Source organism: Rhea pennata, chromosome Z, assembly GCF_028389875.1.
Source record: "Rhea pennata isolate bPtePen1 chromosome Z, bPtePen1.pri, whole genome shotgun sequence".
Classification (NCBI taxonomy): domain Eukaryota; kingdom Metazoa; phylum Chordata; class Aves; order Rheiformes; family Rheidae; genus Rhea; species Rhea pennata.
In genome coordinates, this window is record NC_084702.1 from 10,382,190 (window position 1) to 10,502,638 (window position 120,449).

Consider the following 120,449-nt stretch of genomic DNA (forward strand, 5'->3'; position numbering starts at 1 on the left):
TCAAAATACCTATGTAAATAAGGAGTAACACAACACAGATTATTCTCAAAGCAGTGCCTTATTCTCCTTCAAGAAGCGACTTGCAGCTGGCAGCCTCAGTGACAGAGAAATCTGGCCTCTTCAGATGTGACTGAAACCATGTGCAACAGCTCCTCTGCCCATGGGCCTCTGTCCAACTTCCCAGCGGCAAGTACAGCCCTGGCTACCAGCAGGGCTACTTCAGGGCTGTGCCTGTTCTGGTCTCTGCTCTCCATATGCAGTTACAAAGGAAGTGCTGCTGAGGGACGCTGCAGACCTAAATCAAAAGGCTGCTAGGCTTCCTCAGCCAGAGTCCTTGACTGCCCTTGGGAAGGGCAGCAAAAGCGGGGTTCAAGGCTGCCTCCAGGGGAGGGAGAACCACAGGAGGTCTAACCTATGTCAGGAGTTTAATCATTGAAACCAGAGAGCTTTCTGACAGTTCTTGCCGTCTGGTGCAAGGGAGCCAAAGGGTTAGCTGGAAAGGATATTCAGGAGCAAGGTGGGAACCACAATGGGTTATGAGCCAATGACTCATCAAAATTTGCTTGGTGATGTATATTGTGGTCCTGAGGCATGGTAAGAAAGTGGGAAAAGAATGAGCAAAACTACAACAACCCTGCAAGTGTGAAAGAAGTGAGACCGGACCAACTTTAGGCTGGTTGATTGGATGTTGAAGAGGATGAAAACATCAGCTTGATTTAAAACAGCTCACTAGTGAGGCATATTTTTAATAGCTGTTTTGAGTTAATCTGCATTAAATACCCATGACTTTTCTCAATGAGCCCAGGAACAAAGGCTACAGAACAAAGAAACATAACCCTCTGACACCTATGGGCCTATGCCTACATACCATGAAGAAGGCAAGAAAGACAAATATGTGCATTTCCACTCTAGAGAATAAGAACCGACTGGGAATCCAATTACCTAATTCCTGCTTACTGATGAGAGCCTTTCTCTGAAAAAGGTGACTTAGTCAGGACTGCTTGCACTGGAGGTTAAATAACTTTCTTGTATAAGGTGTGGTATAGATTATTTTCAGGTTCTGCTATTTTCCTGTCTTGCTATTAGAAGAAATAAGTTTCTGGAGTGAAGAGGGATGAGGGGGGGTGGCAGTTCAAAAGATTTTTGACTGTGAAGCGCAACATATGTTAATGTGAAGCTGAACAGCTTTCCATGCCACATATTCTAGCCAAGCTATTAGTAACCCCTGATACACCCATGGTTCCTCATTAGTTACCTGCCAGCAATGAGCAAGTGACTTAATATTATCAATTGTGTTCCTTTCCCCTTTCCTTCCCTCCTACAAATCAAGCATCTGTTAATCACGAGAAATAATCTGCTTCCTGGAAAATGTAGGACAAACAGTGAGTTTTGTAATAAAATGGAATATTATTGTAAATAATCATTAAGGTGTCCCAAAATAAGATAGAGTTGCATTATTACCTCAGGGAACCTAAGCTCTGCTATTTAGCAAAACTCCTGCAGAAAGAAAGGTAAACCGGTCAGGACTGCTGGCTGAAAAATACAGGTAATGTGCATTAGAAATATCAGCAGCAAAACAGGCTTTATCAGGTCATGACTTCTCTAGGCCCATCTCTATTAATGTCCACAGCCAGCTACGTTGAAAGAAGAAATCTTTTCACCCTTCCCAAGGCAGGACTAGTTGCACTGAAATCAGTCCTGACAGATGTTGCTTTAGCCTGTCCAAAAGCCTCCCAGGACAGGTTCCAACACTACCTCAGATAATATCCTCTACTGGATCACTTCAGGAAGTTTCTTGCAATCAAAATCTCATCTGCTGAAATTCAAGCTCACTGCTACTTCTTCTGATCATACCAGACGTGCAGGACAGCTCCTCTATCCCCTGCTTGCAATGGCCTTTTAACATATTTAAAGACTTTTCCAATGTCTTTTTCAATCTCCTCTTTAGCCAAAATATGAACTTCTCCATTCTTTCTTTTCAGATGTATTTTCTAGATTTTTCATCATTCTTGTGCCTTTTATCTAGTATCTGTGTAAACAAAGAACTACAAGATATTTAGATGTCCTTGTAAGGGACCATATGGTACCAGTAACAGCACAGCAGACAATGAGGATTTTTTAAAGAGGATCCTTTTTTTACAGCCTCTTTTCCACCACCTTTGTAACCTTGGATTCAATCTGTGTAACAGTACCAGCCTAACACTTACTGTAGAAGTTTCAGTAGAAGCTCCCATGGCAATAACAGATTACCTGGACATGAAGAGCCTGAACTCAAGCTGTAATGTAGGAAATTTTACTCCAGCCTCCTGCTTGCATCTCATTTTGTAGTATTAGTACTCTTCTTATTACTTTGAATGTAATCCCCTGAATGAGCAAAATCAGAAAGATTCTCTACTTCCATAGTACCTCATAATATGCTATCCACGCGGTAACAGGTCATGCTGTTTGGGTTGGCTGCACCTGTGGCTGTACCTCAGCCTTAGATGTCTGCAGCTCCCTGAGCAGAGGGAATTGGAGGTGAAATGAAATTGAGCAGCTTCTTCTCCATGTCAGAATCCCAATTCCCGTAAAAGGGATGAGGGTAACCCCCTAGGATGCAACATCCCAAAGAAACAGTGACTGAACCATGATTTATTATGCTGTCTCCTTGGAACAAGCGCCTGTGAGGCTGCCACTAATGGTGACTAACACAGTCATCTGTTTCCTTGGAGGTGGGAAGTAGGAGGCCTACACACCACTGCACGATAGACCCTCTAGAACAGCCACCTACCCGGGCAGTCTTGGCCAGGGAGCCATCTCCTTCCTTCAGCCAGCCAGCATAGGCACATCAGACAGAGGAGCAGGTCTGAGAGTGGCACGAGAGGCTCACTCAGTTTTGTGTGTGTGTGTGCACGTGTGCGCGCGGACCTGTGTGTGTAGGAGAGGGGGGAAGCAGAAAAGACTTTTCCTTGTTGGCTGTGTGTTTTCTTTGCTAAGGTGTTTCTAGGTTCTGTTGAAAGTGAAACACTGCAACGCTGCAAGCAGGATCTGGGCTGCTTTGGGAAAACAGTTTGAGCTCTTCAGCCATTTTAGCTGCTTCTGAACATTTTGGCTGGGGTGTCTGCAGTGTTTTTTACAGACAATTCTTCACTGATTACTAAATCAAAGGGCTTAGGAAACATGTTTGGAAGTCCATCTTTCCTTGAGGATGAGTAAGTTCAAAATCCCATCCTCAAAGTGACTCAGACCCCACTCTGACTTTCAGAACCATCCCTTCCCCTTCTGCAGGGAAGGGAGAAAAAACCCAAGCCTACAGCTTCTCCAATTCCAGCCCAAGAACTGTTCCTTAGTTGCTCTTGCTCTTTCACTGCCAGTCAATATATTTCTTCATATTAATTCTCTCACAGCTTCCCCAGTCCCTATCCACCATTCCCACCTAATCTACCCTAACGAGTTTGCAGTCTTTCCTAATGGGTGGCTACAGAGTGGCGACATTGGTGGCATTGAGTTCAACTCATGTTGAACTACCACTGTGTGTTAGGTAGATGTTAAGGCATCCTTCACATTTACTGAGACCTAAATCAACACAGCCAGAAGATAACTGGGTGGAGATGGCTAAAGCCTGTCAGAAGCTACTAGGTTGCTAGGATAATCACCACATCATTTTCTCACCATTTCTCAGCAATACCTTTGTACTAGCCTCCTGTAGTTAGTGTCTGCGTGTACCAAACTTTAATCCTTGTACAAGATCTTTTTAGCAAATATACAATTAAATGTTTTTCTATGAACAGTAGAACTGTGTATCCAAGCAGGCTAGAAAGTTCATTTCAGAGCCCAGAAGACCTTGGCATAACTTAGCCCTGGCCTTCCCAGAAAAGACATTTCTTAGCAGAATGGATCACACCTTTCTGGAGAACCAGCGAATTGTGACATGCAGCAGAAGCACAGAACTGCAGCACAGGCCAGTCACATCCAGCTCTTCTTTGCCTCACCCCCACCCCACCCCTCTCCACCCTTACTTTATCCTAACAGAGACTATTTGCTTCCATCTACCTCATTAACTGGATTCTCATTCATCTCCTTTCTGCTTTTCTTTGCTTGGCAAACTGCTGTGTGAATGCTAATTAATCATCTATGCTGGGTTTATGCACTGCAAGCTTAGTGCCCGTAGACCTGAAGGCACTGGTTGGGCTGTTCAAGGAAAGATTTTTAATGCCCTTTTGGGACTAAGATTCTGGAAATTTTGTTATCCTGGTAACAGCAATAATAAACAATAGAAGCACTGAGCTATCTCTGGCTATCCTGTCTAGAGATGCTAAGAGGAGAAGCCATAGAGGTTGCAGCAGACCTAACACCAACTTAACGGGAAGAGCAAAGGAAAGGGTGAAGCAAAACAAATTCCCACCTAGAAAGCCAATAAAATAAATCAGTAGAGACCCTTGCCTTAATAGCAGTTTATTATAATTACAAGTAACAACAGGCAGGTTGAACCTTTTTGTCTTAAAAATCTAATGCAACAAGCAGGTCACAGCTATGAACAGTTCTATGAAACCCATGGAAAATTCTATCCCCAAATTACACCACTCTGCCTCATCCTCTTGGGCATCAGTGGTGGGTCACAAAACAACACAGAAACAGATTGTTCTATTAGGGTTATCATCAGGCCTTAAGATGCTGCAAGATATTCTATAAGAGCTACGAAATAAAATTTTATTTTCCTCTTTGTTAATACTGCTGGAAAAGAATCAAATATTTGACACAGATTTTGGCAAAGCCATGAGAACCTTTTAATAACAGCAATTTTCCCTGTATCTCTTCTCTGCTGCTAGGGTCTTCCTTTTCATTTAGTTATTTTTTGCCTTAAGGAGATGGCTGCCCCATACCATGAGACATACCAGCCAGCCAGCCACGTCTGCACAGTATCAGGTTATTTCTTTCAAGTTCTGATGCTAGCTCTCAGCTCTGTTTATAACACTTACCTTGAACATTGATATCAGGGTAACTTGGCAGCACATAGTTCAGGAAGACCAAATACTCGTGTATTTATCTCCAGCTTCTTGGGTGGCCCAGAAGCTTAAGCTAAGCTCTAGCTATACTAGTAACATTACCCAAGAGAGCAAATTTACAGCTAGTTCAGATATGTCTAAAAGAGCAGCGGCCAGACACTGTGGGGCAGATGCATCCTTTTGATAAGACCCTCCTTGCATTACAGCTGTTCACAGCTGACAGACGAAAAAAGGGGGAAAAAAGTAAAAAAAAAAAAAAAACTCTTCACAAATGTCTCCATATGCAAACAGATGTATGCTGGTGAAAAGGAGCGACAGTTCTAATTTTTTTCAAGCACTTAATATGTTCAATTAAAGCTTATAATGTTCCTCAATATCCTAAATTAAGAAGAGGTCTCAAGTGAAACTTTTTTGGTTGGCAGAAAGGAAGGGGTGAAGAAGGAAACAATACAAGAACACCTCATAGAGCTACTCAGATGTGGCTTGTACATAAGTGCAGGTACAAAAGAGGGAATTTTCTGTTCTTCAGAAATTCCTTAGATGAGTATTTCTGCATGAATTTCTTGACAGTAGCACGTGAAAATGGGAAGCTGAGTGAGGAAGTCAGTAAGCAGCTTGTCAGCCAGCTTCAGATACAGCTACATTCACTCAGGATTTAGAGAGGCATAGGAAAAAGTATAAACACACTTACAGGATAAACCTATGAAGGCAGTATTAGGTCAAGAGATTCTATGAACAGACTCCAACAATAGCTCATGCTCTTCTCTAAGCAGATCCACAAACTTAATTTCAGGAGAAAAGGGAGCGTTAAATCTACTCGGTAAAAATACTTAATGAATGTCTTGCAAGAAAGCAGTGCTTAGGGCAACACTGCTCAGTTCCAAGATCTCACCAAGATCCTGTATTACTATCTTGCTTTTGCACATATATTTAACAGTTTATGAATATCCCACACTTGCTCAATAATACCATAATGACTTTTAAACTGAGGTAGCCACCAAATCATTATTAATGATTATTAATGATGCCAAAGCAAAAGGAAAAACAAGAAAAAAGACACTCAAGAACAGCTAAAGTTTGTCAAAAGCAACAGAATTTGCTTACAAAAGTCATTTTCTCTCTCTCTCTCTCTCTCTCTGTTCTTCCTCCACCCTTATTCCACTTCCTTTTTCTCTTCTTGCTCTTCTTGCTAATAACTAAATACAGCAGCAAGGAAAAATGAAGCTTTCCAGTTCAGTTGTAACATGGCTTTGGATTTTCAATAATAAGTTTTCAGATGAAGAATCATGGAATTCACTTTTAAATGAATGTCACTTTCAAAACACTGACACTGAAGGATAATCTCCAACATGAACCACAGAATGGCACTTCAGGCACTGGTTCTATCACCTTCCTGCACATGCCTCTGTACCAGGAACACATTGGAAGATTTCTGTGTGAGCCAGAAACAGAATCTGTCAACAGGTCCATTTATCACTTTAAGTAGCTTCCCATATTATGTAAACATGCAAATAATCCCCTTTCTAGTCACTATCTTTCAAGTAATCAGGAAGTTAAAGTAAAATGGCAAACATTTTTCCTCCAACTAAAAGTGTATAGATCAAGAATACTCTTGAATTTTCTAGTGACATTGATTTTATATAAAGAAGGTATTTTCAAATGAGTTCTGTAGTGATGATAGTCTACGTTCAAATTCAACAGAAAAAAAAAGTCAACATTAAGGATAACTAATACACCACTGGTAGTTTTGAAAACATTTCCAGGAGTTCTTGTGGTCCCTTATCACAGAAATTTCAAGTTAATTCAAACCCCGCTCCACCCACACCGAAGCCAACCAATCAACCAAAAAACCACTAATCCTAAACCAAAAAAAAAAAAAATAAATAAATAAAAAAAATAAAAAAACCAAACACCTAGGTCATTTAATATTAGTGTTGCAGAATTCCTACTCAGTTAAAATTCTGAATTGTAAATATCCAGTTCTGACTTGTTTCCTTTAATCACTAACTAAAATCTGAGGGTTCTTTCCATCAGTTAAATACTTTAACACAACTACAGGGGTGTAAACTCTCAATTCAGATAAACTGCATTAACCTAAAACAGCACACAAATCAGCATGAAATACCCAATTTCCAAAATATAAGCTCCCCAAATAAACAAGCCTTAAAACTATGCTCCCATTTAAAAATAGAGCATTATCCAATCTGGCATGCATAATATTGGTTGTTTCTCCATCTAGATCAGATGGTGTATGTATATTCCAAAATATAAAAATAAAATTGTACGAATTGCATGCGACCATATATAGTGCAGTTCAAGCAACACTGAGGTGTTCTCTTTGTTTTTGTGAAGCATGAATTGTGGATATCAGCAAACTACAGGGTGCGAACTGTGATATGCAGTTTTCAGTTTTTTTCTTCTACAGAGATACACAAAACTATTTTTATTTTAAAAACCTCTAGCCCACCACAGTGAGATATTAAGTGACTGTACAGTGAAGAATTCCTGAATTTCTTTAAACAGGTCTAGATTACCCAAGCAGATTTTTTGTCAGAAGTCCTTTACTAGAACTTCTTTTCCACAAACCACACACCTGAGGAGGTGTTTTCTACTTTGATTACATACAATTGTTTATCAGGTATACACAGATGAAGGTAGTTTATTAAGTTATAAAACTAACTTCACCATTACTAAAGCATATGTAATACACAAACTAAAGATTCCAGTTAAGCATCACCACATATTAACCCTTCATATTTGCGTAAGATGATTAACTAGAAGCCATAGAATTGTAAATACTGAGACTTTACACAGGCACCCTGTTACATCATACTTAGGTCACGGTTCTCTTTTATAACGTTCCACAACAGCCTCTGCATCTGGGTCATTTTCATTCATTTCATCTATTCAGCCGCTGTGTTACCACTTCTCGGTACATGATAGAGATGTATATTAGCAGAAGAAAAATAACAAAGAAATCATCCAAAAACCCCAGAATTCCAAAGAGGGCTTCAGGAAGAAAATCCAGAGGTGAAGCCAGATAGAGCAAGGCTCCAAGCAAGCAGAGGAATATCCTGATACGAAACATCCAGAAGAGGCCCCCAACAGAAAACATCTCTCTGAACGCATGCCGCAACAAGGTGGGTAGATCCATAATTCTTTCCATAATCTATGAAGAAAGAAACCAAAAGTTAATATTTGCCTTAGCAACAGGTCCATGCTAAGTGGGTTAGAGGAAAACAAAACACCGAGAAATCAAGAAACAGGAAGCAGGGTAACGAGAGAGAAATATTGATCAGAATGGAAGACATCTACGGATTCCTCAAAAAAACAGTAGTTAAACAGTCTGCAATTCTTCAGAAATGACCCTACCCCTCCAGCATACACAGAGTGATTCATATAGATTTCCAAAGGACAGGTCAAGCTTTAAAGTAAACTGAAGAAGCCTTCAATCCCTCCATCCCTAGATCCTTTCCATCATTTGAAAATGGTTCTGTCATCTCACTAAGGGATTGCTCAAAAGAAAACATCCAGGTTTTTGTTATGAGGCTTGGGGAAGGGTGAACTTTGACATCTTTTTCTGTGTGGTTCCTCTTCTAGTTTACACAGAGCCATACCATAACATGAATGGCAGTTATTGCCAAGGCTGAAATAGTTCTCTAGAAAGAAAGGTTAAATGTGGTTAAGGCAATATACTGTGTACAGATCGAAAGTAAGTTATTCAGTCCAGTTCAGGGCCCTCACAGACTTCAGACATGGCCTCAGACAGATAGCTATTCCAGATCAAAAGCCTACAAGTTTTGTGCTCAGAAAATGAAACAAGAAACTTTTATTTCTGACTTCTTTTTTATCTCTTTGGATTGTAAATTTTTCTTGATAATGTTTGTTACCATGGCTAAATCCAATAAAATTATGCAGAGAAACAAGCTATCAGTAAAGTTAATGTTATCCACACACATACATTTCACTTTGTGAATCACGACCTGTATGTAAAAAGACAAATTTGCAAGACTGCTTTTCGCAAGTTCATAGAACTTTAACTATATCCTTTCACTATACCCCCTCCCCCCAAAAAAGTTTTCTACAGTCACAGAGCAAAATAAAGAGTGTATTATAATCTAGCAGGAGAAAAAAAAAAAATCAAGAACACATACAGCTTGAAATCCAAAGAGGAAAGGCACAGAATATAACTCAAGTATATTCTTTTGATCAATTTAAAGAGATTAGTCCAGAAAATGTTCTTCCTTACAGCTCATACATTTCATTTAGTATTTTTGGCTAATTATCGATCCTTTCCATTTAATGAATTCATGATTCAAAGAAGCACTTAACATATGCTGAAGCAATCTTCTTCAACAGGGTACTTAAGGCTTATTAGAAGTTTTCAATTACAATAGAAATACAACAATCTATAGAGACAGATTACAAATAGTTTTATTCTAGTATATTAAGTTTGCCTTAACTATATGAACATGGATTTCCCAATGAAAATCTGCATAGCTCCTACATATTATCAACAGAAAATTCACATTCTAGGACAAAAAGTCACAAAAATTACTAATAATCTTCCCTGAAATCACTGACCTTCACCCAAATTTTCCCATAACTTACAGATCTGGGCTGTCCTGAGAATCTCCGATTGTAATCATTAACATCTTGAAACACCTGGGCCGCATCCTGCTGATCTTCACCAAATAGTGGTAAAAACAATGTTACCTAGGCACAGCAGGGATATTCTGTTAATGTACACTGTACCTTACTCATTCTTCTTCTAGCCATACCTACTTTTCTTTCCTTCACCCGTCTTATACCTACTAGTACTTCTGATTCAGAGTCAAACTTGGAGATGATGTACAGGCAAAGGATTTAAACATGTTAGTAACTTCTGATGAATTATTTAACTCTCTAGTTTTTGCGTTGTTACAATACAAGTATGTACTTTCGTTATAACAGACTACGAGACTCCAAGAGCTTAAGTGTTAATGAATTGCAGGGACATATCTCAAACTGACACTTTAAGTACGTTGTGTAGGGAGGAAGCTCATACTTGCTCTACAAAGCTCCAATCAGTAATACAGATGAACTAGAAATAGCAAGAAAGTAAGAAATTTGTATGGATATGTTTTTCTAGCAGGAAAAGAAGGAAAGGAAAGGGTATTTCTTAGAAACCAGCAGCATTCTGCCTACTGACAGTCTTTCACAACAGCTAGGTCTTTCAGATACAAGTTCTGGTAAAGAAGCAAGTTATATACATCTCAGACAGTAGGAAAGATTCATAGTAAGACCTCAGGATTTCTGTTTTCATATATATACACCTTTCTAGAAAAATGGCTAAATTACCAGTGATATTTACTTAAATTTGAGTTGCAGAAACTGTCTTGCTGACCCTAGCTGAGTCATTCAGCAAAGCACTGAGTTCAAAAAATACAATATCCACAGTCTACACTTCATATATCCATATTCTTTCAGCTTCTCACATTTATTCTGCTGTCACTTTTACTACTGCAGTTCTCATATAAGTGCTTCTTTGGTAAGCTACACTATGTATCCAAACCATCAGGTCCATGATTACTTGAAATATTACCGTTTGCCTGCAGATTGGACAACGGATGGCGCCAAGCCATGAGCCATACCTCCAGTATGCAATAATGCAGGAACCTGATGAAGGTAAGTTAACAGTTACAGAGATTTAAACTTCTGAGTTGAAACAGTTACTTCAAAAAATAATGTGCTAAGCATTAAGTAAAAATGCAACATACAAGCAATTAAACTGAAATCCATCTCTTCTGGTATAATTTTCCATAACATGTTAATTGAAGAACAAATGTGTTCAAATTCTATACTATTAATGAGATAAATCCTGAAGCGGTTCAGCTGCATCATTAATTTAAGAGACTCTCTTATGAAAAAAGATGGAAAATGTCTTAATCACTAATTGAAGAAATAAATTAAACATTTTACTAGTTTAAAATAGCTATCAAAAAAAAAATCACATGAATCACAAAAGCAAGAGCTGTTAAATTAATCCTAAATAAACTGGCTTTATTATCAGAGTTTCAACAAGTGTAAGAATATATAAAAATCTAAGTCCTCTTACTGTTTTCCAAATTTGTCAACTTTTCCTTTTAAATGACTAGGTATTATATTAAGTATATACTACTTAAAACTGGATAGATTTAATGGTTTCCTACTAGGAACTTGAAGAACTGGAAGCAATGTATAGCTATATCTATATAAAATAGAGGTATAAATTTGCACACATATATAGACCTCAAAAAGACCCCCAAACTGTAACCATTGTGAACTCAGTCTTAATTCTTCAGGACTTCCAAGAAAAACAAGTAAAAACACTCACTACATATTAACGATAATAATGTAATTTTTTATACTTTCTACACAAGTTTTTAAATTATATAATTACAAGTGTCTTTCAGCATCTTCACTTTTTCACTAGCTGGAAATAAACAATACTCTGTCCTTAATATTTTAAATTAACTGCAGTTTCGATCCTGATAGCATAACAAAAAAATGCAGTACAGTCACATGCCACTGTTTATTAGCAAATGTACTTTCTCAGTAAATTACATAGAAAATTATTGCTAAAGTAGACTAGAAAATAAGCAGCCAAAATTGAACAAAAGCTTTGCATTAGGGTGACAGTACTAGTGCTAATGTTCTCTCTGATTTTTTTTTTGTTTGTTTTTTGCTTACCACAGAAGAGATGTCCACAATTTGTTTCAATGGGAAATGTAGCCTGTTGCAAACAGACCGGACAGGACATATCAGTATAGAAACGATGTCTATCACCAGAAGACACATCCTGCTGAGACAAAAGAGAAACGCAAAACATATAAGACTATTTTTTATGTAAAAAGTCTACCTGAACTTAGAAAATAAACAAGTCTCAGTGTCATTTACTAGAAGTCAAACAGTCAGATACAAAATTATGTGAAAATAAATATATTTAAATTCAAAAATTAAATATGCTTAAATATAAAAATTCATTCACTATGGAAGTTCCTTCTGTGATAAGCACATTAGTTTATCTGCTTTACATAGTATGTGCTTCAATCCAATTAAGGACTATAAAGGAAGAACCTCCCTCTTCCTACACTTTAATTAGGATCCATTAGGTTAGATACACCTAAGCATAATCAGTAACAGCTCAGATCTAGAATGTCATTTCATTATCCTAAGTAGCTCTGCCCAGAACCAGGTAATGGATCTGTACTATTTACCAGTGATTATACTTAGTGTTTCCAAGCCCAACCATAAATATATGTTTGTGCATCTCCTAGTAAGAATCTGAGATGTTGACGATTTGCTTTGAATTTTAACAGTTGACAGCAATCTCAGATTACTGCCAACTCCTTCTAGCATCTTGTCGATAGAAAAGAATCAATAAATCTTGATAGACACACATATCTGCTGCTATCTGTTGTGTTGCTAAGTAATGCATGGGCTCAGCCTCCCATGTCACAAAAGCAACTGTTACAGCTGTGTCCTTATTCCTAAAGAAGCCCTGATTTATTTTGCCTCCATGGAACAATTGTGCCATGCTTTTCCTCCACAGTAATACATACTGTAATAAAAAAAAGTGTCATTATTTCAAGAAGTATTATCACAGAAGAGTCTCCTCAATACATCTGCAAAAAGCATGGCTTCTCTCTATCTAAGACTAGGACTCAGCAATTTCCAACAGATTGGTCTAGACTCTCCTGACCTCGCTTCCATATGTCAGAATTGGGTGAAATACGTCTTGTCTGGCCCTGTCTGCTGTGCTATTGTTCTGCTACACTTTGTCTGACCTCTGCCTTGTGGCAGCAAGCTCTACTCCAGCTTTCCTTTTCTTTACCACTAAGTTCCCAGAAACAGTGCAGAAAGCACATAATGTAGCATACTCCCACCTTGTGGTGAAAACTTGTTTGAAAAAAGAATCAGCCAAATCTTTAATTTTAATGATTTAATTTATCCATAAAGAAGCATGTGTCATCTCATTATTTGATAAATTTTAAGATTCCCTCTGTACAGTTAGTATGTTTCTTTAATTTTCAAGGCTAGTTTCTTCCAGAACTTCAGAAGAGAGATCTACTTCACATCAAGTGGGTAAATCTTTCCAACATTTAGCACAGCACCTGCTCTGTTTGAAGCTGCTGACGAAGAGCTCGCACTAGCTCTTGATTTTCTGGGTGTATGTTCTGATGTTCATTTCTGTGAAAGGAAATACAAGAAATGAGAAAAACTGAACCCTGAGACTCAATGCTGAAAAATAACTGACGGAACAAAATGAGACTTGAAACAAAAGGAGAAAAAAATTATTCTTTCCTGCTATAAAAGATTTTAAAGGAAATACACATATAATTAAGGAAACAGCACATTCATTGTACATCCTAAATTTACTCTGGTCTTTTCAAGCTGTACCACAGCAGGTTTTTTCAAAGAAAAACTCCATAGACTAAAAAGTTGTATTAAGCTTTTGTCTGAAACAAAATTAAGCCATTAACTTGAAAAAAATCAAGTTACTTGAAAGCTCTTATATTAATTGCATAGAAATATTTTTATTTTTTTGCATTGCTGGTTTATGTCTCAATTTCTTAGTTTTTTCATTCACTATGCAAATTAACATAGAGTTGAAAAATCTTAATTCAGTTTAATTTGCCATCTGAATAATTAAGACATAACAACATGTTTTAGAATGCTGACTTTATGTAACTACCAGTAGACAAGATATAAAAAGAAATCACTGCAGACTCCAGTGGCAAGAAAAATACAGGTTAGAGATACCAATGCAAAGGGGAAAGGGACTCACTGAAGAAAGGAAGCTGGATATACTAAATTTTGAAATTCAAAAGCACAGTGGGAACAGGATTAGAAGTTAAAATGACATTGATAAGTTTAAAATGCATTATGTTAAACTAAATATGAGTCAACAACATCATGTGGTCCAAAAATGCAAATTTGCATTCTAGATTTATACATATGTTTTTTACTGGTGATAAATTCTGCCCAGCAGTTTTGTGGTCTCAGCTGTATTCTGCTTTCAAATTTGGGCTAAATGTATAAAAATGCGTACAGAAGCTGGAGAAGTTCAGAAGAGAATGGTAAGAACCACTGGCCGCATTTTTAAAACATTAAGGAGAGAAATTGAAGAAACTGGGAGTATGTAGAAAAGATAGGTTATGGAGAGAAAAGGGGACAGGATAAGTCTTCTATTCTATAAGTACGATCAATTATTTAGAATTATTTAAAGGTGATGAAGACCAAATTTTAATTACTAATTGTTAAGTACAAAAATCCGAGGAAGTTACCTCACAGTACTGTAGGCTGTCTTTGATTGAAAGTTAAATTCAAAAGAGTTTAAAATCCTTCCAGGGATGGATGGATCAGGAAAGCTAATCCACTGTCAGAACTATGGGCTGGACTATCTGAATTTTTAGGACTTATCTGGCTGCAGTTCTACTTATACAATAACTTCATAGCTCTAGAAGTTTCTGCTATATTTTGCCTCACGTGGTATTGGCAATCATAATACTGCATTACTATCTTTAATATTGTAACCCCCTCATTCTTTCTTAAATTAGGAACAGACAAAATATGTATTTTCATGCTAATAATTACCTAATTATTTATAAAATGTAAGCTTATTTAATAATGTGGGTCACATATGAAAGTTAAACGATGAGAATCTTACCTTAAAACCACTCTTGCCCTCCTAGAGTCAGATTTTGTGAATGTTGTCTGATACACATAATACATCTATAAATTTTGTTTTCCTGTTTAGACTCTACAAGTTAGCACTCTTTACACTTTCATTTTGTCAAAATTTTGATATATACTGAAACTAGATTCAAATCACACAAAATTGGAAGGTATGAACTATAAGCCAGTTTATTCTGATCCTTTCATAAACAACTAATTTTGAATTTGCTACTAGAGTGTTATCCAGTGAAAAGCTATGTTTGGCAAAAATGAATCTTAACTTACTAGAAGTCCAGTAGACAAGGTAAAGTTACCCAGACAATATTAGCGTAACATTCTTACGTACAGATACTTCACATACATGGTTTTAGTTTGGTATCATATGCTAGGTTAAATATACAAATTATTTGTAGAGCTACAGAAGTACAGCATCTGTTATTTATGCCTAACTTGCTTATGTAACAGAATACTGCACCATGTTTGAGAGGTGACAGGTAAAACACAGGGCATGCCCCTTCATAATTTCTCTCGTGAAATTAATATAAGAAAATATTTTGAAATAAATGAGAGGAAGTATGGACTTTGTAATTATAGGCACTACCACACACAAGTTAGAAAGAAATAGCTAGATGCATACTCTCTTAACTTCCTGATTATTGAGTGTTAATGCTACAACCCTATCTTGAGGTGCTCTGTAATGACAACCAAATTGTCATTACTGAAAAGAGTTAGGCTGCCTGCATTCAATGTTCAGGGTCATGCAGTGAAAGTGAGGAACACCACATAAGGGGATTGATGTACCACTGCAATACCACTGTTATTCTCCAAGATTTAAAGTCTCAGCTCTGCTGAAAATACTGACTTGATTTTATAGTAAAGACATACGATGGAATAGAATAATGAGAGAAAAAGATCTAGAACTGCAGACTTATAAGAATGGTTAAGTAAGACATCTAAGGCAAGCAGGGAATGACCAGTGTATAAACAGTAGAGGGTCAGTTCTATTCCCTTTAACTTGCTGGGCAAATTAAGATTTTATAATACCATTTGTAATGTGACAACCTACCCACAAGTTTAAGAGATAATGGCAAAAATCTGGCTGCTTTTTGTCAAACATTATTACTCAATTGTAAACATTACTACTGAAAGACATATAGACTTAACAAAAGTTTTATAGTGACTGACCTAAACAGCTGCAACATGGCAGATATGTTAATTACTGTTAATTTACTGTTACTAGGTTAATAGGTTCTTCATCAAAAGCAGAGAGACCATTAGCTCATGCCCAGATGTAATGCTTCAGTGAGTTTTCTCTGCTAGAAACAAGTGTAGCAACCATATTCCCTAACAGTTCTTTTCATACTCCATTGTGGCCCCCCCCAAAATCTACTTAAACATATGATACTTGCTGCCTGCTTCCCCTTCTTTAGTCCTTTCTATTCAGTTGTTGTAATCTTATGCATTCCCCGAAGCCTACTTTCACTGTATTTGTACCCAGCACCTGTTCTTACCCAACTTCAGATGTTGCAAATAGAAATATGGATGACAAAGAGACTGAGATAATGTACACAGGATAAGCAGCACCCAGAGTACCGTACTACCAAAGATAACTAGAAAAGAAAAATCCTCCTTTTCTCCCCTGCCCCCCCTTCAAGGTTAAATAAATCAGGATTAATGCACTTTACAGACTTTAATGGAGTCAATACACAGATTAGGAGCAATGGAAAAAGTGCTACTGAATACAGTTTTTGGAGATCCTGGAAGAAGCAATGGAGCTTGAATAAGACACTGCTAAGTTTCTTAGAAGGGAGTCATACGAGGCACAAGAAAACTAGCTTCAAGACAGACTAAAGTACAGGTCCCTGTGTTCTGAACTTGCTTTTTCATAAAGGAAACCGTTCAGGTATGTAACAAGACCCACAATCTTTTTACTTAGCTCATTCCACTACATAAGTAGGAAGTAATCAGCCATCTTCTCCCCTCCAAGTAACCCTTCATCACTGGTATACCATAACCTTGATGCCAATTTTCAGTGAATCGCCATTACTATTAAATGTAACCATGCTTTAAATTAAAAAAAAATAGAAGTTTACTATTTAAATACACACTTACAAATTCACGTTACAAATGCTGAATATGTGACTATAACGACTAGAGGAAGCATGAGGGAGCAGAGGAAAACATGAGTGAGGAAAGAGAGATACTCTTGGAGGCATGTGAGTAACTGAAATAGCCTTGGCAAGAAAAGCAAGTTGAAGTGTATTCAGTTCTCTTAAGATTCATTTGCTAGAGCAGAAAGAGCTTCCCTTTTCAATTCATCTCCCGCCCATGAATGACAGCACTGCCTTCTAGTCCTAGTATGCTTTCCCACTTCTGGTTTCTTTCATACCTTTCTCCACATACCCCCCCATGTAATCATCTCACTCATGAGATTGTGAGGACTCACAATGACAACACCTGACTAAAATTAAATTCCCTTAGTCATTAAAACTCATCTGTGCTTAGAAGTCTACAGACTTGCATAAAGCCAGACAATCTGAATTACAGACTTGTTTTCAAAAAAAATGTGTAGGCTTATGCACTCATTGGGTCTCAAGAAAAAACTCTGAAATTACAGATTAGTTTTGTTCAACTCTGAATTTAACATTTTGTTTGTGCAAAGTGTACTACAGCCCAATATTTTCTAAGCATACTCATTTAGAAATGAATCATCTTTTTTCTCTCGTTTTTTTTTTTTAAGATATACAACGGTAGACCACATCTAACCTTAGTTACACAGTCATTATTGACAAATTTTGTACTTAATTCTGTACTAAATATAACACCAGTCATGCAGACTATAAATTAGATATTTTCAGTCTTCAGGAATGATGGACATCATTTAATTTGGTGACCTAAATGTAAGGAAGAGTTTGGCATCACTTCTGGAAAATGCATCATTTCATTCCTACTGTAAACTAAATTATGAAACTCTGTCAGGCAATTAGTTAAAAGTAAGTGATTGAACAACGATTTATTTAAAGTCATAGAACCACAGATGTTATACACTAATACAACTATTTATTGAAAAAGTTAATATTTGACAAACTGAGGTATGTTGATCAATTTGTATCAACATATTCTCACCTTAAAAGGGTATATACCAGAGCAGCAATGAAAGTGAAACTGAGCACAACTGCCACCAGTACCTGGTCACTTATTCCTTCTATAACTGAATCATTATCTAGCTTCAAACTCTGAACTTCTGCTTGGTGACTGGCCATCCCAGCTCTAAAATGTAAAAAGAAATACACACACACACACACACATATATATATAATTGTGTATGTATGTATGTGCATATATATATATATATATATGCACACACACTTCATAGATACAAAAGCTTATATACATATCTATTCATACACACAATAAATTCTTGAAATTCAGACTGGTCTTTGCTTGGAGATCAAAAATGATAAACCAAAAGGAAACAACTGCATTTCACCGAACATAGAGATTGCTGCATAGGACTACAAAGCATTGTTGTTCTTAAACAGTAGCAAGTCTTAAATGACTTAATAAATAAATAAATAAATAAATAATACTTTACCTGGTGATATTTACCAGATGTCTTGCTTATGGATAGGACAGTGATGGATTTGACAAATTCTAAGGGCAGTTCACTTATAAAGAATTTACTTTATGCATTATAAATGAGATTACATTACCAAGAATACTAACTAGTACAGAACACATGATTCCTGTTAAGCTACGACAGTGTACTTTTGAGAAACCTGATTTACACTACTTACATGAATAAAGAAACAAGAATATTTGTGTTTTAACTGATTTTAGCATGATCAATGTCCATCTGAATACACAGGAATTATGCCATGTATGTTATATTTTATCTGCCTTTGCTCTGCATTTCACATCCTTCAGCTGGAAACATAGGAAAAGCTTGAAAGAAAAGGACTATTTTCAAGTTTCTCTCACTAGACTCATTTGTTTTATATTCATTTCACATCTGCAAAAATCAGAATGACTTGCCAGCACTAACAATCATTAAACTACAGCTGGAGACTTGAGCAAAATAAAATGATCTGCAACACACTGCTGAATTGTTGCTCCTGCAATCAGAAAGTGAAATGAACCACAGCTGTGAATATATTGAAACCAAGAGAATTAAACTAGCTTTAGGAAAAGATATTATAAACAGTCATATTGAAGCTGTGTCCATACACAGTTAAAGTATTTGTCTTATGAGGCTGACATAAAATATCAGTATCAGCTTACAAGATCAGGTAAGACTGTTACCATGTACCTTCCTTCCTGCTCCAGTCTGTGCGCCTTAACCCTGGAATCTTTCCCCAGTGTTCCTCTCCACTTCACAGCTCATACTTCATTTTTGAATTTAAACCTTGCTATCCAGTAAACATCAGTACAGAAGACATTACCTAACCCTGAATTAATGCAAAACATGGAGAATACAAGTCACGGGATTTTCAGTGCAAACTTATAATGCACTACCCTGTCATGATTCTAGCACACCAACCTGCTATTCTTAACTTCAAAAATGCTATGTTTTCCAGATGCATTTAACTGTTTAGATCATTTCTCGTACCAGTTGCAGAGCTTTTTCCAAGCTTCATTTCATTTGCAGAAACCACCCTGTGCATCAGTAGTCAAACAGAAGCTGGTATATTCTGACATTACAGTAAAAAGGTGAGTGGTATTATTAAGTACCACAAGAACAGAGAAAACTTATTGAAAATGAATGGTAGATTCCTTTCATTGCTTCTATATTTTTGGGCATCCACTGTGAAAATCAAAAAGAAATAATGAAGCCTATATGAAGTGACACAATAAACTAAGATATCCTAACGTGTCTTGACCTGAACTGAGATTATTATTTCTGTAACTATAGTCATAATTTTCGCTAATTACAGTCTTCCACATGTAACTGTGCCATAATCTGACTATTAAAATGTCGATTAATATCTGAAAAGAGAACTTTTTCCTAACAATGGAACTCTGATGACTCATCAAGAATCATGACTGTAGCAGGTCAAAATCAAAAATGATTTAATTTATGCTCATGAATGAAAGGCACTATAACTTTGTAGAAAGGTCTCATATAGGAAAAATATCCTACACAGAGCTATAGCATTTCTCTGTGTAGCGAATTGTACAGCTATACTGCCATAAATAAAGCTATGAAGCCACAAGTGCTCTGCAAGTTTTTCAAGCATGAGTTCTCCAGTGCTTAGGGTATGGACTTCCAGGTATGTTTGCGGTGCCTCACCAAATCAACATCCCCAACATATACACTTCATTTCTCTACATACACAGTCTTCAAAAAGCTTCTCTCTCACACAAACACATCATTCTGGGACACCCATTTTCCACAACTATACCTCAGGAAGAGCACTGGTATTTTCAATTCCTACGTTTTTTCTCCCTAATAACTATCACCACTCTACTAGCCTCTACTATATCATGCTGTGGTCTCTAGGTCAACCACTCTGTACGAAATACAGGTAAACAGCAACAAACTGGTAGCTGATCTCACACTTCTACATTGCTGCATCACTCTGTTAGAACAGACTAAGATGCTAACGCCTGCATCCAGTGAAGTGTTAAGTATTTCATTAGAGATATACACTGCTGCGAAGAGATACAGAAATGCTTTAATTGCTCAACACCTTTGAAAAACAAGTGTTTCTCATACTGACACCTGAAAGGCTTCCTCGATCACTTGGTATACTCCTCAAAGTGACACATGACTTGTTGATACCACTCCATATAAAGCAAGTTTATCTGAATAGCCTTCAAGGCTATAGTGCTCTTTACCCCCTTCTTCATGCTCCTTGAAACACAATACCCTCAATCTTTATCTGCCTGCTTACCTTTAATACCAGTCACTATATTTGTTTGCCTTCATTTTCTTCTTCATTGCCTTCCTGAAATACCAAATAGCAGTGCTGAGGTCAGCAGCAGCAAAAACTGAGTAAGAAATATATAATTCCCACCTTCTCTACCTCCCTGCGCACAATTCCAATTATTTTATCTACTTTACCTATTCACTTACCATAGATGACTTTCACAATACCCACTTCCCACAAATATTTTCTCAGCAGAAACTCCTGCAGTCTTTCCGGCTACACATAAAGTCACAGAACAAATCACTGGATCTTTACTAATATATCAATACTGGCAATATGTACAGCAGGTAAATGGATTTTCAGTCTCAGTCTCTCTCCCAACAGCTTCCTTTATTGAAATATAGAGAAGGTGGGCTAGTGGCGCATAAGGTACAAGTTGTTTATTTCAACTTATTTGTCTCTGGACAGCAAGGGAGTGCTGAGTATATTTCCCTCACTACCTCAAGCACTTTTTCTGAGTCAGCTCATTCCAATAAGGAATTCTACACAGATTTGAAAAGGACTTTCTCAGATAAGTCATATAAGTCTCTACAAAGGCAATAACCTACTCTTCACCTACTCTTATGTCTCAGAATGTGAAATGTCTTAGAATGTGAAGAAGCAATGGCTCTAAGGAGCACATTACAGAAATACAGTAATTTGAAAATTCTCTCACTGAAATAGGGAGGAATTTTCTTATTTCAAGTCTGTTCAGAACTTTTTCCAGAAAAATATTTAGAACTGCAAACTTGTGGGTTATAATTTCTTCAGATGCAATCAGAACAGCCCCTGAACACATCTTTAGTGGTTTGAATGCATACAGCCTAGCAAACAGTCCTGACACAGTTGCTCAGGGGTCTTGCCTTCCAGTGTAAGGGTTTAGCAACTGTACTCTTCCAGTTGGTACAATTAACCAACAGGTTACAGGAGACCTGGTCTTAAATGATGTAAGAAAGCGCTTCAGCCTTCCAATAAAACTAGCATTGACACAGACTTCCCACTAAGCTGCATGTCAGAAAAGGCTTTAAGAACCAGACTCTATCAGAGACACTTAATCTCACCTAAAATAGCAACCAGTAATAATTTGATGTCATTCAACAGCAAGTTGATGAGATTTGTGTTAAACACTTTCCTCCAACATTTACCTTGTTCTATTATATTTAATTGACTACACAAAAATAAAAATATTTCCTCAATCTTTTCTTAACAAAACCATTTTAAAAGTCAGTCTTCTATACCACGTTTTTCAATCACTACATAATTTAAAATCTGTTCTTCCTTCCTTACAGATTTAACCCGCCCTTTTTTCTTTATAATAAACTATATAAATAATAAGTATAATAAAGAAGGTTTGATTTTTTTTCTGCCTGTTTTTAAACAAAAAATAATTCTTGTCTATAGTAGCTTTTTGAGAAAAGTGTCAATAGGATGACTGTTCAAGAAAAAAGCTATAATTGGATTAAATTCTGAGAAGTTATTTTTGTTTATATTTAGGATTTTTTTCTTCTTTTTAGTCATTTATCTGTGAGGCAGGTTTCTTAAATGAAGGAATAATCTTGCCTATCTTGCTTTCCAATTAAAGAATGAAAAGCAGTCTGTATCAAGGCAAGACTTCCATCAAAATTGGAAAAGTTGTACAATCAGCTTTGGAATGTTAAAAAGTAGGTATCAGCTGAAAATTTAAAAACAATGACAAAAACATCAGGTCTTCTTCCTACATTAAAATCAGTAACAAAAGACAATTTAATTTTCAATTTCAGTTCATATTTAAACTACAGTCACTTGCTTGAAAGTGGTTGTGATGGGGAGAGACAAGGAAGTCTCCTTTCCATTTGGTCTAACTGAATTACAACTAGATCTTGCAGCACAGTACTTAAGACTGGGATTAGACTTATTTGCATCAGGACTCCTGATGATTCCAGAATATAAATATCCTCAAACAGACTGAATTGGCCCCAGAATGCTTGGAAGCAGAAAGGAATGCAATTTAGTGTTGGAAAACCATCCAGCCTAGTTTTCAGACTACCTATCTGAACACAAAACCATCTTGCTTGCCCTTCATTATTCTGAGGGCGGTTAATGACAGAAATCAAAACTAATCTGTTCATATATGAAAATAAGAATTTAAAGGCCTTAAGGTAGACTCCCTTTCCCACTACCCAGCTAAGTATAAGAAATTCACCATGGCTGCATGCAGATTTACATAAAAAAGGAGAACCATTAGGAGCAATTTCTTGATTACAATAATGGCTTTTATTCTTGGAATAACTTACAGATAACAGTGAAAGGGGCATGGAAAAACATACCAGTGTGGATCTCTTCATTTTTCAGATTTACAAGCTATCACGAAGACTCTCAATGTACCCCATATAGCATAGCTGGAACAGCACCCCATGTCATGATTGATACAGAAATGAAAAACAATCCTGTGTTTGCCATGATATATTAAATACTTGTTGCTAGCTAGCCAAAGTGAGAATAGTCCCATACTTTTCAGTAGGATTTGAACTTTTCCAGCTTCATCAGGGAAGTAACAAAAGCTGATATACTCTGAGAAAGACTGGAGTCTTAGGACCCACTACTGAAGGAATGTGCAAGTGCAGTGAAAGAAAGTATTTTCTAAGAGGCTTTCTTGGTGTCTGAGCAGTAAACTAAGAAATAATATATAAGCAATACTGATGAGCAACACAAATTAGAAACTAAAAGCAACTAAGAACATTTTATTGACTTTGAGGGCATGGTACAATTTGCTCAACAACTTAAGGACAGATTGGGCAATGTCCCCTTCAAGGCTGGCCTGGGAGTAAAATGGGTAACAACTACCTTTTCAGTGCATTTTTATTCCTGGTGTTCCTTGATGAAGTACTGCCAACCAACCTCTCTGCTTGAAAAACATTAAAAAAGGGGGACTGTAACAGCAGGCTAGGATACAAGCCAGAGCTTATAACACTCTTTGCCTGTTGTCTTTTACTAGGAGAAGCATTATTCTCCTTCCTTAAAAATACTTCTTACCTTGCCTAAGTTGTGTGCTTTCTGAGATAAGCTAATTCCTTTCTGATTAGTAAAGTATTATTGAAAAAAGATAATAAAACAAAACCATTGGAGAATACTTAACATTTTTAAAAACTATTCCTTCCATGGTAAAAGCAACTGAAATAAATTGGTTTCACTTGCATCCACAGGTTTCTAATAAGACTGACTTGTTTTAGATTACAGAAATCAATCTTTAGCAATTTAAGCATACCGAAATGGAGCATATTTATTCTGAAATCCACTCCTCCATGCATATTTGCTTGTGCTGAAACATCTAAAGCATTAATATAGTAGTTTGGGTTTTCTTTTCAAAGAAAAATGAAGAGAGCCCCACAACTAAGACAAATTCTTAAATGCTGGGAAAAACTGAGACCTCTCTTTCGTCAGAAATTACCATTTACTTCCCAATTTACACTACCAGCAGGCACTGACCACTGTCAGTCGTTGAGAATAGCGCTTTGAGAATGGATTTGATCCAGTGAGCTGGATCCTAGAATTATTTTTCACTGCCTTCATGCACAGTTGAAGGGTATACTGCATGCAGAAAGCATACAAACAGCAAGCATTAAGCATATATGATGACAATATGTGGACAGCATTGAAGACTTTAGCATGAACTTACTAGCCCATGCTAAATCCTGAGCTGTCACATTTTACCTAGGTACTTTAAGTTAGCATACTGAAACTGGACTTTGAAATAACAGGGTAGACATATATAAAAAGGCAGAAATAAGAGAACTGATGGATGATGTCTTCAGAAGACATGGGTTTGAAGAAGCATGATTTATTATATTCACAAATATGAAAAATTAATCTCATTTGCATAAAGAACACATAATAATCTCACATTAAGTAACTCCACAACTTGTAAAAATCAGGATTAAATGAACCTAAGTGCACAATTACTAAATAAATAAATAAATAAAGCAACCTACAAATTGATAAGATGCATTCTGTGGGAAGATTAAAACAGAACTGGGGAATATCTCACCAGGATTTCAAACAGTAGTTGTTAATACAGCATTATTACGAGTAAGCAGCTACTGTGGAGTCACAAATCAGCTCAGCTGGTAGAGCAAAATTACAGCTAGACCAAGCTGTGCCATATTCAGTTATGCTGTCATTATAAACCACATTTGATTTTAGGATAATGCTGAATATATTTATGTACACATATATTCTCTGAAAAAGAGAGAAGAAAAAAGAGTAAATAATCTTGGTAACCTTCCTGCAAAGCCAAAATAGGAGAAAGTGGGCATTTTTAGTAGAGAAATAACACTTTTGTTCAATATATCTTAAGAATAGACCAATCAAGACACTTGCCTGGTGAAGCAGGTCTCTGCAAGGTCTGAGGTCAGTAGCCTCTGAGGGACATTTTCTCCTACAGGGAGGAAAAAATAAGCAGGTATTCTGTCCTTGTTGGGAGAAATGATGCTTTGCAAGTTAAAAAATAGTATGTGCAAACTCACTATTTATTTCAAAAGGATCAAAGTTTCTTTTTGCTCAGATACCCACTTATTCTGTAAGGGAAAATACTACCAAGTTACAATAATATTCTGTCAGGTATTCAGAAAGAAGTGTCCTACTATGAGCCTAAAGCTATGTTATGGCTTGAAGCAAAAGGACAAATATAATGGTCTGCACAGCATTACTACTTGGAGTACCTGTCCTGACAACACATGACCTATATAAAACAAAGTCTTCCACTGTTTCACAAGAATAAAACAGAGAGAAAGGAATGGAGCTCTCAGAGACACAAAGGGCGGAATTAAACTCCTGTGCAGATAGGGACATGAGAAAGAGCCTGCCAATGCCTCCAGTTTGGACAAATTGCTCTTCTGAGTAGACAAGAAAGGAAAAAAAAAAACACTTAATGAAAAACTATTTACTGGTGTATGATAATACTTCAGCTAAGACAGAAAAGACATATTTTCTTTAAGTCTATTGTAAGGAAAGTGCCTAACAACTGTTTATTGTATAGTTTTTTCCTTACATAACCTCATATCTAAAGTAGAATGCAAAACAAAAAAATTCTGCATTTGCTTACATCAACAAAACACAAAGCATAAGCTACATGTGTCATGACAATGGACACATTAGAGTGGAAAACACGTAAATAAAAGAAGAGCTGGCATAAAACCTTAAAATCTTGGAATATGCCCCAAAAGCATTGTTTATCGTAAGTATCAAGCATTTAAAGTACATATTAAAACTTGGAATGTAGAGTTACTGCTGTGCAATATGTACAGTTTTCCGAAGTTTTTTTTTTAACTTTTTCTTGAATTTGACAGCCACCCTTAAACGGCAAGAGGCTGAATTCAAAACTTGGAAACAAAAATAACCGGTTATGTTATGACATCAGAGAGAAGACACTTTACTGAATAAACTTGAGAATTTCCACAGCTCTTATGATACACTTTTAATTCAAACAGGTCAGCATAAAGGAACACCAAAATTTTGTCCATTTTAGCAGCTCATTTTAAGCAGGAATTATGAGAAAACAGGAACAAAATGACAGTTACTAGATGTGTAACACCTTCTTGGTTGCTTACGCAACCCTCATGCAACCCTGTGTTACTAGTGTACTGTGCTTGCTACTCCATGATGCCACATGCCAGCCTAGTGACTAATCAACAGGGATCTGTATAACTTCATATTACATCTGACATTTTCATTAGAAACTTCATCCGGGCCAAAATTCAGCTGTTTACTGAAAATGAATTTGCGGAACCCTTCAGGTAACCCCTTCAGAGCCTGGTAAAAAGCTCCTCTATCCAAGGAAGTAGAGAGACAGAGCTACACTAGCCAAGAAATAAATTCCTCTTAAAACTAAATGTGGATTGAGTTATCCACAATTAATGTGTGCTAATAGGTTAACTTTTATTACAGTAAAATTTTGCAGAGAGTAAGTGAATGTTGTCATTTTCTACAACAAGGTATTAAAAAAAAAAATCTTTTAAAGGCTGCTCTCTTGCCACACGTCAAACTGCACTACTTACTAGCAAGTGACTTCCCGAGGGTGCAGCATCCTCACAGGCTGAAGCTAGAAAGCAGTGCAGGCCGGGGCCCCACCAACTACGTGTCAGAGACCCACCAGGCCGGCTCCTAGCGCGCCTCGGGGCTGCGGGGGTAGGGGTGCGGAGAGAAATCAGACAAGAGCGGTCAGCCCGCGGGGGGGCCGCTCCAGCGGGCTGGAAACCTGCTTTCTGTCAGCACGCCAGTGCCACCACGGACTTTGCACGGGGAAAATAAGAACAAAAACAAACCAAGAACAAACTCTCAAAAAACAAGCAAAGAAGCACGACCCGGTGTTCTGTAACCGCCAGCGACCCCCGCCGCGGAATGCGCGATCGCCCACGCAGCCGTTAACGGCTCCCCCGCGCCGCCCACACAACCGTTAACGGCTCCCCCGCGCCGCGCCGTGCCGTGCCGCGCCCCTCCAGCTACCGCGGCAGATACAGCGCGGGGAAGTAGCTCCCAGCCGGGCTGGGCCGAGCCGGGCCGGGCCGCCGCCACCTCCCCTCGGTGGCGCGGGCGAGCGCGCGGCCCGCGCGGCGGTACCTCAGCTCCCGGCGCGCGCGACGCTCGCGGCCGCCCCGCCCCGCCCCGCCCCCGCCGTCGTCGCGGGGCAGCAAAGCGCATGCGCGCTGCGGGAGCCGGGCGGGGGGTAGGGGCGTGCGGGCGGTTCCGGCGAGGTGACGTGTCGACGCCGCAGCGCGGGCCGGGGACGCGGCGGCGGCGGCGGCGGCGGCGGGAGGGGGCGGGCGGGCGCCGGCCGCACCGACGCGACGCGACGCGACGCGACGCGACGCGACGCAGCCGTTAGCGCCGCGCGGCCGCCGCGCCCCGCCATGTTCAACGTAGAGAGCCTGGAGCGGGCCGAGCTCGGCGAGAGCCTCCTCACCTGGGTGAGCGCCGCCGCCGGGGCGGCGGGATGGCGGGCGCGGAGGGAGGGAGGGAGACGGGGAGGGAGTGGGGCGCCGTCGCCGCCGGGCTGCCCGCTGGGCCCGAGCCCTGCCGCGGCCGCGCAGCGCCGCCTCGACGCTGCCCCCGCCAACAAAGGAGGCGGCGAGGCCGCGGCCTGCGGCGGTCCCGGCCTCCCTCCCTCCGCCACCCCCTTCCCCGTGCCTTTTCTCCGCAGGAACTTTCTTCCCGTCTCCTTCTCGAGTCGCCGGCGAAGTCAGGGCCCCCCTCCGCCGCCCCCGCCCTCTGCCCCCCTTCCCGTCCGCCACCTCCCTCGGCCTGAACGTTGCCGGGCTCCTCGGTGCCCGGTGGGCCCTGGGCCAGGAGCACCTGCCGGTGTCGCCCCCGGCGCCGGCCGCGCCCCGAGGCGGGCTCCGCGGCTGCCGGCCTTGCTGCGGCGGCGGCGGATTCACCCGCCAGCTCCTTGGGTCCGCCGGCACTGCCCTGTGCTGTGCGGTTTTCCTCTCTGCAGCTCCGCACTGCTGCCAAGTGAATACCCTGAATGCGTGAAACTCTGGAATGTGGCTGGAAAGAAAGGAATGCTTGCTCTTTTTTTTGTTGTTTAAGTCTGTGAAAAGTCAGAGCTGGATAAAGCTATAGTGATGAGTAAATCATAGGGGGATGGTAGCTTAGATTTTTCTGTGAAAGTCAAAAGTGAACACACAAGGGAGATTCATTGGTGGTTAAAGGCGAGTAAGTGGCCTGGAATGCACAGAAGAGTGAGGTTTTGGGGAAGAGTATATCGTACAATGCCCTGGCTACCCTCCTGCTTTATATACATATATAGAACAAGTAACTATTTCGGTTTCCTTCGTGTCTCTGCCAGCCCTTGCACCTTCAGTAGCATTGGCTACCTGTGTGGCTTTTGGCTTCCCATGATTTCTATTTCAGATGTTGGGAAGGAAATGGAAGTCCTCCTACTGTTGGAATTCATGAGGAAGTAGATGTGTATGAATCCTGGTGAAGAAAGGCTAAGCAAGAGGCTTATCATGGAGGGGAGGGGGAAAGAAGGTTCGTTGGGGGTTGATGGAAGAAGATCTTTTCCTGTGCATTCCTTCTTCCCCTGTGCTATTGCTTTAGCTGTTTTACATATCATCCTCTGGTGCTGTTTGGCAGTAGTCACATCACAGGGAGAAGTGCAAGATGAATGCTAACCTAACAAGTGGTCCCAGTCCCAAATGCCTTGACTCCTTAACTTTCCAAGTAACTAACAGACTATCTCTTTGCTAGGAGTCCAGTTGTTTGCATCTGGACTGATACAGAAATATGTGAAGTGCTGCAGAGTGATAGATACTGAATTTTGTGTTCTGTTGTACTGGTCTGTAAACAGTGGTTTTAACTTGTTGATCCTATCGTTTATTCAATCATAGATTGGAGAAAATTGTTAATAACTCGAGAATATTGTGTTGAAATGCTTTGTACAAAAGTCTGTATGAAGACTGGAAGTATTTCAGGACTAAAAATGTTCTAATATTCACTTAAAAATGGTGTTCAGATTTTGAGGTGATAATATTTCAATTTATTTTTAAAAGATTGCATAAGATTAAACTGTTTGCTAGCTAGTGAAGGAGTTCACAAAATGCAGAGGGAGAGTTAGAAGACAGTGATTTCTCCTGGGAAAGAGGGGCATCTTCATTGTAGAGTCAACACAGTACAAGCTAGTAGTCTATATGTGTTCCAAAGGACTGTATCTACAGCTTCTGCATGTGTTCAGATCCAGTGGAAGCTGACGTCCGTTAATTTAGCAAATAAAAATCAACAGTTCTTGTTTGTGGAGCTGATGAGGACAAGTATGTCTAGGTGAAATCTGTATTTACACTGGTTGACTTTTCTTGTGTTACAAAGAAAGATAGTAGAGCCAAACAATGTGTTTTTTTTTCCCCTTGCCATATTTAAGAGTTAAAGTAATCGATTTTTGAGTGGCAAATTTTGTCATCTTTGGAAACAATTTGCATTTTCTTTACAAAGCTGAACCATTAAAGAAAGATGACCTTTGGACAAAGAAATCTCCTGAAAATACAGACATAAAAATGGAGAACTATTTAAAAAAAAGGAAAGAAAAAAAGAAAAAAAATATTGTGACATTTTTGTCTGTAGGAATTATGTACTCAGTCACGTAGACATGTGACCATAGTTAAGCAGTACTAAGTTAGGCATATGCCTTGATCCTGAACCTGAAGCTGTTCAGTTGGCATATTGTCTCCTCTGTTGGAATACTCAGTAAAGATCCCTTTCCTTTTCCATTTGCTACACTCCCTTACGTACTGGGCTAATCAAGAAACAACTTCTTTTTTTTATTTAACAGAAATACTAATAAATAATTCTTAAATAGAATTAGAATTGGTCAGCATGTGTTTCCTAGCTGAATATATGGAGCTTTGGATTATTTTAATAATTTCAATATTTTTGGATGAAGGTGACTTTGAAATTGGTTCAGTAAAAAAAAAGAGAGAGAGAGAGGGGAGGGGGGAAAGTACTTATTCCAAGATACAGGAAACTTGCAAAAGAGACCATGATCTTTTTTTTGGTCCTCAGTGAAACTGGCAGTATGAATAAGAGACCTTTTTGATTGGATTTTTGCTGAAGTGCCATAGTGTTTCTTGGGGAAACTGCTCATTTAGATAGCAAAACAGAGTTGTTTTAATTGCAGTTTATGCACATCTTAGAAGGCCAGTCTTTATTATTCTGGAGAGCTTGGCAGTTCTTGAACTGGTTTAACCTCTTGGATTGCTTGTAGAAGACTTCATGTGCATATAGAAGTACTTCATCTGGTTTGTCCATGTTTCAAGAAGAATAGGCAAGGCCTCTACAGGCAGGTCTGAGAACCTGTTCAGCCTAAACCAAGTGTCTGCTGGCATGGATGTAGGGGTGCTGAAAGTGCTCCTCTCTCTGCCAACTCATGATTTTGATTGATGACAATATCAGTCAAGCCTTCTTCCTTGCCTGCCTGAGATGTGATATCTTCAAGCTAGAACAAACCTGTGACTGTTCGTTTTATTCTCACCTCCCTCTCCTCTGTTCTTTCTCCTTTGTGTTATGGTCTAGCTTGAGGCATTACTTTCGATCTCCTTTGTCTCATTGGTTAACACCATTGTCACATAGTTTTCTGAGTCATTATTCCTCAGGATTTTAAACATCTGGGAGAGCTTTTGCTTTCTGCCATTTCAGCAGATGACTGCGATGGTTCTTTGAGGCAGCTGGGATAGTAGTGGTAACTGGAGTGAAACTGAGAGAAAGACTGGAGCCTTGCTACTGATACCTCCGAGTCATTTTTTCTAAGCATTGGCAGCGTTTGCTGACCACTGTCACTGCTGAACTAATTCCCTATCAAAAATCTCCCAGAAGTCTCTCCTAGGACTACTCTAGGCACTGTAGTATAGTTGTCCAAGCAGCATTGCAGCCAAAGCAGTTTAGGAAAGTGTGGCTGAGATAAACCTATATTATTTCAGCATATCTAATACAAGTTTGTAGCATCTTTTCTATTCAAAACTTATGACTGATTCAGATAGGAAGATTCAGATTCTGCATTGTATGCTGTGTCTGGAGTGCTTTTAACTGAAATACATCTGAGTCATGCCTGAAGACTCTGCTGTGCTTTCAAACACAATTGTGGCAGTTGCACTATAATATACTAGTGTCAGAAATCAGAGTGGTGGCTACAGACTTGTTAGTATGTAACCTGAGAAATTTTCTTTTGACGGAGAAGTAAGATCTGATACTGTAGAGGTTGCTTAGCCTTGGTATTTAAACAGCAGGATTCCTCAAAGAGGTCAGTGCTCGCTGATCTTAAGTAGCAGTCTGTTGTGGAAATGTCATTAACTCTCCCTTGCACATGATAGAGTAAGCAACTTTTATTTATTAATTTATTTTGGCCATATGCTGCCTCCAGCTGCTTGCACCTTTGTCTACTTTCTTTCTCTTCCTACCCTGAAGGTTAAAAGGCCAAATACAGTTTCTGCAGATAGAGGAACTGAGATACTTACTTTGCTGGTATTATTTTGTTATTTGTTTTGTTGATGTGTTTTCTTTTAAATGGGAATTTTGTAGATATAGTTCAAAATCACTGTTTTGTTTTCCTTAACTTTTGAAAGCACATTTGACCATTTATATGGTATCAGTCCTTTTATCCTTTCTTCTCTTTGGCTGAAAGCTTTCCTCAGTAAAGTATATCTGTCTTCTGTGTGATGACCCTTCCCCAAATGGAAGGATTTGCGTATGTTCATTGGAAATGCAGAGGCCATGTGAGCAACTGCTAAACTAGAGATTTTTTCATTTCTCGGGAAGCTTGTTTGCAAATGTTTTACAGGCTCCTTTCCAGAGTGAGTCAAAGATGCTAAAATTTACTAAAAAAGCTGTGTTTTGCCCCTCCTCTCCAATTATCTCCTTTTAATACTATGTTGTTTTTGATCTTTGTACATCTGTACTTCTAAGTATTATTTTGATTTTCTGCAGATGCAAGGATTGCAGGAGACTAGCTAAACCTGTTTAAATTAGTCTCTGCTCTTGATCACTGACCACAAAGCTGTAGGGTTTAATTTTCTTCTGATGGTATCATAACATCTGCAGCTCTTACCTGTTGAATAAAACATAAATTTTTCAGAAGTGGCTGTTTGTGCTGCTGATTACAGCAGGTCAAGAAAATAATTCTGTTTGGATGTATTACTCTTCAGACAGGGAGACTACTTCTTTTGAAGACCGTGTGATAGAACAAGTGTCATTAAGTTGATACTGTATGAAGATGATAATTGAAGATGATAATGTATTTTTTTATATGTATGCTATACAGGAAGAAACAACAGCAAGAGTAAAGACTGAACATGTTGATAACTATAGACATAATTCATGTGTTCATTTGACTTATACTTAGTCTTAGATTTTGGTTCTTCAGGGCCTTGTCCAGATTCTGCCTTTTTTCAATTTCCCTTTTTCTGAAAAGATGCCTTATAGTCGTGGTACTGTACTAACAATCACTTTGAAGAAAAAATCCTTTTGATGTCATTCGGTATCCCGGTTCTACCCCCTCACTTATTTCCTTTGCTACTTGGAGAAGAAACAGATTTTCTGTTGAGAACTGTGACCCCTAAACAGTATGTAGGAAAAGGCTTTTCTGTTATGTTGTTTGTCTCAAGGTGGGAGGTGAGAAGAAGGACCTTCTCCCACTGTCTTTTGAAATAGTTAATGGTTTGATCAGAGAGATGAACTCAATTTGTGATTTTTGCAGGATTATCCTATTTATTGTGGGATGTTTTGAGGCTATTAAATTAGAAGATGATATTCTAGCACTCTATTCTTACTGGTCCATCAAAAGTACTTCATACTGACAGCTTTTATCTTTAACTTCAGTAGAGCAATTGCAGACATTGAAAGTATGCAGCAGGGGAGGGAGAAGAAAATGTCTCCAAGACTTGATTGCAGTTGCTGGTATCTTCTTTCTTGACTGAGCTGGAGACTCTTGAGTACTGTGACAGTTTCATAATAGCTTAACCAACTTTGCTTTTTGCTCCAGTTTCAGAGTCTTAAGTGTGGAGTTGCTTAATCAATTTAATTTGGAATTTCAAAGCATCAATTAAAAAACTGGTTATTGGCCACCTCTGGGTGACACTAGCACAAGGTTAAGACAGGAATGGGCCTCTGTCAGTGAGGGGAAGAGGGTGAGAGTGTCTCTTCTGTGGCTTGTATTGCCAACAGCTTGGCAAGTCGCGCCTCACAGAGAAAGGGATTAAGGCAACTCCTCCCTCTGCCCACTGGTAATGGTTTCCTACCCTGCAGAGTTGTCGTACACTGTTTTCCTAGCTGTCTTGTTTCCCCATACGTGACCTAGTCCTTCCTATAAGTTGCTTAGTGCTTCTCAGTCAGCTCAATGATTAAGAGACAGCATGGAAAAAAGGAGGAAAGCTATGGTGGGTGGAAAGCTATCTAAAGTTAAAGAAGAGGCTGTTCAGCCAGCTCCACAGTCCTGCATGTAACAGGCAAAAGCTTTTGAAAGGGATATAAAGCTGGAGTTGTGTTTTAATGGAGTAGTTGGGCACACAGGGTAACAGTTTTTCAACTGCAGCAGGCAAGAAACGTTTTGAGAGTGGAGAAAGTATTGCACAAATAGCTGCATTATAAATTTCATGATAATGTTTTCCAGTCTCTATATCAGTAGGGCTTTTTTACACCATTCAGCTACAAACTTCTGGCTAGTACTTTTATTCTTTCTGGAAGTCCCATAGGCTGTTGGGAGCTAAGTCTGCCTGGGTAGTAAGTTTAGATACCAGCTTAAGCAGAAAGTCTGTGTTCATACTGTGTGTGGTAGATGTTCTGGGGGCATTAGAAGATCTAGGAGAGATTAATTTAAACGATTTAGAGAGTATTAAATGAGCTGCAGTCTTTCCCTTTCCAGAGTTGTATAAACTGTTAGTGACTGTTTGCCACAGCAGCAAGGTATCCATAGTTTTACTTAAGATAGGAGTAGATAGAAACTATATTTGTGTTTTATTTGAACAGAGTTTATTGTTGTCATTACTAATTTTATAGCTGCCTTTGGTGATCAGGAAAAATAATATGAGACATGATCAGTGTAGAGTGGTTTAGCTGATACACTGTATGAACAATGCCAAAAGATGGCAGCCTATTCCTTGATGACCTTTACCTTTCTGATGGAAATACTGCAGTTTGATCTACCTCTAACAGACCTTGTTCTACATTATTTACATGGTCTCCATGAAGTCCAAGAAAGTATGTGCTGAAATACAAATTCTGAAAATGAACAAATCTTCAACTGCAAAATATGATAAGTTTGGTGATGTGCTGCTGTACATCTGTGTTACTAATTCTAGAATCTGTTAAGCTGGGAATTTCTTAGCCTGCTTGATGAAAAATGGGAATCAAAAAGAGTTAGCAGTAAATTTTTATCTCCTCCACCCTTCTTACTCTTCTGTGAAAGACTAGGTATTTCCATGCTGATCAGAAAGTTTGGGCAGATGATATTTCAGTCCAAGCTAGTGCTGTTGAATTCCTCTTTAATGCTTTTGGGGAGTGTTCTTTATTCTACCTCTCAATAAAGATAGCACTTTTCATCTAAATCACAGCTGTAAGAGGGTGGAATTGTGGGCTTTAAATAGTTATTCCTCTTTTTCTGTATTTTACAAGGGCAAAGCTGTCATCTGTGTTCATCCACCCTTTCTAAAGTAGTGTTAGAAATATTTATAAATCTGGAGTGCTAGTATGCTATGTTTTTGTCTCTAGACACTCTCCAAGAAGTTAAAGGACTTTGCTTTGCTTTAAGCCATCAAATAAAACCTTTTCATTGCTACATGTACTTTATCTTAGTAAGGATCAATTTGGGCATATTTTCCTGGTGCTGTTGAGATTTTTACTAATCCTTCATTATGTTTTCAAATGTTTTTCTTCTAGACTTCTGAGCATTACTTAGTTACTTGTATTTGACATCTGTTTTTAGAGAACGATTTCATTATCCTTCCTTAGTAAAACTTCATGGATCATGATTCTGTGGGCTCTATTGTTATCTAGACTACCGCTAGTCAGAGAGACAAAAGATATCCTGTACTTCTTGTGGTTAGTAGTGAATGCTGAATTCGTGTAATCATGTTATTTGATGAACTTTGGGTTATAGAGATTTTTTTTTTTACAGTTTGTTTATCAGTAGAGGAAGCTGGTGATTCACCTCTGTAAACTCTGCTGTTCATGTTTTCTTCTGTATGATGACGTTTCTGGTCTTAAATGGTGCTTTTTTCATTGGGTTTCTAAAATTCATTGGTGCTTGGAATGTGTGTGTATGTATGTATCTTATAAATGTGTATTGGAGTAATGTTCTGTCAGTTTGCACTTACCAACAGCTTTTGGGAAAATGGGAAAAAGAATCAAAGAGGAAGTATTGCTTTAAAAGAAAGTATGATTAAGTACCTCAAGGAAAAAAAAATGTTTAGGCCATTACATTAGGTTTTCCTGTTAGGTACCATATCTTCATTTTATCACCATGACAAATGCTCCTTTTTTCATTAGTCTATTCACTGACTTTCATCTGAAGATAAGAGTACAATCCTCTTTAACCTAGGAATTTGTAGATTAGCTTGTTTTCTTATGTATGTTGCTGAAATGGTTAAATCAAGCACCCTTCAAACTAGAAGTCTGCTCAGTTGTGTCAGACCTAGACAAATCATTTTGTAGCAATTTTGTGACAGTGCCAAGAAAGTTTAGCTATAACTCTTTTATGCTGTCGTTGCTCTCCCATCTTATACTGTGTTGGTAAATATGCTTTAGTCAAAGTGCCTTTTTTACTTTCTGCACCTCATTTCCTCCAGAGGGTAATACAGTACAAAGGAAGTACTTTATTTGTGAACAACTTAAGCTGCAAGTGGAAGATTTTGAGGGAGATCTTTCATGACTGACATCTGACTTGTTCAGGTATTTGGAATCAACAACAGTTTATATAATGAGAAGGGAATTAAAAGAAACTACACCCAAGTACTTCTCCCTGAAAAGGGAAAAAATCCTTACCAGGGCCAGCCAGTTTGCCCTTGCCATTTGATGTTTGGCCATTTGAGCACCTAACATAAATTTGAATTGCAGAGTAACACTTGAGATTTTAATAAGGAAACTCTGACAATGTAAAGACTGGTGAAAACATCCAGAAATCCAAGTCCTGGAATAAAATCACTGCTTGTCTGAGAGTCTGGATCGTGTTTGTTTCAGTTGGTCTACTGCTGTCTTAGAGAGCATGAAAAAATGACTTCTGTTTTGATTATCCAAGCAAAAGATAGCACTGTTGCCAACTAGGAGGAGGAAAAATGAGTCAAGAAGCTTGACTGAAATTACCCTGGAGCATAGGATCTGATTATAGGATAGGAATACAAATCTCATTTTGACAGATCTGGCCTGATATGAGAATTCAGAAACAGTATGAGCAACTGTCAGTATCAGGTAAGCAGTATCAGGTATGTTTCTGAAAAACATAAAAGGTCTATTTTTCTCCAACTGTGGTGCTCAGCAAAATGCACTCTAGTGGAGTTCTTGTGAATCTTGCTAATAACAGAGTGAATCACTGTCTTGTATGAGCAAAGTAGACACCCTCCCTTACTTTTCTCAGACAGTTTGCTCCTTCAAGTATTCTTGTCTATTGCCAGAATAAATCTCATTGTTGAGTAGTGATTCCCTTCCACCCTACTAAGTCTGGTTTCTTTTTGTTCTTACTCCTTTTAGCCACCTTCCGCAGTCTTAGCTGTATGATCTGCCTTCTTTTTGTGGCAATACAGGCTTGGTATAGGCTCTTCATGTAAGCCTACATAGCCAGTTCCAAACATATAGGCAATAAAATAGATAAATTATTCTGAAGTGTCATGACACTTCAGTGTTGGAAAGGACTTTGATAAATAAGTAATTAGACACTGGGCGTTACTTTGTTGATTTGTGCATAAGGCAACCGATGACACACTGTCAGCTGAGGGCCTATAGTATAGACATTGGATATTATTACCAAAAAATGCATAAGAGATTTATTGTGCAATTGTAACAGCAGTAGAAGGCGGAGCTTTGGATATAATCACTGTGCAAAGAACAGGGTTTTTTATTAGCTTTTAGGGCTGAGGAGGTTAAAGTGCTGGAGAGTTTTATAAATTTTGGCTCATATTCTGTCTTCATCTTCAGGTGCTGTCTTGGAGACTATATGTGTTCATTCTCTGACCTCAACATCAAGAGTATTTTTCATGGAATGTATTTTTTCCTCCTATCTGTAGCTAACAAAGTTTCACTGGTCATATATATATAATCTAGAACTGTAACTCAGATTTTCCAAGATCCTGACTTCCTTGTACTATTATTGTATTATTTAGTCCCTGCTGACATCCACCATGTTATTTCTTGCCTTTGCTTTGAAGGATTTTCCTGCTACTCTGATTTTAAGTTTTATATACAAACTGACAATGTGTGCTCAAAGCAGTCTGAGTCAGAGAGCTCTAGATTAATACTAAAAAATGAAATGAAACAACTTTCTTATTCTCAATGTATGACAGTCGATGGAAGGTGTGATGGCCTACTAGGAATAGTGGTTGATACATGTTTTCTTTTGTTTGTTTCCAGACTCTCTTGTCTATAAGTGTGAGTTGGCAAGGCTATGTAAAGTGGCACCGGAAGTGGAAAAAAGGTTGATAACAGGAAATGGGAAGGAATTTACAACTTTGGGGAACAAAACTGTATTGAAAACAGTCAAGAAGTGGGAGCAGTTCCAGCAGGATAAGAGAACTTTTTTCCAGGGGGAAGTACATTACAATGTACAGGAAGGGCAGTGTTTCAGCAGCCGTTACTGAATAAGTGCTTGGAGGCACACAAAAAAAGTATTTACTGCTCTGTCTCCAAAGCTGGACCCTGTGTTTGCATTGCCATATGCTGCTTATTCTTCTTTCTGGAAAATAAACTCAACTGCTTCTTAGAGTAGTTTAGCTTTTTGCAGAACTGTTTGGAAATGGACTAGTTGTTCAACTTTGATAACAATTTATAAAGCTGTTCTATGTAGTTGTCTTTTGAAGAAAAACTGTTGCTTTCATTATGTATGTATGGAAGTCTCTGATATGAAATAAATGCAGTATCTTTGTTGCAAGAGCTAAATATAGGTTATATTACATAAATTTGCTATTGTAGTGGAAATGTTATGCTATGTGTTCCTCACCTGTGCAAACAAAGGCATTTTTTACAAAAATAAAATGCATATGAAGAAACAAGCCATATGATTACTTTTTAATCTTTGTTTCCAGTCTGTATTATCTAACTACAGAAACTGTTAGTGTCCTTTGTGGCAATCTTGCGCATATGTCTGTGGAAAAGAGTTTGGACTGGCTATCTGAGCCATATTGGTCCTTATCATCTGTTTTGCCCTTTTTTTGTATGTGAAGTATTGGGGAAGTATGATGATAAAGTTAGTCACAATATAGCAGAGATGCATCTTTGTGTTTGTGTCCTGGAAGTAGACTAAGCAATCTTCCTTTCTCTATGCTCTGTGTGTATTGATATCTCCTACCTGTGTTTTTATTTACTTGAGGAGGGAGGCTTCATCCATGAAGCCTACAATAATGAATTTGACAAGGTGTGATAAGCTTGTAGTATGTGTGAAAATCTCCTCAATATCAGTATTGTTTATTTGAAAATAGCATTTTGTTTTGTCTTATTTTCGAAAAATCATAGTAGTGTTCTTAAAGGCGGTTTTGTTTTGGCTGTTGTGCGGTAGGTTAAGTGATTGAAATTCTGTTTTTTATTAAGGTCATAATATGCAAAATTGGAAGCAGGTTTTAATTTCATGTTTATGCTTGAGGATTTTATTCCTCTAGTATCCTGAACTTCACACAATAGTATGTGTGACCCCACTGCAGCTTTTTTTCACTAGAAAGTATTGTTTAATGTGTTACTTGACTTTGTGGATTCAGACACAGAATGCATTGAGTGGAGTTTGTATTCTTCCAATAGTTCAGCAGCAGTTCAGAGACTGTAAGTACACTATTCAAGTTCTTGAAAAAACAGCAATTTGATTATATATCGTGTGATGTCATCTTTTTTTCCCAACCACCTGCCCCTATTTTCACCTAGAATTTAGGAAATCTGTGATGGCTTCTTGATTTTCTGGAGGAGGAATGAGGAGCTACTTTTTCTGGCTAGCTCAGACCAAGCTGTAGGAAAGTCTGCTTGATCTGATGTATTGAAATCACTTTCAATTTTTTTCTGGATGCCACACAGTTATTTAACTTGCTCAATGAATATGCTCTGAGCTCCTCCTCCTAGCTCTTCATGGATATCCTTGCTGCTTTTTTCTAATCAAATGCAGAACCTCTTCTTGCTGAGTAAAGAAAAGAATGGAACATTCATGTAAATATTCTCTAAAATTTTGAATAGTTCTGTTGCTAGACTGCTTATTTGAGGTTTCCAAGGAACTATGAGTATCTGGATATTGTGCTCTTGATTTTTGAAGGCATTCTCTGTGAGGAAAGATAGGCAAGATTTTACACTGGCAGCCACACTGTAACAGTTTTGTTAGCTGCCTAGTATTGCAAAATATGTAACTAGAGGATGTTTATTGGGGAATGGCTTTGACCTGCAATTATATTTCAAGTACTGTTAAAGAACAAATAGTTGTACATTATGTTCAGAAAGAATGGTTGATAGGTTGGAGGTTAAGGTAGCCTGAAGCAGCAAGCTGTCTTTTAGGCTTTCTTGTCCCTGGGGTGCAAAAATAGTGCTTCATACAAAGAAGCTCAGGCTTTCCTGGAAGAAGAATAACAGCAGAGAGAGAGCTGGGCAGATGGCCTCCAAATGATACATCATCAATTGTATTTTTACAAAACTCAATGTTATCCCTTAAAAACAGTCATTTAAAATAAATGCTCATATAACTTAGACTGTAAGAAAAGACTCAGACTTCAGCCCTGCTCAAAAGGAGGGCTCTGTTTCATATCAGGGATGAAAAGGGAGAAAGAGTTCTGCTTCATATATTTGTGCATTAGCTGCTGATACAATGGGAAAGGATTTCCAATAGTCTATAGGCTTTAAGCATGAAAATGGAGATGAATAAAAGCCATAGAGAAATAAAGATGTATATTGAGTGTTTTGAGGTAGGAGATAATTCTTGCTTTTGTGTAATTCTTTATTTTTAAGGATATTACATGCTTTGCTCAGAAAAATAACTCTAAGTTTGTCTCAGTATATGTGCTTATTGCCCAATCTGTAGAGCAAATTTTGTTACAAACTAAAACATCTCTAGTCATAAGTAATTATTTCATAAAACATTCAGTCATATGGTCTTTGGCTTTCTGCTTTTAAACTTATGAATACTTGCACTTATTTTTGTATCTTAATCTTCGTCTGAAGACCATAGACTTTTCATTTTGTGGACTTTAATGTCTGTCACTGTAATAATTAAGTAATTAGAGAAATATTAGTGTATAGACTTACTAGGGCTTAACAGCATTATTCTGTCTTCCTTCCTCTGATGGTAGAGAGAAATTAAGTTTGGATTATGCATGCCTTTCTATGTGCTATCTTATGATCATGCAGAGCATGTGAAAATTTTGAGTGGTTAGCGTTATTTTTAAAAGCCAAGTTTCTTACATACGTTCATTGAGAGAGTTAAAATTTTCAGAAATACTTGAATGGGAGGTAAAAAAAGGCCCAGTGCCTTTCAAATTTTGTTCCTGCAGTAGAAAATGCTTTGGGAAATTGCCCTTTTAGGGAATGTGCTATTGTGATTAGTAGCACAGCTCGCAGTATTTTTGTTTGCAAAAATAAAAGTATTAAGCTGTGTCATTAGTTCATTTCCTTTATTGCTATTAAATCTGAAACATTCTAGTTCCTAACCATACACCAAATATGTACTTTTTACTCCTCTATCTTATATACTATGTAGTTCATTTTTTTAATTTTGAATAAAGCTGTTGGCATTTAGATAAAACAAGATAACTTTCTTCCTTCTCCCTCAGATCCAGACCTTTAATGTTGAGGCACCATGCCAGACCGTGGAAGATTTAACGAATGGGGTTGTGATGGCCCAGGTTCTTCAAAAAATGTAAGAACAGATGTACTTAATTTAAATACAGATTTATTATCTCTAGGTTTGTTTGAATTTAAGTGTATTTTAATTAAAACTTGGATGGTATTCCACAAACATGTGGCTTTTCTTCAGTTTAGACAGCATTTTAATCTGAAATGTGACTAACAACTTTTTTTTCCATAGCTTCAGATGATTCTCTTAAATGAAAACGTTTGAAAAAAAAATGCATTTTTAGATTAAATATTTCTTCAAGGCTAGTCTTCCTGGTAAGTAAATTGAGTTAGTACTAAGCTTGTAAGTTCAAAATACTTAAACATTTTTTTAAACAGTTAGAGTGAGTGCAAAGTGAAATATTGGCCCTAGACAGTGCTTGAAAGTGAATTCAATATGGCACATGTTAGAATTGCAGAATTCCATGCACAAAACTTCTATGAGAAACTGAATGGTCTGTCAATTTAGTAGCATGCAAGGACATTGCATTCTTAACAGTAAGTGGAAGGAAAGAATGCTGTTATGCTATTTAATGATTTAGTTCTTTTGGACTTAAAAATCAAATAGGATAATGTTAATCTAGGATGCATTAGTCTAGGATGTTTATGTGTACACTCTGAGACTGAAATGTTGAAAAGATGCTTGTTTTCAACTGTTACCTTTCCTTGACAGTGATTGTTTTGAAGTTCTTTGTTTCTTTTTGAGGAGTAGAGATAAGCATCTGAAATGTAGTTGATCCGTATCCAGATTTACATGTTTTCACAGAAGCACAGCTTTTTTTCTTTTCTGTTTTAAAAACCCCTTTCCTTAGAAGCTTGATCAGCACTTAACAAAGAGTGCTGTCCAAATGGAGTGTATCAGTTCCTAAAGACCTATAAAAAGACCCTGAGAGATAAATTTTATTCTTTTCAACTTGAAGAGGATGCTTATTTCTAATCTAGCTGCAGACTGGAACAATGTAACTAGATAGTTACAGAATAGACAGAAACAGCTTTCCATTAGAATTTCTTTGTTTCACATGAAATAAACATATGACAGAATAAATGAGACTAGAAGACACCTCTGGATATCATCTAGTTTAACTCCCATGCTCAAAGCAGGATGGAGCTCCATGGATGGAGAGTCTGACCCACATGGATGGGAAGACAGCCTGTGCCAGTCTTCAGTAAAACGCAATAAAACTTTTTCTTTTATTTAAATAGTTTCTTGTTTTTCACGTCCTGTCACAGGGTACTACTGAGAACAGTCTGTCGTCTTAACATCATCCCATTGGATATTTATGGACATTAGTATGATCCCTTCCTGAGCCCTCTTCTCCAGGGCAAACAGTCCCAGCTCTTTCAGCCTCCCCTGTATGAGAGATGCTCCAGTCCCTTAATCACCATTGTAGTCCTTTGCTGGACTTTCTGCAGTATGTCCATGTCTGTCTTGTATTAGGGAGCCTAGAAATGGATATTGCACTGAGATGTGGCCTCCTCAGTGCTGAGGAGAGGGAAGAATCACATCATGCAGCCTGCCAGCACTGTTCTTCCTAGTGCAACCCAGGATGCTGTTGGCCTTCTTTACTGGAAGGGCATGTTGCTGGCTCATGGTCATCTGTGTGTCTGCCAGCACCCCCAGGTCCTTCACTGCAAAGATGCCCTCCAGGTGCCTAGCTCCTGGCCTGTACTGGTACATGGTGCTACTCTTTTCCCAGTACAGGACTTCCCTTTTTAAACTTCATGAGGTTCCTCCCTGCCTTTTCCTTCAGCCTGTTGAGGTTTCTCTGAATGGCAGAACCACCATCTGGTATATCAGTAAGTCCTCCCAGTTTTGCAATGTGTGCAAACTGGCTGAGAGTGTACTCTGTCCCATCACCCAGGTCATTAATGAAGCTGTTAAACAGTATTGGACCCAGTGTCAATCCCTGGGGTGGGGTACTTGCACTGGGCCTCCAGCTGTACTTCATGCCACTGATCACAACCCTTTGAGCCCAGAAGTTCAGCCATTTTTCACTATTCACTTATCTAACCTGTACTTCATCAGCTTGTCTGTAAGAATGTTATGGGAGACAGTGTCAAAAGCCTTACTGAATCAAGCTAAGCAACATGCCCTGCTCTCCACTTATCCACCAAACCACTCTTCTCATCAAAAGGCTGTTAGGTTGGTTAAATTATGATTCTTCTCTTCGAAAATCCATACTGACTGCTCTCACTCATCTTGTTGTCTTTCATGTGCTTGGAAATTGTTTCCGGAAGGATGTGTTCCATTATCTCCACCAGAATGGTGGTGAGACTGATTGGCCTATAGTTTTCTCAGTCTTCTTTCATGCCCTTCTTGAAGGCAGGAGTGATAATTGCTTTTGTCCAGTCCTCAGGAACCTCTCCTGATCAGCATGGCTTTTGAAAGGTTATCAAGAGTGGCCTTGCAGTGACATTGGCCATCTGCCTCCGCACTTGTGGGTGCATGCTGTCAGGTGCTGTGGACTTGTGCATGTCCAGGATGGTTAAATGTTTCATAACCTGATCCTTCTCCAGTGAGAGTAAGTCTTTTCCCTAGTTTTCTTTTTTGATGCTGATCTGCTTGCTGATGTACTTGTAGAAGCGCTTGCTCTGTCCTTCATATGTCTCACTAGATTCAACTCCAGATGGACTTTAACTTTCCCAACTCCATCCCTGTGTGCTTGCACAATGCCTCTGTATTCTTTCTGGGTGACCTGTTCCATTTTCCACCTCCTGTGTGCTTCCTTTTTCTGTTTGAGTTTAGTCAGGAGTTCTTCTTCATCCATGCAGGCCTCTTGTTAGCTCTGCTTGATTTGCTGCCTATTGGAATGCACCATTCTTGAAACAGGAGGAGGTGATCCTTGAAAATTAGCTAGTTCTCCCGACCCCTCGACTCTTCCCTGGAGCCATGCCCTATGGGATTCTTCCAAGCAGATCTTGAAGAGGCCAGAATCTTCTCTGCTGATGTCAGGGTTGTGATCCTGCTTTTTGCCTTCCTCCCTCCTCTCAAAGATCCTGAACACCACTGTCTCACAGCCACTGCACCCAAGTGACCCCAGCCATAACATCTGTGGCTAGTTCTTTCTTGTTTGTAAAAAAATCAGGTCCAGCAGAGCATCTTTCCTTTCTGGTCCTATGATTACTTGTGTTGGGAAGTTGTCATCAATGTACTTCAGAAACATCCTGGATTGCTAATGCCCTGCTGGGTTGTCCCTTCAGCAGGTATCAGGATTGTTAAAGTCCCCCATGATGATCAGGGCCTGGAAATGTGAAACTTCTTCCAGTTATCTGCAGAAGGCCTCATCTACTGCTTTTTCCTGATAAGGCAGTATGTAGCAGACACATACAGCAGTGTCACCCATGCTGGTCTTGCTGGTGATCCTGACTTAAAGCTCTCAGCTGGCTCATCACCCCAGGCAGAGCTTCATGTGTCCCAGCTTTTTTCTCACATAAAAGACAACTCCCCATCACGACTTCCTGGCCTGTCCTTGCCAAAGAACCAGTATTCATCCATTTTAATGCTGTAGTCAAGTGAGCTGCCTGTGCTGTTTCCGTGATCCCAAAGATATTGTAGCACCGAACTGCAAAAAGACTCTTAATTCCTCCTGCTCTTCCTCATGCCTCATGTGTTAGCGTATAGGCACTTCAGAGAGGCATCCAAGCATGTTGATTTTCTAGAAAGGGATGAGAGCTTTCCTCATAATGATGTCCTTTATGCATCTCTTCATTTATGTGTGTACACTTAGGGATTATCCCATTTTGGGTCTGACCTGTTGATTACAAGCTCCTTATGTTCACACCATGTAGCACCTTTTGCCACCAACCTAGTTCACCAGTTTGTTGCTTGATATTTGGTCATCTTCTCAATCCCACATTTTTCCTGGTTTAAAACTCTTCTTACCAGATTGGCCAACCTGTTGGCAAAGGAGTTTTAGTCCCACTTAAGTGAATCTTGTCTCTTACAGGCAATCCTGGATCCCTAGTCCTTGATCCTCTGAGAGGATCTCATAGTTGTAGAAACCAAAACCCTATTGGTGGCGTCTGATGTGCGACCAGTAGTTGACTCAGAATCAGTTCATTCCTCCTGCCTGTTATTGGCAGGGTCAGGGAGACGCTACCTGGGCCCCTATGCTTTTAACCATCACCACTGGGGCCGTGTAGTCATACCTGCTACTTTTCAGGTTTCTCTGGCAGTATCGATTCCTACGTAGAAGAGCAGCAAGGGGTGATAGTCCGGGCAAGTCTCAGCAGTCTTTCAGCAGTATCCTGAATCCAAATTCTCAGCAAACAGGAAACCTCCATAGATAAGAGGATAGACATCTCCACTGCTAATATTTGCCTCTTCCTTGGGCTGCTCATGCATGGCTTTGGTTCATCAGGCGCAGATTCTTCATTCGACAGAGCTCCCAGCCCCTTGTCTGGTATGAGTACACTGAATTTATTGTGTAGTTGCAAATCTTAAGTTCAAAAGGGAGTCTTTCTTCTTCTGGTGGAGAGAAGAGCTGCCATTTCACAGGAGGGAAAAGGGAAATCTTAATACCTTCAAATATTTAAAAAGTTCTCTTAAAATACGTGGGAGGGTAAGATCTGGAGAACAGAAGCCTAAAGGCTCAAAGTAGAGAACAGTCTTTACTTCCTTCCTAAAACTTCTAAGAAGATCCAAGTGTTGCAGTTTTCTTTCTACTCTGGAAGAAAGTAAATCTGATAAAAGAAATTTAAATAAGTTCATGGTTTAGTAATGAACCATGAACACATTTTATGAACTTTTATGAATCTCTTGAATAGACAATTACTTTGCTGAATGAGTAAATGTGGTTCTGTGGACAAGATTTCTCACTTAATTTCTCCTCTGGTGGAATTGAGACATCAGTTGTAAGAATTATTTGGTCTTTTATACTTTTTCGCATTCAAGGAGACTGTAATTTCAAATAATATTAGCAGTCCTTGGTGCCTCAGTGTAACTGAAGCAGTCTTTCTGTTATTTTAATGTATTTTGCTAGAACACAAAAGACCCAAAAATAGCCCAGTAAAAATGGGTTTTCTCGCCTAACATTTCAATCAGCTCACTTGTAAGTTTTCTGAAGCATGGACATCAGTGTTAAAAGTTTATAGGTAAATGCAGTATAAATTGGATGCTGTTCCTTTTTTTAAGATTGTAAATATCTCTTCCTTTTTAACCTGCTAAAGTGGAAGAAGTGATGGTTACATAGATGGTGAGTTCAATAGACTTTGTAGAAAGTCAAGTTTCTAGGCTAATCATCTTTCAACCTGTTTCAGAACATCTTTGAAAAAACATCTAATGGTGACATATCTAACCTGGATACCCATCAACCACAAATTTTTGCAATTCTTTTGTAAGGAACAGGTCCTTTTTGACTTAATGATGTGCTGGCAGTTAAAATTCTTCTGTGGTATAAATTCTTCTGTGGCTGTTATTAAAAATTTTGACTGACTAGTTCAAAAACTGATCAGAGTTTAGTTCTAAAATATAGTATGCGTCAATACAAACCAAAATGAAGCTTAAATGTCAAAGATCTTGCTTTTTTCCTAACTGTATTTTTAACCTGTTATCCTGACTTGAGATACTATCCTTTTCTCTTGCTCAGTAGTGAGAAAGGAAAATTACTTTAAGATGCTGTTTTCAACTGATGAAGTAGTAAGAGATGCACAGTACAAACACTGCATTTCTCCAGCAGAATTTAAAAAAGGTTTCCTTTAGCAATTGACATGCTGACACTGAATGTTAGGCTTCTTCAGTATACTCAGTTTATATGTAAACATCACCCAAACAGTGTGACAGTCTGCTGTCCCCAGGTTACTATTTGTACCTGACAAAATTAGTCTTTGGCTGTCTTAATTCATAGTAATTGTGCTTCCAGTTTACCGTTTTGCATGCTTGTACAATGAAGATTCTGATCCTTCTGCACCAATTTAATAATATATGTGACTCTAATCCTATAGAGAAAAACTTTGAAGCAAATGAATTGCAACTATGTAGTGATCTCGAATTATAAAACTATGAAAGAGGAATGATAGGGATGAATGATTTTTTTTAGGAAAAATATTATTGCCTGTCTTTTTGTAGTAATAGAATAGAACTCCAAAGGATTTTTGAAATAGGTATCAAAAGTAGCAAACAGTTGCCAAACATTACATCTCTAGACGGGAAAGATGGGCACCTAGGACAAACGTAATGACAATGTTTAGATAGTTGACTAGAAAACTGAACAGGACCCTGTTTTCTAAGCCATTTCAATCATTCTTGCTAGAAAACAAAATGTGGAAGTAAAATTTTCCCTTTGTTCCTTCAATTCAAACAAGTGCCACAGGAAGAACACTTAATTAAGGGTCAGGGAATGTTCAGGCAAATGAAGCAAGTCCAGGACAGGCTTTTCCAGTCTACTCTTTTTTTCTGTACTATCAGTACTGCCCCAAGTAAGACAACTAGGTCAGAGGAAGTTTTTTACAGGAGTTACAAGACAAATGGATGCTGGGAATTACTGACTCAAAGTCATATAGTAAAGTTAAATAACAAAGACCTACAATTACTGTGTCACTGCAGTTAGGGGTATGGAGCTTAGCTTATAGGCAAAAACAGTTTGTGATTCGTAGCTGTCATCTTCAGTGAAAACTTGAACAGGTATGACTTTGATATGAAAATCTCTGGAAGTTAATCTTCGAAGGACAAATTTAGGGTCTAAACTGGAGAGACAAAGCTGCTTAAACGCTATTTCTGTTATTATTCCATTGAGGAAGACAAGTTACTATATCTGTAAAGTATGTTCTCTGAAATTTGAAGGTCCTTCAGACCAATTGGCCCCATTTCAGGATTCTCAACAATATGTGTTCTTTGAGCTAATAGTATTAATTACACAAAGACGGGTAGGGAAGAATTCTTATGACTTTAGTGTGCATTGAGACTTTTACCATAATACATTAATAAATATTAAAAAAAAAAAAAAAAAAAAAAAAGCTGAAGGAGGAGGTTAATCTATTCAGAGGAAATTCCAAAAAGGTGATTAGTTCTCTGTGAGTATGAAAATGCACAAACTGAATCAGGTAAAGCACTGATGAAAATCTGAAAATGTTGGGCTGATCCAATTATCTGAGCATATTTCTATCATAAAGTAAGGATAAAATTTCTTTTTGAACACTGAAGTTGAGATGTCTGAACTTGATATTCTTTATATTTTTTAACCTCCATCTTCATAGAGAAAGTCCATTGGGTACTTGTGAGGGCAGGTGATTGTAGAAGCAAGATAAAATTAAGACAGTTTATTATGAGTTTCAAGAAGATTCTTCGTTCAGCAAAATAGTTATTTTAGATATGCAAAAGGTATACACAGTGAAAATTTGTTTGTCAGTAATGAAAAAATGGAAGAAATTTGATGAAATTTGATCAGATGATTCCATCCCTTATTTAGGAAGGGCCAAGAACTCCTTCCATCTTGAAGTGTGATGTTCTTGATATTTTTGCACTCAAGATAGCAGCCTGTGTTGGTAAGTAAGGGTCATTCATCAGACGTACTAACTCATGTGGTAGATTTTTTTCTGTAATAAAACTGCTGAAAGAGGCTGCAAGAAGAAAATAGTAGTTAAGGGGAATCACTGACATTTTCAGAAGCGTTTTTGCTAATGTAGTGTGTGATATAATATTGCGGAAACGTGAGTAATGTAACCAAGTATGAGGATTTTAGCTTAGAGGCAGGTGTTCATAAACAGGCCTTCTTTCTTTCTTTATTTAACACCTTCTTTCTTTTTATTGTAAAATCTTCAGAATTTTGGATTAAAGTACAATTGAACTAAGTTCTCCAGTGCTAACTTTCTTATCTCTAAGGAAGAAACTCTGCCTATGCTTCTCTGATAAGTATTGCATTATTTCTTAAGATTCCAACTCCATTTGGGTTCAGGTGTGAAGGTTACTGATTCCTCTGATAAAAACAAGAATGAAATACAGTAAAATTAATATGCCTGTACACAATCAGAATTGGCATTTGTTCTTCAGAGTGCAGTACTCCAGAAGTCAGATATAGGAGGCAAAGCAAAATGTGTATGAACTGGCTATGGATAGGCTGTCTGTCTGAAATTGCGCATCTTCTGGTGTTTCTAGCAGTTAAGTGCCCTAGCTTGCTACCTGATTGCGTTCTCTTTCTTTTTTAAGCAGGATCATACTTATCAGTTTCTCACTGTCCTTTGGTATTCCAGAAAAAGTATAATTCTTTCTTTAATAGTTGAATTTTAAATTCTCCTTTCATCCCTTTCTGGACACTGTTTATGTCAAGATGCCCCTCTTCTTCTTTTATTCTTTTTCTCAGTTGTTTTGGCTTTGGTAGATGTAAGAGAGAGTATATATTTTCATTTGTCATCTGCATATGCAGTTAATGACTTTTAATGAATTGTATGAATAATGTTACACAGTACAGCATATTGTGTATTTTGATTTACAAAGAATGAAAAAAAAGCCCTGCTTTTGTATGTCCCTAGTTGGAGGGATTTTTCTTTTTGTTAAACAGATATTTCTTAAAGCAATTTACTGTACCACTGTTGAAGTGAGTAATCGTGAGTTATACTACTTGGTTTTTTTCAGAAATGTATTTCTGTCTGTTGGCAGAGATACAGAGGTGATTGCTTAAATAAAGGAAAATTTGCATACAAAATAAGATGGGGATGGTATAAATGAGCATGGCTTAGAACAGCATCACATACAGTGACAGCCGTTGACAGAAGCATAAGAACCTTGTGCTCTGAAGAGCAGTATAAGCTATCTGCAGCCTTGTATAGAGACTAGGCAGCAATCAGCTGGTATATAAATGGCTTTATAAACCCTGAAATTAATCCAGCACAAGAGATTCCCCAACTCTGGTTTTAGGCTAATATGATGATAATGGAAACTAAAATGCTTGATTCAAACAAGTCTTGTCATGGTAATGATACTGTAGTCAGAGTTTTCTGCTGACCTTGTGTAGTGCAGTACCTGTTCAAAATTAACTGATGGGTATTCTGTAATTGCATCTCCTCAATTGCCAACAATACCTTTGTTCATATTTGCTTAGCAGATACTTTTTCAAACATTGTTTTACGAGTTGACAGCATCTTTTTCAATGACATGGACTAAGGGAGTTCAAGAAATCTGAATATGTTTGAGTCATGATTCCCAGAGGTACTCTTCTCTCCAGTGTTTTATGTTAATGACTTAGAGTGGATTGCTGATGAGTTGCTGGACCTTAGATATTTCAATGAGATTTTATACTTGAGAAAACAAATGGGATCTGTGGAAGAGGGCTTAGCTTAGATTAAATTCCCAGGAATCTTCCCAAAATGTATGTCTGACGGGACATACATAAAGATGTAGTAGTCACAAGACTTCTATCAAGAAAATGAAGACGAATTGCTGGTCTCTGTGTCACTGTTACAGCATTAGTAGCTGAGAAGCTTTTTATTTGGTGTTGAAATGTAGGCCTCTTGAGTACATTGAGTTGGAGTTGAATCCTAAACCTTGTAATTTTAACGTAACCGATGCCCTTGTTGATAACGGGGTATGCAGTGTTAACCAGCTGATCCATCCAAGTAGACTTCTGTGGGCAGTTCTTCATGCTTTCTGATGCAGCTTTTTAGACTAGTTAATAATAATGAAAATGTAAGTGAAGAATTGGCCTATTCATGGTGCTATAGCCTTCAAGCAGTTGAAGATATTCGTGACACAATGTAACCCTTAAAAATGATAGTCCCATTGGTCTTTTTTTGCCAGAGAAGCACAGGTAACTACTCTTACCTGCTTTGTCACTCAGCTGGGCTGGTACTTCATAGCTATTGAGTCTGTTCAAATCACCTGACTGTTGGTAATTCCCAGAAAAAACAGTCAAAAGGTACCATGGTGTTTTCTGAACTCCAGAGCTCAAACTGGAGCAATTCAGATTTAAGCTGCTGATTTGTTTCATTACTCAGCAGGTGATTGAGTTACGGTAAGTGGAAATTAGGCAATGAAAAACATTCATTTCATAGGAAGGCCTAACATCAACTTTCTTCATTTCTAGTAGAACATGTAAGTATTTCGATCAAGTACATTCTTAAATTTACCCCCTGCTAATGGCAGAGAGGCCATTTCAAAGCTATTTAGAGAAAGCCTATTTCAAACCCGGATGATCTCTATGTAGGATGTTAGATTTTCTGTTTCATACTTTGAGATTCTGTAATCTATGCTAGAACTGCACTGTTTCTGATTGGGAGCAGTTTGGAGTCTTCAGCTTAACTAGTAATTAACGCTGTTCTTCCAGCTATATGCTTGCGTATGCCACGTCAGAGGAAAAGAAACATGCTTTAATCTTCACTGGAGTCTGTAATAAAATGTGTAAAAACAATGATTGGAATATGTTAGTTGAGAAACTTTGCTGTTTGTGATCTCTCATTTGCTATGTAGTATGCTGTGGGCTGCTTGTAAACCTTGATACTTTGTGAAGAAAAATTGGGGAAAATACAATACAGGAGAATTAGTGCATCAGGTACACAAAGTGTCTATGAAGGCTTGTGCCCTAATAAAGGTGCTGATATAATTATTGATTAACAGTATGTATCATATGGACATTGTTGGGATCTTCAGATGCATTCATAGTTCTTTTTTGAGTTTTTTTCCAAAAGATCTCATGTTGACTTACCCCTAAATAAATAAAGTATACAGTTAAGCTATCTCTGAAGGATACAGCAGTCAATCGAATGGTACGTTGCAGCAAATACAGTCATCAAATCCAGAAATTAAAATCCTTTCTGTGAAACTCAAACTTGAACTACCACACTGCCACTGCCTGTTAATGGCCTTATGCTTGCAAAAAATGAAAGCTTTCGGTTTTCTAGCTACATTAACTTTGTTTTTTTCATCTGAAGTGCAAGTCTTTCCTGATGTTGACATGTTGTTTTAAAAATAGTTATGTTTAATGAGTTCGTTCTTTCATTCTGATCATAACATTGGAATTCTGTATGGTGGAAGGGAAATTTGACCTTAGTAAACAGGAGAAAATATCACTTTTTCAGACAGTTTTAGAACCTGAGGGCAAGAGTCTTAGTTGTCGTGAGCTAGCAGCTTAGGGAGGGTGCTTGTGAGGAAGAAATGAAATTTATGAAAATAAAATGCTGCACAAATATTAGTTGTTCTTTGTCATAATGACCTCGTTAAAAGCTCTGAAAGTAGAAAAGCTGTTGTGGAAAGATGATTAAAAAAAATGACAAGGATTACCGTAAGAGATCTGGAAAAAAGTGTTACTTGGCAGATGAAATAATAGTGAAGTGTGTTCCCAGTGATAAACTCTTAACTCCAGTGCTACTTTTAATTTTTCTTACTTTATGATGACAGCAAATACTGTTCAGTCACAATCTTCCTTTTTAGAAAAGGAGTATTTGCAGTCCATGTCTAGCAAAAGGAGTCAATAATACATGAAAAGTAATATTTTCTGCAATGCTTTCTAGTATTGCAAATAAGATTGTATTCTGTGAGTTTAGCTTCTAGCATCACCTAATAAATTAGGGGAAAAACAGCATTATGGAGGAAGAAACTGGCAAGCTACATTGCAACTCCTGAAGCTTCCTCAAAAATATTAGTTACCCATGGTGTGAAGCTAGAAGTGGGATATATGAAAAGAGTGTAAGTAATGAGAAAAGTGAGTAGTAGCAGGTGACTTAAATAACTAAAATATTAGTTATGTCAGCCTGAGATAGGTGCTTAACCACTGAAGTGTCGTAACAGCTTTCGAAATCCTTTTAACCTGTATTCTTTTTTTTTCCTAGAGATCCAGCTTACTTTGATGAAAACTGGTTAAACAGGATCAAAACAGAAGTAGGAGATAATTGGAGGCTAAAGGTACTTTGTTTACTTGTCTGCATATTTCAGTTCTTATTACAGTACTGTGCTTAAATTATTGTTTAGCATATTTCTAGGTCAAGATTTTGCTTTGTGTTAGAGTATTTTGAATTTAAGGCAATTTTAATTGCACTTATTTAGTACGTTATTGCAGTTCTGCACAGTCTAATGAAGAAAAAAGAAAAGTTGAATTTGAAAACTAATTTCAGTTATTTAAAAGAAAAATGTTAAGAAGTTGCATGCTTAAATCAACATTTGAAGAACAAAGTGGAATGAATAAAAGTTTTTTTTTTTTTTTTTTTTACTGTGAAGTATGAAAGTAATTTTTCAAAAAAAGGTGAATGAGCTCTGAGAAATAACTGCATAATAATAGCAAGTAATAAGAAATTTATTTAAATAAAAGGGAAAAATGTTGTTTCTTTTTACTTTGCCAGTTCTACAGAGCTTTAGGAGAGGAAGTGGTGGTTTTCTGTGTTGTGTGTGCTCAGCATGTTTTCTGACCACGGTCTGTTTGCTCAGTCATTTGTATCACCTATTCTAGTATTTTCTCTGTAAACCTTCAAGGCAATAGAGTTTACACTAGTGCAACTGTGGAACAGCTTGATTATAAAACCTAAAGAACACAATTTGACATGCAGATGTTAGTGCAGTTTCTGATTAGATTTAATGAGAAAATAAAAATATATGAGCATTCCTAAATTGCCATTTCCAACGTGGTTTCTTGGAGGAATAAAACTGGGATTGTTCATCTATTAGTTCATGCTTCCCATAAACCCAGTTTGTTCTAGCCACCAAAAACTCTTCAGAACATCTGGGAAAAGGATGAAACTATGAAATATTCTTAATCTTGCAGTCTGTCAACATTACTTTCTGAACAGAGGGTACACTAGTAAGTGCCACCAGAAGAAAGGACTGCTGTATATACTCCTGCTCAGCAGACCTGTCAGCATGGTTTCTGCTGCCTGGCCTGTTTTTTGCAAGTCTGGATTGTTTTAGCATTTCTTGCCTAACAAAATTGACAGCAAAAATGTGGGAACATTGATGAGGGTGTATTGATAGGTTGGTGAATAAAAGACATGTTCTCTAAGAACACTCTACTAGTCCTTTTTAAAAACAGGTTAGTTTGAAGTAATTTTTAAAGCAGAATATGAAATTTGAAATGGACAGACCATAGAAGATTTTTTTTTCTCTAAAATTACTATTTTATAAGGAATCCTGAAGTCTTGGTTCTTAAATTTGGAGAACAGTCTGAGAGCCATTTGTTATAACCGCATCTTAATTAATTGAAAACAAGCAGCAACTTTTGTAACTCTCATATGCGCTTGAGGAAGGATATTTCTCTCCCTCTCTCACCAGTTTAGCAGTTACTAAAGCTTAAAAGGCATGAATAAAAGAAACACTGAACAATCTAATAACTTCCTTATGTGATTCAAGTCTGGGAAAACATCAGTTTAGATTTCAGTTTCTTGCTGATGTCATTCCTTCTTGGTTTTCAGATTTCTGTATAAAAAAGAGCTACAGACTGATAATTTTATTCTTATTAAAAGAAGCATATACTTTTGAAATCACCCTTCATTGTTGTAAAACATAATAGAGAACAGAAATGTATAAGATTATTTTAATGGTTACAAAACAAGAGTTAAAACACATTACCAGCTATTGTTCTTACATAAGAGTAAATACAGTAAGTACTTTAGATCTTCAACTTTATCAGTGACTGGTAGGTACACTTTTAATCTGTGTACTTTTGTTGGTTTACGACCAGATCTAAAATGCAGTCAACATACTTCTGTACATCTCTTCAATATAGATTTCCCTTCATATTTTATGAAGCAGGAAAAGAAATGCTAACCCAGTTAGCATATTTTGTGCTATCTCACAAGCTTTGTGATAATGAGTTGAGGTATATTCTTGTTGCTAGACAGGGTTGTTCTCCGCTTCCGGTACCATGCGATATAGTAGACCTATGCTTGTACGAGCTGTCACTATTATGATCCACATAATGGAGCCAGTCTAGAGGGGAAATGGATAGAAAATTTAATGTACAGGTTATTCCACTTCCCCAATATGGCCCTCCTAACCACTGTTGATGGAGATACTCAGAAAATTATGCAATTGTAAACTTTTCAATTATGCAATTGTAAACTTTTCAATTATGCAATTGTAAACTTTTCAATTATGCAATTGTAAACTTTTCAATTATGCAATTGTAAACTTTTCAATTATGCAATTGTAAACTTTTCAATTATGCAATTGTAAACTTTTCATGCATGATAGCATCCAATTCAGAATTACAAAACTGAGCTGTGCATTCTTGTTTGTCTTTTTATTCAGTCAGTTAATGTTGTTTGATTTACTTGTTGACAACTGCAAGGATGCTATTTTATTAAAACATTTTACATTTGCTATACTGGTTTAAATTAAGCCTATACATTAACAGGTATGTTGTTATATTCTTGATTTTTGGAGCAGGCTGTCTGACTTCAGAAACAGAGCAATGTGTAGCACAGAAAAAGGGGAATGTTAGAATTTGGGGGACTTGCAAAGTAAGAAGTATTCAGCTAGCCAGCATTCTCCATGTGAAGGCTGACCCAATCTCTTTGGCTTAGTGTGTTTAATGGAGAAACATTTTACTACTTTAGGGTTAAAATTTCTGAGGCATAGCATACATCAGCACTCATAGCAGTTTTTTTGGTTTTATTTTTTATTTTCTATGGGGTAAGGAAAAACTCTACTTCTCAGTGATGACTTAAGCAAAATTTTATGTTATTTAAAGAAAAATCTGTAAAAGCAAAAACATGTATTTTCTAATATACAGTTGAACGCTTTAACATAGAGTTTAAATTGCAGATGCGCCAAGTATTTCATGCTGACACATTCTGAAGACAAAATAGCCTTCACTGAAACTGGAAAACAGCACAGAAAATAATCCTGTTGCCAAGATTTTGCAGGAATGAAGTTCCTAATCAAGAAAGAAGTTCAGTGTCCAGGGACATATAAATAACAGTAACAAAACAGAGATTTACACAGTTAATGGTTTGATACACACATTAGTCACTGAATTTATCACTTTTTTGACAGTTACAGAATATGTCATGGACTGCCCAAAGGATGGGGAAAAAGAACAGACACTTTAATCTCTTCCGTGCGGTTTCACCATACCTAGCTTGGGAGAGGAAGGACATATGTTATTCTACTTGATTTCTGTCTCTCTTCTGGACATTTGCCTTGACATTCAGATTGCAACATCAGTTTAAAATACATCTGACCTGTGTTATACAAGCAAGCTGTGTTTGTTCCATTACTGAATGGTACATTCAAACAAATGTTTCCATTAGATTTTCTGTAGCTAGAACAGTTTGCTGAATGCCTTGTCTTTGCAAAGATTAATTTGTCTACTTCATACAATATTGCAAAATGAAATAATTAAATTGGAGACTTAGTGCTATAATCCAAGTGAACAAACCTGATTTTTGAGAGTTAGTTTTGACTTTCTGCTGTAACACAGAAATTATGTTTGCATTTAGTTTTCCTACCCTTGCTGAGTTTGTAGGGTGCTGGTAGCCGTTTTTTTGTGTACAGTATTATCCTTCGTTGAGAGAGAAAGATGAAAGTAGCAGAAGGAAGCACTTGCCCAGAAAAGCCTTTTAAGTTTTTTAGTGGCTTTTTTCTTTCTAATAAGGATAGAAGGCTGTCATGTAAGTATGTTTTTCTGCTAAATTCTGCAAGTAAGAACAAAAGACTAAAAGGCATACTGGCATTTGTTTCTGCTAAGAAAATAATCAGCAAATAATATATTTATTTCTCTTTCTATACACCCATAATGCCTAAGTCACTATGTCTCCTAGCATAAGTTTAACTTGGGAATGCTATCTGTCCTTGGAGATACCTTTGTAACAACGTTGTGTTTTTTTTTTTTGGGGGGGGGGGGAGTTGTTTTCATTTAGCTCAAGAAGATGTCTCTTATCTGTTCATGCAGAGCAAAGATAAAAGCACGTTCTTGAGATTCTTTTGCAAAAGAGAGGTTGGAGAGAGATAAGTCCCAGGGCTATAAATTAGGCTCTTGTGGCCTCATTTATAGCCAGAGAAAACAGACTTCTGCAGAATGCAGTTTAGAGCAGAAACCTAGTGTACGTGGTTGGAACTGTGCATGCATTATCTGAAGTAGAAGAGTTAAGAATTCTTCCACCATTGCAAGTCTGTGCACTTGCAACACTTCCAAGGGTTGTGAGGTTGTTAATTATAACCTTTTTGAAGGAAAATAGACGTATACCTAATTACACAGAAAAAGTACTGTACTGAAAAAGTACTCCTAGCAGGAGGTTAGAACATTAGGGTTCCCTATCAGACACTTCAGGACCTGAAATGTTCATTGAAAAGTCAGCTTGCGTTACCCTGAGTCCTCAGCAGAAACAGGACTTTATCATATAGATGATGTAATGAAAATTTGGAATCAACTTTTGTAGTGCTAGAGAGAAAACAAGGACTTAAATAACCTATTAAATAACTTAAACTCCCTTTTTGTTAGTATTTGTAACCTTTATAGCATTTCTGTTGTCCATTTCATCAGGCTGTCTTCCCTTTGGTGCTCAAGTATATTCCTAAAGAGAAAAGCTAGGCAGAATACCCTCAAAAAGCCTCTATTTGGAATCAGTGAGTGACTTGTAATTAAATAAGGGTATAAATTTCATATGAGAGGTGAGAAAAAGCTTAGGAGAAAAAAAAAGAACAAACTGTTCAGTTGTGACTGCTTTGATAGCTCTCACCGTTTTTTCAAAAACGTTTCCTGTTTTCTCCAAACAGAGAAGTGAGTGCAAGGAATGACTGTGGAAGGGACTGTGGAAGGGACTAAGCCAGTCTATAAAGTAGTTGCTTTAGCTTTACAATTGCCTGAGCATCTATCTGATGCAAAGATGGTACAGTTAACACTAGAAAGTTATCCTGGTACTGCTGGTTGAGAATGGAATAAAATAGAGCCTCAAAGAGAAAGTTTTCCAGATTTATTTGCCATTTTCCTTTTCTGAGGGTGCTGTTCTATGTGTTAGCTTTTATGAGAGATTATGATAAACTTTTTCTGTTGTTTTTGTTCTAGCAACACAGCTCTAAGCTATATGGAAGTTATATGGAGGAAAATGACTCTTTCTGTTAAGGATAAAGCATTAAACAGTTTTTCTAGGCTAGTGCTTTCTATTTTGTTTTTTTTTTTTTTTTCTCATTTTTGGGATTATTTTCAAGTTCAAGGTTCCTCCCAATGTTCTCATCGCTAAACTGGACTTAAATTCTGCAGCTTGGCCCTTGGGTTTCTATGGGACTTTCTGCAGCAGACTCAGGTAAACTACAAAACGGATCAAGTTTGAAAATTATACTCTAATCAGTATAGTATTCTTCATTTGATCAAAATTAAATGATTTGTATTTCTTGAAATTCTTAAATTTGCTGCAGACTTTGGTTCTTATCCTGCATAACCCTTGAGAGATAGTGGTGATTGCCTTTGGACAGACAATTAAAAGTATGTTGTAGTTATTACATCAGAAGGAAAACACATTTGATGGGAGGAAAAGGGGTAAATCTGAAAGTAAACTCATTATACCATTATGAAAGAGCCACCAATTGATCTCCAGTTTTCACTGTAGGCTGCCAGATGTCCAGGTTGAATGTCTTTTCTTGTATGGCTTAAAAGTTCAGTGATTATGAAGACAATTATGAAACTTTCCTAAGGATGATTTTGTGTTTACAAGTGGTCAAATTTTTTGCTATTGGTTTCCAAAAGGGAGGAAGTTAGGAGGATTGCATTAGTCACATCATTACCATTTTGAAATTCAGGACTACATCTTTTGAGTTGTGTAGCCTGTTCCATTCTTGAATTTCACTCTGAAGAGGAACCGAATTTAGCTTTCATCACCGTGTTTTTTCTAACTGTTGACTATGTTGGAGTGTTTAGTCTGTCTGTGGATTTTAGTATCATGCCTTCTGATTGTTTTCTGTAATAGGCCTTTTGGTAGACAGATAAATTTGGCAGCAAAATATCTTTGTTGTGAATTTTTAGAATATAATGAAGAACATAGAAGATATTGTAGATTTTAAAGAGAATTTTGATTTGATTGTGTTTTCCCCTCCATTGTAGTTTCACAGTTCATAACTGGTTATGATGGTCAGCAGTAGGCAGCTTTGAATCCTAAATCTCTCTTCTTGAGATACCTAAGTTTATGATAAGTGGTTGAGATGTGATTATTCAGTTCTCTGGTCATCCCTTTCATTTTTGCTCAATCTTTACAGAACCTGTTTTTTAAACTTCCTACTGTGTGAGACAGTATACTGCTTCCATTGTCTAAATACTTTGCTTAAATACTTTGACATTAACTGGTTAGAATTTGTAGCGGTTACTTTCAGCAAAGATCTACTTATTCTAAATATCACCATTGTGGATATTCAGATATATTGTGGATTGTGGATTTTTAAGATTTTTCATGCAGTCTTCATCTGAGATTGATCTGAATGTATTTTTGCCAGAAAGGGAGCAGAAACCCCTCAGTACTCGAGAAATGCAGTATAAATGCCTCTTGCTCTATGGAATCTAACTTATGCTTTTGATTATGCAAGTGAAACAGAAACTCTTTGTGTGACACTAAAGACTTGCTGAGAAATGTGGAGTCTTGCTTTGATGCTGTATTGTAAACATTCAGCTGCCAAGAATTTAGAGGGAGGCAATAAAAAATGAAGGCTCTAAGAGGAATACTTAATGAGAACATTAAAAAAATTAACTTGCATAGGTTGGGGAGAAAGGAGAATATTAAGTGGTAGCTGGTTTTGGTCTGGAAGTGGAGATGCACATCTCTAGAAAGTAAGTCACTAGAATGTTTCAGGAAAAGAGAAGAGGAAAAGAATATTTTAACTTTCAAATCCCAAAAGGTCCAAACAAGTACTGTATATTTCATAGACTTAAATGGTTTCCGCCAATTCGTGTAGATTTGTGACCCCATCTGGAAGTGTGATCACAAAGGATAGTTGTGTAACTTCCGTGATTCTAACTGCAGGTTCTCAAACGAAAGGTTTCACTGAAGTGTGAATGGATGTAATGGATGTAAAACCTCTTTGGTGTGATTGTTCTTTGCTTGCCTACTTTAGGATCGTGTTTCTGTAATGTATTCCTTGTGTTTATTGTATTTCCTTCCTCTTTGTGTCATATAGGTAAGCAACCTGAAGAAAATTTTAAAAGGGATATTAGATTACAACCATGAGGTAAGAACAGTTTTAATTAAAATACATTTACTCTCCTTTTGTTAATGCATTTTTGTTAACCTGCTTAATGTAAATTGTATCCTACAAATTCATTAGGTTTTGCCTTCCTTTTCAAGGTGTTTGATGTGCAGGGTATCTTGTGGCCTATTCTCGGGGGTTAGCCTTCTGTAAAAGTTCTCACCTACTTTATCATATGCTTGATCAGAGTTTCCAAATGATTTGCAGGCCCTGTCATACAAATAGTTATCTTTGATACTGGCTCTTTTTTGATGTTGGTTGTAAGTAGTGCCTTTGTTTTTTTTTTTTTTTTTTTTTTTTGCTGTTGCTGCTGTTTGTTTTTGTTTTGTTTTTAAGGCTGCCCTTTCCTTTTCTTCTCTGAGGTGGGGGAAGAAGGAACACTTTTACCATCTCCTCCTGTGGAAGTTTTTATTTAAAATATTTTAATCCTGGGAATTTGAATTCTTAATGTGTCTGCCCATGGTGTTACTTGTTAGGATATTGAGCAAATTCAGAAGTGAACCAGTCCAGAGGAGAAACAATACAACATTTTTCCAGTGGTGAATCTACAGCTAAAATTTGCTTCTAAAATCATTGGTGTTTTGGAGCAAACTGATTAACACAGAATACAGGATAAAATCCATAGTATATTCATTCTGAATGCTGCTTGTCCAGAGAAACCATATTAGCTTCTCCTAAGTACTTTGTAAAGGAAGATATTTGTTAGTATACTTAAGTCTTTCAAAATAAGTGAATTTTAAGAAAGAAAAAGTTAGACTGATAACCTTATATTCAGTAAATAGTGTCAACTATCCATGCTGAAATGACAATTTTGAGAATTGATGCTTAAGTAAGCTGGCAATCATTGATCATTTTAGAAAGAAATTTCAAGTTTTAGTATAAAATTTTTGTGATTTGCCGTTGGATCCCTTGTATGTACATGAGTCCCTTGTACATACTTGGGTCCCTTGTACATGCCTCACACACAAATCTCCAACTTAAATGAAAAGTTACGTTGAAAGAATCTTCTATTATAGCTTTATGGCAGAAATTTCTATGGTGAAAAAGGCCAAAGAATAGTTTTATTATGGCCTTTAAATTAATAAGTCATGATGAATTACAGAAAAGACTTTATTGTGCAATATTAATTTTGCTATGGAAAAATGCTACCATCTTCTTTTGAGCTAGTTGGTATGCATGAGGACTAAGTTTCTCATGAAAACTTAACCTTGGTAAGTCAGCAAGTTTCAAAGTGTAATGACTGATTTGAACTCTGGCAACAATAGTGCATATTTATAACTTTGATTGGCTTTTGGTTTAGTTACTTTTTCTCTGTTGAAACAATGCTTGTAGTGATAGGAGAGATGTTCTGTATTCTGCTATGAGTTGTGGTTATATTTTTCTTATCCAGATCCCTCTTTCAGCAAACACATTCTTGCACAGTATAGAGGTGAATATATTTGGATTTTGCCTGTTGTAGCTAAAAATCTTTGAAAAGCCTATAAGCCAACTTAATTTTAGTGAAATTTTAGAATTTATATTGCATCCACAAACAGGATTTATATTGCACCCAGTCTTTCAGAATAGCTACCTTACATTGCTGTCATTGATTATACTGTGGAAGAACAGGAAGCCAGAAGTTCCTGTTTGGAGGCATATGAGCGCCCCATAATCTTGCTGCGGAATTCAGCTGCTCTGGCCTTCTATGTTTCATTCTTGTTCTAAAAATCTTTGCTATTTATTCAGGAAGAAAAGTCCTTTTTTATTCTAAGATATTTATTCCAGAGTCTGGCCTTCATTTGGTTATTTCACTGATCTGTTGTTGTTGTTGTATTAAAATTGTATCTCTTAGGTTGATTTTAAAATCCTTCATTTGCACCTTCACTTCCTCTGCTTTTCTGTAGTGCATGTTGATACATCTCTTCCCATTACTTTTTCCCTCAAAATAATTGTAGTATTAATAGATAATAAAGCAATTGTTGTTTAATTTTTAATTTAGAAATCAGTTCTGTATTTGAAATAAATTCGGGAAATACAGAACAAAATATAAGCATAACAGACTGACTTCATTCAAAGAATACTGTTTTTGATCACATCTTTGCAGTCTATACACATAGTAGTATTTTAAGTTGTATTCGGTGCTTTCACAGAATTCTTATTTCTAACTAGAGTGACTTAAAAGGAGCTGTCTCATGGAAATTTGGATATGAGTTCTGTAAAGTATACAGAAATCTTAATACTAGTGTTGGTGTTTGTTCTTTGAGGAACTTTCTAAAAAAACAAAGCAAAATATCCAGCGACAATGATTCCACAAGGCCCAACCCTGGAAGACTTTTAAATGGCTTCATTTTTGCCTATTTGCCTATTCTTCCATCTGTTAAATTTTTTTTATAAATACCTTTACCTACTTTTCTGGTTTTCTTGCATATTAAAATAAAAAAGAGCATCCAGCAAACAAATGATTCCTTCCAGAGTCATTGTTTCTTTATTGCACTATGCTTAAGAATTGACAGTTCCTTTTTATCTGCAATTAATCTGTCAGAGATATGTTTAATTTCACATTTCATGTTCATATTTTCAGCCCCCTGAAAGCTCCTTGAGAACAATCTAGTAGGATTGTTTAATTCCTTCTACTGACAATCATTAATGTAAATTCTTCTGAATTCTAAATCAGATTACATTAAGTCACGTTTTTCTTTTGCCTCCTTTTTCAGTCTTTTTTTTAAATATTTGAATGTATTTTTTTTAAATATTTGAATGTATTCTTTTTAATTTTGTGTTCTGCTGCTATGTCAAATTCTTTTCCATGGAATTAGTTTTTTTAGCTTTGGGATTTGGTAAATATCCTTGAGACCTACAAAAGTGTGAGGCCAAATGGCTGAATATTTTACAGTCTTATATTTGTCATCTGTTAATGCTAGCCACTTTTGTGTAAGTGAAGTATTTTAATTTCTTGACTTTCTAGTGGTACAAACTGAGATTATCTAAAAAGTTTTTAGACATTAGACATTTTACTGTAATGCTTTATAAAAATTAATTATCTAAATGTTGTTGAGGTTTCTTTTGAGCCTGCCTATGTTACCTTTTGTTATCTAGAAAAAAAAAAAAGTCATTCTCACTAAGTTTGAAACTAATGGCTTCTTTTCAGTTGAGACAGTTATGTTTAAGTTTTCGCAAATACTAGTTGTGTCAGGTGTTAACGGATAGTCTGCTATTTGGAACTCTGTGTATAAGCTGGTGTGATGCAAACTAGTTTGTTTCAAGATGGATTGAAAATTATATTAAAATAAAATTGAGCTCTTCCTGTTGAATCTGAATCATCCTTGTATTTTTTGAACTTGTACACATGTGCAGTGATACAGATATGTATGTGTTGGGTCTTTATACAGATTTTAGGGCAACAGATTAATGACTTCACCCTTCCTGATGTTAACCTCATTGGAGAGCATTCTGATGCTGCAGAGCTTGGAAGAATGCTTCAGCTCATTTTGGGATGCGCTGTGAACTGTGAACAGAAGCAAGGTAATAAATTTTGAATGTATAATTTGCTCCCAGGGCAGTGAATGAAAATCTAAATTCTTGTGTAAATTGCCTAGAGGAAAATGATGTTTCTCAGGTTGTTGTCAGAGACAAATCTGTTTTTATAAGTCATGACAGTATTTTGTTTTGCAGGTAATAATGGATGTCTTTTTACAAGTTTCACTGGTCTTTGCAGTCTCAAACTGTGGAACATGTTGTGTTTCCAACATAAGTAATTTTGGTCTTTGTTAGCTGAAGAGTTCCTGAAAAGAGAAGCTCTTGGCCCCAGCCTTTAACCATTTATATATGAGTTAGCTCTGGGTGGCTAAGAATCTACAAGTATGATTCTTATCCTCTTTTCTGTGACCTTGGACTCAGAAATATATTTCAGTATCTTGGTACATGTGAGAGAGCCATCTGAATCACTGGTGGTTCGTCTGAGGAGATGTCCAGTGCCTTTTGGGACGTCGGAGTCCGCAAAACTTTTATGTGGGGTTGGCAAATGGAGCACAAGAATGTAAGTGACTGTGCCTTTCTAAGCAACAGCTAGAGACTAGGCGTGATATCTTAAGGGCATCCAGAATGACTCTGCACGCCTCCCTTAGGCAACTGAATCTTAGGCAGTCACTGGAAAACGCTTCTGCATCCCTTGTCTCCTGTTATGCCTGCTCTCTATCTGACTTGCAGAGGCCAAATACGGGACTATTCAGTTTCTCTGCAGATACAGTAGAGAATGTGATTAAGCCTGTTTAAAGTAACAATGCAACTACAATCATTTACTCATAATTCTTAAGACAGAATGCATAGTAGCAAGTAGTTATAAAATACATAGCTTGATAAATGAAAGGTTGTGTTTACTGTATTTACGTTAAGATTACATCCAAGATCTGTCTTTTCTTGTCTTGGTTTACCTCATTTCTGTTTCCTGTCTGGCAAAATGGCAGCAATGACGTCAGACCTTTTTTCTTCCTCTTGCAGTAGTACCTTTTAGCTTTTATAGCTGATTTCCCCTTTTCAGATTTCTCAGATGTCTAAATCATTTTAATCTGTCATTCTGAAATTGCTTTTATTCTTCCCTTAAGGAGGAGATAGCCTGGCCATCCTCTAAATTAAAATCAGATGGTGATTTTAATTTGATATGTGACAGGACAAGAGGCAATGGGCAGAAATTGAAGCACAGGAAGTTCCGCCTGAAAGTGAGGGGGAATTTCTTCCCTGTGAGAGTGACGGGGCACTGGAACAGGTTGCCCAGAGAGGTGGTGGAGTCTTCTTCTCTGGAGATCTTCAAGGCCTGCCTGGTTGCAACTGTGTCTAACATGCTGTAGGTGACCCTGCTGAGCAGGGGGCTTGGACTAGATGATCTCCAGAGGTCCCTTCCAACCCTACTGATTCTATGATTCTGTGTTAACAGAGGCCTCCTGTCCTTTCTGTTTTGTATAGAAATTCTCTCTCTTTTGGTGGCTGCTTGACACCCTTCAATGAGAAGTATCTCTTACTTCTCATATCAATCTGAACATAAGACTTTGCACATTGTAGTTAATCACCTTGAAGTGACTGATCCCCAGCATCTTCCACTTGAGCAAACCACAAGAAGAATACATTTGGCATGTAGAAATGATAATATCCAGTTGAAAACCATGTGATGCAGAACAAGTCATTGATTCCTTAACTTGATCTAAACATCAGAATTTGTCATTTTAACTGCTATTGAAATAGGAAATTGGAAGAAAACAGTGGAGAGGACCTATTTAAAAGGCCTTGTGATAAGAATACTGTGAAAAGGCAGGACATGAATCTTAAGTTCATGGAAGAAGCATCCCCTCCTTCAATCATGCACTTACATGACCAGAATCCTTTGAGAACAAAGGGAGACAAGTATTTGGAGGATGGGTAGTTATTTCAGAAGTTAGTGTGAAGTGCAGGAAGAAAAAGTGGATGGCCGTTATGTACAGCTGTGTTTTTGACTGTTTAAGTGTTCCAGTGAGCCTGGATTTATGTTTGAATAGACTTTCTGATAATGTGTTCTTGAGTTTGTTGGGCTGGGACATGAATGATTGTCATGCATTTCAGTGTCATCTGTAGCACCTGCTCAGTTTGTAGGAAAGATGCAGCTGCTGACCTCTTGTTCTTTGTGACTCTCGGGTTTCAACAATAACATTACAAAATGCTCTTATTTTCAGAGTACATCCAGACTATAATGATGATGGAAGAATCAGTTCAACATGTTGTCATGACAGCCATTCAGGAGGTATGTTGGAGTACCCCTACTGTGTAAAATTTCATCCCTTCAGTATTTTACAAAAACATACTTTTTTCTACTTTGAAAAAATTGTAGTTGGATAAAATGAGGGACATAGATTTTGCTATTTTAGAATGAGGAGTATCTTCTTATTTTGCCGTAGAAAAACAACTTAGTTGAGCTTGCTTTATATCAAAGAATTCTGTTGAATGCCCCACTTTTCTTTAAATCTAGAAGTTTTAAACTTCTAGATATTTTTGATATTGGGTTCCCCTTCCTTTACCTTTCCTACCCTGTGGTTCCTAAAGCTCACTAAACTACTTTTATGCAAGTAACCAAATACTGTAGAATTTCTTTAAACTTTGTACCTTATAATTACAGAATTCCATGAACTGCTAAATTTTGTTATTAGACAAGTGAAAAGAAAGAGAAATACATAGCAGAATATTCTTTTGTCTTTTTTAGTATAATTAATAGGCTAATTCAGTTGTTTCTGCTAATACTTTGTAGCAAGTTAATGAATGTACTGGAATGTATTTTGTAAAACTGTTGTTCAGTAATGGGAAACTTGATTTGTTCTCACGAGTATGGTGGCAGGAAAGACCATTTTTCTGTTGTGCTTTACAGTGTTTAGCCTGGAGAGTTCTGTATGCAATAAGGGATTCATGATCTTGTTTAACTGATGAATTGTACTGAAAATACAGATGATGGCAGATTGGAGAGAAGAAAATTGAGACACAGTGTTAGTGATCACTGTTGCCATTGGAAACCCTTGAGTGATTTGTTGTGTGCTCAGAGTTGATCTTTAGAGATGGAGATATACTGCAGGCCAGGCTAGTAAGGAAAGTAGGAAATCTAAAATGAAAATGTTGCTGTCAGGATGGCAAATGTTGCTGTCAGAAACAGGATGGCAAGTATTTCAGAAGAAAATAACACTCCCTAAACTCTTTACCAATAGGGCTTTCCTTTCCAGGCCATCATTGATAAACCTCTTTTTCTGAATGTAAACAAGGAAAAACTAAATTCTACACTGAGTACTAGAATGCTTTCACTTTTCTGTTATGTCTCTAAATAGAGGGAGAGAAGTCGATGAGCTGTCAAGGTCCCTGTTCTCTTTTATTACCTTGACCGGTACTGCACTCTTCAGTACTGTGCTTGCTGAATGTAGTCATTTACAGGAGTAAAACTGCAGATAGAGAATTTTCCAAATGAGCATTATAAGAATTCTTATGCTAGATTACCCTCCAGTCAGTGGGTGACTTGCCTAAATTTGGAGATATTTGTGGATTATTTATTAAATTTAAGTATGAGGATAATATCTTGGTGAGTTTTCTCCTGTACTGTTTTGTTAAAGTCAACTTTCAGCATACTTTATCTGGCACTGTCTTAAAATAAAAAGGCCTCTCTTATTCTCCTTCTGCCAGAAATCTTCTGAATCCTGATTCTACTCTGATAAGGTAGCCACATCTTAAGTAGTCCATAATTTTGGGCATTTGATGAGTAGACATGAAATTTGTATTTGTGCCAATTTTTTGGAGATAAGGAAAAAAAAATGGAGGAGAAACCACTGAATGAGGGTGTGTTCATCTGGAACAGATTTTGAAGCTCAGTGGATCGCAAGGGTTTCCATCCATGGACTAGTGATTAAAATCTGTGTGATTTTAATGCTGCTTTCCAAACTGATTAGAAGTCCAAGGCATTCAGAACCAAATGGAGAGGTTCTCAGATGCTTATCCAGAGAAGCTAGAAAGCATACTCAGAAATAAGAGTTTAGATTTCAGGAATGTTTTTAGAGCTGCAGTGGCAGTCTGTCTGTGGAGGGTGAAACTTCACTGGGTTTAGGGAGTTTATTTCTCTTCCATGGATAACCTGGAGTAGCTCTCAGAAACCAAGTAACTTAGTCCAAGTTGTATGTAGGAAACACCAAAACAAAGAGCCTAGTAAAATAGCTATATAAGCATATTGAAAGAGTTGATATGTCATCTAATCCACTCATTTCAAAGATTTTGACATGCAGTTACACGTCCTTCAAAATTTACTGTGTAAAAAGATCTCTTTAATCTTTATTAATGTGTTATGTGGTTCATTTTTCTATTTCCATAAAACACACACAAATATTTTTCATACTTCTTTGTTTTTCATATATCATCACACTCATGAAAGTATTTTTCAAGCCACAGCTGAACACGCTTTTTTCCAATTTTCTGCTTTTGCATGAAAAAGCTGTTTTTCAAATGGCAAAATGAGCATTATACATAAGAAATTTTATTTGCTAACTTAATTCAGTTTTCTTGATTAAAGAATGATACAACTAGAAAAAGATATGCCCCAAAAGTGTATTTTGTAATTATAAATCGTATGATATATAATGTGTATTATATAGTATTCAGTTTTATATTTTGCTTATAGTTTATTGTAATATATTACTTGCAGTTAATACAACAAACATAATGTCATATGTGACTAGATATAATACAACATGTATTCTTAATTTTGTAACTTCCAGATGTTTTTTAATGGCCAAAAACCTTTCCAGAAAACCTCTTACTACAAAAATGATTATGCCATTACATATTTCCCCCCCTCCCTTTTTTTTTAATGGTCTTTGGAAATTCTACTGCTATTATCTTTCCAAGTCTTTTAGGTAATTAAGTGTTTGAGAGGAAGCTTATTTATTGATCAAAATGACTTGAGGAGAAATTTTTGCCTCTAACAGTTTCTAACATCTCTCAGTGTGATCACCTAGCAGATATTTTTCCTTTCTGTGTGCAGGTCAAGTTGAGAGTCAGAGTAGTACAAGTAATATCAACTAATCTCAAAACTTGCTTATGGTACATAGCAAGAAGAACTTATCTTATTTCCACAAAGCAGAAACTGTTTATTTTCCTGTATTGTGGTGTTCTGGCTGTTCAAAGGTTCATCTTGTCTTAAGTAAAAGTAGCTTTCAAATGTACAGAAAATGATAGGAGAATATTTCATTGGATGTATCGACAATAGTGAGAGAAGGGGAAAGTCCTACTATCTTAAAGGATATAGTTTTTTTATGTGTAGCCTTGGATCTTTAAAAAAGATGTTTTTAAAAAAGGAAGGAAAAACCCACCCCTAAACAGAAACAAGTTTGATATAGCTTCAGCCACACTGGATTGAGCTTGCACACTATGAACAACTGTAGAAGCATTTCATATAAAGCAAATATTTTGAATTTATACCTACATCGAGTAAGTGGTGCCAGCTGCATTTGTAAAATCATGCTACTCATTTATAGAAAAGAATAAAGTTCATAATTCAGATTATTCATGCATGCAGATTTTGTGATACTCTAATCTCTTCCTCTCATCTCTATGTATCCATGACAATACAAGTTGTTGACAGTCACAAGAAGCCACTTAAAAATTAAAGGTTTTAATAATAAAAAGCTTGCAGATTTACAAGTATTTCGTAAAGCTTCTTGCCAAAGCTGTGAACGTGAAAGTGTGTAGATGCAAAGGATTAACATGAGCAGAATAGGGAATGAAACTGCTTCTCGTAAGAACCAGACTAAGAACTGAAAAAAAATGTCTTATTGTCCAGGTTATTGTGACTTAAAGTCCAGAATGAGTTCTTCATCACAGAATAAGCTCATTTGATTTTTTAAATGACATTTTGATTATTCAAACACATACTTATGCCACTTTGAAGTCTTCATTCTAAACATGTGCAATAAAACAACATAAGAAAGGAAAAGTATGTGTTAATTGCCTGCTTTTTCTCACTGTTGGAGGCTCTTCAACAGACTTCCTTTAATATAGAGACATGATATCCTTTGCTGGATATTGCATGCACTCTTTTCATTTCCCCTCCTGTTTTGTTTTAAATCAATCCATCTGAAAAAATATTTGCACGTTACTGTTCATTGAAGGTGCAGCTGAAAATAGATAACACTTTTTTTTTTTTTTTTTTTTTGAGCCAAATTATGAGTTTGAGGCTGAAAGCCATTCTGCTGCTGCAAAGCTGTGAAGGTAGATCCTTTTACCTACCTGTAGTTTGCTTTTGGAGTAAGGAAGCTTGCAGCTATGAAGGGAGAATGAGAAGACCACTTCCTTCTACTTTTTATTCTCAAGGTCAGCCAGTTCTAGTACCTGAAACAAATGAGCTAATAGTTTCCTCTCCAAGCCTGAAACACTGATGTTGGCCAATATCTTCCAAGATTCCTCTGGTCTAATATTAGACTTGCAGATTGGTTATGAAGCACTGATCATTGACAGTTCTGAAGAACTACAGAAACGTTTCATGAATCTGAGTGAATATGAGCTTGCAAATGAAAATACACAGCAGAATACACTAAGGAAATTTGCTTTAAAACATAACCTGACCAGCAGGGGATAACATGACATCAGACAGCTAACCACTGGAGTGAGCATTTTGGTGTTCCAAACTATAGTACTATCAGAGCACACTGATTGTCTAGAAACAATACGAAGGGGAAAATGGGGGCAGTCTGACTTTTTAGATAACATGGAAGATGTATTTTGAGTTGATGTGTATGTCTGTGTGGAATCTCTAAGATACAGTATTCATTAAAACAATTCTTGAATTTTGAAGGAAATCTTTCAGAAGTCAAATTATTTTGGATGTATGGATGGAATTGTAGCATAACAGCTGAGCTGTTTAGGAGAAAACATCCTGTTTTAAAAGGAGAGGAATTATGAAGAGGCAAACTAGAAGCAGAGAACTATTGTGACATTCATTAAACACTGGAGAGGGCAATGATGTATGTGTGGGGAGATATGAAGGAAAAGATGGAGGAACTTCCTATTCAGTTGATAACTCTCTTCTTCCCCATCCCTTCCCACTTACTAGCCTGAGCTGATTGTTAACTGATGATCAGAAGTCTCATTCCTGTGTCATTTTTGAGTAATCTGGCAACTTTACTCCTTGTCTCTTTCCCTTTGCTGGACTCCCCCAGCCTTAGATCTTTCCTTGGCATTCCCACTATTTCAAAGGACTGAAAGATTGCAGCATGTTTTCTATCTTGTTTCACTGAGTCCATCTACACACATTTCTGTGTCCCTTGTCCTCAGTGCCCCATGAACACTTACCATGAGAATTTTGTGCCTCCGATTCCTGACCCACCCCAGCCATTGCCATCCACAATTCAGTGTACTGCTCATAATCCACCCACTGCCCTACACCTTGAGTCTTCCTTGCCTGATCCTTCTCTACCCAGCATCCTCTTCTCTCCTCCTCGTTCTTGTTGAGGGCTATCAAGTGTAGGAAGGTTTGGGAGTGATAACAAAAGCCATTGAAAAATAAAGGATGTTATATTGTTAGTCTTGCTTTTTTCTTTTGTGATAATCCACAGAAAACAGCAACACTACAGTGGCCTCTAGTGGGTTTTACTGCTGCTTGCATTACTCCTATTTAGTTCTTGGGCAGGGCTCTTAAACTGAATTTCTGAACAGGAAAGGGGATAGTGATTTTCAGGGCATGTTATTATCCCTTGCAGGCTGCCTGCAGCCTGAGTCTTGCAAGTAAGAGTGTACTGTTTTAAAGCGCATTATTTAAATAGTATCTGGAGTGGTGAGGGAAGTTGTTTTTGTGAGTAATGTTGCAGAATGTGTAACAGGGACAAAAATTCAGCTTTTGGTTAATCTTGCCATCCCTATTAGTCATGTAGAAAAGGATTTTAATAAAAGACAGTGAAATGGAGCAATTACAAAAGATACAAACATCACTGAGAGGAGAGGGACTGGAAATTCTTGTTTTGGATAACAAGATGATACTCAGCTTAGAAACATAACCCTAAATTAAATATAAGTTTATAATGCCACTGAATATGGTAAAGAAAAAGATAATTGACTTCATTTTTCAAGGAGATAGCTCTGAAGCTAGGGACTTTCTAATGTGTGTCATTTCTGAGTAGTTTGTCATTGTAAAGGTGCAGACAAAGTGGAGGGAATTTATCAGTTAGCAACAAATACAATCAAAGCCTGAGGGGACTTCTGAGAAAAAATCGGATGAATTTAAATATGTAGGACCCTACTAGATCCCAGTTAAGGAGATGGAGGAAAAGGAGAGAGACATAAGTGTATAAATATTTGAATGATGTAAATGTGAAGCACAGAGATTTACTATCGTACACAGCAGTTTACACAGAATGAATGGGAAGTGCAAGCACTGTGCTGTGTATCAGAAATTTGCTAGTGAAATGTAATGCTAAAGCTTCAGCTTTTGGAGGGAATAATGGAAACTGTCTCTGGAGTAACCAGGCTGGATAGGAAGCCTAGGGCACACTGAAGAGAAGGATCTAGCTCTGCTTTTGGTGAAGATAGGGGGGTTTTGCTCATAACTTCCATGAATCATGTCATAGAACTCATAAAATGTTTTGTATCTTACCACTGTCACAAAAACAATGCTTTCATAATGCTTCCTTTCTTGTTAGTTGCAACATATTTGTTTTTTGAGGGGAGTTGTTGTTTGTTCTTATCCCTTAGGGAGCTGATTACAACTTTCAGCATTAACATCACCTTAAAATATTTGCTGGAGATCATTGGGAAGAAGTCTTTGGTCAAGGAGTCATGTTTTAATTGAGATAGTTCTCTAACTCGTTTTCCTCTTGATCAGAGAATGTGGTTAATGAAAGAAAGTAGTTTCTTATTAGCTCCTTTTTTTCTTTCAATAAGCATGTCAGTTTGGAGATTATTTTTAGAAAGTCATGACTTAAAAGTCATGTTTTCTAAACTAAAAACCCAACAACCATTCCTGTAGTCAGAGTGATTGGTTAGTTTATACAGAATCATAATATTTGATCCAAAAATAATATTTGCAAATTTTTTTTAATTTACAAGTTACAAATCCAGATCAGGAGGTTTGATTGCCTTTCTTTTACACCTTTTTTTTTTTTTTTTTTTTTTTTTTTTTTTTTTTTTTGGAATTAGCTGTGTGCCCAGCTTTATCTGGGAGAAAAGAAAATCGATGGAGACTTCCAAATAATCAAAAGCCACTAGCAGAACAATTTGAGATTTATCTTGACTGATACATGGATAGCTATTATTGTTCTAATACTACTTCAATTAAATACTCTCCAAAGTGAACTGTAGGTTTCATGATAGATAAATAATTTGCTTTTTCAGAAGAAAAAGTGACTGTGTAAATCTGTTTTTTCTTTTAAATTTCTTAAAAATCTTTCAAATTTTATAGCTTCTGAAGATTTCTTTCTATTCTATTCCTTCTGAGTATGTTGCATATAAAAATGAAGTAGAAAATTTTATTGTTAGAACAAAGCTCTCGGAAGTTAAAATCATCTTTTTTTTCTTTGAAGCTTAGCTTTTAATATAAAAATTAATATTTTGCTTTCTCTAATCTGGTGTAATCTAATTGCAGTTGATGAGTAAAGAGTCTCCAGTCTCTGTTGGAAATGATGCTTACGTTGACCTTGATCGTCAGGTATCTAAGACTAGATGTTTCTTTTCCTTTAATTATAGGAAATCAGTGCCCAGTCATTTTGTTTTATGCTTAAGAAGTCTGCCTCTTTCTTTAATCATGGAATGTTTTGTGGAAAATTTAAATAAGGACTAGAATATTAAATCTCAATATTTCAAGTCCTTCTGCATTGTAGTCTGAGTTTACCCATTTTGTGTGTTTAAAGGAAAGAAGAACTCATTTTGGAAAATAATATTAGCTGTGGAGTGCTATAGTATAGCAAAATTGAAAACCAGTGCAAATGGATAATGAGAAAGAAGCAGAACAAAGTTTGTAGTATTGAAACAAAACTGAAATGAGAGATTTTGCTATCTCTCATTTTAAAAGTCAATAAGAAGATTTAAATGTGGCTTAAAAATCCTTGAAGCAGTCCTGGGAACTGTCGAAGTATGTATGAGAAGTTTTGAAAGAGAGTCTTTCCCCGTCTGATATGTTTAGAGAAAACGCAAAACCAGTTATATTTCTACTTAGAGAGCTTAACCTGGTGCTAATACTGTCCTACTTCAACATTCTATTCCTAAAATAGTAGAATTATAATACAATGGTGTTCCCTGCATTCCTCCATCATATTGTCTTTGCAGAACTCTGTAAATGCTGGCAGATGGATTTAATGTTTTTATGTCAGCAATCTCCTGAGAAATAAGACATGGTGATCCTGTTTGGAAAGTAGAGGCCCATCTAAAACTTAACCTATGTAATAATATGTATCTATACATATCTCTATATAAATAAATACATTGCATGTTTTTACAGACCAGTTTTCTTTTAACTGTATTTTTTTTTTATCCTAACTGTGTTCACATGCAAATTTGAAAGATATACATCTTATAAAATCCTTTAAAAAGAAGTATCTGAGTATTTCCCAACCCTTTTCAGAGTGGTAGGCTTCTCCATCTCCATGTTAATTCTATTCCTGTTGTGCATTGAGTAGTTCCCAGTGACTAGACAGATTTTACCTTAATTGTCTATTCCCTATATTCTACATTTCAATCCTCTTTGTATTTGAAAAGTAGATAAAAACTGAAATTATGCACTCTTTGCATATGTAAAGAAAAGTGGTGTTGACAATTTTTTCAGTATACAGACTTGGCAAGTTCTTCACGTTTAAGTTTTTCAGGGGCTTTGGACTCAGTTCACAGACTAAGTATGGTAACTTTAGTGTTTTGTGTAAGACCATTTATTACTTTCAGATGTTTTAGTTGGTCACACAAACTAAAGAATGATCATATTTACATCTTTGTTTCTTTTTAAAAGCAGAAATACCTCACTTTTCCAAAAATACAGTATATTACATAAATATAAAAAAAATTTAAGTTTGTATAGTTCAGAAATTATTTTAGACAATTTACAGAGAATGATGAAACTAAAAATGTTTGTTGTTTCTGCTAGCTGAAGAAAACTACAGAAGAATTAAATGAAGCCCTAGCAACAAAAGAAGAAATTGCCCAGAGATGTCATGAGTTAGATATGCAGGTAGGTTATCTGTTGTGCACGTTAATACCAAAGTGGGAAAGAGACATGTTAATTTTTAGGCAGTGTGGAAACCTACTTTTTAAAAAGAAAGAAGAAAATTGCACAACAGTTTTGTTGTTTTACTTGTGCTACCAGAGCAAAGCTCATGCTCTCTTGTCCTGATGCAGTGATGTCAGTATCAAGATGGTTCATACTAATCGCACTTCATTTAGGTAGGAAAGAAGTAAGCTATATGGCTCAGCTCATGAATTAGAAAACTCGTAGAGGTGGTGCTGCTGTAACACGTTCAGTAAGAAGTTACCCCCCAATTGGAAGTTACTCTAGTGCATCAGCTGTGATTGGATTTAAACTAAGCTTTACTGTAAGCTGTACCCACCTCATCCGGAAGATCTGAAAGATCTAGACAGGAAGCCTGGAAAGGCAATTTCAGTGAAACTCTGCTTTGGGGTATGATTTGGCCTTGTGCGAAGCAGTTCAGCAACCATTAGAATTAATGAAGCTTTGTGCTTTGATTTGTGCTTGGTGGTTGATTTGTAGTATATTTGATGATGCAAGCTCTGACTAAAGAATTTCATTCTTTTGAGAAGTTCGTATTCCCTCTTTTCTCCTCCTACTTGTGTGTTAATTCTGTAGTATCTAATGGTATATGAGTTCATGCTTCAGTGATTCTTTTGAGTTGCAACACTTTGGGTTCCCTGTACCATACCACCTGTTTTCCCAAAACTGGCAGAAACTGAATTGTCTTCGGGACTTGTGTTCCTGTTCCAGATCTGCTTGCAGTTAGCCATTAGTTTAAAAAAAAAAATCTAGGAAGGGTATAGCTATTACTTGGATTTCCAGAGTTGGATATTCTCTGTGATAAGTGTTGTTTCTTCTGGAAATTAGTTTAAAAAGCATTACTGTAGGGTGCTTTGTTTTTTGGAAAGTATGCGGACTCTAATACGATGAAGTTATTTTCTGTGATAAGAAAGACTTTAGGTGCTTTTAAGAAATATTGTTAAGATTTACATTTTCTATATGGTAAATCCTACCCGTAATGTTGTAAGTATCCTTTACATCTGTTAGATACCTATCAATTGTGCAGTGTTTTCTTGGTGAAATGTGTATATTGAGACCTGTATGTTCCCATTTATGGGTTGCGCTAATGTTTTGTTGCACTCATGAAAGAGCTGCTCTCTGTAGCTGATAGCTCTATTATTCCAATGTGCTTCTGTTAAAACAGGTTGCTGCCCTTCAGGAGGAGAAGAGCAGTTTACTTGCTGAGAACCAGATTCTGATGGAACGTCTGAACCAATCTGATTCTATCGAAGATCCCAACAGTCCTGCAGGTCGTAGGCACTTGCAGCTGCAGACCCAGTTAGAACAACTCCAGGAGGAAACATTCAGGTAAAAAAGCTGTGAGTAGTTAGATTGCTTGTAGTTGGTGGGAGATATGGTTTGTATACTTCTGGTTCAGCTGGCAGATGCGCTGACTTTTTGTAGTGGATGATATAAGCAGAAGAGTGAAGCTTTTACAGTGAAGTGAATGTTATGATTTACCTGTTTAAAAGATCCAACTTCAAAAAATGTGTAGTATCTTAATGTTGAAATGTTGTGTGTATGTCCCCCTCTATTCTGGCAAATTGTTTCTAATTATTCATGTGCGATCACTTCAGCCATTTTTTAAAAAATCAATGCAAATGAAAAGAAACATGCTTTTCTCTTTATAAATTGTTCTGGTTGTATTTTTTTTTTAGGTGTAGGGATTCCTAGCTGAAAGTTTGCTATGAGCAGATGGTATTTTTAATAACAGTGTGTCCTTCTCTTAAGTTTAAAAACAAGATGCTTCACATCTGAAAAATAAACATTTTCTGTGAGTGAACTCTGCTGCTGATTTGTTTTTTCTCTAACACGTGAAAATATATTTTCTCTTTCAATCATCCTACTAGTTCTTTTTCATCATCACTTTCTGCCTGCTTAAGTCATACGGCTGCTGAAAAAATAGAAAGTCCAAATCACTATCATCTTTTCATTCTTGTTCCTGTACTTTTCATCCTCCTTTGACTGTGACACTGTGACATCTTGCTACATTTCTACTTTTTCTTCTTTTTCCTGTCCTCTTTGCATTGCCCTTTTCCAATTCTTATGTCAATTGTCATATAACCTGCTCTTTTCTTTTGTACCTGAGTTTTACCATTTTTTCACTTCAACATGCCGAGCCTTCTTCAGAGGAATGTATGTTCAGTCATACATTCTGTCTTCAGTTTCTTGAAAAAGATCTGGTGTTTTTCTTGCACCCCAGCTAATGTCGGTTGTCCTTCTTTCTATACACCTATACTGTAAAGAAACAGTAATATTTCTGTAACTTGCCCTTTAACTCTTCTTAGTCATCTTCATTCTCTGGAACAATTCCTAACCCATTCTTCATGCCACTTTCTGTTTGTATTGAACAGATTTTCCCCACTCCTTAAATTTCTGTACTGCCTGTTACTCTAGTTTTTTCTAGAGGCTCTGGAGTTTTTTCTAACTTCTCATTTGTATATGAGGTCTCTGTCCTACAATGCTCCTTTTTCTTCTTTGTCTACGTTCTTAATGTATGCTATCTAATGACAATTTGCCTGTGTTGGTATTTCTCTAGCTCTAGTAGGCCTAACAGGAAGTACATTCAGCTGCAGTGATGTGCAGTGTTGCACAGCAGTTGTTTTCCAGTCTTTCTTCTTTGTATTCTTCAACAGCTCTGGTGTATCAAGATCAAAACTTCTGTTATATTTAGGTTAAATGTCCTATCGATAGCTTCTTGTCCGTATTCTTGTAAATTCTTTTTGGACTCATTTTATGAAGTTACAGTACTTTTTTATTGACTATATATCCTTTTTAAGATGTCTTTTATGTTAATTTATGTTAATTTAAAATCACAATGACACTTTATGTTGCCAGCTAATGTCCTTTTCCATTCATTGAAAATGTTAAGTTGAAATTTCTCGTCATTATTTCCTTTGCTCGCTGCCAGGTTAATGAAACTTTTCGTATGTACATTGTACATGAGTTCATCATTGCAGAAACTTTGGTCTGCATTCTTTGTATAGAAATCAAAATGCAGATAAATGAATGTCTTAGTTCTTTAGAGATTCTGGACAGTCACAGATTCTTTTTTTTAAAAAAAAAATCAGTTCTACATCATTTAGAACGTATGACAATCAAGTGTATATTATTGAATGTGTAGAAGAGTTGGACAGCTGAACAAAACTGTAGGATAAAGATTTAATGTTCAGACTTCATATACCCCAAGACAAAAAAAGAGTGAAAATTTCTCCTGGAGCTTGTATGTGTGAAAAATAACTACCACAGAAGAAGCTGGGATTTGTCATTCCATTAAAATTGACAGCGTACATTTCTATGTGACATTGCAAGGCAGAAACATTGATCTTAAATTGGAAGCATCAAAGAAAAAAAAAGTGCGTCTACGTATCTGAATAAGCCAAATGCTTGGGAGCAAAGTTCCAGTCTCTGTGTTGTAGCACGCTGGGCTGCTGCTGTCTTTTTTACTATGCATTGTAAGGCTGTTTCCAGTATTCTTAGAGAAGATGATGATGAAGAAAGGTAACAGAGGTTCAAGTCGAGAAATTACTTTTCTGTTTTGCTTTATTTCTACAGATTAGAAGCGGCCAAAGATGATTATCGAATACGCTGTGAAGAACTAGAAAAGGAAATTGCTGAATTGAGACAACAGACGGAAGAGCTTACCACATTGGCAGAGGAGGCTCAATCTTTGAAGGATGAGATAGATGTACTAAGGTAAACTCTGTTCTGCTAAGCATGCTTTTAAGTGTATTAACTTTTAATCCATATAATTCGTATAATCTTTATTAGCTTCTGTTAAAATAATTTTAATATAAAAATTTCTGAGTGAACACTAAAATATACTGTGGCTGTCAAAATGATAGTTACAGACATGTTGAAGTCATCCAGCCTCAGAGCAATAAGATAAAAAAGACACTCTAGTGTCACACTTTCTGGTATGGCTGTGGGGATTCTTTCTTCCTTAGCTTATAGTTTTTTGGATTTTTATTATTTTTCTCTGAAAGTTTTTCGAGCATAGGCTTTTTTCTAATGAAATATGCTTTATATCAAGCTGATATTGTAGGAATTGGATATAATTTAAAGCAGTGGATGGTGGATTGGTAAAAGTTTGCCTGAATCTATTATTAACTGAACCCTATATTGCCTTATTGTTAAAAGGCATCATGTTCCAAAACTGTTATGGTACTTCAGTGTGGCCAAGTATAGACTGCCCAAGAGATGGATAATTGTGATTTTTATCCCTGATTGTCTTTAAAACAAAGTGAAGGGCAGAAAATGTTATTCTTTACGCTGGTGAAATGTAAGTTTCTGAGGATGGATTTAGAGTTAAAAAAAATAAATGGGGGAGAAAGGGGTCTAATTAATATTGTAAGTTAATTTTGGAAATAGAAAAGAGGGATGTATTAGGAAGAATGATAGTCTAAAGGCATTTCCAACAGCAGCACTTCTAGTTGACAGGTGCTTTTTTTTTTTTTTTTTTAAGAAAAAACAAATTTTTTCCAATTACGAATTTGATACAAATCTGTCCCTGCAGGCATTCATCTGATAAAGTGGCCAAATTAGAAAGCCAGGTAGAATCATACAAAAAGAAATTAGAAGACCTAGGTGATTTACGACGGCAAGTAAAACTCTTAGAAGAGAAAAATACAATGTACATGCAAAATACCGTGAGCTTGGAAGAAGAACTAAGGAAGGCTAACGCAGCACGCAGTCAGCTGGAGACATATAAGAGACAGGTGAGAACAGACATCACCAGTGCAACAGCTATCTGTATTGCTCAACATTTTATTTTCACAGCACATCTAACCCCTCAAAGTAAATACAAAATGAACAAACAGCTCTTTATGTTTGGGTAACGTGCATGTTTTGTAGGTGGTACTTTTCTGTTCCTTTCCCACAATATTGCAGATTTATTTTACTTTGCCAATACCTTACTTTTCAAAAATTAGCAGATTTTAAGCTTTTTTTTTAATTATTCCTAATTCATGTTCAGTAGTGGAGCTTGATTTAGAACCTCTTCTTTCAGAAAAAGCAAGCATGCTTCACTTAATTTTCAGCAGTAGGGGATCTACCGTAGCAAGGTGAGTTATTCTGGTAGTTAAGTAACCTCTTTTTCTCTTCTCTCTCTCTTTCTCTCTGTTTTTATTCAGGTTGTAGTTTATCTAGTATGCCTGAATGCTCAGAAGATAAAAAGAGGGGAGGATGTTTTTCATTTTTTTCATTTATATGCCCCCAGAAGAATATCAAATGCATCATCAGTATGCTCTGAAGTGAAGAGCCATGTGTTTTATTTTCCTGCTTATCCAAGAGTAATGTAATCATATTTCTATAAAGGTGGAAGGCATTCTTATCCTCTCTCTGCTTCTTCACTATATTGACATGACATCATTATGAGACTCTTGTAACAAGGCCAGCTCAAGTCTGGTTTATTAACATAAACAGTGTGCACTCTGTAGCCTGCCTTTTCTTAACCTTGAATGGTCATGCTACTGGTCTAATTGAGAATATAGTCCAAATGTCTCCACCAGGGCAGGGCAGGGGAATACCTTGGACAAGAAAAAGGCTAGAACAAAAGGAAGAGTAAATTTAGAAAGCAGTGGCCTTTCACACACCAGTAGTATCATGTTTACTTGTAACAAATTTCTCTCCTTTAAACAGCAAAGCATATGTTATGCTTGTGTAGCCTAAACATCTGTATCCAGTTGTTCTTATTTCACTGATGATAAGAATTTTGGAAAGGGCAGCCCCACTGCTTGTGCTTTGGCTACCCAGCTGCGAAGTACTCCTCCTTTTCTTCCTCATTCCATGGGTTTTATGGATGAGATTTCACATCAAGGGAACTGTTGATATGTACAAATGGATATGAGAACTGTACAACTGGCTGAGACTGGTATAAATAATCAGGTGTCTCACCTGACAGATGTGAGTTTCCTTCACCTAACTACACTACTTCAGAATGAACATGCAGATTCAATTTGCCTTAGGGTCTGTAAGGCTGGGCTTATTCTTAGGACTGCATGCAGGTGTGGACAGTGTGGGTATGAAATGTCAAAAAGTTAATTTCTGAGTCTCCTAACTTTTGAGAGGTGTGGTGAGAATTAAGACAGCCATAAAGATGTTGATGCTATATTCTTGAGCATTAGTGTGCCCCATTAGTGAAGTCTATCATGCCTGGTATGTGGAAAATCCAGCCTCAGTGATAATGATATAATTGAGCAAGTTTTCAGACCTTCTGTGCTCTGCCGATGAAAGTGCTTGGTTCAAACCACTCTAGCAACCTATGAGGAGATTCCTGTATTTGTCCCGCTGAGGGGTTTGCGGGATGAGAGGAGTAGTGGTTGATTGTACTAGGAGATAAAATAGGATTTATTTAGAATTTTTTATTTAGTTTTCGTAAAGCAAGTATTTTCTTAAAACTGTTTTTGCAGCCTGAAGAATAGAAATGCGAAGATTCTAGAATTGGTTTTGTGTAATCTTAATTCAGCCCCTTTGTGCATGTGCATTCTGGTATTTTTTTAACAGTATGTCCTACTTTTCTTTCCCACAAGATCCACCCTTTAATCATCCCACATGTCAGATATTGCTCGGTAAATGTGATGGCTGTTCATTATTTCTTTTTTTTTCCTGCATGAATATGTAAATTTATATCTTCCTATACACTGCCCAAATTCTGACTCAAGGCTGTTTATTTTCTCCTGCTGTTTTCTACCTACCATTATCATACTGTGAATGATTACAAACATTAATACGTTTCTTTCCATGTAAGGTGGGATTATACCCATTTTACAAGTACAGGGTGCAGTCACATGTGAAAGACTGCATTTTTATATGTCTGTAGTTATTCTGGAAGCCCCAGTGAAGGGTGTCATATCTGGGAAGCTAAATATTTTCAAATCTAATGTTTGGGTTACTTTTTCTGATAATTTCAGAAACGGTAGGCTCCCTTCCTCTGCCCTTTCTACTCCTAAACTTTAGTTTAAGAACAAGAGCAGCAAAGTCCTTCATTGTAAGACTAAAACTATGCAGAATTTCAGACCTGGCAGTTATTTTGCTGTAGTTATATTGTACTGAAAAAGATTATTGGATTATTGGAACATGCTTGGCAGTCTTAATATACGTATGGCAACTGCTTTGCTTCCCAATTTAATTTAATCAGTTTCTCTGTAACCCAAAATGAAGCCGTGAAAAAGCTTTCTTGCATATTCTTCAGAAGCTGAATGTCTTTAGCTGAATCTTCTTTCAGCTTACATATTTGCAGTCAGTCTTTGGTCAGCTTACTTGCTTCCATGCTCTCTGAATTATGAGCATTACTAATGTTCTGGGGCTGAATCTTTGTTACTAATGTCGGAGAGGTTTGAAAAGGTTTTAAAACTTTTCTGATCAGCCTGATCGTTCACTGAGCATTTCTGCTAGACTTTCAGATTTCTCCTCTTTTAAGTTTAAAAGCTCTTTGCTAATCTATGGCTTGAAAGTATATATGAGACTTTGTTAGCCATGCATTTCCTTTTGAAGTGAAGTAAATTAAAAAAAAAAAAAAAAAAAGAAGAAGAAGATTATGAGCCTATGGCTGAATCTTCAAGTTAGGGTATTAAAAAACAGTTAAGAAAATTCAGCTTAAGGAAAGTTACCTGTTCACATAAACTGATGGTTAAATTCTCAGTGAGGCTTGTGAAATAGAGGTGCTGAATGGCTTAGAAGATTCAATTTCTTCAAAGACTTCCTTTTCTTAGGCCTCTCAGAAAGCAGGAGGATTATTCAACTTCTCCTAAGCTCTCTGGTCTGTAGAATTTTATACCTTTTTCTGTGGACCTTGCTTGGGTTTAATTTTTTTATTTTATTTTATATATGGGAAATACATTGGTTTTTTGCTGCTTTTGTTCATGGTAAGACCTAATATTTAAATACTGTTGTGACTAAAACAGAAAACAACTGGTGAAAGCAGTTTTTAGTATGTCCTATAGGTAAATATTTTACTTGTTTTAAACATGTCTCGTGGTGCATGGTAACTGGCTTCTTTGTCTTGAATACTTTGTTTTAATATTTGCAGACAAATTATTGATTCTTGTTCTCGCAGGCAGTTGAACTACAAAACAGATTATCTGAAGAATCCAAGAAAGCTGATAAATTAGATTATGAATGCAAACGGCTGAAAGAAAAAGTAGACAGCCTCCAAAAAGAAAAAGATGTAAGTGTCAAGATGTTTTGTTTGGTAGTAGAAAAACAACTTTATGTTCTTTCTTACACAGAAATGTGGTAATCAAAACTAAGTCTTTTACAGTAAGCTTTTTAAATTGGGAATACTCTTTTCACTTAAAATTTTCTAATATTTGTTTTCAAAATTTTTTTAAACCTAAGGAGAGTACAGCAGAGAATAAAGGTGACTGTACAAAAACATGGGCAACATTTTTAGAAGGAAAAGACCTAACAGATAGCATCTGAAATTGTTTCTTCGCCATTAACTATGAGAAGGCTGATAAATGCCAAGGATGATTTTGATGTATTCTGAAAAACGATTTAAAGCAGGGTTTTTGCAGTATCATCCTAGAACTGAACTCAGTCTTTTTTCCAAGATAACACTCCATGAAGTATCACACGCATGTTTCTCTTTGTGGAGTAATGACTACTGTAGCAAGAGGTTTAGGAATCTTGTAGAATGACATATCTTCTTTTACAATCTTGCCTTTTATGACAGCTCTTCATTGATCTATCTTCTAGTGCTAATATATATTTACAAGATAGGTCCTCTCTGTCATGTGCTGCTAGTGATTTTGAGCTTGTCTGCTCTTCTTTTGCCAAGACTTCAGGGTTTTTCTTGCATACTCTTTATTTCTCACTATGTTAATTCTGTCTGACTTTTTAGGAGTCTTACTTGTCAATGATTCAAAATACCTCATAAAACATCCCCAGCGCTTTCAGTTAGCAATTTTTCAGGCTTGTTTGTAGTATAAGTTTATCTGTCCATCAGACAGAATCTTTGTAGGCATTTCCCTGAACATACCTTCCTCTCCAGTCTTTCCCTGTTTTCGGTTCTTGCAGTTAGAACTGAAAATTCTTTGTTATATTCTGTTCATCAGTCTTTGATTCCCTCTTTTTGTTAAACTTACTGACTACTCTGGACATGTCACTTTCTTCTCCCCTTAAGTTTACACTGGAATGCTCATAATGGTTGTGTTCATCGTATTGTGCTTTGATTTTTCTTTCCTGCTTTTTATTTAAAGTTTATTTCTCCAGTTTGTTTGACAATGGTAAGATTGTGTTTGTGGCTTACCTGTTGCTTGGTGGACCATTTCATCTTGCACAAAGGATCTGAATTGCAGGCCATTGTTGCTATAGGCTTCTGTTTTGCCACCTGGCAAGTAGTGTGTTTTTTTTGTGGCAGAAGCTGTTTTCAGTACATCTTTTTGAATAGCTAGGCTCCTGTGAGATTCGACTATAGCTGAAGGAGTCTTACAGAGTTTGGGTTAATGATTCTCCACTTGTTTCCTATTCTTTCTGTTCCCCTGTTGACACATTCTAATATATTATTAACGTTGCTTATCACAGGTTGAAAGTTTATGTAGTGTTATCTTGTGAATTATATTTTGGAGGCAGGTGTTGAAGCCGTTTTTGTCCTTATGTTTTGGCAAAGTGCAGTAGCATGTGTTTGATATTTTAAGCTATCTGATTTGGAGTTTTCCTTTTACGATGTTTTGACTGATAAATATTAACACAGTTGGGTAAATTGACTTCTTATGCATGTTTGAAAGAAGCCTTAGAGCTTCCTTTAATCCTTGAAATACTCTGGCATTTGAGTAACCAACTTGTTTTCTGACGGATAGTATCAGACTCTAGGATCCTGGCTTTCAGCAGTAGAATTTATAAGCACTGCTGCTGGATGGCTCTTTTTATTGCAATGGTGAAACCAGTTTTGTGATGTATGGGATTTGTGAAATGGCTTTCTGTGCAGACAGAATGCCCACTTTATCCTGATTGTTCCAACAGTTAAACCAGAGTCCAACTCAAAGGATTCAGGAGTACAAGAGAAGCCTGTGTCCCAACCCACCAAAATATTCTTTGCAAAAGTGATCCCAAGTTCTGGATTCATTTGAACTGACATACATCCGAATCAAACTGTTCACAAGATCAGGCTTACAGAGCCATCAGCCAACACAACTCCGTACCTACTGAGGTCTGTTCTAGGCCATTTGGTGACATTGGACACATCCTGATTTTTTGGAAGAAACTACAACTTGATTCTTAAATTGTCATTCTCTTCTCTCATATTTGAGTCTTGGGAACCTTTTGAACTCCTGCCTCAATACTACTTGTAGTTTCTCTTGTTTTGCCAAAAGGGGACTTCTGCGAAATAGGAGCATATGGGCATATGACACTACTGAAGAGCACATCTATTTAGCTTCCAGAATGGTCCAATACGGTTCTTCAATTCTCTTTGGACTGAGTCTCAGGCAACTGATTTTCTTCCATATCTGAGCTGCTTATGAGTGACAAGGCCAGTTGGCACATGTCAGGAAGGGGAAGTGGAACGAGTTCGTACACTTGCACTGTTGAAAGAGAGACAAAGTAAAGTTAACGCAATTTGTTTGTTCTGTTGACTGTGTGCCTCCTTGCCCTTCCCCTGGGCTGAATTTTGTTTTCTTGAGGATGCCATTTATTACCTGGCACCAGCACTTTGTGTCTCTAATATCTTGATTTTGTAAGACTACAGCCTGGTTGTTATCTTTATCCCCATAAGCATAATATGGAGCAGGCTACTCTTTGAAAGAACCGCTCTTCCTGTGGAATATTTCGTCTTTGTTCTATTACAGAATAGGCTCCGATGCCGTAATTTGAAAATCATTTCTTGAATTACATATAAATTCCTCCTAAGCGCTGGTGCGATGCCTGTTGGCAAGTTGCCTAGTTTTAAGGATTTGTAGTGCCAACACTAATACTAACTCTTTCCAATTATTCAGAGGTTAAGAACAGAAAGAGATTCTTTGAAAGAAACTATTGAAGAACTCCGATGTGTACAAGCACAGGAAGGTCAACTCACCACTTCAGGTAAAGAACAAATAAGGAGGTTAAATGCATCTTTTCTAAAGTTCACAGAAGTCTTCTGATGTACATTTAATATGCATTTGTTGAAAGGAGAATGAATTCAAACTCCTCTAAGCTCAGCTTGCAAAACTGTTCTGTTATTCAAAACTTTACAAGCATTTGAGAACACTTCAGAGTTTCTGATGGACTGAAATTTGTCATGTTTAGTTTCCTCTCCAGTGCAATATTTTCAGAACATATTTCTGGATTTATGAGTGATCACATTCAGTCTCTCTCCAGAGAAAGTCATAACACTTTTCTGATGTATATCTGCTGTTTCAAGTATTGCAGTTTATTTCCATGTGCTATGTGGAAACAGCTTTGTAGTTTTTAGATAAACTAATTAATTATTAGAAAAACACCACAAAATTATTTGTCTAGAATGATTGAAGGTAGAAATAGTGATTGTTTTCCAAATGAAGTTGTACTTGTCTTTCCTTCTTGCCATAGCTTGACTTTGAGTCATTTCACATTTACTTAAGAACATTACTCTAAAACTGTGAACTTGTAGAACAAAGTCATTTCTAGTCTTTTAAAAGAAAGTTACTAGTCTTGCTAAAATTCTTTTTCTTTTCCTGACCTAGGTTTAATGTCCCTAGGAAGCCAGGAGCCTTCAGATAGTTTAGCAGCAGAAATTGTTACTCCTGAAATCAAGTAAGCTGATGCATACTTTGTTTTGACTAGCCTTTAGAGTATGTCCCTAAATAACCAGCTTTGTCTTTTTTCAGCGTTAGGAAATGTTTACAATTAATGTTTAGTTTCTCTCCTTTTGATTTTCTACACAACAGCACCCCTCATGCTTATGACAAAATGCACTTGACCTGAGTTTTCTGTTGTGCTCCAGAAGAGCACTTCACTCTCAAATCGTGTCTTTTTTCCTGCTTAGAATTCAGAAGGCTACAACTTAAATATGTATTGACAGATAAAAATGTTTGTAACGGTGGTGTTTTATGAGGAAAAAAGACTAAAATTGTCAAAGTTAAGAGGAGGTTCATATTTCGTGTATTTTGTGGCATGAAAAAAAACATGTCCTATTAAAAAGGAGATCAAATAGCTGAAAAACACTATGTCTTAAGATGCTGCAGACTGTGTTTAGCCTTACCAGCCTGCTTGTTATCTCTGTAACTTAAAATAAAGTCCTTAAAGGACAGTGAAATTTTAGAAATCTGCTAGCTCTTTAAGAGTTTTTCTTTTCTCTCAGTAAGTATGGATACAGCTATTTCAGCATTTGCAAAGTTTAATTTGGGGTTGAAACTTGTCTTTTTCTGAGTAGTAAAAGGATATCTCTCTAGAAAGCTCCTAAGAGGAAAGAACTGTATTGCTGCACCCTGCTACAGGAGCCATTCCTTTCAGTTTTGTTCTGGAGCAGCAGAGGAAAAGAATGATATTTTGAGTCACTTCTAGTAAGGCATGGAGTGACTGCATAAGCCTTCCACATGATTCGCAAGAGAGAGAACAGGACCCTAAATGTCTTAAATACCTAAGTGAAGCCTTGTAAATTTAACTGTCTCTTCGTCTTTATGAGCTGAAGATGGATTTTAGACAAGCATATGTTCATGCAGACTTTGGAGCTTCTAGACTTGGCCTCCTTGCCTATTTCATAGACATGCACAGTAGCGGTGGCTGCTGTGAGGCTGGTACTTCCTGATGCAGAGGTCTGGGCTGCTGCCTCTGCTGATGAAGTGGGAATGCTGCAAGAGGCAGCCTTCCCATAGGAACAGCTGCTGCTGCTCTCCTATCATCTCCATGATGACAGAGCTTAGGTCTTTGGACTAACTAAATTGGCAAAAGGAGAATCTGCATATTGAAAGGGGATTTTCTGCTCAACTGACTTTCTCCATCTTACAGAGAAAACTAGATTCACTGTGTGAGTTTTGAGAGGCAGATTCATTCTGTGAGCTGTCAGTTGGATTTGGGTCTAAATATACAAGTTAAGTGACCTAAGGCGAAACAGACCAACAGGATTGAAGTGACTTGCCCAGGTTCATGCAGTTGCTCAATGACAACTGAGATTACAACCTCCTTTAATGTTTGATGCCTATCTCTGTGTCATACTTATCAGTTTGTCTGGCCCTGCTCTGAGATCTGTATAGCCATTCAGGCAACTTTCTTCTGTTGTGCTTTCTACAATTAAAGTTGTTTTAATCAGATTTGAATGTGGACATCTTAAGAGATATGACTGTTTCAGCTTTCTCTCTCAAATGAATAAAGATGATCTTTACATAATCTTTACACCTGCAGTGCTAAGTGGTTTTCTTCTTTACAGAGATTAGCATACTTTTCCTAGCAAATAGTATTTATGTTTTTAGGGAGAAACTCATTCGCCTTCAGCATGAGAATAAGATGTTAAAGCTGAACCAAGAAGGTTCTGACAATGAGAAGATCGCCTTGTTGCAAAGCCTACTCGATGATGCAAATTTACGGAAGAATGAACTGGAGACAGAGAACAGGTAAGGAGGTATTCTCGTCCATTCCAGTGACTTTTTAGCAATGCAGTACAGTTCTGACTTGAACAAAATGTGGTCAAGGAAAAGTTCCTCTTGTCAAAAAAAAAAAAGGTTAGCCCTGTGAGAATAGGTCGACCAGGCTGTGAACCTACTTAGCCCTTTGATGCAGATTTAGTATTGAGAGGCTAAAGTGTGGGCTGAAGAATTCTGTAATGTATTCCAAGTGGAATGATGCAGAGGGTCCCAGCAGTACCATGCATTTTTTCTGATTCTCCTTCTGCAAACCAAGTATAAGAAGAGAGTATCACATACCTTCATTCTACCCATTTGTTCCCTGTGCGTTTTTTCATTGTCTCTTCTGTTTTCTTTTTATTATTTTAGAATTATTTCGGCAGGAATTAGACCTGCTGTCAGGATTATTCAGATTTTGTGAAAATGCATATTTTATGAAAGTTTAGGATAGTAGAAATTTTCCCATGATTTTAACTTCTGAATATTCTCATATTGTAGTGTGCAGTAGGTTTTAGCTGTCTTGCTACACCTACAAAATGCTATGACAAGTGAGAACAATTCAGCAAGTAAGAATTTAGATGGAGCTGTATTGTTGGAAGGAGGTTGACACCTGCTGCTATTTGCCTGCTTTGTATGTGGTCTTTCAGTAGAGAGACAGACACAACTGTAGTTCCTTGGACATGTGTTTCTTCATCAAAAGCCCAGAAAAGATTTTCCATCTCCAGCTTTGAAAAAAGTGCCTAAGTTCCCAATTAAGGATCTTAGCATCGTAGATATGGTTAGGCAAGAATCCTGCCATGTGGATTCCTGCCCTTGCATGGAAGGAGCCTAGCACTGGTGTGGGCTGGGGCCAACAGGTGAGGAACAGCTCTGGCAGCAAAAGCCTTGGGAGTCTTGATGGGCAGCAAACAGGACATTTGTCAGTGGGGAACCTTTTGTCCCAGACAGCTGTTTGAAGAAAGTGATCCTTCCCCTCTTGCCAGTGCTTGTGAAACTGCATCTGGATGCACCATACAGTTCTGGGCTCCCCAGTACAAGAAAAGCATTGACATGCTGAAGTGAGTCCAGCAGAAGACTGCTAAGATGATGAGGGTCTGGAAGACGTGACGCATGGGAAGAAGCTGAGAGAACTGGTTTCAGCCTTAAGAAGAAATGGCATAGGGAAGATCTAACTGCAGTCTACATCTGCTTAATGGGAAGGTGTAAAGAAGACAGAGCCAGACTTATCTAAAAGATGGGCCGTGAAGGACAGGCGGTAGAAGACACAAGTTGGAGCTTGGGAAATTCTGCCTCAACCCAAGGAAAAATAATTTCCTCAGAACAGTGTCCAGCTGCTAAAGAGCAGCTCTCCTCCCAAATGTTGACTGGACATGGAACTTAGCAACCTGTTCTAACTGGATCTCTTTTAGCTGATGTTGGATTAGACAATCTCCAGAGATCCTTCTCAACCTATAAGTTTCTATGATTCTGTGATTGTATAAGAACAGTAAGCTAGTAGCTTTCATGAAGTAAAAATGACTGTTAGAAATTTCTGTTGAATCTATCTAGAAGTAATTTCTTACCAGATAAACATCTATCTTAGTTGTCTTGGAAGAGTATCAGAATGCTCTGGGAGACTATACACTCTAATCCCTGAAACTGCTGTACACTCTGACTACTGTGGTAAATTTTCAGCAAATAGAGTTGCAGATCTTCTAAAGATGACCTAAATACAATTCTAAAAGTCTCAACATTTATCTTGTAGCTGTTTTTTTTTTTTCTGAAAAATAGGATAATATCTATTTTCTAGGTTGGTAAATCAGAGACTTCTAGAAGTACAGTCCCAGGTTGAAGAACTACAGAAATCTTTGCAGGATCAAGGTTCAAAAGCTGAAGATGTAAGTAGAAATGTATATCAAACTTGCATTCAGGTAGTTATCATTATTTTTGCATCCAGCTTTATGTAATACTTTCTGCTTGTTCTGTTCTGAAGAAATATGCAGATGGAGATTTGTAATAGATTTCCTTATTCACTGTTAGGGCCTTGATACTGAATTATGTAAATAAGATGTATGGCGTAAGACATTTGTGGTTAAAAAAAAAAAAAAAAAAAAGGAATGTCCTATGCAGGGAAGGAACCAGAGAGGTTTTATTTGATTCAGTATGTCTTTCTAATAGAGAATTCAGCATTATCATAATTCTTTTATTAGAATACAGACTTCTGCAGGGAATTACAAACATATTAATTCTCCACATTATAGTAAATTTTCAAAGTTATTTTTGTTTTCCTGATGGAAGTAAAAGTATTTCCTGACAATGGAAGCCCCCTAATTGCTGATGTAATGTGTTTCTTAATGAAAGACGCATGCAGGCCAAAACTGAGAGAGTCAACTGATCAGTCCCGTAGTGTAATGTATTTTAAATTTGAAACGGCAGAGCTAGTGTTGAAAAACAACTTTCAGTCTTCCACTCAAAAATTGCTTTTGCTGTTTCATGTGCTTGAGAGAAGCTCTAGAATTTTCTTGAAAATGGTTATTTGGAGGAGGGTGCATCCACGCTGTACACTTAGTCTGATTGTATTTCCTTGCTAATTAGCAACAATTTGTAGTGTATTGCTTTCTACTTTTGTGTTTTTATTTTAACTAAATCAGATAAAAATACTGAAGTTATTATTAGCTACTTACTTTTGTTAAAGAGTGTATTAAATTTAGTTGGTCCTTTTCATTCCCAGATTAAACTGTATGAAGGTAAAGCTCCTTGTAGGGTTCTAGTGAAAGTATTTTTCTAAATAACTTAAAAATAGTTTTTAAAAAGGTCCGTATAACTATGTGATTCTAAGATATTCTTCACTGTCTTCATTATAGATCATTTCAAATTTTTCAGAGTGAGTAAGAATGTGAAAATTTTTCTCAGATACTGAGTGTGTAAATACAGCTTGCTTTATTACAGCTATAATTCTGTCCCTTCTTGAGGCTTTGGTTTGGACAGCAGCGTAGGGTATGTCTGCAGTGTGCTTATGAGATTGGCTACAACCTGTGTAGGAGTAATTAGTGGTAGTTCTGCTAACTAACAGCAGAATAATACTGTTTCAACTCCATGGAACTACACAGCTTGTTGCATGTACGAGGCAGGCGTGTTCAAGCAGAGCAGAAGTTTATGGTGTGAAACCTGCATTCCTGGCTTCTGTGTAGGTCTAGTCATGGCCTATTTTGCAGAGTTCGATGTGTAGATCTGCCCTTATTCTTGCAAAAGCGAAGTGTAGCTTTGCAGAAAGGTTTTAGAAACCTCTAAAGATGTGGACATCTTATCCACACACAAAGCAGGCCCAGCCTCAGAGTTAACCCAACTTTGAGGGTGGATTGATTGTCTTGGTTCATCATGTGTAATCATAAGCTATTCTTAGAAAAAGAACAATCCTTCAGAGACCTGGGGAAAAGGGTAAGGAAGAACATAGCATGCAGTTCACTGATGCTTGATTTTGAGCATGTTTCTTCTAGTTCTCAACTACTTCTTATTTTTGTAGATTTACAATGTACAAAACTGGAAAACTGAAGATTCCTTTTCTATTCAGCCCAGAAAAGAGTGATGAGAGTTTAGGGGCAAGAGGTTGTTTTATTTTATTTTCTAATTTAAATGATTTTTAAGATTGCACAAAAAGTAGTAAAAGCATTTTCTTGATCCATATAAGTACCGCTACAAATTAAGTACATTGTGTTTGCCAAGACCCATATGGAGAAGTTTTTTTAATTTCTATATTGAAGGTGCATAGTTAGGAAGATGAAGTTAGGCTTGGAATGGACACTGAAGTTTCATGTTGGGGTGCCTGCTTGCATCCTGGGTGTTGCCTTGCTAGCCTGTAAGTGACTGCCCCCACCTCTGATTCTCCTGATCACACAATCAAGTCAGACATGCTAGGTATAAGCAGAAAAGTGGGTATGATGCATTGTCCAACTCTAGCATGCACTGATCAGGTGCAGGGCTGTTCAACAGGTACACCTGACCGGCCTTGATTACATCATTTGCATACCTTATTATCCTTCTTCCCATTTCCTGATCTGTCCTTGTGCTCCCTTTCTTGGCCCCAGTACCCTCCCAACTAAACAACCCGCCCTTGAGTATATCTTCTCCTATTGAACCCGGTCTGTCTGCATCTGTACACAAAAAGTGGTCTCTCTTGCCACTACATATATTGATACACACTTACTAGGTCCTGCTGATTTGGTTAGGATTCATGCCCTAAAAGTTCTCAGATTGTGTCTGTCCAGTTACTTGTGAAGTTCAGCCACTTTGCATGTAGCTCTTAGCTCCTGTGAAGTCTGACCATCCCTCATAGTGCTGTCCGTAACTTTAGTCTACTTCTCACATTGAGAACATTCTCACATCTTGAGATCTTCCATGCAGTAGTTTCTCATATTCTGTTCATTTAGATCAATTGCAGGACAGAGCTTGGACTTAATAGGCAGAGCAAAACCAAAATTTGTCCCTCAAAAGGTGATAGTCATTTTTGGTGTCCTTAAGCATGCAAGAAATTTCCAGCAAAAAAGCTTTTTTTCCCTATTTTTTTTGATGTAGAGGAAAAGTGGCAATTAAATATTGGAGAGGATATCTGTTCTCTAAAGTCAGCCTATAAATATGTTTTTCTGGAGTTTCATAAGTGGAATTTTTCAGCATTTTGAAGAAAAAGCAAAACAGCTGTTGTACATTTGATAATTTTTACAATTTTATTATAGAAATGTCCTATTATGAATTAACAGAACCATTGAATAAAGTGTGAAGCTATCTCAAAATTAGATAAAACTTTTAATTTTATTCTTTTTTAAGATATATTCTTCCTCTTCGAGAACATCATCTACAGAAGTTACTTGTTACACACAGAGGATTCAGAAATACGACTTCGAAGCTATGACTTTTTTTAAAAAAATACTTATTTTTAGAGTAATTCACGTTTATTTCTCTGAACTTAAACATCTTGCTACATGTATAAGCAGGATCTTTGTGTGAGTAAAGTGTTTTTATAAGCCACAGAATCTCTGCCCTAAGGAGCTTGATTTCAGTAGAAGGCAAAATATGACTACAGGGTGTTGAAAGCACCTTTCTTCATGTGTCTGAGTAAACTCTGTCCCTCTTGTTTTGTTTGTTTGCACTGTGAATCTTTGTTAAGTTTCTTGTCCATGAGAACGTTTGATCCATCTGTAGGGAAGGGAGAGGGAGCAGTTTAGTCCTACAAAAGTACTAGTAGTATGCAAATAATGTGAAAATATGCCAGTGGAATCATTTTTGACAAGTGGTCGTGTGTGCCCTTACCAAACTAAGTCCAAGTGCAATGCAAAGATTCAAAAACAAAGCTTAATTCAGTTTTACTTTTTTAAAATCCCTAGGAAAATGTTACTGCAGCCAATTTTTCCTTCATTATCTAAATGAATAAATAATCTCTTAAGTGATCGGCATAAGTGACCTTGTGGATTTAAATACTTTGTTATGCAGAAAGATACATGCAACAAATTATTTTTATAGATAGGGTGATGTTGCTGCAATTGTTCAGATGACTGGAAAGGAAAAAACCAAATGGCCAAAACCTACAGATCCTTAGCTATTGTAAATTTTTGTATCTCTGAAGTCAGTGGAGTCATACTGCCATACTTCTGCCACCTCCCTGCCATCTTTTTCTACTGCAGTAAGAAAATACAGCTCTGAACTAATCAAAAAGCATGACACAAGAATATGATCAAAGTCAGTATTTTGAAATATTTGTGCTACAATAAAGCTAAAAGCTTTTAGGGAGATGCACACTCTTGTGTTGTCTCCATTGGCCGTATGTTTGAACCTACGTTGAAAGAGCATTGGCAGGAAAAGCAGTGAAGTTGCTTTGATTTTTATCTTGTATTGTGATAGCATTTTGGAGTATCAGTCACATGCCGGAGCCCCACTGTGACTGGTACTAGATAAATACAAAACAAAAAGGCTATATCTGACTTCAGTAGTCTACATTTGTTTTGTATTTGATCCATGTGAAAATACCACAATTCACAATCACTCCACCAAAATCTGTGCATCTATTCTTGTTGGTTGTAGTCGAGTGGACTGCATATTTTCTCCTGTTTTATTACTAGTGTGACTTTTGTTTTAAAATGACTTTTCAAAACAGCAATTGTTCTCCTTTGAATTTCTGATTTCAATAAGATTTACAAATGTGCTTTTTTATTACTGTTGTACCTTTGTTTTTAGTGAAATGTTTTAGAAAATGTTACAGGATGAAACTGCTGATGAGAACAGAGGAGAAAAATGTGCATGTTTGAAAAAGATGCATAGCTTTAACTTTTTCTGTTCATGAGTAACTAAATATTTCTTCTGTTGGCTGCTGTTTTGCTTTATACTAATGTCATCTCTGTTTCTTGGCATGGGCTTCTGCTCAAGGCTATTGTGAGTATGGCTTTCTATTTACTTAACACTACATTTAATATGTAGACATTGATTTTATTTTTTGAAAGATGCTTATGCTGTGTAAAGTGAGTTTAAGACTAAACTAAAATTTACTTTAAAGCTTATATTTAAAGAGCTTATCCAAATGTGTGTTAATCAAAAAGTGGAACACTGTAAGTTGCATGATATTTATGTGTCTGTAAATAAACAATAAAGATGTGAAACAAAATGTAGAGTAGTTGAGACTAACATTTCTGCCATGCTCCAGTCAGTGACGCTTTCCTGTCCCCATAAAAACTAGCAAGAGTAATTTACTTCAAGTAAATTTTTATGCAAATTGTTTTGCTACATTGGTAGAACAGCTCTTCCGGCAAATTCTATTGTACTTTCTAGTTTCAAATACATTTTTTGAGTCTAGTCTACAAAAGTGCTGAATCGTGAAGAAAGCAAAACAACTGCCATAAAATTTTGTCATTTACAGTCTTCCCTGTAATGATCCAGTTCCTAGGAAAATATTTGTGAAGTTATAAAGCATTTTAATTTGAGGAAGGTTACGCAGCTATCAAAGGAAGGGTAGCTAACACAGAGGATAGCTTTATAATGTGATCCAGAACCAAGTAAAGTAAGAGTTGAATTTTGATTATAATTGTCAAAATTATATGTTTAAACTTAGTGAAATAATAGTATTAAAACTCCACGGTGTATTAAAATAACATATTTAACTTTCTGTTTTAGTCAATTCTTCTGAAAAAGAAACTAGAAGAACATCTGTAAGTATTTTTTCTGTCTTATTTCTTTTTGTCATATGAAATGATCTTCTTTCCCGTATGGTAGAACATGCTTACTCATTGACAGCAGTGGGAGGACAAACACTCAATATATCTAGAAAATGCATAACTAAGAGAAATGCAGGTAGCACAGGAGTATTAGGGAATTTGTTGTTTAGATATTTATTCCATCTCTTACATAAAATCTTTCAAAAATAGAAAAAGCTGTGAAGAAACCATCATTTTGTGGTGGTTAGAAAACTTTACTTAACATCATGTAAATTTTTATTCAAGAGGAATAACTCATTTTGCTTGTTTACTTTAACTAGCACTTTAGTTAGTATTAACATTCTGTTCTACTATTTCTGCACTGCTTTTAATTTTACAGTTTACTAAAATGTGTAAGTTGTTCATTTATTAACTAGCTTACCTAAGTATGCGTAGTTTCTGCTGCACTGGGGCTAAGCCAGTGTTTCTTAATGTACCAATGCTCATTTCAAGCATACATTGTAAAATTTACTTTAAGTTCTAAAATAGATTTGTAATTCTGGACTGAGAATGAAGCTGTGTGCTGTTAGTTATATACTGTACTGCTTTTTTTAGTTTATTTTACAAACATTTCCATGGTGGCATTGATCCACCTGCCATTTATCCTCAAGCCCCACAGCCAAAAGTCAATCATACTGACTATATAAGGGGTATTTTCTGTCACTTAATGTTCATTCAGACACAGTAAGAATATTGGTAAAACAGTGTATGCTTTTGTGGTTTGTAACAGTGAGAAGCTCCATGAAGCGAACAATGAGCTACAGAAGAAGCGAGCTATTATTGAGGACTTGGAACCAAGATGTAATAACAGTTGTGAGTTTACTGATACATGCACCATTCCATTTTTTTTTCTTAATCAAGTATTCTGTATGCAGGTCAAAGCCTGCTATTGTATTATCTACAGAAAGTGCAAGACAAACAAAATGTACATTTTAAATAGCAGTGATAGTGTGTTCTTAATTTTTTTAGGTTATGGAGACCAGAAAGAATCTTCTGACACTTGAAATGTAGTAGATCATGTTTTAGAGCCCGCCATAGTAAGAAATGACAGTGGCCATAGAAATACTGGGTTAATGTTCTTCATCACCTGCTGTTTAACCTCAGCTATTAAGAACTGTATCGTATTTTCTGACATCCTATTTTAAGAAACTCTTACTACCATCTCCAAGTTATTTTTATTCCCAATATATATATTACTTCAGTATGTTTTCAGATTACAGAGTGAATTTTGCATTGTAACGTTAGAATTTTTTGACACTGGTCAGTGAGAATGTAGCATTTTGGCCAACAGGTCAAACATACCCTAAAGTCTAGCTGTAAATGGCTGATGGGTGCTTTATATTGTTGATTCTTCTTATTTTCTAAGAAATAACGAAGAAGGTGGGTTGTTGTTTTTCAAGTTTACTTATTACAAACAAGGGAACTGCTTGAAGCCAATGTAGCTTATCTGCTTAATACCAAAGCAGTTTCCTTTAGGCAGCAGTCTAGTAAGATTAGAATACCATTTTAGTGTTCATTGTGTAAATTCTAGATCCAGAAAGAATTTTTATTATTACTGTGTTAAAACCACAGAACATGTTATAAAATTTCATTTCTTAAAAATGTTAGAACTCTTGGTGAAGTTCGGGGTCTTCATGAGTAGCTAAGAAATACGCAGTCATTTCAAACTTGACATGCCTGAATGTGAGAGCATTTAATAGCTGTTTTCTGAATCCCTGACTAAAACATATTAAGGCTTCTGTAGCTGCTCTACTGGAGTTACAGGTTGCTTTTAAAATTCCAGATCTAAGCTTTTGTCTTGATAAGATAAAAACATTTATACCTCTAGTTGTACCTTGAACATAGCAAAATGAAGCTGACACTCTCTAACATTATCTGAGAACCAGGCACCAGTGCTATGTGCTATTTGTTCCAGGGTGATGAAATTAATCTTCTTCTGCGATCTGAGATGATACATAATTTGTACAATCAGTAGTGACTAAGCATATTTTTATATAGCAAAGAAAAAGGTGGTGCAGTGAAACAGTCCTGCTGCTTGAGAAGATGTTGGGGAAAAATGAGTACTTTCATGTCATAATTCTTTGTCACAAAACCTTATTCATTATTACACAGTAGAAGATCTGAGCAAGAATCCTGCATGCTCACTTAGAATAGATAAATTCTTATTTATCTGTGTTGCAATATTAAGATATTTTGAAATCTAAAATGCATTAACAAACTCATTTTTGTAAGTTCATACGTGGCATTGGTTTATGATTCAATTTCTATTTAATTTTTCCTAAATTAAGAAAGTAAAAATTTTGTACAGAACAATTAGCTAATGAGATAGAGGTACACATTTTTCATGTATTTCTGAACTGTTTAGTTATGAAACCTTTTGTATCTTCTCTATCAGATTTCATATGTAAGCTTTTCTTAACTGAGTTAAGTCCTAGTTGTGCCTTAAATATCTACCTAAGCACAGGAAAATAAGCATAATACAATTATTTTATTCTTCAATATGTGTTTCTCCTGATATAAAGCACTGAAAATTGAAGAATTGCAAGAAGCGTTGCGGAAAAAAGAGGAAGAAATGAAGCAAATGGAAGAGCGATACAAAAAGTATTTGGAAAAGGCTAAAAGTGTAAGTGATTTTGTTCCATATCAATCATCCCACTGTGAAAGGCTGTACCATACTACCTTACCTCATTTCATTTTCTTCCAGTATCTGTATTTACAGTAGCAAGAGAAAGAAAAGACCTAGTGGGTTTCTTTGTATCTTCATACCCTTAGGGTGCTTAATGTTGATTGGCAGATGAAAGGCAGATGCTTTGACTCTGTTTTTGTATTCCTGATCATCCCCTTTTGCTGCTTATCCAAAACCACTTTTATTGCCTCTGTATGCATGCATATCCACTGCTACGAATTTTTGAGATTTATCCAGACAAAGCTCCTTAAGCATGACAAGTGCCAACTGATAAGGAGAGAGCATTAAGCTCTTTCCAACACTGTGATAGCCTGTTTCTTTGAGGAAATTCTTCTAGACTTAAGTCAGTGAGTGATGTAGGTTGGCTGAAGCAATGTCCTCACTAGGGCTAGTGATAGAAAAGTAACGAAAACAGCTGTGCTATATTTCAGAATCCAAAAATAGCCTGTATGTGCCAACTCAAAAGGAGAAAGCTGTATGAGCAGAAATACTGTTTAGTTGGCATTTGTGCATGGGACTTCTGGCACAGTTGTAATGAAGATACATTTCTTTGTACACTCAGGAGCGTAGCTTAGTGTCACCAAGAACATGGACTACGGAACCAGCACATTCTACTTTTCAGCAGGGTGGCTTACTTTGCTAGATACTAACAGGTGGAGAGGGAAGGAAAAGTTTGTTTTTTTTTTTTTTTTTTTTTTCCCCCATTTACCTATGTCTGCATCCCTTTCACACGTGCTTCTGGGTGAGATAGGCTTCTCATGGTGCAAAGTCAATAATACTGTAGATTTCCATCTTTCTTTCTTTCTTTTTTCTTTCTTTCTTTTTTCTTTGGGGGGGGGGGAGGGACTCTGTCAAACTATTTCCAGTGATAGCCCTCAGAGCTTACCGCCAGAGGTGACTGTACGTGTGCTGGTGTCATCTTTACTGATACAAATTTGAATTTTCTTTCTTTCTTTTGCCCTGGTTTCTATTCATATTGTGAATTAGAAACTCTTTTAAGTGTATGGTTTTTTTTTTTTTCCTCTTTCTAAATAACGTAATCTTTTTAACTTAGCCATGTATGAGAGCTCTACTGACTTTCAGTGTTTTTCTCTGCTACTTTATATGTGCTTCTGGAGAGAAGTTGGTTAATATTAAAGCATGAAATTCAGGATGTGGATTTACTGTCAGTTTTGTAATGACAATATTGTGGTTTCAAACGTAGCTTCCGAAGTGATTTCTTGTGACATTTCAAAGGCTTTTTTGAAATCTGAAGAAATAATACACCTTTTTTGTTTAATACCTTGTGCTGCTGTCGGTTTCTGAATATTCTAAAGAAAGAGGGAGGTGTGATTTCCCCGTACGTTAAGATTAGTTTGTAAGTACTGTGTTAAGGTAGCGAGTCTTATACAATAGTAGCATTATGCTTCAGTTAGCTTATCTTTTCATGGTCTTTTCATCAACTATTCACCTTTTTTTTTTTTTTTTCTATGAAGATGGGTATAGTCATTATAGCCTCCCACTACATATAGAAGTCTCATAATTTCTTAGAAATATAATATGCTTTCTTATGAGGTGTCCTCTATGGGTAAAATCCAGTAAGACTAACTCGTTAAAAAGTGAAAGTTTATTTTATTTCAGTGCCTGGGGTCTTCCCCATTCTAAAATAGGTGGAAAGGCAAAGAATGTGAAGTTTCTCTCCATGTATCCACAGATCATTAGGAAGTTTTATTTTATAGGAAAAACCAGACTTTTTGCTGAACCTGTTTGAGATTTAGTTCCATATTTCTTATCACTCAAATGGTACCTGCAATGGATGTCACATAAGAACATAACCAGATGTCACATCTTCTTACTTAGTAGCATAGTTATTGTACATGCACCACGGGAGGCTCCTTGTCCTAACAGAACTTGAACTTTGAATGAAAAATTAAATGAAGAAAGGTAGATAACCCATAGCTATAAGAAGGGCCTTTAAGAAAACATTTCTTCAGCTGTGGTCCCCAAATAGTGCAGACTGCCTAGGAACTGCTTCTGTGAATCTCTTAAGTGTCAATTTTTCCTATCAGCAATTTTGATTGAAGTCCTGTAAAAGAGAACAGTTGAGACGCTCTTACTGCTTCGTGACTGGTGTCCAGAGTCAAAGCCTTCCACATGCTGGCTGTTGAGATTGTATTGTATTAGTCAGCCTGTTAAAACTGTACATCCCTTTGTATTACATTTTGGAATGTCATTTCTTAACATTGACATAAGTCATTTTTGTATTTCTTAACCTGCCTTACACGGTTATAATTCCTTAATGTCTCTTCCTTCAGTTAGATATCTGTTTTCTGCAGTATTTAATTAAAAACAGATTTTGTTTTTTCTCTCACAGGTCATCCGTACCTTAGATCCTAAACAAAACCAAGGTGCAGCTCCTGAGATTCAGGCTCTGAAAAATCAGTTGCAGGAACAGGACAGATTATTTCATTCATTAGAGGTAATCTTCATGCTTTTCAGTAGATATTTTGTGTTTTCTCGATATTTTTTTAGGTATTGACTGTACTTCTCTAGTACTTACTATACTGTGTTTTAAATATACGATTTTGGGTTTTTTATAGAAAGAATATGAAAAAACAAAGAGTCAAAGAGAAATGGAGGAGAAGCTTATCGTTAGTGCCTGGTACAATATGGTAAGAATTCAAACAAATGAAAAGGTTAATGTAACTTGTTTTTCTGTGCATCTGCATTTATCTGTGATTTTTTTTTGTTTGAAACGTATTATTTAACACAGACAATGCTTTTAATCATTTTTAAGACATTACTATGTAAGAGTATATTTGTGTGTGTTCAAGATAAACTTGGAGTATATTAAATAAACTTCAGAAAGCTGAAGAAGGTCATTCTGAAAATGAAACCGGCGTTCAGAATATGAAAAACAAGTTTTTTTGTTTTCATTTTGAAGTTTTTCATTTTCAAAATCAGAAACAACACATGGTGAAAGGAAAGAAACCTCAGATTTCTATTTTGTAATTCCAGCCCTTCAGTTATACTAACTTCTAGGGCTCAAATTTACTTTCTTCTTTGATTCGTTTTGACTGTCCTGAACACTAAGATGAGTAAATGATAGCTTTACCTGCTTCTTCCTTTTAGTTAACCTTTGCTTTTACAACACATTGCAGCTTTGTTTATCTCCCCAAACTTGTCAAGGTTTTCCTTTGTTTTTTCCCCCTTTTTTTCTCCTTCCTTTATTATTTCCCCCTTATTCCTATTCTGTTTTATTCCCCTTCTTGCTAGTCAACACAGAAAATTCTCAGATCCTACCTTCTGCTAAAAACATATTTGCCCTCAGAACAAGCTCGTGCCATTTTTAGTAAGCTGTTATCTTTGCAGATGATTAATTTAGAAAACTGTTCTATCTTAACTTTCTGAATGGCATGGGGGGAGAGACACTTTTGAAAAGATTAGTTCAGGTACTCTGTACAGAAGTGTGTGTTCAGATCTGAGACATTGGGGGTCCCTCTTCTCAACAGTTACACAGAACTTGGACAGTGATTAAAAGGAATGAACATGCTGAAAAGGAACAGGAAGCATATCTTAGCCTCCTCATCCTTAAAAATATAATACTTCATGTTTGAAATTCAAATAAGGATAGTCAGTGTTGATGAAGAAGAGAAAATAAAACGTGAGTGAGTGGTGTATTCAGTGTTATGTCTTGATATTCTCTGATAAGTTTCTCTTTGTTCGTAGGGAATGACTCTGCATAAAAAAGCAGCAGAAGACAGACTGGCTAGTACAGGCTCGGGACAGTCCTTCTTGGCTAGGCAAAGACAAGCCACGAGCACAAGGAGATCTTACCCTGGTCATGTCCAGCCAGCAACAGCAAGGTAGAGAAGCCTTGCCCTTAAAAAGAAAACTGCCCTGTGATCCAGGCCACCTCTGTTGCACATGACAACATTCAAGGAAAATCAACCAGCATCCCTTCTCTGTGTTTGTCCCTTATTATCGCTGTTATTTCTCAGTTCAGGAAAGGGTTTTGTTGTGGTTTCTCATTGTTCTATAATGCCCTTATGTTTTCTTGGAGTCCATCTCTTTTTCTGCCTTTTTGAGCATGCCAAAGTTTTGAAAACATCTAGAGGAGTGGTGTATAATAATGGAGCCTTTTTCTTTGCATGAAGCCTGATTTCTTAAGAAAAGCCTCACATAGGTTGTGTAACAATGTAAATTTCCTGTCACAGTGGATACATTTGTGCCTCCAAGGGTTGTTACGCTTTACAAGACTGTATTTGTTCAAAAGAAACTGGGCTTTTTATTGTGGTGTAACCTGTTGCTTAAAAAAAAAAGGCTGAAAACTCATTACAGGAAATGCAAAAAAACATATATGATATTATTGTAGCATATATTTGCAGCTAAAAAACTTGTCATCTGCGACAAGATGATCCAGCAATGTTCTTTGCCATCTCTTTTAGGAAGTTCTTTGTTTGTTTGTTTGTTTTAATCTCCTGTGTACAAAGATTGCTTTATTCTTAGCCTCTATTAGGGAAGCAGGCTGATTTTTTTTTTCAGACATTCTTTTGTTATTCCCTAAAAATGGTTTATATCTGTTCTTGTTTATCAGCTGGTGTTACCTGTTTTTTGACCATTTAATATTTTCAAATGGTTTCTCCCATTCTTTTTGGTCAAATATATGTTTAGTATGTATTATAAAAGATTAAGAAGTACTTGGAATGCTTTAATATGCTACAGTATCATCCATTTAAAAGAAGGCATTTCTTTTAAAATTTTGTGATTGTGGGGTAATAGTACATAATGGATTAAGGCCCAGACAAATATTGCAGTTATTAATGAATTCCACTTTTCATACCCTACTAAGACTTGCTTTTCATATATTAATTCAAGTTAAGGTTATATCAGTTGCCTTACTAATGGTACTAGTGCCTTGAGGTGAGTTTCTTGCTGATTTTGAAAACTGGCTGTCATTTGTTCTCCCAACTTTTTAGTATGCAGCTGACTAACGATATGGCACTCTCTTTGTAGCACCTTCTTGTTGATCAGTGTGGTAGATGACGGTCCCTATTGCTAAATTAGGCCATGGTCTTAAAAAGTTCTTAGCATCTCCTGGATGACTCTGTGCTCTCCTTACTATATTTGTCAAAGAATTGATGGACATAAAGGACCTCTGAGTATTAGTTGAACATTTTGTAGAAAAAAAAACATTCTTTTCACATTGGTCCGTAATGTGCATACAGTTAAGTTTCTGAATTTATTCTTTTTCCGTATTTCCCCGTTAAGACACTTTCTTTTCATAAATCTCTTCAGAGAAAAGACATTCTAGCTTTTATTATATAACTTATAAATTAATATATATTTCAAGATATATATTAACTTATAAGTGGAATGAGCCAAGGATCATTAAAACCGACAGACCTATAGTGAAAGTGAATACCATTTGTAGGTACTGTTTTATCCTTGAGTACATTGTCTGTACTAATCTAGGCTAAGAAATTTAATCAGTACGTCTGAAAAATCTCTCAATTCTGATTTTCTTTTTCTTTCAGCAATACGAAAACATCTACTGAAGTCTGTTAACTGCATATAAGTTTTCCTTTTATTCCTCAAGTTTGGAAATAACTGATTTTCTTAAAACTCTCCTTAATAATTCAGCATACCTCATGTCTGGACTTATGTATGCAAGATTAGATGAGATAGGGAAAATAATTCATGTCCAGAAAAGTAACAATGTATTTCTATATCTCAGTAAGGTGATGATCATTTTGCCATGTTTTAATGAGAAACAGTGCTAAACGGAAAGAAGTCACAGATTATCTAGCAAGATGATTGCAGTTTTTGTCTTTTGTGAAGTCTTTATCTGATCTTCTTGTACACTCCATTTTAATCATTGAAGAGCTTATTACTGCAGGTTATATGTGCAATGTAGTTCGTGTGATAATTTCTCTCCATGAATTTGGTGTTCTTGATTACAGTACGGTGTTTTATATCACCCAGAGAAAGAACCCAATAATATTTAAAACTTTATTTTTATCTGGCCAACTCTGTCAGTTACCAACCTGCCAAAGCCTATTTGTGAAAGAAAGGGATACCAAGACTTTATTGGGAGTGTTTTTCTCTTAAATTTATCTAATTATTTAATTTACTTTTGCTGTAATCAGATGCATGTCTAAAGTAAGTGGAATACAAATTACACCCTAGAATAAAAACACTTTCGTATATTGTTGTAACATTTGTTTTACTATTTTGCCTCCCAGGCTTTGCACATAGGCAGAGGTCTCTGACGGGTTAGGCACTGAACAAACACTGATTAGAACCTTTTGGCTTTTACTTTTCTCTCTTTCATTGCTTCGTCCTCTTCTTGGCACTTGTTGCTTTTTTGTGTTTTGAGGTGTCTCCTCTTTTTTACCTTTCATTTTCCTATAAGATAACATAGCAGTGTTTTCCATAGTTCCCTCCAAGAAAAAAAAGTCTATTTCATCACTGATTACATAGGAGCAAAAAAGGAGTAGTTTTCCCAGAATTGTGTTATATTTAAAAACATAAAATCATACTACAATCTTACAAAAATACCTGTAAAGATAATCTGTTTATATCCAGTTTTGGTAGGTCTTCTAATGATAGTAATTGGTAGAATTTTAGTCTCTTGTTTTTAGCATTTGCTGCTGTTACTTACTCCATATGTCAGTTCTTAATCCTTGAGTGTGGATGGTTCTCTTGAATGCAGGCAGTGAACGTCATTAAATCTTCCCTATAATGAGAATTTCATTCTTTTTTTTTTTTTTTTTTTTTATGTTATTGTTCTATTTAAGGCATCTTGCTAGTTAGGTAGCCTTGTAAGTAGTGTGGTATTTGAAACAGTGGCTCAGAGCATAACTTCAGGGAGTAAAAACCTGTACAGATGAACTACTAATGAACATCTCTTTTATGCCTTCAATAATACAAGAACATAAGCAAAAAACCTGCAAAACAGAATTCTCTCAGTGCAATAACTACTTATAAAAAGCTTATTAAAAGATTTCTTGTGTGAGATAAAAAACTATTTACATTAAAATTATATTGATTAATTATTATATCACCATTGTATACTATCCTTATAAACTACAAAATATCTTAACAGAAGATCTTAAAGAGAAAAGGTTCTTCAGGGTGAGTGATAACACAGCTGAAGAATTCATAAGAATACATTCCTAAGTCTTGTGCCAAGGATCTGTCCAGAAGGATATTTTCCTGGAGACTTGAATTAAATGTCAATAAAAGATGACAGTTGAATGCACATATATGCTTACTGTTCAAGAGCTGGAGCTTAGTTTCTGGTCTTCAAGGATGAGTGTTTTCCTCAGTTTGTGTACTTCCATGAAGACTTAACTCTAGCGTATATAAATAGACATTATAAAAAAGAATATTCATGTACCCCATTTTCCTGATATCAACACTACCACTTGAATCATGACGTATATTTTCCGAATATTGGATAAACTTAGTTTAAATTGAAGATAGTGTGTCCCACCTGTAATGCAAAGGAAAATATACTGTTAGAGCATGCAGCTATACATGTTGTACAGTGGCTACAAAGTACTTCCCATTATCTTCTCAAAAATAAGTTGCTGGGACTCCTGTGCTGTTCTGATGTCACTTGAGTTTGTAGTAATACAAAGTTTTGTGGCTTTCTGTTTGTTTGAGGAGCACTAGCAAATTTATATTCATTGCATTTGAAAGAATTTACATTGACTGTTGCTGTTGCTGCTTTGTGATAATTTTAATGTTAAGTGGTATGTGCAAGCTGTCACAAAAAGTTAGGAGGATCTGGCGGTTTTAGAGTCCCCTGTGTTTTAACATGTGCAAGTAGCTTTTTCTTTTCCTCAGTTCTCTTGTGTATGAGACTCTCCACTTGTTAGCTTCCTAGAATACTTTTAGTGAGTTTGATTATGTTGATGTGTTGATGTTTTTGGTAGATATGGTAATTGCAAAATATTATCATCTTCACCACTTGATTTTCCTCAAGTTAATGACTGAGAGGAAAAATGTCCTGAAAGTGGCTATTTTTTTTCTCCTGAAGCAAGCAGTACCTGAATTTTACTATCTTTGTGGAGATTTTTTTCTTTCTCAGACATCCTGACTTTTTGCAAGGGTTGATGAGGGAAGTATTTTTGCACTCAGAGTCAGATATTTAATTCTGACTTTTTGTGGATTTTTGCACATGTGTGTTAGGTAGAATATGGACTTTGTGTTTAGCAGTAATGTATTGACAAACCAAGGTTAGCTAATTTTTCAGGCCTTTTTCTCACCTATATTGTGTGAATAAATAACTGAGAGAGGTTTCTCTGTCAGGAAATACTTTCAAGTGTGTATTGTCTTTTAAATCAAGTAGTCATACTGCAGAGATGTCACAGAATAGTTCAGAAACTGAATTATGACAGAACTGTGATTTCAGGAAACCAAGAGCTTATAAAGAAATCTTTTCATTAACCATTCCTTAGAACAACCGTATTAGTTGAGGCTGGCAGTATGACACATTCAGCATTCTGTTAAAATGAAAATGTGAATCATTTAAAATTTTACAATTTAAATGTCAGATAAGCAGGAAGTGTGATGAATCAGGTTTTTAGCCTCAATGACTGCATACAGCTCGGACATGCATCCCTTCCCAGACCTGAGCAGTCCAGCCCCATTCTGGGTTGGCTTTATGCCTTTTGTCAGAAGGAAGAAGTGAAACCTTGCATGATCTCACAGGGTAGGGTTGGAGCAAGGAATGGATACAGTAAGCCTTGCTTGCACTCAGAACATCTCCACAAGCCAACTTCACATCAGCAAGGGTGAAGAGATGTCGAATTATATGTAAGATCCTAGCCACATCTCCAGCTTGTCATGCTCAAGGGTTTAGAGAATTTGCTAGCTATACTGATTGTGTTGCCTTGCTCCTGTGGTGTTTCTTCCCTCTCTGGAAGTCCAAAAAAGCAGGAAAAGCTTCTTGGTGATTTTGCAGACTATAAATAAAAATAAGAGGTGATTTTCTCTGAAGGGGGAGGAGGCAGATGCATATGCAACTGTTCAGAGTAGCTCATTGGGTACAAAAATCTGAAGACAAGTATGTCTGTCAGCGTGTAGCTATGTGGCTATAGTTTGAAATCCTGATGAAACAAAAATAAGTTTTGCAAGTGTTCTCCTTTTGATTAATGAGTTGTAGTTGACTAAATATTGGAAGCTTTCCCTATGTGAGTAAGTCTGAAATTGTCCTTATCAGGCTCTGCAACCTAAAGACTTCTTTTATCTGATACAGGGAATCCCTGGAGATTTTTTTCTGCTGTCATTCTCACTGTGTTATTTGGAGATCCTGGTCACTTCTGTAGTTTTGTCTTTTTTCTTTTTTCTTTGACTAGTTTTATGGGTTCATGGAAAACTGGAGCACAAACGTGTTCTGCTGTTTGTTGTTGTTTTTATTTTTAATCAGCTCATTGAACTAGGTGTTAAATGAATGTAGATAGAAAAGCCCAATAAAATTTAGCAAGCCCACAATCCCATGGGACATTGAAGGAACACCTTGCAGTATAGCCAGTGCAGCTTCCTAAACAATTTGTTTTGGTATCAAATCACAGCTAGTGGATCAGTACGAGCTCATGATAAATACTGTAGTTGCTGTCCTTGTGTACTAGAAGCTAAATGCATGTTTTCACAATTAAGTTTATTATGGCTCAGGTTCCACCCTTCATTTGTTGGCCTTGCCAAGGTAATGGGATTGTTCTGAAGCAGGTCTCTGCATAAGCTGGCTAAGATGGTGAAACTAGAATTTCCTTTGTTGCTGTTTGCTATGAATGTGCAAGTCACTTGTAAAATTGCTAGCATAACTTTCAGTCTCTCTGTCACTGCATGTTGAATCCAGACTGAAAGCAGATCCCATCTGTCAGTCAGAAAAAAGTCTCCTGCTGCTGTTCTGTTGCTACTGGTATTGGAGCATGATCTGAACAACATGAAAAGCGTTGCTAGTGGAGGCTATACCAGGACAGTCAGAAGCCTTTCCTGTCACAGAAGACCTAGTGACGTTATATAGATTAGGTTATTTTGCAAATGGAATTTGAATCCCTAATGATGAAATTGGCTTTGAAAAGAGAAAATCTGCATGAAGGCTGATTACTAGCATGTTAGCATGCTTGCATAGTTAGCAAGATCATTAAAATGAGTAGGATTTCAAGAGAGAATCCCAGAGTAAAACTTACCAGATGAGAAGATAGTTGTAATCGAAAGCTTTGGATTCATAGTTGACCTGCTTTGAATTTGAATAAACAGTATTGTTTATGTAATTTGAAGTTTTACAGAAGTATTAGATAATGTCTCAGTTATCAAAGGGTAGTAAGCGGGAGGGTGAGCATATTTCCAGTTACGAGAAGTGTCTTAAAGCTTTCATTTAGCAGTGCCACTAAAATATTGGAACATGACATTGCAAGGTTACACTTTTTGAATGTATAATGTATTTTGTATTCAGGGATTATAAGAGTTATAAAAATGAAAGTGGTGGTAATACAGCACTGGAAGGTACTATGTCAAGAAACTCTTTTAAAAAGTCTGTAAAGGAAACACCATAGTAGAGCAGAAAGGTGGAAAACAAATATAACAGTGAAAGTCAGTAAGTAATGAAGCCAGGGATTCTGCAAGAAAAAAAATCTGGAGGCAGATAATTTAAAGAAGGACTTTGGTAGAAATATTTGAGAAGGCATATACTGCTGGCATGAAAGTAGACTGTTGCTCTGATGGCTTTGCTGATTGTGCTGTAGGGTAGTACGTGGAGACAACGGATCACTGGCTATGGAAAGCCTGGTCCGTCTTACAACCAAAAACAGCCTAATCAGAAGAAAAGTAGTTGCTTAGAGAGGATGCATGCTCATTGCTACATCTGATTTGTCTTGTGTGAAAGTGCTTTGAATTAAAAGTTCTTGTGTTGATAGGTGCCTTCCGAGCTGGCGCGGTGCAAAGGAGAGGTAGCTGAGATGGGCTGGAGAAGTCCCAGTCATGTCTGTGCTTTGAAAAAATGCAGGAGCAGACAGAGAGAGAGAGAAGTTAAGGAAGTTTTAAAGGAATTATAATAACTTGTGATGAAGTAGAGAAAATGAGATTTGGCACTGAATACTGAAGAGTAATTTTCACTGAGAAATAAACCCCTAGGCTAGAACAAGCCTTTAGCATTTTTATTATATTTCAGGCTGGCAAAGGAAGCAAGAAAGAGGAAGTCCGTAGTCTATAGACAGATCCTCTGTTGAACGAATTGTCTCATTCTGAGGAAGCCACAGAAGCAATGACAAGTTGCACTGAGATCTGATGTACCCTTAGATCTCCTCTCCATATTTCTCTCATCTCTTGAAGTGCTGCTGCCTCACCAGCTGGCTTTTAAAAGCATTGTTTGATTTCAGGCAATTTTCCAAAAGAAATAAGTTAATGAGCACTTATTCTAGAACAAGACAAAAGTTTCTAGTCAGAAAACAGCATTAATACATTCTCAGGTGAATCAGGGTATTTGTTATATTCTTGAAAGAGACCATAGTGTCTGCAGTTCACAAGATATCTTAAAAGTACCAACAACTGAAAGACAAACCTATAATGTCAGTTCTGTTAATGTGCAACAGGATGCACGAAGTGCTACTACATGGTAAATCAGAACTAGGTCATACCTAGGTGAGAGTATTTGTTGATACATGGTAGGGCAGATACACACTTGCATAGCTTGAACATTTAATCTTTTTTTTTTTGTAGTCTAACTGCCATAATCTTCATGTTATTAATCCTGAACTCGTTAACTTCATGCACACAAGCAATGTTATGCAAGCACAATAGCACACTTATGCCATTCAAAGTACAACTTGGGAGTGTATTTTGAGTAGTTATGTCCGAGCTTGAAGTATTTTCTGTTTTTATTTCATTTGATTTATTGTACCTGTCCTTCCTATGCACTTTCCAATTTTGGTTAGTGTTCTGGGTTGGTGAATGAGAAGGTAAAGGGAGGGATACATAGACTACTTGATTTGTAACTGAAAGACTATGTTTTGTTTTTCTTTTCACTCTTTGACTTTAGTTATAAATGTTTTTCTGAATGTGTTTAACCTGGATTTTTCTTGTTACAGGAACTGGTCTGAGAATCATTTTTAATTAGTGCAGTACTTCAGAGGGGAAGGGGAGAAGAGAGATGACTCACACAGTGTGATTTCAGTCTTGTGAAACTTTTGCTTTTTGCATCACTGTGAGATGGAAGGAAAATGTATTGAACAGACAGTGCTCTGCCATGCTGTGTAGAGGCATTTGTGTTATGTGGGTGACCTGAAACCACTGTAGCAGTGTTAGCAAAGCATTGCACCTGTCTGATTACACTGGCCAAGAAAGGGTATATTAGGAAGGATGGAGCAGTATACCAATCCGGCCTCTTCTATTCCAAAGTTAGACTTGCTTGCTTTGCATCATGATGTGCTCCCTGAACTATGCAGTGGCTCCTACGTGGCATCTTTGAATTGGAATTTTGCAGCTGAGTTGGAATCCTGTAATTTCCCTGTAGTTAAAAACTGTGTTTGTGTGAAAGGCATCAAGCTTGCTAGCGTAACATGGCAGTGATGCAATTTTAGCATCATGCACAGGATTAACCTTGAAAAGTAAATGCCTAAGGAGTCTCCTGAGGTGCTTGGAGCTTGCAGGCTCACACAGAGTCATTATGACCCTGATTGTCTTTTTCATATAGCCACAAACAGTATTGGACAAGCACCTTTCACTTCATAGTCTGTTTTTTGAATCAGTCAGACTCACAGACAGCAGGAATGACCAACCAATTTTCATAGCTCTATGAATTTAATTTCCATGGCTGTGTAAATTGAGAGTGGTGTGCTTTGGGATTGTACTGGAAAGTATTGAAATCTGATTGAATTTAGACATTGTTCAAAGCTCTTTTTTTTTTTGCTCCTTCCAATTTTTGTCACCTAATCTTTGTTAAGCTGAAGATTTGGCCTAGCGAAGATGTTTCCTCCATGAATTTGCACAATCTTAAGTAAAGATGGACTTACTACGCTACTTTGAAAATGCCTGTTCTGTTCTCATTGTAACAGTAATATGTTTGCTACTTTTTAACTGTCTTCTTTATTTTCTTTATTTGCAGTGATGTGGTTGCATGACCTGCAGCATATTTTTAACAGGGACTGTTCAGTGCATGACTTGCTTTTCTGTCCAGACTGCATAACCAAAACTTAACCAGTTCTGCACTTAAGACTCATGGGCATCTGATTTCAAAGAGAGAGATCCACTTGCAGAGAAACTTACCATCTTGGGGAGTGGCTTTCCCATTTCCCACCTCTATTTTCTCTCTCTCTTCACAAAAAACCTCCTATGAGGCTAGAAGAGATAAAAGCCAGTACTCAGAACTCTACAGAAGTCGTTCCGCAAACTGTCAGAGCACTGTCAGCTCTACGTTTTACTTCTGTCTATCCACTTAATTCTGATTAACAGTATTAACACATAGACCTCCTGCAACATTTTCATGTACTGAACTGTAAAGTCTAGTTTCAGTGGTTTCATGAAAGCACCTTTTGGTTATTGTAACAGTTTTAAAGCAACTGCACCCTTAATGGATCAACTTGGAGTCTTTAATTAATTAAAAGTAAAGCCAAGGAGGTGTTCTCAGAGGAGAAATGACTAATGAATCGCTGCTTGGCCAGCCCATCTTCCTTAGAAAACCAGGCAAGATTCGTCTGATAATCTCCGAGCCAGGCAAACTGTTGTGTAGTATTTTGTTCACAGACACTGCCTGCTTCCTTATTATGTATATACACAGTAGTTTGTGGCTGTTGTATTTTTTGTCTACATTTTAGCTGTGTCATCAGTTTCTTTGAGACCTTTTTATCCAGTCTATGTACAGTTGTTAAACAATCTGCGGAAAGAACATGAATGGAGACAACAAGTATGTGAAAGCAGTCTGCAATTTCAATATTATGCAGCTTATCCTTGCCAGTTTATAATTTGGGTTGTTTACCTTTTACCTGTACTATTATCTTTTTTTTTTCCTCTTATCCCAGTCTTAGCTATTTCATTTCCAATTGCACTAGCATGGCTGTTTCTTTGTATTATGAAGTTTTGCTATAAGATTTTGCCATATATAGACAGTATAACTCAAAATGCTTTGTGCTGCCTATATTAATTTAAAATGCTGCTTATTTAATATTCTTAAATATCTGCACATTTGTACTACTGTATTTTCGTTTTGTGTTGGACATCCAGTGCTGGCAAGATTCAGAAGATGAGCAAGTGCTGTTGTGTTCTAGATTGACATTTATTGTATAGGAGTTAGTGTGTAACATATGGGGGAAAGGGCTTTTAAGCCATAGGACTTGCCAAAAAATCTGAAATGAATGAATAATGAGTACTTTATGTGGCTTGATTAAAGTCCAGTTTTAGAGAAACCTCATTCTTGCTCACTTGAATCTTAGTCCTGCAAAAATACAAACCTGTGTTTACTCTGCTTACTCCAAGAACAGCTTTGTGTGTTCAGGCCCACAGTTGTAACCACGAGCCCCATTTTTCTTGTGAGCACTCCTGTGCTGGAGAAGTGTTGTCCGATAGTCTCTGCAGTCACTTCCAGTCACGAAACAGAGCATGTCCCTGGGCTGCCAGAGACGGCTCTGGGCAAGGCTGCACCTCTTGCTCTGAGTTTCTTGCGCTCATTTGGTGCAGAGACCCCAATACCCACTGTCTCGGTAGCCATATGCAGAATGACTTGAAGAAGAAACAGGTCACATCCCCACCTCTATTTTCACAGGAAAGGAATACCCCTCAGTGAGAGGAAGGGCAGGTAAGGACCAGGCTCCAAGCTGGCTGCAGGAGATGAACATTAAGATCCCAGAGCGAGCATGAGGCTTGCTCTCTCCTGAGCAAGTAGAGGCAGATTGAGGAGCCTGTGGATGCCAGATACTGCTCTTTGGCCAACAGCAGTTTGGGAGGAGTTTAGGAGATGGGTACATGACCTTCCTGATCCACCAGGATCCAGGAGTGGTGAAGTCTGACTTGGCCCTTAGGAAGGATCTGAGGCCTGAGCAGGGATGTGCCATGTGTTCCCGCAGCGGAGGTGGAAGCATTTCAATCAGACCAAATCCCGTGGAGCACTAAAGGATTTGGGTCTTCTCCACCCCTAGTTGTAGATCCTTTATTAAGCCTTAGAGCAAGCTGTATTAGCAAAACCTCTCTTTTTGGTGCCTACAGCATGGTTTGCATCGCATTTGCAAGTGCTGCTGTGCTGGGGACCATGCGCCTTCCGCAGGCCTCACTGGTGCGGGACTCCCAAAGCAGGTGTTTCTGTACGTGGTGGAGGGTGGCTGGCTTTGCTGCGCCTATCTGAGCAGGTGTCCTGGGGTGAAGCGGGGTTCACTTCTCCAAGTGCTCCACGCACGTTAGAGACAACGTATCGATTGTTCTTGAGCTTGAAGTCATTTATAGGTAAGTGTGTTTAGCTTGACAAAAGTTATCAGCAGAGAAATGCCAGGTGGAGCCAGTAACTTTCAGCAAATGAGCTGGCTATTTGAATTAGCTTAGCCTAGTATCTCTGTCATGTTTTTGCCAGCTCACAATGCAGAAGTGATCTCCAGCATGACTGATATACTAACTTCATTTGTGCTACATAGAAGACTCTTTTACTTTCTTAATAACAGCTTGTTTGACAGTCCTGAATTAAGTGTTGACCAATTATCAAAGTAACTGTTTGTGAAATTGCCAGTGATACATTTTTTTCTGTAAGAGAATGGATTCCTAGAGTGTCAAAATATTGATTTCCCATTTCAGTTCACCTATGAATTCTGTAACTACCAGATTGTCATGGTAGCAGTATTAATATATACATATCTGTATATAGACAAAAAATTCTCAGTAATGATCATTAGAATTAAAACATTTAATATTTTTCCCAGTGAAATATACTAATGCTTCCAAGGTTACCGAAGAGTGTACAGTTGTTAAACAAGTTGTAAATAAAGGCTTATATAAAATGTAAGTGCTTGTTTTTCCTTCTGTTCAGTACTCTGTTATAAACAGAGGCTAAAGCACATGTTAAAATTATGGGTTTGAACCTGAATTGTTCTTTGCTGTGTAAGATGGTGTTAGCTGGTGGTGCCTTTTGCAGCCAGGTGGTGACTACCAATGGTATCAGTGAATTGGGAATAACACAGGAAATACAAAGCAAATGTAAATTAGATAACAAGAAATATAGACAAGGTGAAACATCTATGTGTTTGTCCCAAAGTGCAGATTATAATTCTACTCCTCAGCAGTTTTTTTTTTTTTTTTTAACCCATTTTCTGATTACAGACACTGGGCAACAACCACCCTTTTAAGACTTTTAAGATGCTAAAGAGATGGTTAAGCACTTGATTATTTCCTCTGGCAGAGATTATTTTCTCTGATATTTCTAATAAAACTTCAAAAGAAGCAGAAATTAAGGTTGTTCTCCCCCCGCCCCACAAAAAAAGGAGTAAGAAGAAGGGGTTGCAGATTTCCCAGCAAAATCACTTGCCCAGGGAGGGTGGATAGCCCATACTTTCAGCTGGACCTGTGTTACCTGGCAGTGTCCTTGTGTCCTCACCCTGCAGGGCACCCCTGGGCCAGTGCCACTGGTGAGGGCTGGAGTGGGCTTGGGTGGAATGTCTGTACCAGGAGATAACCTCTTTCCTTTGTTCCCAGGGCATAAGAAAGCAGAGGAGAGGTTGGTGCAAGGCTTAAGCACAATCAGCTAATTCATGAAGAGAGGATGAGGCGCTCTCCAACTTTGTGTCTGGGTGGAGCGATTCCCTGCAGAAACTGAGAACTACTGCATGGCCTTGTGAAAACTTGGATGACGAGGTTCTGCCCCAGGAAAGAGCAATTTCAGCTGAGATAGCAACCACTGTAAAATACAACTCAGGGACAGGTAATTACTTGGCAACCCCCAGGTGCCCTCAGAAGAGAGTAGGTCCCTAGGACAGAAGTGGGGAGGGGATGGAAAGCAGAGGCAAGGACACAAGCCCTCTGTGATGGCTCTGTCACCATTAAGATCTATCTGCTGGCTGCCTTACCTCCAGCACTTGGTCTCCAAGGAGTAACCTGTATTTACTAGATGAAATTTTCTTAGTGAAGAAAAAACACTTTCACACACAGCCTCTGGGTATGTACATTTCCCCTCTTTGGTCAGCTGTTTTCAGGTGGTTATTTTTCAGTGCACAGCTGTGGGTACTCATAGAACTGACTCTCAGGGTGAGAAGGTGGCATTATTGGTACACAAGTACCAATCTGGGAGTGCACTGTAGCAAGTGTATGTGCAAAGGATGCTGCATAAAGATGAAAATCCAACCTGAGCACTATAAAGATAAATCTTGCCTTTTTGGATCAGAATGAGGGAAAACAGCTGAAAATTTTGACTTGAACTTATACAGAGCATAGCTGTGCAAGGAATTTCTGGTGCTATTGATCTGATAAAGCAGATATGCCTGATGCCTGGCTCGGGCTTTCTCACAGGATCCATATCTTAACTACACAAATGGCAGCGTCTTCCTTCATTTCCCAAGGACTGTGCAAAGGAGAAGGGTGGGAATATCCTAGAAAACATGAACCTCCTAGCTTTTCCTGGGAAGTACCAGGTCTGGCTGGCCCATCACAGCAAGAATTACCTGCATGGTTTGCCTCAAACAGGGCCAAGGATAAACTTCTGAAATTTTATCAATTTACCAATTTTTTTTTCCTTTCTGATTTTCCTTTAGCTATAGAGGTATCTAAAGGTGAAAAAAAATCACTGCAACTATGAGCAGAAACAAGAGCTTTGCTATTTTGTGGAGGGGAAGGACATGAGAAACAGGACATTAAAGATCAGGCCTGGCTGTAACATGTTTATTGCAAAAGAGATGGCAACAGTCAGCAGCAGGGATCATGTGCAGGGCTGGTGCTTAGATGGACATACAAGCACACTGTGACATCCCTCCGTGATGTCCATGGCCTGCATTGAACAAGGACTAGCAGGGAAGCAGAAACGGGGGAGGGCAAAGCCCTGCTGTTCTCCACACGCAAGCACTTGGCTGCTTGCCCTGATGCGGAGCCGGCAGCTCCTGCCTGGTCCGTCGGCCGCGTGCGGGTGCAGGAAGCAATGTTGTGGGGTCATCGCGGGCCCTGGCTCTTCTCACTCATGTAGCAAGTGGCAGCAGAGCCCTGGGAGGGAGCTGGGGCTTTGCTGATGTGGAGGTGGAGGGTGGCCAAGGTCTTTGCGGGGGGGGGGGGGAAGCAGGGAGCCTCCAGCCACTTGCCTCCAGGTGACAAATTCGCCCCTTCCCTTTGCCCCTCCTGGTCGCTGTGATCATTACTTCGGCCTCTGATGGTCGCTGCCCCCCACTGGCCTGTTGTTCCCCAGTACCCCCAGCCTGCTTTTGCTGGGCTAAAACTGCCTCCTCCCACCCACACAGTGCAATCCACGGACCCCCCCCACCCGATCCCCTCCCTGTCCTGCTGGTGTCGCTTCTTCTCCCCTGCAGGCCCTGGTGGTTTGCCCCCTTGCCTTGTCCCTGGAGAACCCCTGGCCCACCCCACCGCTTGCCTGCTGGAGTTGCTGGCCCTGCAGAGGGGAGGCAGCCTCTGCCCAGAGGCTGCGTGCTCCCCCCCCTCCCCCCCCAGAGCAGGGAGTCCAAGGGTCACGCAGGCGGCTCAGGAGGATGGAGCAGCCAGGCACGTAGGTGAACAGATCCATGACAGGGTGCCCATGCTGCCCCATGGTGGAGGCAGGAAGCTGCTCGCTCTCCTCCCCGCCGGTGGCCACCTCCACTGCGCTTCCCCGTGGCACAGGCGGTCGTGCAGTGCTGTCACCTGCACAGCGCTGCAGCTGTCACCCAGGTACTGGCCCCCATCGCTCCCCCGGCAGCTGGGGGGGGGGGGGGGCACGCTTTAGCCTTGTGTTCTTTTCCTCATGGTGCAGTGCCTGCAGGCTGTGAGTCTCTGCTACACCAGGTTTCTTGTGGGGAACAATTGCCACCATATGAGAACGATGTCTGGTGACAGCCTCACTGTCCTCTCCCAAGCTAGCAGCTCTGTCTTACCCCCTCCTCCCTTTTTCTGTTTTTGCCTCCAGTAACTACCATCAGAGACTATGTCTACCCTCAGCTGCAGACCCTGCACATAAATCTTTGCGCACACAGCCAGTGCAGAAGCTCCCACTGCTGTAATATTGTCTGTGTTTGTTTGGAAGAAGCCATAGCCACCTCCTCCTGTCTCTGCTGGCTGGGTTTGCAAAGCCATCTTCACACGGTGGCCTTGTTCTCACAGGTGCTGGGTGGGCACAGTGGACTTTGTCCCCTCCCCCCTCCCCAAAATAGGCATGGAGATCAAGGTGCATTTTGCAGATTTTAAGGCCCCTGCTTTTTGGAAAGCGCAACGGTGATTCCTCATAGCTGCCCAGAGAGACATCCTGGGCTGTCCCTTTCCAGCCTCATCGCAAGTCAGATAGATGATAGATAAACATTGGTGCTGGTCCCATCTCTGCAAGATCACTGTGAACACATTACTGGGGGCTTGCTGAACACCCACTGCCAAGCACAGCCCCTGCTTAACTTGCAACCACGCATTTCCAAGAAAAGAGCCAAAGCCCATTTAAACCAGGTGCCACATTCTTTCCCAGTCATTTTCCAGATGAGCTATTTCCTATTGGAAAGAAAGACTGGTCTTTCCCTGCTGTAGCTCATGCTCCTGCCCCAAAGAAGATCAAACCCAGCCATCTTCGTGGCCAGAGGCAGCCCATAGGGAAGGAAAGATGCATCCAGGAAGTGCAGCTGGCAGCAGTTAACTGATTATGGAAATGAGAGGACTGAGCAGCTTCTGCAAGATGGCTAAGAGCAAAATTTTATTTTTGAAAGAAACTACTAATTGGAAATAGTGACAGTTTTAAGGCTTTCTGCTTAAGTTCAGTAGTTCTGACAATCATCTCCAGCAGCATGGTAACAAAGAAAGACTGAAAGTCTGCCTGAATACAAGGTGGAACTAACCTGCATGAACAGCCCAGGGACAGGGTACAGGCAGCCATAAGCCTGCCAGATCAAAGGGGAGGTAGGTGGAAGTTAAAATACCATTTTCTTTACCGTATCACCTTCTGTAAATAAGTAAGTAAGTGTCTTGCTCTGGCTTTGTCCCAAGCAGATAGCAAAAAAAAAAAAATAAAAATAAAAAAAAAAAAAATAAAATAAAATAAAATAAAGCAGATCACTAGGGTTACAAATGGTTGGACTCACACGACACTCTCCTCAGAAGTCAAGTTTTCACAGACACCGAAGTGGGATCTGTTCCCCAACACCTTCCAGCAAGTCTGCACATCCCGTCAACTGTTACGTATCTTGGTAAAGAAAATATGCCCTCTGCTTCCCTCCCCACAAAAAAAGACCCTTTTGCAAGCTGTATTAACTCAAGAGCAGCATTGCACTGAGATCTGGCACAGCGTCAGATCAGAGCGCAGTCAAGAGACCCAACCAACCAGCAGCCCCTCGCTCACGGGGCAGCCCGTGCTGCTGCATCACTCAGTGCAGGACAGGCAGCTCAGAGCGGGCTTCAGCCAACACTGACACAGGCAAGCAGGAACAAGCCACTGCTGCCCAGCTGTGACCTTGCACATGGAGGGAGAGCACTTTCTCCTCATCAGAATCTGATGAGGATTCCCACCAGCTGCAACTAAGAGTTCATGAAAACCACATTTCTGATGTACACACACAAAGGTTTCATTGAACTCTCAAGAATTTTGGCTGCAGCAACTGCTTAAGCTCCCTTTTCTGAAAGCATGGTCTTTACGTAGAAAGGATGCCATGGCCCCTACAGGATCTCCCTGAAAAAATCTTCAAATGCTATTTTCATTGTAGTCCAGAGCACCTCGAAAATAAACACATTTTGGAAATACACAAAATAAAATTGAGTAATTTACCTCTGTGAAGAAAGAACACGTTCCTGCAAGTACAATTAGTGAAATGCTAGAATAAAGACTTTCCCAGTAGCCCTTTGGCATTATTTCTAAACTAAGAAAACCTAAACCATTTTTAATTTCTAGAGGATTTAATCTGATACTTAATTTTAGGTCAGCAGATATTTAGATTCTAATGAACATGGACAGCAATGATTAGCAGCCTCTTTAAGTGCTATACAGAAGTGGAGTTTGCAAATCATGGAATGCAAATATCCTCAACAGACCAGCTATATACATATTTTAAGTATTCACTGAGAAGAATCTGTTTTAAATGTCTTTTACTGGAAAGTTGAATTCACCTACCTGTGAAGAGGTTAAGATTACATGCTTAATAACCTGTCAAAATGTGCAGTTTTAAAGTGTGTTCATGTAAATCAGCCAGGACTTCTATATGAACTGACTTTGCCTACAGCTGGAAATGAAAGACAGCTGCTAAAGAAATTCTGGACTGAAACTAGATAATACATCAACAACAAAGAAAAATCAACTGAACAACAGTCTTGAAAATGCTTTATTGAACCGTGTGTCTTATTGTAATGTGCAGAAGATGTGTTTGAAAAGACTACAGCTTGAAAAGTTTTTGAAAATCCTCAACAATCAATAAAAAAAGTCCCTAGTGGGGGTAACTTTTAGTATAACCAGAGGCCTGGTGTAAAATTTCCCTTGAAACATTTTCTGTTGCAGAGACTAAAAGAAAACAAAGCTAGTATTGTTCAATGTGGAAACAACTGGAATTTGAGGAATAAAAAAAAGAAAAAAGGGGAGAACTTAAACTTCAGTCTACAAGTTGATTTCTTTTGCCGCTATTATTTTGGATTAGCATACACGTCACAGTTCTGTTGAGAACACCAGCTGGTGTTCAAGTCTGTAATTTTATTCTAAAATGCTTGCAATGCTGCAGAGATGGAAGAATACAGAGAAAGAGAGGAAGGTGAGGTGAGAAAGACCTGGAAAGACACCATTATGGTATAAGCCTAGTTTAAATTTCACCAGAAGCTGTGTGCACTTTTGTTTTTATAATCTAACTTTACATTCCAAAAAACAAAAAAGCACCCCCCCAAAAAAAATCAACCCCCCAAACAGAAAACTGTTTTAAAAAAATCTCACAAATCCCTTCTGTTCTTGCTTTGGGGCTATTCTGAAAGTTGATGCAC

At 37.5% G+C, this 120,449-nt stretch overlaps 2 protein-coding genes across 13 annotated transcripts; one reads left to right on the plus strand and one right to left on the minus strand.

Annotated features, from left to right (window-relative positions):
- Positions 1-4,418: 4,418 nt before the first annotated feature.
- RNF170 (ring finger protein 170) lies at positions 4,419-27,222 on the minus strand. 6 transcript variants are annotated; one of them, XM_062600229.1, is made up of 9 exons: positions 27,188-27,222; positions 26,626-26,859; positions 24,950-25,007; positions 17,811-17,954; positions 13,121-13,196; positions 11,697-11,808; positions 10,570-10,643; positions 9,597-9,701; positions 4,419-8,154 (listed from the first exon to the last, which is right to left on the minus strand). In XM_062600229.1, the coding sequence occupies exons 4-9, from the start codon at positions 17,945-17,947 to the stop codon at positions 7,885-7,887; spliced, it is 774 nt and encodes a 257-aa protein (XP_062456213.1). In that variant the 5' UTR covers positions 17,948-17,954; positions 24,950-25,007; positions 26,626-26,859; positions 27,188-27,222; the 3' UTR covers positions 4,419-7,884. The 6 variants fall into 6 exon arrangements, with proteins under 6 accessions (XP_062456213.1, XP_062456212.1, XP_062456216.1 ...); XM_062600228.1 differs by lacking the exon at positions 27,188-27,222 and adding an exon at positions 27,074-27,163; XM_062600232.1 differs by lacking the exon at positions 27,188-27,222 and having other exon boundaries at positions 11,697-11,805; positions 26,626-27,172.
- A 215-nt stretch (positions 27,223-27,437) lies between these two features.
- Positions 27,438-114,333, plus strand: HOOK3 (hook microtubule tethering protein 3). Of its 7 annotated transcripts, none has more exons than XM_062600686.1 (23): positions 27,438-27,534; positions 41,050-41,135; positions 52,868-52,940; positions 60,129-60,179; positions 63,566-63,698; positions 65,876-65,943; positions 73,297-73,359; positions 74,785-74,868; positions 76,091-76,254; positions 78,502-78,642; positions 79,463-79,664; positions 83,003-83,113; positions 85,881-85,968; positions 86,589-86,658; positions 88,314-88,454; positions 90,253-90,340; positions 95,598-95,632; positions 96,408-96,490; positions 98,200-98,300; positions 100,717-100,821; positions 100,943-101,014; positions 102,072-102,208; positions 103,880-114,333. In XM_062600686.1, exons 1-23 carry the CDS (start codon positions 27,478-27,480, stop codon positions 103,908-103,910), a joined length of 2,184 nt encoding a protein of 727 aa, XP_062456670.1. In that variant the 5' UTR covers positions 27,438-27,477; the 3' UTR covers positions 103,911-114,333. The 7 variants fall into 7 exon arrangements, with proteins under 7 accessions (XP_062456670.1, XP_062456671.1, XP_062456673.1 ...); XM_062600687.1 differs by having other exon boundaries at positions 110,441-114,333; XM_062600689.1 differs by having other exon boundaries at positions 111,457-114,333.
- Positions 114,334-120,449: the final 6,116 nt, after the last annotated feature.

Bases quoted from the DNA above. Each gene is read 5' to 3' on its own strand.
- RNF170 (XM_062600229.1), bottom strand. From the start codon at position 17,947: ATGGCCAGTCACCAAGCAGAAGTTCAGAGTTTGAAGCTAGATAATGAT. The intron at 11,809-13,120 runs GTGCTGTGCTAA...CTTTTGTCTCAG, and splicing joins AGCAGCTTCAAACAGAGCAG to CAGGATGTGTCTTCTGGTGA. The intron at 8,155-9,596 runs GTAAGTTATGGG...CTTTCTTCATAG, and splicing joins TCTCAGGACAGCCCAGATCT to ATTATGGAAAGAATTATGGA.
- HOOK3 (XM_062600686.1), top strand. From the start codon at position 27,478: ATGTTCAACGTAGAGAGCCTGGAGCGGGCCGAGCTCGGCGAGAGCCTC. The intron at 88,455-90,252 runs GTAAGGAGGTAT...TCTATTTTCTAG, and splicing joins GAACTGGAGACAGAGAACAG to GTTGGTAAATCAGAGACTTC. The intron at 100,822-100,942 runs GTAATCTTCATG...GGTTTTTTATAG, and splicing joins GATTATTTCATTCATTAGAG to AAAGAATATGAAAAAACAAA.